Source organism: Oryctolagus cuniculus, chromosome 6 (assembly GCF_051225735.1).
Source record: "Oryctolagus cuniculus isolate XC-2025 breed Fujian yellow rabbit chromosome 6, ASM5122573v1, whole genome shotgun sequence".
Taxonomy (NCBI): Eukaryota; Metazoa; Chordata; class Mammalia; order Lagomorpha; family Leporidae; genus Oryctolagus; species Oryctolagus cuniculus.
This window is the reverse complement of record NC_142872.1, coordinates 22,095,298-22,217,193: the sequence shown is the minus strand read 5'-3', so window position 1 is coordinate 22,217,193 and position 121,896 is coordinate 22,095,298. Positions and strand designations below refer to the sequence as shown.

General features: G+C 51.9%; 3 protein-coding genes across 5 annotated transcripts; all 3 read right to left on the bottom strand.

Moving 5' to 3' along the window:
• Window positions 1-697: 697 nt before the first annotated feature.
• LOC100358417 (organic cation/carnitine transporter 2) lies at window positions 698-26,478 on the bottom strand. Of its 2 annotated transcripts, none has more exons than XM_051843393.3 (10): window positions 25,915-26,478; window positions 20,205-20,308; window positions 10,824-10,978; window positions 9,751-9,922; window positions 8,504-8,630; window positions 6,854-6,954; window positions 5,165-5,379; window positions 3,569-3,751; window positions 2,327-2,462; window positions 698-1,993 (listed from the first exon to the last, which is right to left on the bottom strand). In XM_051843393.3, the coding sequence occupies exons 1-10, from the start codon at window positions 26,305-26,307 to the stop codon at window positions 1,906-1,908; spliced, it is 1,674 nt and encodes a 557-aa protein (XP_051699353.1). In that variant the 5' UTR covers window positions 26,308-26,478; the 3' UTR covers window positions 698-1,905. The 2 variants fall into 2 exon arrangements, with proteins under 2 accessions (XP_051699353.1, XP_051699354.1); XM_051843394.3 differs by having other exon boundaries at window positions 698-1,484; window positions 25,915-26,476.
• Window positions 26,479-49,919: 23,441 nt separating this feature from the next.
• Window positions 49,920-92,344, bottom strand: SLC22A4 (solute carrier family 22 (organic cation/zwitterion transporter), member 4). The gene is given in 10 exon segments (NM_001171346.1): window positions 49,920-49,995; window positions 53,395-53,530; window positions 55,772-55,954; window positions 56,809-57,023; window positions 59,937-60,037; window positions 64,060-64,186; window positions 70,863-71,034; window positions 77,440-77,594; window positions 78,677-78,780; window positions 91,952-92,344. Coding segments are annotated over 10 exon segments (1,662 nt in total).
• A 14,540-nt stretch (window positions 92,345-106,884) lies between these two features.
• Window positions 106,885-121,135, bottom strand: PDLIM4 (PDZ and LIM domain 4). 2 transcript variants are annotated; one of them, NM_001171345.1, is made up of 7 exons: window positions 120,963-121,055; window positions 116,142-116,293; window positions 112,225-112,306; window positions 107,947-108,128; window positions 107,565-107,728; window positions 107,183-107,297; window positions 106,885-107,089 (listed from the first exon to the last, which is right to left on the bottom strand). In NM_001171345.1, exons 1-7 carry the CDS (start codon window positions 121,053-121,055, stop codon window positions 106,885-106,887), a joined length of 993 nt encoding a protein of 330 aa, NP_001164816.1. The 2 variants fall into 2 exon arrangements, with proteins under 2 accessions (NP_001164816.1, XP_051699255.1); XM_051843295.3 differs by lacking the exon at window positions 107,183-107,297 and having other exon boundaries at window positions 106,924-107,089; window positions 120,963-121,135.
• Window positions 121,136-121,896: the final 761 nt, after the last annotated feature.

Below are 121,896 nucleotides of genomic sequence, written 5' to 3'. Positions count from 1 at the left end.
CAGTTCCATCAGCCCTTCCGCCGACCCCAGCCACTATTGCAGAGAACGATCCCCAGGCTCCCAGGGCTTCGCTGAGGGGCAGCCTGACAGTGCCTGCCCGGGGGCCTGCAGTGGATTGATTACCTCTTGCCCTCTTGCTTTCTACCCAGGAGCTCAGAACCTGTTTGATGACCTCCTGCCCTCTTGCCTTCTACCTAGGCAACAGAATCTGTTTGAACTCATCCATGGGCAACCTGGAAGTGTGTTGAGTGGACAACTGAGGGACTGCCTCTGACACATGGGTGTCAACAAGTAAATACTTCCCCCTTGCATCCTTGGTTTAGATGGTTCCAAGATGCAATGCACAGGTCACTGGCTGGTTGGACACCCCTGCCCTGGGTGCTGGCCTCCCTGATCATGCATCCTTGTACTGGCTCTGCCTCCATCCCTGCCCTTCTCCTCCTATCCTTGACTCCTACTTAACAGAAGTGATGGTCTTAGGCTCTTTCAGGGAGCCCAGGCTAAGACACTTGGAGGAGGAGGCTGGCATAGTCCATAGTCAGTGGGTTGAAGGTTTCTAGCACACAGGGATTCCTCTCAACTCTAGAGACCAGTCCCAAACTACTTCTAGGATCAGCCCAAACTGACAGACAGAAAGGTCAGCTGATGGTGTGGCGGGGCTCCCCAAATTCTGGAAATGAAGATGGCAGGCAGCTGCTATTATTTAAAAAATCATTTTATTTATTTATTAAAACTTCCACATTTCCCAAGGCACTTCAGTAGCTTTCACAAAGATAGGTTATTTGAACCAGGCGACGCCTGTGCTTTATAAGTACCGTGGTGACAGAATCAGTGGACGATCACACTGAGCATAAAGTGGCTTCCAATTATGCTGCATAAAACCAAGCAAGCAACTCCACAGGACTGTGAACACGATTTTGGTTTCTTTTCTGTATTTTCCCCATGATTACGGCGTCACAAAAGGAACACACGAGATGACATCATGTTGGGCACTCAGAGAAGTGCTCGTGGCCAAGGCAGGCAGGTAAGGCCTTGCACAGTGTCAGCGGCAGGCCAGTGTCAGCCTGATTCTGGGTTAAAAGAGGCACAAACCAGGAGGCTAAGGAACCAGCCTTCCCCAAGTCTATGCTGAAGGGCAAATAACTTAAGGAGAAGGAGACACAACAAACAAACAAACAAGCAACAAAACCCACAGGACTGTTGAGGGAGGAGACGGGGCTGCTTGCCTTTTCCACTGACGTACTGCCTTCACAGTGCTTGTTGCAAGAGGTCTGATTTACACAGATCCGACAATGCGTTCCGGACGGGCCTGGGCAAGCCCAGAGCTTCGAAGGGATGTAAACAAGTCTGCCCAGCAGTCGCATTCCTACCACTGCGGTCCAGGAGCTCCTGAATCCTCGCACCGGGCTGGGTCCCGCCTCTGCTCAGTCAGTGCCTTGCACCTTCGCTACCTGTGTGTTTCCTGGGGCCTGTGCTCTTCTGCCCTGGGGAAGCACCAAGCCCCGTTAATGTCCTTTGTAACTGAGACAAGGTGCGAAATCAAACTCCCTGTGAAATTCTTTCTTTTCCTCTAAAGTTCATCATCAGCGGGAAGTGGGGAGACCACAGATCTCCACTTCCCTTGGGGGGACTCTTCACGCAGGCGTAAATGAGAATTGTTCACATTCTTGCAGATTCCACTGGTTCCAGTACATCGTGACCTTCTTGGGGAAGAGCCCAGTGCATTGTGGATAGCTGGGACGTCTGCAGGTGGCCACGGTGGCCATCTAGGCCCGTACGCACCCTGGGCCTGGGTGTCTGTCCACGAGCCAGTCAGACATAGGCCAAGAGAATCAATGGCAAAGACCTGTGTCCCTGAAGGACCCAGAATCTGCACAGCCACTTCTGACAGGACGCAGCAGGCTGCTAAAAACCTGTGCTTTTAAGGACTGAGGGGCTTTCTTCGCCGTCTTTCAATATCCTCGTGTGGCTTGGGGTTTGCCTGTATTTTATACTATAAAGACAAGCAAAACAAACATCAGAAACAAGTCCTGGACAGATGGCTACCAGTCTCAAAGCAAACGTGCCAGGAACCAGAGAGCAGATCCCAGAAGGCTCTGCGAGCTGCTGCACCACCCAGGGCCACTGTCGCCATGGGTATATCATGGCAATGTCCACGCAGGATCAGACCAGAGAGGACAGGCTGCATGCACGCTGCCTTTATAACCTCTGATGGCTCTGCTAGTCCAGAGATGGCAGGGATTCTAGTGGGAGGGCCTCCGAAGGCCTGGCCAGGCCCTGTCTCGGACCCCCTGGATCAGCACTGGGAAGAAGGAAGCTTCCTTACCCTTTGACTCTTAGCATCTGGTCAATGGTGTCTGGCAGGGGAGCACCGAAGCTCTCTGGGAGGAACAGGGTGAGGATGGCAGTCAGGATCGTCAGACTTCCCATGAGAATGTAGGGCAGGAAGCGGTCATAGGCACCTGTGGCAAAGCAGAGGCCCACGCCCAGGGCTGCACTGAGGCTTGGTCTCCCTCTCGTCCCTTTATATCCCAGGACGCTCTAAAGGGGATCACCTGCCTCGATGTCAGCTGCAGGATTACAATCTGGTCCGGGGCGGGGGGGGGGGGGGAGGAGGGAGGAGCTGAGCACGATTATTCCCATTTATTGGGTTTCCAAAGAACTTGAGGTGCTTGTCCAGGCACAGGCACACCAACTCTTCCAGCTCTGCAGGCGTGTCACAAGCCCCAACTGGTGGGCCTTCAGGCTAGGCAAGAGGGTACTGCCGCTTGCTAGGCCATGCAGTCTGCTCACTGGGCACTGTCAGGGTAGGTGTCACCCCTCCCCAGAGAGGCACTGGCTGGCCATGTGCAGGGAACAGCGGCTGCCATGAGGATTTGATTTCGAGGAGGGAAAACTGGTGCCCTGCTATATGAAACAGCACAGGGGATCTGGACACAGCATAAAGCCACTCTGTGAAGTGCTACAAGTTGCAACAATTCTGAATTCATCAGGCCTTGTGAGTGGATGTCTTTCTCTTCATGCTCCTTTTAAATGCTAATCCCAAACAGGTGGGCATTTAGCCTGGCGATTAAGATGCTGGTTAGGTTGCCTGCGTTCCACATTGGGGTGTCCGGGTTTAGTACCTGGCTCTGTCTCCTGACTCCACCTTCCTGCTAATATGGACGCTGGCAGGCAGCGGTGACGGCTCAGATGACTGGGTTCCTGCCACTCATGTGGGAGACCTGGACTGTGTTCCCAGCTTTGGCTCCTGCACAGCCCTGGTTGTGGGCATGTGGGGAGTGAACCAGAAGCTGCGAACTCTCTCTGTTTTGCACTCTCAAATAAACATATTTTTTAATTTTTTAAAAAATGCCACTTCCAAGATGTAACTTCTTCAAGCAAGTGCAGTGGTTCCTGAAGTAGTCATCTTTGACAGAAGGCTTGCAGAGGCGAAAACACCAAACCGTCCGACCTGTCAGCCACTTCCAGCCAGTCCGTAGTTTGAATGGGAGTTCCTCCCCACAACTAGAGCCGGCTGGTGCTTCTGTGCCATTGTCGCAGTGTGCCCGGGGACCCTGGGACTTACCGAGGTACACGAAGTAGGGCGACAGGATGCTGCCGAGGCGGGACGCCATGGAGCTGACTCCCACGCCCATGTTTCTGACCACTGTGGGGTACAGTTCAGCTGTGTACACGTAGACCATGGCAAAGGCAGCAGTGACTCCAAACTTGCCCATCATCACCAGGATGGTAGCCAAATAATACAAGTCTGCAGGGGCAAAGGGGAGAAGGTAGGAGTGGGCACCGAGCCCAGGGACGCTGCTGTGAGAGTCCCGTTTCTTTTCTGCCTCAGACAGACCTTCCTTTCAGATTTTGTCTTCCAACTTCCTATTATGGAATAGGGGCTACAGTCAAGATTTCCCTCCGAGCTGGGGCCCTGCAGCTGGGCAAGCGCATGCATCTCCTTGTCCCACAGACCACCAGGGACAGCACCCTCACCAAACCTGCTTTCCCACCCGTAAGCGGCTGCCACCGCACAACCTCCTACAGAATTACCGAGCGACTGTTAGGTGAGCGGGGACTTCGGGTCTAACTCACACACACACTTTCATTTTGCTCAGACCTCAGAAAGTGCACAGGCCGTGGGAACCCTGGGGTAGTCCAGCAAGGGGAGGCCGAGTGACCTGGGGTGGTGATGAGCCCATGTGAGACCGTCCACACCTACTCTGAGCTCCTTCAGGTTTGTCACACTGGGGCTGTCCCCATGCAGAATGCTCCGGCCTCTGGGAGCAAAGTGACCACCAGTGACTGTGGCAACCCCAGGGGTGTGCAGAAGACTCCATGCACAGAGGCCAGATGAGGGCCCATCAACTGTCCTAGAAGCTGTCGGAAAGGGCTACCTCCCACCCACCTGCAGACAAGAAGGCAATTTCAGAAATCAAGTTCTGCCCACAGCCTAGGGCACCCTTCCCGTGACCTGGTCCCTGCTCCTTCTCTTCCCAGCTCCCTCTCTCCTCTCTGGGTCCTCTCTGCTCAGGATGCTCACTCTGCTGCTGCTGCTTCTTGAAATGTCCTCCCCGACACGGGCCTGGCTTCCACAGCACCTGACGTGTGTTTCTGCCCAACCTCCGCTGCTCAGGGCTCTGCCCATCACCGCTCCACGTGAGCCAGCTCCCCGCTGCCTCTTATTTCCATCCATGGAAAGCTACGTAATCTGAGCAACAAGCACTGCCACTGTTTGTGGTTCGTCTTCTTGGGTAGGGTGGGAGCCCGCTGAGCCCGGGGCTGGCCTGACCTCTTTACACCGTCAGCACCAGGCCTGTGCAGGCACTCCACAGCTACGTGTTGAATACAGAAAGACAGAGCTAGCAAAAAAGCAATGGGGATGCTCTCCTTCTTCACCCTCATTCTGGAGAGGAAAACAAATGTGAACACATATAATGTGGGCTTCAAGTGGAACTGACCAACAGCCCCAGCATGTCCTCTGGCCCACGCCCCCAGAGCCCAAGCCAGAGAGAGCGTTCTGGCCTCAGGAGCCATTTTCTCGAGTGTCAGGTCAAGAATGCATCCATGCAGGGGAGCTGAGACAGCCTTGGTCTGGTTCTTTCAGTAAGGAAGGCAGCCTGGCAGAGAGTGAGTAACTCAAAGCAAATCTGAGCCCGCAGGTGCCCGTGGTCCCTACCTGGGGGCACCAGCTGCACGAAGAGAAGCACACCACCGCCCAGGAAGAGGGCAGTGGCCATGGAATAGCGCCGGGGCAGATACCGCAGCAACAGCCAGGCCAACATGTACGCTGGGACCTCCACCACCGCCGAAAGGAAGCAGTTCACGTAGATGTCCCCATGCAAGTTAGGAGTATCCAGGGAAAGCCCGAAATAGCCCACGGAGATGGTCATCCTGGAACGGAGGGCAGAGGGCAGCTGGAGACGCGCTATGCACATCTCTCCCAGCAGCAGCACAACTGTGAACACGCAGTCATCTCAGTAAATCCCCGAGTCTTGGTTAAGTGGAGGACAGGAAGGTGGCAGATTTAATCCTGCATCTTATTCCCCGGATAGGAGAGGAACTGCCTCCAGCCCAGGTGCCCCAGCATCGTGGCTTCCATGCCAGTGCTGTCAAAGCACATCACACGCAAAGTACAAACCCCCAACGTGCCTGCCCGCTTGCAAAGTCCTAAGTGGAAGCATTGACTTCTCTCTTCTCTGCACCTCCCCAAGTCCAGCAGCTGCAGAAGGAGCCAGGGAGTGGGTCAAGAGGCAGATGTCAGGGGCAGGACTGAGGGGCTAATGAGGCAGGACACGAGCCCAAACACCTGAAGCCAGACCCCGCAGCCAGGAAGGGATGGTCCGAGGTGGCTGCCACCAACCCCACTGCACTCACGGAGAAGAGTGGGAGCTTCTCATGGTGCGGCAGGCCCTGTCCCCAGGAGGCATCTCTCTCTGTTGTGACACTCACAACTGTTGTGACTTGAAGGGTCACACATCTTCTGACCCCTCCCCAGGTGGAAAGCACAGCCGGTACAAGGAAGGGCAAGAGGATGTGGACATATCCCCGGGACACCCAGAGCAGGGAGGAGAGCCTGGGGGAACCAGAGGGGTGACTCACTGCAGGCTGGCAGGCTGCAGGCAGACTCAGGGAGTGGTGCCCTGCCCCGAGGTTCCCTGCCCCATTTCCTGGGAATGGGTGACTTGGAGCACCACCCAGGGAACAACAAGGCCAGATGACCCATAGCTGGTATTCTGCTAGCCAGGATTCTGCAATGGAGGCCGCCCTTCTCGCCCATCCTACCACCACACAGCTGGCGGGCTCAGGTTGTCACTGACAATCCCAGGGGTCTGGCCACCGAGCGAAAGCTACCAGGCACTCGGAAGTGTTCCCTCTCCTGAGTGACTCACAGACCCCCTGCTGACACTGTGCAACACCGCATCAGGAAGAGGCTGGCAGGGACGTCCAGCCAGGGCCCTCACCAGGGTGTCTCTGAACACGCCACGAGGAGCAGCTTCCACGGTACAGGTCTACCAGGTATCAGCAGCCTCAGGACAGGGCCTCACCTGTCTTCTCAGGTGGGTGGGTAGGAGAGACAGGGGGCAGCAAAAATTAAGCCAGGACCCACAGTGAACAAGGATCCAGCTGAGGCCCCAGAGAGACCTCGGAAGGTCCCGTATGTCCCCAGACTCCACAGCCATCGTCCTTCTGCCTTCCCAAGCTCGCAGCACGGTGACCCCTGAGGCAGGCTCACGTGTCCCTTTGGCTCTCTGATGACACAGGCTCTCAACTTGCTTTGAGGCTCATGTGCAAAGAGAGGCGTGACGGCCACGCCCAGAAAGTCTATGCCAGGTGGGGGGCCCTCGGTCAGCTGTCACTCACGCACCACAGGATCACGGACATGATGGTGACTATTCGGATATTCCGGGTTCGGAGCAGATCCAGGATGCGGTAAGACTGCTGCTTCTTGGAGTTTAGGTCTTGTAACTGCAGGAAGGACACAATTAAAGGTGAGGGAGGAAGGGCAGGCTGGAGACAGCACATGGCCATGTGCGCGAAACCCTGTGCTCTGGGCTCCCCAGGGCTCAGTGCTGGGCAGTGTTGGACCTTTCTCCTGGGAAAAGACCCATGGATGCACTGACTGGGCTACCGAAGGCTCTCCTGGCCTCGCTGATAAAGCATCAGAATGAATGAGGACAGGGAGTGGCCGCTCCCTCCGTGTACTGGCAGGGCCGAGGCCCAAGCTTACAGCTCCCTGGCCGCACATCCCCGACCTCAGCTCACTGGCCGCATTCCAGGAAGGCCTCCAAACATTCCTCCCCAAGGCTGGCTCCTTGCCCTCTGGGTCAGAGAGAGAAACTGGCTGTGTAGTCTATTGATCTGACATTTTAAAAGAATTAGTGTTCTGAGTCCTCAGACCATGTAGTTACTGGTCTACTTCCAAGGGGGAGAAAAAAAATCAAACAGAAAAACAGGAAAATTGACCTGAGCTTCACCCAGAGTAACTTCCTATGAAATTCAGCACAGCCACGGCCATTAATAAAGCACACGTCTAAACACACACTGATGTCGCTTTCTTAAGCAAACCCGGCTCCAGGGCTTGTTTTCCTGAGTTAGCAGTTCAACCAAGGGTCAGCTTCTGACTTCAGGATTCCTTGAAATAGCCTCATTTCCTCAAAGATGCCGGGGGGCCATGCGTTCACCCAGAGCGACCCTCTCTCAGAAGCCCTCTCGGCCACACTCCTGCCCTGACCTTTGTGCCCCGGAGCCTTAACAGTAGGTGCTAAGTGGAAGCTGCTGTTGGGCCACCACTTAGCCCGGATGCCAGCAGGGAGGAGACCATCAGCCACTCTGCCTCCAAGAAATGGCTCCCCCTTGCCCAGTTTGCATCTCGAGGCCTGAGTGCCAGTAGCGTGCCTGCTGCACACGTATCAGCCGGGCTGCTGTCGCTGGCCAGCACTTCCAGCTTGCAGCCTCTGCTTGGAGCGAGAGACTGAGGAGAGCTGCCTGCTGCAGAGACGGGAGGCAGAGGGGAACAGGACAGGGAAGCCAGGCCAGGACCCAGGTGGAGCCAAGCCCCTTCTCTCGGTGTGTGAGAACAGGGCGTGCGGGGCAGAGGGGGAGGGAAGAGGTGGCCGACGACTGGGCCCCAGCTCCCAGAGGATGGGCACCGACTGACGGTCGGAGGAAAGCAGGAGGCTGTGTGTCTCTAACTCCGAATCTGTGTGCGGCTGCAGGCCACAGACTGAGTTTCTTCTTCGGTTAACAAACTGCCTGAGGCACAAGCAACTGTGATTTCCCCAAATGCTGACTTTGAGAGGCCGGTCATTCATAAAGGGCGTCTGTTATCGAAACGAATGGTTAAGATACACAGCTGCCCAGAAAGCAGCAAGCAGAAGCAGGAGAGCCTACAGTCTGTGGGGAAGGTGGACAGAGCCAGGCAGGGGCCCGGCAGGGAGGGGGAGCGCCTGTGAGCAGGGGCCCTCAGGGCTGGGTACCCACCGTGGCCCCCCACGGGCTCCCGCGTGGTGCTCACCTCGCTTGGGTCAAAGATGGTGGCAGGTGCAGCAATGCCGTTGATCTTGGCGGCCTTGCGGATGATGACCTCCGCCTCTTCAAAGCGTCCCTGGGAGATGAGCCATCGGGGCGACTCTGGGATGAACCTGCAGGTGCAAGGAGCGCCCTCAGGGAGGCCTCCCTGTGGACGGCTGACCGACAGGCCAGGCCTGTGCGCAGTGAGCTTTCAGAAGCTCGCTGGAAGCTATGGTGGGCATGGGCCTGGAGCAAAGGGACGGCCCATGCTCGGTGACCCCCTGAGGTGGGAGCTACTGAGGACACTTCGGCGCACACCCAGATAAGATCCCTGTGGGGGCTGGCCAGCCCGCTTCCGAGGAGTGGTGGCGCCCCCTGCTGGGGCCTAAGGAGACAGGCCAGATGGCTCCTGAAGCCGGTCACTGCTGATGTCCCAGCGGGCCCAGACCCTGCTACAACCCCTGCACCAGCCCTGGCACCCTCAGGAGCTTTTGCATTGACCTTTTCACCTCTACGCTCTCCTTACCCCACCCCTGACTGACGCGCCAGACTTGCCACAGCCTCCACCGACACTAGCGTGTCTATGAGGGTGCCCCTGTGCTGGCGGCTTCTGTGGGTATCTGCTATTCACCGAGCCCAGGCTGCACGATGTACTCTTTTCTCCCCCACGGTGCCCTGAAATGCTGTCTGCTCCATGTGGGCCACCGATCCTCTGCCCCACCGCCAGCAACAGGCGCCTCCCCCTTGGTTCCCCTACTGTGTCCCCCTCCACGTACATAACGGCCTCTTCCCACTGCCCGACCCCTCCAGCTCAGGGACACAGGTGGGGCTGGGTGGTCTCTGTGCAGCCTCCCTGAGGAGCCTCATTTTCGTTGCTCTACCTCTTCTCCCCGTGTGTGCAGCATGAGGCCTCGGCAGCCACAGCCAGAGCCAGGGCCTGGGCTGTCTGGGGCTGGGCCTGACAACTTCCTGGCGGCCATGCTGGACCCAGCTTCTCCCAGTGACTCCCTCCACTCCCCGCACTTCCATCAGCACAGCACAGGCCGAACACAGTCTGCCGGTGGCCTGGGATGCTGCTCTGTTTTGCCTCCCCTGAGTGTGCAGGAAACGCGGGGAAACAACCCATGGATGATCTGCACTTCCTGTCTCTGGGAGCCCAGGCAGGGATCTGTGGGCTGCTGCTGCCCTCTAGTGAAGGCCAGAGGGCAGCCGTGTGGCCAGAGGACAGGCTGGGCACCGGGCCAGGCTCACCACCACAGGGCCGCACACAACACCCCGGGCACCGTCAGCGCCAGCAGCAGCATCCGCCAGTCTCTGATGAAGTAGGCGAACAGCGGCAGCACCATGTAGCCCACGGCGTAGAATATGCACACGCCCAGTGTGGAGAACACAATCCGGATCGACTTGCTGAGAATTTCGGTTCCTGTTCAACACAGGGGAGGGATCTGGTGAGTGTTCCGACTTGGGTTACTTCCTCATGATTCAGTTATGGTACTATTTTCAACACACAGACAAGAAGGCGGCCAGAATTGTCGCTGAGTTCCTGAGCTGAGGGAGGGGTTGGGATTCTGAACGCAGCCCAGCCTGTCCATCTCCCGGGGGACACACCTTCTAAGGCCACGTCAGGGCCCCTTTAACCCTCACACAAAAGGTGAGAGCATTCCTCAGGCCACACCTGCTGACCATTATCCTTCAAGGAAAACCATCTTCTATTACAACGTCAAAAGGACACAATAATCCTTTCTGCACACAACCCAAGGAGCCCAACGACCTTATTAGCCGGGGCTGATATCCTGCAAACGAGCCTGGCAGGCGGTCAGACAGGACGGGCTGGCGAGTCTGCGCACCTGAGTGACAGACCTGGAGGGCGATGAAAGCCATCTATACCCACTTACTCTCATCTGCAGATGGCACTGGCCTCGTACTCTGCGGGGGCGGCGGATCTCACTGGCCTGCCTGCCGGTCAGTCTTCCCATCTCACGCCACACCTCCCTTCTTCCCCAGGAACCTCAGTGGGGGCAGGGGCAGGCTCTTTCAGATGGACAGTCTCTGGAGAGCCTTATAAAATGTCCACCAAGTACTACTAAGACCAAGGTGCCACATCCCAGAGGCCAAAAGAGAACTGGAAATGAGAGGTCAGGGTTTTGTGGTGCTGGCTGCTTGTCGGCTCAGTTTGCCGGCCTGTGAACTGGGTACACGGGGCCCTGGCCAGCACTGCTAGAAACTACATCCCTTTGAGGGGTATCACAGCTGTCTCCAAAAGGGCAGGGGTGGGATGAGGGTGAACACAGGGCCTAGTACTCGGGTCCGACTTGATGCCATACCCAGGACAAACGCTGCCACGTAGTTGGAGATCTGGCCCATGCCTACGAGGACAAACAGCACGGCAAACATCTCGAAGTTCTTTGAGAAGACCTGCACAAAGCTGAAGCCCGTCTGCATGCCCATGGTGACAAAGAGCACGTTCTTCCGACCAAACCTGGGAGGAAAGAGAGGGGCAGAGCACCAGCAGGGCACAGGCGGCAGGACAGCCCCGCCGGGAGGGGCTTTCCCCACATCCACCCAGGGAGCGGTGGTGGACAGGGTTCCCAGGGATGCTCCCTGTCCCCAACTGTCACTCCTTGTTACTCCTCCTTCCCAGTCCCCAGCATGAACGTGCAGCCTGGGCACCAGGGTGGCCAAAAAGGCAGTGCCACAGGGCGGGGATGAAAGCACATCAATCATGCTGAAACCAAAACACCTGTGATGGCATTTTACCGGAGGATCGCTCAACTCTCGGGGATGATCACTTCATTACAGAGGAAGACTGGTGACAGAGGGAAGGAGGCCTTTGTCCTGACTTTGTTTTACCAACTACGAACTGTAACCAACAACAGATGAGGGCCGAGGCCACTTACGATGGCATTTCCACTAGCAAACAAAACAGTGGTGAAACCAGAGTGCCTCCATTTTACAGCCCTGATGCGCTAACAGGTACAGGCGCTGCGTACCCACGACTGCTAACATCACAAGAAGACAATCCCAGGCCGCGCGCCCCGTGCAGTCTTGCCCAAGAGCCGGAATCGGAATCTGAGTCTCTGGATCCAGCTGCCAATCTGCAAGAGGACTGAGGAATCCACTGGACTGCACCACGAGGGCACGGTCAGCAAACGCGACAAAGCAGAAATTCTGCAGACGGCACGGCACGGCACGGCTCGTCCACAGATAATCCGTGAGGCAGAGAAAGGGATGGGAGAAGACACTGGAAGTCAGGAGATACCCAAACTTTAAAGTGTGAAAGACTATTATTTACATCTAAAGATGCACATGTGGATGACAAAACTAGAAAATACCAACAAAGAAGAGGGAGGCCAATGGTTCCTCAGGGGGCAGGGGCGTGGTAGCTGGAAAAGGCACTTGGATGGGGCTGCTCGGACAGCAAGGTTCTCCGGCTCAGCTGGGGGTGTGGTCATCTTCCCAGAACAATTCAGTAAGCCAGAGATTTGTTCTGTGTGGTTGTCTATATCTGTGCTCATTTTTAATAAAAAAAAAAATGGGTTTGGGAGAGAGCTTGTTTCCTCTGTGTGTGTGTGTGTGTGTGTGTATATGTGTGTTTAAGAGAAATGGGAGGAACCAGAATAGCAGGAAGTAGAATGAGCTTGAGTCTGGCCAGGGCTTGTGGACAGCCAGCTTCATCCAGTGAAAGTTTACCAGGGGCCAGCGCTGTGGCGTAGCACATAAAGCCTCAGCCTGCAGTGCCAGCATCCCATATGGGCTCCAGTTCGAGACCCAGCTGCTTCACTTCTGATCCAGCTCTCTGCTATGGCTTGGGAAAGCAGTGGAAGATGGCACCCATGTGGAAGACCTGGAAGAAGCCCCTTGCTCCCGGCTTCGGATTGGCGCAGCTCTGGCCATTGCGGCCACTTGGGGAGTGAACCAGCAGATGGAAGACCTCTCTCTCTCTGCCTTTCCTTCTCTCTCTGTGTAACTCTTTCAAATAAATATTTTTCTAAAAAAAGCAAAAAAGGAAAGTTTACCGGGCGTCTTCTACGCTATGCACTAGGGATACCGCGAAACCCAACAGGACGCTGTCTGCCCTCAAGCAGCCTGCAGTTCAGTGGGCGGGGCAGGCACCAACCACATTTCCCGTGAACAGCCACACGGCAGATACACGACTGCACATCGAGACAAGCGCACTGAAGGAATGGCACCCAGCTGCACAAGAGACACAACTAAGACACGTGGACTGAGCATGGGGGAGGAGAACCGGGCACCCAGGGGAGGTCTCCCTGATGAAGGTGCGCTAAGATGCCACTCCAAAGAAGCTGCGGCAACGGCGGTGGCTGTGTGGGTCCTGGCTGTAAGGCAAGCTTTCAACGGCAGTCATCGTATGGCCGGGCTGGGGACCACCATTAATCCTAGGATAACACCTTTGCTTCACCCAGTTCTGAGAGGTGCTATGAAGGGAAGCCGTGGGTGCCAGGATAATGTAAACCAGCCACCCTGAGGTAGCCTCCACGGCCAAGGCAGGCCACAGGAGGTGGAGGGGGAAACACCTCCTTGGTTTTTTTTTTAAAAAGATTTATTTATTTGAAGGCAGAGTGCAGACAGAGGGAGAGACAAAGAGATCTTCCATCTGCTGGTTCACTCCCCAAATGGCTGCAATGGCCAGAGCTGGGATAGATGGAAGCCAGGAGCCTGGAGCTTCTTCCAGGTCTCTCCTGTGGATGCGGGGCCCTAAGCACTTGGGCCACTTTCCACTGATTTCCCAGGCATATTAGTAGAGAGTTGGATCGGAAGTGGAGCAGCCAGAATTGAACCAGCACCCATATGGGATGCCAGCATTGCAGGTGGCAGCTTTACCTGCTATGCCACAGCACCAGCCACGGAGGGGAGCACTTTCACTGCAGTGGAGCACACGGCACTGTGGCTGCAGCGGGGGCCAGTGTGGCTGCAGGGGGGCCAGTGTGGCTGCACGAGGGCCAGTGTGGCTGCAGCGGGGGCCAGTGTGGCTGCAGCGGGGGCCAGTGTGGCTGCAGTGGGGGGCCAGTGTGGCTGGCTGCAGGTGTGTAACAGTGTGGCTGCAGCAGGGGCCAGTGTGGCTGCAGGTGTGCAGCCCTGTGGCTGCAGGTGTGCAACAGTGTGGCTGCAGCGGGGGCCAGTGTGGCTGGCTGCGGGTGTGCAGCAGAGGGTGGCAAAGGCAGCAGGAGCAAAGTACACAGGCATTGCAGCTCTGGGAGAGCTCATGTTTCTCCTCAGTGCAATGGCAGTTTGTTTAATTTTGGTCGTCACAAGTCAGAAAGGGGGTGCTACTGGCATGTATCTAGTGGGCCCAGGGTAATCTCCACAACTATGCACTACGTGACTTCTGCTTACGCTGCTAAGAGGGCCAAGGCAGAGAACTCCCGGCCTGGAAGGAGACTTCAATTCCCCCTGCACTGCTCTATGACAAGAGTGCTCTGTATGCCAACCAAGGAGCAGTCCCAACTACAAGGACAACTGATACAACCTTTACCCTCCTTCCCTTCCCCCAGGACGCCACTCCCCAGGATGGAACAGAGAGGAAGATGTGGAGAGCACCACTGTCTGGTAGCCCCTGACTGGGGCCAGCAACACTCACTTGTAAGATCTGTCCACAAAACAGCGCGCACACACACACACACACACACACAGAGGACGTGTCAGCAGTCTGCTTCTTCCCAGAGTTGTGCCTCTCTCGACGCACACACACAGATCAGAAGCGCCAGACAGAAGACTGGGATAATACAGAAGACGGTGAGTTCTTGGTGCTGTGTAGGAAAGTTCCTACTGGTAGCCTCCACGACAAGCTGAAGGCATGAGTCTGCCGCTCCTGGGTCATTTACTGGGCTTAGGTTTTCCAACAGCTTACTTAAGAGATGGTGAGGACAAAAGCTGGCCACCCTGCAGAGCCCCGGGCCTTCCACAGGAGGGCACACAAGCCTGAAGGGTGGCACTGGGAGCTGCAGGCAGGGCTGTACTCAGCTATGTCACTTACTCGACTTGAATGATCCTACTGTGAAACAAAGCTGTGTTGCCAACACTTTAAAAAATGTTTATTTTCATCTATTAAAAGGCAGAGTGACAGAGAACGAGGGAGAGAGCGAGCAAGAGAAAGCGCTTCTGTCCGCTGGTTCTCTTGCCGAATGCCTGCAGCAGCTGGGGTTGGCCAGGCTGGAGGCAGGGGCTGAGAGCTCAATCCGTGTCTCCCCTGCAGGGGGCAGAGGCAAAGCACTAGAGCTGTATTCTGCTGCTTCCTAGAACATATTAGCAGGAAGCTGACGGGGAAGAGAGGCTGGGCCTCCAACCGGCACTCCAACAAGGCAGCCGGCGTCCCAAGCTGAGGATCAACCTGCCGCTCCACAATGCCTGCCCCTGCTGCCAGAATTTTTAAAAAGGTTTGAAAAACACCATATTAGGTAGGCCTCGACATATGCATAAACTCTGGCTCCACTGTTTCCTTGGCAGCAGGCCGTGTGGACCTTAAGCCCTCCCCTCGGGTAAACAGGGCGCTGCGGGGTAAGCAGGCCCACACTGACTTCCATTCTGAACACCCCGTTTTTCACATCAGCGCAATCCCTTGGGGCCCCAGCTGCCGATCTGCCCCGTGAGAAAAGACCACCTCCTGACCTCTCCCCATTGGCCACCCCATCCATGTTGGGGGCTTTGATGTGGCTTCCATCAAATATGCGCCACCATCCCCCACCCTCAGTTCTCACAGAGCACCACATCCCTACCTCCAACTGTGCACTCAGTTTCTTTTCTTTTCTTTCTTTCTTTTCTTTCTTTCTTTTTTTTTTTTTTACAGGCAGAGTGGACAGTGAGAGAGAGAGACAGAGAGAAAGGTCTTCCTTTGCCGTTGGTTCACCCTCCAATGGCCGCTGTGGCTGGCGCACTGTGCTGATCCGAAGCCAGGAGCCAGGTGCTTCTCCTGGTCTCCCATGCGGGTGCAGGGCCTAAGTACTTAAGCCATCCTCCACTGCACTCCCGGGCCACAGCAGAGAGCTGGCCTGGAAGAGGGGCAACCAGGACCGAATCTGGTGCCCCGACCGGGACTAGAACCTGGGGTGCTGGCGCCGCAGGCGGGGGATTAGCCTATTGGGCCGCGGCGCCAGCTACTCACTTTCTACACTCAAGGTTCTCATGGTCACCCCCAATCCTGTGCATTCAAAGTAAACCCAACATCTACAGACACAGTTCTCTCCCAGTGTGCTCCAGCACGGAGGACAGGATCGACCCTCACCTGCTGATGTGGCCAGAGATCTTTGTCCCCTCATTGCCACACTCAACCCACCAGCAGGTCCTGCTGACTTCGCCTCCCACTGCTTCTCTCCATCTGCACACCCTCATGCTGAGCCAGGCCAGCACCATCTTTTGCAAGAACCATTGTGATAACCTCTTCATCAGCCTCTCCACAATCCCTTCTCCACCAGGCTGTCCGACCTTTCAAAAAAATGCAAATCTGATGACTGTCACACTCACTCCTGCTTTAAAAAATCCTCAATAGCTTCCCACTGCTCTGCGGTGGAAGCCCAAACTCCTCACGCAGCTCTGCCAAGCCCTGTTTGTCCTGCTGCTTGGGCCTCTGCCCGCCTCACTGCCTTCATCTCTACCTCCCGCCCAAAGCACAGTTTCTGTCACTGGGACTCCCTGAGGCCAGGCCTCAGAGCATGCTGCTTTCCCTGCCAGACGCTGCGTCTGCTCTCCAGCCCCTCACCGGGCACAGCCATTCACCTTTCAATCCCAGGCTCAGGCTCCCCCAGTGGGGAAGCACCCGGACCCCATGCTACACACTCCCTTAGCAGCTTCCTTCTGTCTCACTTAGCATAGCCAAAGGTAACACTCAGTCCTCAACCTTCACTGCCCTTCACTGGAAGGGAAAATTCTAGGAGAGCAGGGACCTAGCACAGTGGTCCACATCCAACAGGGAAGCAAGGCCATCTGGGTCCAAATTCTAACTCCGCCACGTGCCAGGTGTGTAACCTTGGACACCTCATTTAACCTCTCTGGGTTGCACTCTCCCCATCTGTAAAATGGGAATAACAACAGCCCCTACTTCATAGGATTATAAGAGGTAAGTTATTTTTGTTTTAAATTATTTATTTTACAGGGAGAGAGAAAGGGAGAGAGAGATATCTTTGAGAGATCTGCTAGCTACTGGTTTACTCTCCAAATATCCACAGAGCTGAGAGTAGGGACACAATGCAGATCTTCCAAGTATGTGGTAGGAGCCCAACTACTACAGCCATCACCTGCTGCCTCCCAGGGTGTACATCAGCAGGAAGCTGGATCAGAAGTAGAGACAGTACGCAAACCAGGCAGCCCAATAGGGGATGCAGGCATTCTAAGCAGGGTCTTGATCACTGTGCTAAATGTCCTCCCCAGAAAAATTCTACTCTTCTAAAATTTTTATTTTTATTATTTCACACACACATACACACACACACACACAGAGAGAAAGAGATCTATCCATTGGTTCGGGGTCGGGGCCATGGCACAGTAGCTTAATCCTCTGCCAGCAGCACCAGCATTCCATATGGGCGCTAGTTCTAGTCCCAGCTGCTCCTCTTCCAATCCAGCTCTCTGCTGTTGTCTGGGAAAGCAGTAGAAGATGGCCCAAGTCCTTGGGCCCCTGCACCTGTATGGGAGACCCGGAGGAAGCTCCTGGCTCCTGGCTTTGGATCAGCGCAGCTCCAGCCGTTGCGGCAATCTGGAGAGTGAACCAGTGGACAGAAGATCTTTCTCTCTGTCTCTCCTTCTGTCTATAACTCTAACTTTCAAATAAATAAATAAAATCTTTAAAAAATAAAAGATAAAATAAAAATAAAAAAATATCCATTGGTTCATTCCCCTAATGACTCAAATAGGCAGGACTGGGTCAGACTGAAGACCTGGGAACTCAATCCAGGTCTCCCACACAGGTGACAGGGATCTGAGCCGTCACTTTCTGGCTGCCAGGGTGTACATAAGCAGGAAGCTGGATTAGAAGCGGAGTCAGGACTCGAACCCAGACACTCTGCTACGAAATGCGGGGGTGTCTAAAGTGGTTTCCTTCCTTCCTTCCTTCCTTCCTTCCTTCCTTCCTTCCTTCCTTCCTTCCTTCCTTCCTTCCTTCCTTCCTTCCTTCCTTTCTCTCTCTCTCTCTCTCTTTCTCTCTCTCTCTTTCTCTCTTTCTCTCTTTCTCTCTCTCTCTCTCTCTTTCTCTCTTTCTCTCTTTCTCTCTTTCTCTCTTTCTCTCTTTCTCTCTTTCTCTCTTTCTTTCTTTCTTTCTTTCTTATTTAGTAAATATAAATTTCCAAAGTACAGTTTATGGATTACAATGGCTCCCCCCCATAATTTCCCTCCCACTCGCACCCCTCTCATCTCCCGCTCCCTTTCCCATTCCATTCACATCAAGATTCATTTTCAATTATCTATATATACAGAAGATCAATTTAGTATATATTAAGTAAAGATTTCATCAGTTTGCACCCACACAGAAACACAAAGTGTAAAATACTGTTTCAGTACTAGTTATAGCATTACTTCACACTGGACAACACATTAAGGACAGATCCCACATGAGAAGTAAGTACACAGTGACTCCTGTTGTTGACTTAACAATTTGACACTCTTGTTTATGGCGTCAGTAATCTCCCTAGGCTCTAGTCATGAGTTGCCAAGGCTATGGAAGCCTTTTGAGTTTGCCGACTTCGATCTTATTCAGACAGGGTCATAGTCAAAGTGGAAGTTCTCTCCTCCCTTCAGAGAAAGGTACCTCCTTCTTTGATGGCCCCGTTCTTTCCACTGGGATCTCACTCGCAGAGATCTTTCATTTAGGTCTTCTTTTTTTTTTTTTTTTTTCCAGAGTGTCTTGGCTTTCCATGCCTAAAATACTCTCATGGGCTCTTCAGCCATATCCGAATGCCTTAAGGGCTGATTCTGAGGCCAGAGTGCTATTTAGGACATCTGCCATTCTATGAGTCTGCTGTGTATCCCGCTTCCCATGATGGATCGTTCTCTCCCTTTTTGATTCTATCAGTTAGTATTAGCAGACACTAGTCTTGTTTATGTGATCCCTTTGACTCTTAGACCTATCAGTGTGATCAACTGTGAACTGAAATTGATTAAAGTGGTATCTTAACTGCTATGCCAACCACTTGTCCCTGTTTTGTTTTTTAAACTTTATAATACCATAACAGTATCTGGTACAAATTAGTTGCCAGTGATTATTAAATGTAAGTGATCAACTGATGCATCTTAATAGATTAAAGACCTGGACAAGTGAGTACTTTTCCTCACAGGGCAAGTATTTCAGGCTCAGAGTTGTCCACCTGTGGTCAGTCTACTGAACTCTTTAGTATTCACTGGTGATTTTAAGAATATTTTCTTAAAGATTTACTTAGGGGCCAGAGCTGTGGTGTAGTAGGTTAGGCCTCCACCTGTGGCACCAGCATCCCATATGGGTGCTGGTTTGAGCCTGGCTGCTCCACTTTCCATCCAGCTCCCTGCTATGGCCTGGGAAAGCAACAGAAGATGTCCCAAGTGCTTGGGCCCCTGTACCCATCTAGGAGACCTAGAAGAATCTCCTGACTCCTGGCTTTGGATCAGCCCAGCTCTGGCCACTGTAGCCATTTGTAGAATGAACCAACAGATGGAAGACCTCTCTCTTTCTCTGTGTCTCTTCTTCTCTCTGTATGCAACCTTTTTTATTTTAAAAAATATTTATTTATTTATTTGAGGGTCTGGCACTGTGGCATAGCAGGTTAAGCTGCCATCTGCAGTGTTGGCATCCCATAAGGGTGCCAGTTCCAGTCCTGGCTGCCCCACTTCCAATCTAGCTCCCTGCTAACATGCCTTGGAAAACAGCAGAAGAGGGCCCAAGTCCTTGGGACCCTGTACCCACATGGGAGACCCGGATGGAGCTCCTGGCTCCTGGCTCTGGCCTGGCCCAGCCCTGGCCATTGCAGCCATTTGGAGATTGAGCCAGTGGATGGGAGATCTCTTTCTCTCTCTCTCTCTCCTCCTCTCTCTATAACTCTGCCTTTCAAATAAATAAATATATCTTTAAACTAGAGCATGGACATTCTGGGCTTAGGGAGCTCGGGTTTCTTTACTTAGCAAGAATTGGGCACAGGGCACTGCAGGCTCTTTTCACTGATAAGGGATCTACACTTGTGGTGGAATGAGAAGGTCATGCCAAGATGGTCGCTGGCAAAAGAAACTGCCTGGCAACAGGTCGTGATTGGATGGTTTTGGAAACCACATGACAACAGAGCCTGACTGACAACAGGCTGTGATTGGATGGCTTCAGAAACTGCCTGGCAAGAGAGCCTGACTGGCAACAGGCTGTGATTGGATGGCTTCAGAAACTGCCTGGCAACAGGCTGTGATTGGTTAGGGCATAGACTGCCCCTTGACCGGATTGGGTGCCTTGGCTATATAAGCAGCTGTAGCAATTGAAATAAAGGAGTCTGCAGGCTGCTTGCCTCAGGCCTGCTTTCACCGACTCCCAGGGTCTGTGTGGTGACTCCGCGCCTCTTGCCCTCACCACGCTCTTCCTCTCAGAAACGAATCCACCTCAACATACGCTGCAGATACAACCTCCTCTGCTTTAGAAAGGCAACGTCCTGGGCAGAGACGACACCAGCAGCTCAAGTCAAGGGCCAGGCCCGAGCTCCTGGCTTGGTGCTCAGGTCCCCTGAAGCTACAAGGGACAGACACCTTACCTGTCTGAGAGCTGCCCCGAGATGAAGGAGCCCACCAGCACACCCACGAAAAACAAGGAGATGGTGAGCGGGGCCTTCCAGTCGTCGTCACACACCAGGTCCCACTGGAAGAGGAGCAAAGGGATGCATCAAACACTTTTCAAAGCAGTCTAAGGCTTCTTGGAAAAAGAGGTCAGCGTATCCTGCATCCCAGCATGCCCTGAGTATGTGAACTACACCGGGCAGAGAATGCCTCACCTGGGCAGGAGGGCAGGGAACGGGCTCCCTCACCATGCTACGTCATGCCTTGGTCCTACTGTCTTGCTTCCATTTTGAGCAGGCAGGGAGTAGAACTCTACCCACATGGCCACCCGAGTAAAGGTAAGGCCTTCGTGTTCACTCCTGAGATGATGTGCAGAGCCCAGGGATGTGGCACAGGCTGAGGCCCTTGCTCAGGGGGCTGCAGGCCACTGGCACGAGTGCACTGGTGCGCTTCCGGAGCAGGGCTCTGGGGCTGTAAGGGTCACTGAGGCCCGAGGGCCTAGGGTGCACACTCTGGACCTGTTCCTGCTGCTATGCTCAGGTTCCTACCCTGGGCCAGTGACACCTGGGCCCTCTTTGTGACATTTACAGTTGGCATCCTGATGCTGCATGCCAATCCCAGGCCCAGCTGCACCTCGGAGCCCTGCACAAGTAGGCGGGAAACTCGGTGTGAACTTCCAACTCCTCCTAACTGGGTGTCCAACCTCAGTCAAGCCAGTCCCTGCTCCCCTACCATATAGTGCCTTAATTCCCATTTGTAAAACAGGGTTTGTGGGGTAAGGAGCAGGTGTGTGGTTCCATCTGTAGCCACCACAAATGGGAACAGAAGCCTGCAGGCAGAGGAAGGGTCCAGGGCCCAGCAGCTGGAGTCTCGGACACAAGGAGCCAAAACAGGAACCTCAGTGGTTCCCAGAAAAATGTTTCCCAGGACAGGGAGCTCCCCAGCAACCTGTGCAGACTGTGCACATGAACAGCCGCCTTCCAGGAATGCAGAGCCCTGCTTGCTGTGCACAGAACCCGCCAGCTCCTGAGTCGTGAACAGAGCCCAGAACGAAGCCCCTCCTCTGGGCCAGTGATGGGGAAAAACGAACCTGCTTCTCTGCCCTGCTGGGCAGCGTGCTCGCAGCCTCTGGGCGCCTCTGAGAGGGGCCAGAGGGCAGCCGGCAGGTTGGACACAGAGAACGCCCACAGTGGGCAGTGTGGCTCACACGGGTGTGCTGCTGGCTTCCTGCTTTAGGGTCAGATGCACTTAGAAGCACTCACAGTGGCGATCCCCAACCCAGGGGCAGGACTGGAAGCATCTCCCCCTCTACCTCTATCTGGAGGACACTGACTCTTGGTGCAAAAATCTGACAGCTCAGGCTGCCACAGCCTTCCCACCTCACAGCCTCAGAGGTACCAGCACCCAGACACAGCAACTGTGTCTGCAAAAGCCAAGACTGGGAGCAGTGGGGAGGCAGAGCTGAGCCGATCGGCAATGGGGATGCTGCGCTGACCTTTAGGGGCCACTCTGGAGCTCAAGAATGAATAAATAAAGGGCCAATCACTGTTTCTCAACTACTCTGTCTTGAGTCAGGGGCCAGCAAGGCTCAGCAACACAGAAATACACACAGGCACTGTGGCCAGCTCTAGGGTTGCAGCTCCTAGGTGAGGTCTCCCAGGAACAGACTCCTGAGCTGACCAGGCTGGGCGCTAACTGAAACCAGGTCAGATGCTGCCCTGCAGGGGACAGGAAGACTGTGGAGTGTGTCTCGGCATGATCCCAGGGCATCTCTTGGGGTCCCTCAGCCCCACCTTCCCCAGGTAGTCTGGCCTGTCCTTCATCTAGGCAGCTGTGTAACTCCAGAGTAACTGTGCCCACCACCCACCACTGTCAGTCTTGGACCATGCTCAGGGTCTGGCACTGGGCCCTCCAAAAGCAAACATGTCCTAATACTTCTTTCCTGCCAGCCAGAGGCCTGTGATCAGGGGTCAGGAAAGGTGAAAGACTGCCAAAACCAACATGGAATGGGTCCCACCCAGCCAATCCATCCACTCACCTGACAACCACTGGGCAGGCTGCAGTGGGCTGCAGGACTTTGCCTGAATCCTCATTTGGGGGACTGGGTGAGCAGTCCAGAGTCCAAGCCAAGTACCACCTCCCTACCCCTGCTTCATGTGTTTCCGAAGGCACTGGTGCCCTGAAAGGTACTAAACTCCCAGCTCCCAGCTCATCCACGCCTCCACTTGAATGTGTGGGTTTAAGACTCAACCACGAGTCTGGCACGGTTACCCCTTGGCTGGATAATCCGGGAAAGCAGGCCCCACTGAAAACAGCTGGGAGTAACTCTGGCAAAGCAGCAAGATTGGCTGTGCTTCTTGGTCAGAAACGTGCCTTTCGGGTGGTGATGGTCTCACAGGACTACAGGCACACGTGCTCAAGCTTTTCCTACTGCACACCTTGGATGTACAGTTTTTAAAAATGTCTTCTACATTGCAACAAAGCTGTTACCTCTTTTGAAAAAGACTCGTGTCTCTGAGAAAGAATCGTGTCTCTTCTACTTACACATGACTGGTGCTACTTTTCAGTAATGGGAAGTCGAGATGACAGAGCTCCCTGGGACTGAACATTCTGACCTATGAACTGGCTGGAAGGGAAAAGACAGGGTCTTTGCCCAGGAGGCAGAAGCTCTTCCCAGATGTACCTGACCTCACCGCACCAGTGGTCAAACAGCCCGGTAAGCACTACGTGTTACCGAACACGCTGTGTGCCGGACAATCTCGTCCTGCCTCTGGCTGCCATTCTGGCCTCAAGGCTGTCAGGGCAAAGTCAAGAGGTTATCAGCTAATGCATCCTCTACATCTGGCAGTGCCCCATTGAGAGGAGAGGCTCAGGGACTGTTTGGCCACACGGTGAGAGAGGGAGTGGGTAAACGAAAGGGCTGTCAACCTTCACCACCACCCTTCAGTATCCTTTAGGCTTGGCCCTTGGGCTTCACTACCCAAAGTGCAGAGGAACCCTGAATCTCTGTCTCTGGATGAGTTATTTTCCTTGCTCTCTGACCCCCTGCCTCATGGCAACTGTCAGAACTCTGAGCCAAGGATGTCCTCAGATAGCCAGAGAGGGATTCAAACTGGGTACAGGCCGATGCGCAGGTCAGGTCTCAGCTTGGGGGGGAGGGGGGGTCCTAACAACTCCCAGGAGTCAGAAGGGCGCAAAAGTTCCAAAGGAACCTCTGTGCCTGCACGCTGGAACGGGCTTTGGGGTGCGTGGGCAATCTGAGAAACCACATAGGTTTGCAGAGGAGGGGGCAGTCCCGGGCCCAGAAGCACCGCCAGGGGGACTGCGTGAGTCCCCACAGCCCAGGGATGACTAAGAGGCGAGGTGGGGGCTGGCCTAGAAGCATGCGCACCATCAGGCAATTCCTGAGCCCGTTCACTTCACAACCTGCCCGCTTCTTCCTGCCAAGTCCAGTGCCTTGCTCCAGATCCACAGTACCACACCCCGGGACACAGGGTGGAGAATCTCAGTTCCTTGAGAATACCCCGGTCGATCCTTTCTGGCTACCCCCCAAGTTTCCCTCCTAAAAACTATCCATTTTTCTCCAACTTTAGAGAAGATTCCTTAAATCATTCATTAAGCCAATCAATCATAAGCTGCCCAGTTCACTGCAAGTGGATGCACCTTGATGTGAACCAGGGAAAAAACAAACTGCAGATCTGAGGCTTTAGTCTCTGTTGAAACCTAGGAACAAGAATTTAATCCCATTGTGCAAACGCCTCTCTGTGGGATCTGGCACACAGGGCAGGCTTAGAGACATTTGGCAGGCACAGGACAAGCTACAGTGGTCAATGGGCCTGGTTGAAAGAAAGTGGACCTTAGGAAAAAAAAAAAAAAAGAAAGAAACCTTTCAGAATGTTGCTGCAGCAGCTCCCAACAGCGACTGTTCACCTGAGAACAGCAGCCCGAACTCACGCATTCCAGATCCCAAAACAAAGGACTGTGTATTAATTTTCCTCTCCACAGAGACGGAAAACCTGGAAGTAGGCGAAAGGGCATAGAGCTTTGACGAAACTGCTGAGACAGCGAAATGAATAGTCTAAACAAAAGAATACAAGGCGGACTAACACGGGCAGCACCGGATCCGCCGGGCCGTGGGAGCGCCTCGGGGCTGCTACCTCTCTCAGCTGAGGGCAGGGTGTGGGCACTGAAGGACAGCAGCCAATGATGAGGTCAGGCTAGGGGACCCTCAAGGGTCCGGGGAAATCCTGGGAAGCCCTGGGCCTCTTCCAGCTTCACGCCTGCCCCCTTCCTCCGGCAGCCCCTAGCAGATGCATAGGGACTTCTGTGTCGTGAAGTCTGGCTTTCCCTCAGTGGCCCCTACCTGTGACTGTGTGGACAAGCCAGTTCTCCCTGGCTTCTAGGAAGGGAACAAACTCACTTGGAAGGCTAGGACCCAAGACCCGTACCCACCGAAAGCTCCCGTTCTCCATGCATTCTCTGGAGGTTTGAGTCCCCAGATCATGGTCAGCTACCTCCACTCTGCCCTTTTGTTCCTGAGAACGCCTGAGGATACTGCAATGATGTCACTCCCTGTGGGGTTCAGGTCACACTCAGTTCACAGGTGCTGGGGACATCAAATTTCTCTACGCAAACACATGTCTGAGCTTCCCAGGACAGCGCTCAGACTCCCTGGAAAGAACACACCTGGAGCCCCAGAGCCCCCGTAAGGCTCCAAGAGGGAACGTTACCGTCTGATGCCACACCGGGTCCCTGCCATCTCCCCTCCCTGTGAACCCTGCCCTGCCGTGCACAAATTCGTGCTATTGCATCTGGGCCATCCCAGAGTCACTGGGAAGGCAACATCTCCTGCAGGAGACCTTTCCTAACCTGGGAATCCCTAAACATGACACACAGGTGACCCAGTATCTACAAAGGAGTGCTCTGTCCACTGCTCTGCTTCCTCAGTTCTGTGGACACTCCAGGCAATGCCTAAGCAAGACACAAAGGACACTCACCTGCACCACTAACGTCATGTCAGGCACTGAGCCCCAAGGACAGCAGGTGCACCAGGGGACAGACACAACCCCTGGAAAGGAAAATCTGAGGGGCTGGGGACCAAGACCTCCGCTACCCTCCACAAACAAAGCTTGTGCACTTGAACGCAGCGTGGCTGCCCAGTTCACCTGGGAACATCCCACAAAACGTTCACAAGGCACCTGTATCTTCAGACACAAGGCTGTCAAAAGTTCGACAAGTGATCCGGGGCAAGAGGTGGACAGTTCCTCACAGGGCTGTCCCAGGGAGGGAACAGGCAGTCTTGGACACATGTTTCCCTTGACTATCAAAGCTCAGCACAGGAGTATTTCTCTAGTGGGAACGCATGCCAGGAAGCCAGAGGAGAGATGGTGCCAGCTCCACGTTCCAAGCTCCGGCTCTGCCACTCACCACTCCCACCCTCAAGCCAGAGGACGTCCCTTCTGGACTCCCTCTCCAAGGTGGCCGTGAGGAAGGCGCGGGAGAGGCAGCCTAACACCTGCTATTGCAGGGGCACGGTCTGGCTGGATGTCACCGGGCAACACGTTCCGGAGCCACCAGGGTATTCTAAGATGAGAGTTAACATTGCACCTGGGCTGGTGGCGGTGGATTTGAGGACCGAAGAGGTAGCTGCCTTTGCGCCCCTGGCCCGGCGGCCGGCGCGGCACCCACCTCGGTCACGATGGTGGACAGGTACACGTCCTGGCTGTACTCCCAGCCATCCAAGCAGCTCTCCTGCTCCAGCTGCTCCAGGTCCACGTCGCGCCCGGGCTCCAGCCCCAGCGCCGAGAAGTTGGCGATGGCGGCGAGCCGGTAGCGCCGGCAGCTGTGGGGCACCTCGCGGCCGTCCTGAAGCCGCAGCGGGACACTGTGGTTGCGCCACGCGCTGCTCAGGTTCGCCGACTCCGGCACCCGGCAGCGGTGCTCCGGGGTCGCCATGAGGAACACGGACGAGAGGCCATTGAAGCCGTTTGGGATGATGCTGGCGCTGAGCAGGAAGAAGATGAGGCGCTGGAAGGGTCCCCACTCGCCCAGGAACGCGGTCACCTCCTCGTAGTCCCGCATGCCGCCCTCAGCCGCCCGCGGCTCGCCGCCCGGGGTCGCGGACACTGCGGCGCGCGGGGGCGGGGCGGGGCGCGGCGAGCGCGTGCGCGTGCGCGTGCGCGTGTGCTCCCGGGCGTCCGGCGGAGCGGGGACCCGACACCGAGACCGTCCTTCGGCCGAGCAGGCTCGCGAGCTCCTGGCGCTCGGGCGCCGCCACCGGCCTTACATAGGGCGCCAGGCTGGGGCGGGCCCTGGGCCTGGGCTGCAAGGCCCGCCCCTCCGGCTGGCGGCGCGGCGCGGCGCGGGCGGGGGCGGAGCTGCGGCGGGGCGCGGCGGCGGGTGGAGGGCTCTGGCCGCCGGGTGCACCTGCGGCGCGTCCCCGGCCTGTGCCCCTGGGCCGACCCCGAGTGCGAGCGCTGACGGCCCCGAAGCCGAGTCAGGACGTCGGCGTCAGACGCCAGGCGCGCTGTGCCTGGGCCAGGTCGGTGGGAGGGTCCGGTGCTACCATTGTCGCCTGTCCAGGTCCGCAGGGACTGTGTGTCTGGCCCAAGGTCGCACTGCTGCTTAGGCTCCTTGTGAGAGTGGCAGGGATTATGTTAAACTGGGATTCTGGGAAGGAGGAGAGCCACGGCTTTTCATTCTGGTCCAGATGCCCTGTAACAAGGCCTTTTGTTGTTCTTTTCTTTCTTGCTTTCTTTATTTGAAAGTCAGAGTTACACAGAAAGAGAGAGAGAGAGAGAGGTCTTCCATCTGCTGGTTCACTCTCCAACTGTTGGCAACGGCCAGAGTTTCAGAAGCCAGGAGCCGGGAGCTTCTTCCAGGTCTCCCACGTGGGTGCAGGGGCTTAAGGACTTGAGCCATCTCCTACTGCTTTCCCAGGCCATAGCAGAGAGCTGGATCGGAAGAGGAGCAGCCTAGATTCGAACCGGCGCCTGATGGGATGCCAGCACTTTACCTGCTGTGCCACAGTGCCAACTCCTTGTTGTTCTTTAATTTGTGCAAGCAAATGTAAAAATTTAACTCCAAAGATTATAAACAATCCCAGCCTTGGATTAACTGTGTCCCTCAGATTAGTTATTTCTGAAAAGTTAACTCAGAAGTTGATAATTAAAAAAAAAAAAATAGCAACTAGATGATTCTAAAGCAGCACCGGCTAAGGAGCTACATGTGTATTTTTAAATGTTTTATTAGCCATATTAAAATTTTCCCTATTTAGTAAATACACCGAGTTGAATGAGAATTTTACCTAATTAATGAATAATTTTTCAGGAGAAATGTGTCCCATGCATGAATATATGAACTGCAAATGGAACTGGGTGTCCTGTGTTTTATCTGGCAGTGCTTCTGGGAAAATGCAGAAAATTATGATGAAATAAACATCGAATGCACCTCTCCAGGTGGAGTGGAGAGGTTGTCAAGGGAGCAGGGTTTATGCATAATTCCAGCTGCTTCCTGGACAGTGGACTTCGGTCACCTCCACCTTTGACCTCATGCATAAATGACATAAATGGCCAGTTACATTATACCCAGAGGCTCAAGATGCCTATCAATTGGATTCTTGTTCTATGGACATTTCTACCCTCTTTATATATCCTTTTATTTATTTCTTTTTTAAATTTTATTTTAAAGAGTAATGGGTGGGGGGGGAGGGAGAGAGAGAGAGAGAGAGAGAGAGAGAGATCTTCCATCCACCGGTTCACTCCTCAAATGGCTACAGGGCCCAGAATTGAGCCCATCTAAAGCTAGGAGCCAGGAGCTTCTTCCAGGTCTCCCACTTGGGTGCAGGGGCTGAAATACTTGTGCCATCTTCCACTGCTTTCCCAGGCATATTAGCAGGGAGCTGGATCAGAAGTGGAGCAGCCAGGACTGGAACTAGCGCCCATATGGGATGCTTGCTCTGCAGGCAGCAGCTTTACCTGCTACGCCGCAGTGCCGGCCTCTCAGATCCTTTTCGTTACACCCGATTCGTCACAGTAGTCCAGGTTCCCTCTTATAAGCTCCCACTTTACCTGCCTTCCTCAGAGCAGATGCATAGCTTCCTGAACCTGTGTCTCCCAAATTACAATTCCTAAAACCCCTAATAAAGTTCTTTTAAAGTTTCTAAGTTTTAATTGAACAACACTGGATATTTAAAAAATAAAACATGAAATTAACTTAATAGTATACTTAGCTAATCTAGTGTGCCCAGAACTTGACCATTTCATCACATAGTCAATTTAGAAATTATTTAAATATTTTATATTCTTACATAAAAGCCATTGTCCTACTCCCTCCCCTACTAAACTTTCAGACTCCAATATGGGTTTCATTTCAATTTGGACTAAGTACTCCCTAGCCCCATGTAGCTAGTGGCCATTGGAACAGTACCATTCTAAGGCTTTTGGGAATTTGGACTGCTAACTTAGACACTGCCAGTTATTCCTTTTCCATGATAATAGTGGCTTAGTGATAGAGAACTAAGTATACGTTTTTTACATGTCATCTGTTGGACAAACATTAATTAATAGTGACCATATTCTAAATTGAAAATAAAAATACAGAAGGAGAAGCTAACCTTGCCAGCAGATTTTATACAGGTGATAAGATATAAAGCATAATTGAGTTTTTAAAAATAATGAAAAATGTTTTCACCATTATTGCTCATTTCTTTACACTTACCGTTACCCTCTATGCATAGACTTCAAAGGAGTCTTTGCACCAAAATGAATTTGTTTGAATTCTTTTTCCCACAAACTTTTTAAAGTACCCTCATATTCTTGCTTTCTGAAGATGGATGGTTATGTGTTCATAAATGCACTTCATCCTAACATCTGATCTTGACTGATAGTCCTTATCTGAAATCCAGTGAAAAAGGATGCAAGACTTCTGGAAAATAAGTGTTTCTTGTATCAAATATTTTAGTATTTCAGGGCTGGTGCTGTGGTGCAGTAGGTTAATCCTCTGCCTTCAGTGCTGGCATCCCATATGGGCGCTGGTTTGAGTCCCAGCTGCTCCTCTTCCAATCCGGCTCTCTGCCACAGCCTGGGAAAGCAGTGGAAGATGGCCCAGATCCTTGGGCCCCTGCATCTGCGTGGGAAACCCGGAGGAGGCTCCTGGCTCCTGGCATTGGATCGGCGCAGCTTCAGCCTTTGCGGGCATCTGGGGAAGTGAACCAGCGCATGGAAGACCTTTCTCTCTACCTCTCAAATAAAAAAAAAATTTTTTAGTATTTCAAATAAATGAAAAGCCCAGCGAGCCCAATTAAGCCATGACTTAATTCCTAGACCCCCAAGACATTAAGGGTAAGGAACTTGATTGAGGTTGGGGTTGAGACAGGCGGGTTCAGCTTGTGTGCTGATCTCTGGTTGGTCCATAGTGCTCATGCCCCCTCTCTGGTCAGCAATATGCCTGCCCGTGTGCTTGCCTGGGAACCATGGCAGGGGAGGGGGCTCTGGTCTACCTAGGGTCTCCAGGTAGGGAGTGCTGCTTTGGTAAAACATCTGAGACAGGGCCTGGGGGGAGATGTTATCTCTGGGGAGGATAGATGAGCTGAGCTCCTGCAGGACTGGTTTGGACCGTGCACCACTCCCTTAATTCGGAGAGTTAACCTTTGGTGGGAGGGTGACTTGCCGTCATCAAAGTCATTAAGCAAGGTAAAGTTAGGGAAGCGTCCATTGGGCACCAGAAAGCACCCCTGACAGGCTTTCACAGTTGAGTAGACTACCACGGAAGCTGCAGGTGCGGAAAAGAAAAGAAACCGTCTTTCACAGACGACTTGTCCAGAGCACAAAGCAAAGAGCAACTTCAGGCCTTCCGGGTCTAGGTGTTACTACTGTTTACGTTGCATCTTTGAAAAGAAAGAACTCAGGATCCAACTCAGTTACCTGATCCCTTTTATCTCTAGAGATTCTGGAGAAGGATGTTCCAATTTTATGTAGAAGAAAAGCTGAAACAGATCTGTGTGGCAGAGAGCAAATTCAGTCAGAGCCCTGGACCAGGAAGATTTAAATGCCAGCACATGTCATCCCTGGCATTCAAGGTGGCCCTGAGTGCTCCCTGCCTCCTGGTATTCATTCCCCCATCTTATCCAATTCAGTGTCAGCTGTCTTGAATGACCGTGGACAGCTTGACTGCAACCACAGGGAAATGTCCAGGTGAGCCGCTCCCGGGTTTCTGATCCTGAGAAACTGTGAGATGGTAAACGTGTCTTGTTTAAAGGTGTATTTATTTGAAAGGCAGAGTGACAGAGAGAAAGAGATCTTCCAACTCCCGGTTCACTTCCCAGATGGCCACAATGGCTCGGGCTTGGCCAGGCCAAAACCTGGAGTCTAGATTTCCATTCGATTCTCCATGTGGATGGAAGGGGACCAAGCACCTGGGCCATTTTCCACTGCCTGCCCAAGTATATTAGCAGAGAGCTGGATCAGAAGTGGAGCAGCTGGGACTTGAACTAGCACTTACATGGGATGCCAGTGGCACAGGTGGCAACTTAACCCACTGTATCACAACACTGGCCCCTGTGATCCTACATTTTTAACCTTGATCTGTTTTGACCATGAAGAGAATGGGCCTTGAAACATTTGAAGACTAGAAAAATTATATAATAAAATACTTTAAGCAATCACTTAAGAACTTGATGTCCAAACTTTTTCTTTAGATGAGTATAATTTCCAGTGTGAAAATTCAGTTTGGCTTCAAGAGATACAGGACACTTTTTAAAATTTATGGACGTAATTATGCATGGCCATAAACTTCACCATCTTATTGCTGCCTAAAATGAGGTATGAAAAATGCCACTTGTGTTTTGAAGACTGTTTATCACATTCTAGAGTACATAAAGAAGACATCAGCAAAAGCCAATGTTTTCTGAAAGATACACACACACACACACACACACACATACACGACACAGCAGGAATATTGGGTCGCTAGTGTTATTTAATTCTCCATTCACTTGGCAAACACGAGTAGGCTGTTACAAGCCAACTGTTGTGGGTTCTGGGAACTGAGGAAAGAAGCAAGATATCTATCTTCATGGGGTTCCCATTTTGGTTGGGGGATAGAGCTGACAATAAACTGGCAAAACCAAGTACAAATTTCAAATGGAGAAGAGTGGCAAGAAGAGATAAAAGAGGGCCATGTCAGTGTGCCAGTCAGGAGCTTATTGCTTTAGCCTGAACAGTGAGAGCGTGCACATCGGTGCTGCGGTGTGGGCATGAGGCCAGTGTACCAAACAGAAGAGCTGTAGGTGCAGCAGGTGCCACAGGTGCAGTGAAGATGGAGTGCCTGGGACCTCATGATCGAAACCAGAGGCCTGGGGACACCAGGCAGGGACGCTGGCAGGGGCCAGGCCATCCAGTGCCTCCTAGACTGTAGCAAGGCATTTGCATTTTATTCGAGGTGAGAAACTCTCAGAAGATTTATACTCAGAGAAGAATAGGTTTGCTTTCTATCATAAAAGGAGCCTTCTAGTTCATGTTGACAATTGACTGCAGGACGAAACAGACAAGGATGAAAACAGGTCAACCCATTAGGAACTTACTGCAGTGTCACAGGTAAGTACTTACAGTGGCCTGGCCAGAGTGGCATCAGTGGGAAAAGTGAGTGGATGGACCCAGAACATGTTTTGAAGCCAAAGGTGACAGGATGTACTGTTGGACACAGGCACAGGGGAAGGAGGCTAAAGATGACTCCTCAATTTTTAGCCTAAGCAACATGGTGGCTTTGGGGCAAACTTTTATTTTAGGATTTTTATTTGATTTATTTGTTTGAAAGGCAGGATAAAAGTAAAAGAGGGAAGAGAGAGACAGAGAAAGAGAGATTTTCCATCCACTGCTTCACTCCCCAAATGGCGACAACAGTTAGAACAGCCAGGGCTGGGCCAGCTAAAGCCAGGAGCCTGGAACTCCACCTGGTTCTCCCATGTGAGTGGCAGGGACCCAGGTACATGGGCCACCATCTACTGCCTTAGCAAGGAGCTGGAAGGACACAGAGTAGCAGGGACTTGATCGAACACTACTGTTCAGGAGGCTGGCATTTTAAGTGGCCAGTTTCTGAAAAGGGGAAATTTGTTGGGCAGGTAGGGGGTGATTTTTTTTATTTGACAGGTAGAGTTATAGACAGTGAGAGAGAGAGAGAGAGAGACAGAGAGAAAGGTCTTCCTTCTGTTGGTTCACTCCCCAAATGACCACTACAGCTGGCGCTGCGCTGATCCGAAGCCAGGAGCCAGGTGCTTCTTCCTAGTCTCCCATACAGGTGCAGGGCCCAAGGACTTGGGCCATCCTCCACTGCCCTCCTGGGCAACAGCAGAAAGCTGGACTGGAAGAGGAGCAACTGGGACTAGAACCCGGCACCCATACAGGATGCCAGTGCCGCAGGCAGAGGAATAACCAAGTGAGCCACGGCACTGGCCCAAAAAACTTGTTTTAAATTTAAATTATTTTTGCTCTTAAAAAATCATAGCACAATGTGGCATATTCACCATTTGAACCATTTTTTGTGTGCAACTCAGTGGCACTAAGTGGTCACACTGTTGTACAGCCACCACCACTATCCCGCTCCAGAACTGTTTACTGCAAAACCAAAACTATGCACTCGTTAAACAGTGACTTCCTATTCTAATTTTTCTCTTTCTGAATTTGACCACTTTAGATACTTAATATAAAGGAAATCATACAGTATTTGTCTGTGACTGGTTTATTGCCACTTAGCTTAACATCCTCCAGGTTCCTCTGGTAATAATATGTGTCTGAATTTTCTTCCTTTTTAAGACTGAATTACAGAGGCTGGCACTGTGGCATAGCAGGTAAAGCTGCTGCCTGAAGTGCCAGCATCCCATATGGGTGCCAGTTCGAGTCCAGGCTGCTCCACTTCGGATCCAGCTCTCTTCTATGGCCTGGGAAAGCAAAGATGGTCCAAGTCCTTGGGATCCTGCACCCACCTGGGAGACCTGGAAGAAGCTCCTGGCTCCTGGATTTGGATGGGCCCAGCACCAGCCCAGGCATCTGGAGAGTGCACCAACAGGTGGAAGACTCTCTCTCTCTCTCTCTCTCTCTGCCTCTCTGTAACTCTGACTTTCAAATAAATAAATAAATCTTAAAAAAGACTGAATTACAAAAAAAGACTGAATAATATTCTATTTTATGTAAAGATTACATTTTGTTTTCCCATTCTTCCATTGACAGATACAGAAACTGCTTCCACTTTTAGTTATTTTCAGTAACACTGCTGAGAACACGTGTGTACAAGTGTACACTTGATAGCACTCTGATCTCAGAATCAGCCCCTTAGGCATTCTGGTATGGCTGGAAAGCCCAGGGGAGCATTTCAGGCATGGAAAGCAGGACACTGTGGCAAAAAATGTTCTACATGAAGGATTTCTGGGTGAGACCCCAGTGGAAAGAAGCTGCCATCAAAGAAGGATGCACTTTTCTCTGAAGGGAGGAGAGAACTTCCACTTTGCTTATTGCCTTGCCGAGTTGTGGATCCAAAAGGCTTCCATACCTGAGGCAGCTCATGTCAAGAGCCTCAGGTAATCACTGACGTCATACACAGAAGTATTAATTGTTAAATAAACAACAAGAGTCACTGTGCACTAACTTCTCATGCAGGACTTCTGTCCCCAAAGAGTTGTATTATGAGACTTGATAGTAAAACTCATTATCAAAGAATCATTTTTTTTTAGTGTATTTAGCAGAGGATATTCTTATATCTCATAAGTTATAGTTCTAAGAGCTCGCAAAAGATGTATCATTCTTGGGTTCTTTAAAGATAATTAAGTTTCTAAAAGGGAAGAAGGGGAAGGAAAGAAGGAAATAAAAAAAGTGAAATATGAGATGCAATAACTTTGAACAGCCCTCGTCTGGACTGTTGAGGAGCAGGTTTTTTTCTTCTCTTTCTTTTCTTCTTCTTTCTCCCTCTCATACAAAGTGCTAAACTCTGCCTAGAATAGAGTTAATCTTCTGTATATAAAGTTAAATGAAAATAGATCTTGGTAAAAAAAAAAAAAGACAGGAAACAGTAGAGGGAATAGGAAGAGGGGTGGGAGAGAGGGTGGGCGGGCAAGTATGGTGGGAAAAATTACTATGTTCCTAATGTTGTATTTATTTAAAATGTATGTAAATAAAAAAGTGTATTCTTGAGTGCCTGCTTTTAATTCCTTTGAGTATACTTGCATAACTCATCTGCTAAGTCATAATTCTTTTTAACTTTTTGAGCAACAGCCATTACTGCTTTCACTGAAGGCTTTCATTTTACATTCCCAGCAAAAACAGACAAGGAAGAGTTTGATATGTCCATATCCTAAACCATAGTTGCTTTATTTATTTATTTATTTTGCTAGTAGCCATCCTAATAGGTATTGCTATGGTTTAAGTAAGATTTGTTCCCTCTAACTCATCATGTAGGAGTTTATTTCCTCAAAGTCTTTTGTTCATATTAAAAGGGTGGAAACCTAATCCAGCCATGGTGTTTAGAGCATTTGGATAGTGATAGGTTTAGATTAGGTCATTAGGGCAGACCTCCTCCCCCCATGATTGAATCCTGGTAGCTTTATTTTTATTTTTTTATTTTCGACAGGCAGAGTAGACAGTGAGAGAGAGAGAGAGAGAGGTCTTCCTTTGCCGTTGGTTCACCTTCCAATGGCCGCCGCGACCGGCGCGCTATGGCCGGCGCACCGCGCTGATCCGATGGCAGGAGCCAGGTACTTATCCTGGTCTCCCATGGGGTGCAGGGCCCAAGCACTTGGGCCATCCTCCACTGCACTCCCAGGCCACAGCAGAGAGCTGGCCTGGAAGAGGGGCAACCGGGACAGAATCCGGCGCCCCGACTGGGACTAGAACCCGGTGTGCCAGCGCCGCAAGGCGGAGGATTAGCCTAGTGAGCCGCGGCGCTGGCCAATCCTGGTAGCTTTATAAGGAGCGGGCAATAGTCATGTATGCTCACCTATCTTTTGCTGTTTGATGCTCTACATCATCGTGGCATTCTGCCAGCAAGAAAGCCATCACCAGATGAGAACTGCAGACCTTATCTCTCCAGAACCGTGAGCCAAAATAAACCTCTTTTCTTTAAAAAAGAATCCTGCCCCAGGTATCTCACGATCGTAACTCAAAGCCGGCTAATACAGACCTGAAGCAATGTATCACTGTGGCTTCCTTTTAGCTAACGATAATCAGTTTATTAAGCTGGTTGACTTATGCATTTGCAACATTGACTTGAACTTCAGCACCTGGCTCAATTCTGATGGAAGTTGCCTGCTCAACAATCCCGGAAAGATTGTCCAAGTAGATGAGTTGCTTGTGGATTCTCATCTGCAAAAGATCCCATGGAGGACCTTCACCACAAAGTGTTCTTCTCGTGCTGGTTTTCAACGTCTTGGTGGGCATTGGAGCTGCTCTTGCACTCTTCCTTTGCCTGCGATTCAAGCAGCACCCACTTTCCCCAGGGCCTCCACACTGCAGCTGGCTAGGGCGATTCTGGTTCCATGGACCTCCACCTCTGCTTCCACAGGTGTGTTTCTGGTACCCGTGAACGCTGTGGCTGCAGTCTGGTTTCTGAACCGGCTTGTAACTCAGAGACAGCCAACAGCAGTGAGTCAGGAGCGGCAGCCCAGGGACTGGAATTTGGCAGCAATTGTGACCACAGTTCATTGTTCTTCTGATTTGTATTTCCCTAAGGACTAGTCATGTTAAGCACCTTTATTCATCATTTGTATAATTTCTTTGGAGAAATGCTAATTCAAGTCATTTGCCCATTTGTAATCAAGTTGGTTGGGTTATTAAATTGTAGGGGTTCTTTATACATTCCAGATAGTTCCCCTTGTCAAATATATGAATGGGAAATATTTTTCTTTGATTCTGTGGATTACCTTTTCATTCTTGTTAATAGTATCCTTTTATGCACAGATGTCTTAAAATTTTTAAAGGTTGGTGACTATTATACAACAATTTTTTAAACATAAGGTCCTGGGCAGGGGTCGATCGACTCTGCTATGGTGTTTACAAGCAATAACACAGCCACATGCCACATAATGAGTTATCAGTCTACGTGGACTCAAACATGCAGCAGCCTCGCACAGCTCATGGGCACTGATTGTCCATGAGGCATTTCATTTGTCTGTATGTATCACATTCCCGGAAAAAGAATTCCAGGATTTCCTCTGCAATGTGTTTGCATCTTTCTCCTTCACACTGCACGACACCAGGCTGTCAGTACATTGAAACCAAGCTGACATCGTGAGAGCAGACTATTCTGCCATCGTTCCAGGTCTTTGAGATGCACATCCTACCTGGGGCTGATCAATCCACTCTTGTTCAGCATGCCTGTGAGGTTCAGTAACAGTTTTCCTGATTCTGTGCTCATCAGTGATTTCAGATTTGTCCGTGTAACCATGCTTCATCATTGCTGTTAGAAACTGAGCTATGGGGCTGGCACTGTGGCATGATCCAGTTCTCTGCTGTGGCTTGGGAAGGCAGTAGAAGATGGCCCAAGTCCTTGCGCCCCCGCACCCGCGTGGGAGATGCGGAAGAAGCTACAGACCCCTTTGGATCACCCATCTCTGTCCATTGCAGCCATTAGGAGAGTGAACCACCAGATGGAAGACCTCTCTTTCTTTCTCTCTTTTTCTGCTTCTGTCTCTCTGTAACTCTGCCTTTCAAATAAATAAATAAATCTTAAAAAAAAAAAAAAAACGATTGGAGCAGGACGTAATAAGAGCTGGGATTTGCCTGTCTTTTCAGCATCGTTGACTGGAGAGCATCACCCCGGACACTCATGCCTTTGTCCTGGCAGCATGGAAAGATGGCAGAGGGAAGACAGGAGGGGTGAGCGCATGGCGTTCTTGACCTCTCTCTGCACTGCATCATTTTCTCCTGTGCTTGTGTTTCGTTCCTCACCGCCCCCGAATGTACAACACCCATTGGTAACATTGCCAGGAAAAGGCCGTGTGAACTGACTGACCCGGAGACAAAATTAAACGTGGTGAAGGATTAGGGAGGTGGAGAGACCGTGATGATTTTTGCTGCCAGCCCGGCGTGTCTCGTTGCACCAAAGCTACGATCTCGAAGAACAGAAACAAAGGGATAGAAGCGATTCAGAGATCTATTTGATCGAAGGCAACAAGACAAAGATTCAAGAAGATTCTGAAGAAACCTCTGATGACTGGCGACTACACACAGGTGACTCCCACCCGAGTCTAAGTCCTTTCGTGATGTTCACTGGGTGAGGGAACTGCAGAAGGACGCGTTCCCGAGAACACACGTCCTTTGTTCAGTGAGGTGGCTGTGCTAGCCACAGCCTGTAACCTCCTGTAATCACAATAGTCCTAGGAGACAGATGTTCCTGGTGCCTTCACATGACACAGAAAGAAACCGAAGAGAAGTAAAGTTACCCGGGTGCTTTAGCAAGTCCAAGGCAGGTTCGGATGGGAGCTCGGGTCTGTCTGTGTGATAGTTAGCTCTACGGGCCACCTGGACTGGGCTGGAGGAAGTCCAGGTAGTTGGTACACCGTGATTTCTGGCACAGGGTGCTTCTGGAAGAGATCAGAAAGCGCTGGACCAGTAGACTGTGTAAACAAGATCCAGCCCACCTGTGTGCGCAGGCATCACCCAGTCCCCGAGCACCTGCTTAAAACAGAAGGCAGAAGAAGGCAAATGCCCTCATTTTCTCTCTCCTGCCTAAAGCTGGAATGTCCATTTCCCCTGCCCCTGGGAAATCGGGGCTTTTGGTTTTCCGGTCTTGACCCTGGGACTAACTAGCGCTCCCATGCTCACCAGGCCCTCCGACTCGGAACAAGCTACACCTGCAGCTTTCCTGGTTTGCAGCTCTCAGATGGTGAGTCCCACGGGGCTTCTCAGTTTGTATAATCATGTAAGTCAGTGCCCAGAGTAAGTCTCCTCTCCTATTTGTATCTGTACCTCTATCTGTCTCTCATTGGCTCTGCTTCTCTGAAAAACCCTGACTAATGCAGTCTGCCTCCAGGCCTGCACTGTTAATTACTAACGCTGCATCTCATTGGCCTGAGAGACGAAATCCAACCCAGGTCCCTTTCATGCGCCTCCTAAGGTTTTCCTGTTAGCACGGTCGCACCTGGTTGGTGGTGGACAGTGCCCGAGAGCCCGCGCTGCTGCTGTCACCTGAGTGTGGCTGACTCACTGATTCTCCTGAATGCTCTGGATCTGAACCCTGGGCCAGGTTCTCAATGCCCCACAGACAGAAGAGGAAGGCAGATGGACACAACACCCCGGGGCCAGCAGAAGCTCTCTGCTCTCGCTCCCTTTGCTCTCCTGTCTGGTACAGCTGTCCTGTGCCTCAGGTGCGCCACTGGCTTGCACATCGCCCCAAAGCCAGTCACCTGCACGCACCCTGTCAATCACAAGCCACGTGAGTCGCACAGGGACACTTCTCATTGTAGTCAGGCTCCCAGCCCACCGACAGTCACTGCTGTCTCCTACATCAGAACGAAGAGGAAGCTGATCTGACTCGGCGTAGATTTTGTAAGGCAAGAAAACAGAAGCAGGAGCATGGGTGGGTGGAGGGCACCGTGAGGCATAAGCTGGAAGTCAAAGGAGGTGGTGTGAGCTCGGAGCTGAAGACTCGGGCACAAGACATGAGGCTGTGGAGCGAGGTGGAGCTCTTGTGACAGATGCAGCAGCCCAGGGCGTGTCCTTGGCAGCCGGAGAGCGAAGTACACACAAAGGTCAGGTGCTGTGAGGCCAAGGAAGAGAATGACGCATCCTGCCATGCACACGTGTCACCCCAACCTCTGCCTGGGCTCCCCAGGGTTCACTCGGCAGCAGAAACCTCACGGAGGCGCTCTCTGTGTGAGAAGCTGAAGGTGTCGTGGTTTGGAGCCAGCAGTGAGGAACGAGGCTGAGACGCTGCCTGGACCTCAGGTTCACAGCAAGGGGAAAAAGAGACGCGTCCACGTGAGAGACAGGGAAGCAGAAGGCTCTGGGGAAGGCCAGACGTCTGCCCAGGTGAGGAGACAGAGCGGGCAGCAGCTTATGCTGGGGAAGACGGAGCTGTTTGTCCGCCATGGAATGGGAGCCTGGGGGACACGAGGGAAGTGACGGAGGGAGGGTGTGCTGGGGGACCCCGCGGTGGCAGGGTCAGAGCAGGGAGCCAGCAGAGGAGGGCTGGACAAGAAGGGCCGACGTGGCCATGCGGGATAAAGATCATGCCAAGGCTCTCAGAACCAGGTTTGGACTTCTGTGCCAACACGGACAGGGGCACTGGGTGATAGTTCAGATCCCCATAAATTTTACAATCTGCTTAGCAGTCTGTTAAATATAACCCTGGTGATAAGGTAATTTGTCCCTGCAGCACAAGCTTCACTTGGGCTGAATCAGGATAAGAGGTGACTGCTGCTCAAGCAGGCCCAGCTCCGCTTGGAAGAAAACGACTTTGACCTGGGTATCTGCTGCCACGGAGTCCAGGCCCTGAGGCACGGGCTGTGCTGTGCGGCTGGACTGCACCCCCTGAGATCCTGGGTTTGCCTTCTTCAAGCTCTTCAGTGCTCCCCAAGACCTGCCATTGAGTCCGTGCTGAGTAAATGGTTCTAGTTTTTAATTTATTCATGATTAAAAATTATATAATATATAGGTTATTTGTGAGGCTTTTATAAGGTAGGCAAAGCTATGGAAACACACTAAAATGAGTCGTCTATAATCCCACCACCCAAACATACCTTCTGTTAATACTTTGACATGCTTTCTCCCAGGCTATTTTTTACCTAACTTTCAAACACAGTCATTCATTCATTCATTATATGGTTAATGCTCATATACTCTTTTTCAATACTTGTGGTATATCCTAAGAATTTTATTATGTTACTAAAAATAATTCTTAAACTGGTTTTGAAAGTTGCATAATGGGGGCCAGCGCTGTGGCGTAGTGGGTAAAATTGCTGCCTGCAGTGCCGGCACCCCATACAGGTGCCGGTTCAAGTCCCAAATGTTCCACTTCCAATCCAGCTCTCTGCTGTGGCCTGGGAAAGCAGTAGAAGATGGCCCAAGTCCTTGGGCCCCTACACCCATGTGGGAGACCTGGAAGAAGCTCCTGGCTCCTGGCTTCCAATTGGCCCAGCTCCGGCTGTTGCAGCCATCTGGGGAGTGAACCAGTGGTTGGAAGACTGCCTCTCCTTCTCTCTGTGTGTAATTCTGACTTTCAAGTAAATAAATAAATCTTTTTTAAAAAAAAAGTTGCATAATGTTCTTTCATATGGACACACCATTTTAAATATTTCCATAATTAGTTTTCTTTTTTAGACTTATTTACTTGAAAGAGTGAGACAGAGAGAGACAGACTGAGAGGCAGAGACAGAGAGAGAGCTTCCATCCCTAGTTCACTCCCCAAATGCCTGCAACAGCCAGAGTTGGACCAGGCCAAAGTCAGGAGCCAGGAACTCCATTCTGGTCTCTGACATGGGCAGCTGGGACGCAGGTACCTGAGCCATCATCTGCAGCCTCTCAGGTGCACTGGCAAGAAGAGGATTCAGAAGCAGGGTGGCCAGGACTTGAACCAGGCACTCTGGTACAGGATATGGGTAGCTCAAGTGGCGGCTTATTCCACTATACCACAATGCCTGCCCTCATACTTGCTTTTTAAAATCATCATAATGCTGTAATGAACAACTATATGCATATTTAATATATCTCCGTTTTTGTCCTAGTTGTGGAATTAAAACTTCAAAAAAAAAAAAAAAAAGCCACAAGCAAAGCACTTTAAGGCTTCTTCCAGAAGAACAGATTTACATTCGCATCAGAATAGGAGAGGTCACCTCTTTAAATCCTCATCAGTGTTGAGCACCCCCATTCTGTAATGTTTGCTAATGCGTGGGAAATGACATCAAAGTTTTGATTCAATTGGTGTTCACTTAATTGCTTATGAATCAGAACACTTTCTGTATGTGTATTAGTCAAAGCTTACTCTTTAGAAAGTGAATGATTACCTTTGCTCATTCAACTGTCTTAGTGGCAGTACATCCGTGTGTTTACTTTACAAGTGATTATTGAACACCTGCTATGTGCCCAACGCTGTTCTAACTGAGTGATCCTCAGGAGCTTACGTCCTCACTGGAGGGGAAAGAGAATAAGCAATGTGAGGAAGCCCTTAGGATGTCAGCGGATGATCAATACCACGGAGAAAAATGAAGCAGGAGGGTCAGGTTAGGACAGGGAACCCACTCTCGTGGTGAAGTGGCCAGGTAAGAACTTACTAAGAAGGCAACATCTGAGCCAAGACTTGAAGGAGGTAAGGAAGCAGGTTATGGAGCCATGTGGGAGGAGCGGTCCCAGCAAGAGGGAACCTGGGAGCCTGTCTGGTGTGTCCAAAGAACAGCAGAGCCTGGGCAGCCTGGAGGAAGGAAGCAATGGAGACAGCAACAAGAGATGAGGCCAGGGAACCAGAGAGGAAGGAGGGGGCTGCAGGCAGAGCAGAGCCCTGTAAGATGGGTGACCATCTAGGAGACATCCAAACTGAGGATTTTAGAGCAGAAGGTGGGGTGGGGATATTGATAATTCCCTTAGACCGCCATCTGTGCCCGATTGGTGTACTGATGATTTCCAGCTGACATCATCTGAGGACCAGTCACTGCAGAAACGGCCATGTGGCCTGTCTTGTGCTGCATGCAGTAAGCCACAGGTTCTCTTGGGAGGGGAGTCTTGCCCATGACACTGCAGACTAGTAGCCTTCATCACCAGAGTCTGCAAGTTGGGGCTGTAATGAACCTCAGTAGGGAATTCATTGGAGAGACCCTAACTTTTACACCCCACCCCACATATCTCCTGGTGACAGCCCTAGGATTTACCCTGGTCCAGAGAGCCACTTGTCAATCCTACACGAATGTATTGTTCCTGCCCTAAAAAGGTGTCAAATGTCTTGCTTTGGTCCTTTCTTCAGGCACCACTCTCTTGTGCAGATCCCTGTGTACCTGCACATTTGGCAAGAGGTGTGCTCTTCCTTTGTGCGTCAGCCTGGTGTTGTTTTGTTCCTGGATCCATCCAGAGACCCTCATGAGAGCTAACTGGGAAACGGGAGCCCCTCCTCCTGACAAGTTCAGCACATGGCCATCAGCACTGCCTTGCCCTGGTGGGGACCTGTAGTCCTCCAACTCATCGCATGCAAGGATTCAGGCTTTCTTTATTTTTAAATCTTACTTATTTTTGTTTGAGAGAGAGATAGAGACAGAGAGAGAGGATTCTCCCACTATGTGGTTCACTCGCCAAATGCCTCCAACAGATGGGACTGGGTCAGGCAGAAGCCAGGAGCCAGGGGCGCTCATTTCCAGCCTCCCACATGGGTTAGGGAGCGAACTACTTGAGCCATCACCTACTGCTTCCTAGGGCATTAGCAGAAAGCTGGAATCATAATTGGAGCTAGGACTTGAACCCAGGAACTCTGACGTGAGATGTGGTTATTCGGATTTTTTTTTGACAACTGTGCCAAATGCCCACTCTTTTTTATTTTTTAATTAAGAAACTTTGGGGACAAGCACTATGGTGCAGCTAGGTAACCACCGCCTGCAGTGCCATTGCACCATATGGGCACCAGTTAGTGTTCCGTCTGTTCCACCTCCGATCTAGCTCCCTGCTAATGCACCTGGCAAAGCAGCAGAAGATGGCTTGAGTGGCTGGCCCCTGCACCCACATGGGAGACTCCAAAGAAGCTTCTGGTCCTTGGCTTTGGCCTGGCCCAGCCCAGGTTGTTGCAGCCATTTGGGAAGTGAACCAGCAGATAGGAGATCTTTCTCTCTGTCTCTCCCTCTCTCTATAACGCTGCCTTTCAAATAAATAAATAAATCTTTAAAAAATTTCCCATTTTATTTGAAATGCAGGAAGACAGATGGGAAGACATTTGCCATCTGCTGATTCACTCTCTAAATATCTGCGCGGCTGGCGCCGTGGTGCACTAGGTTAATCCTCCGCCTGATGTGGCGCCGGCATCCCATATGGGCACCGGGTTCTAGTCCCGGTTGCTCCTCTTCCAGTCCAGCTCTCTGCTGTGGCCTGGGAGTGCAGTGGAGGATGGCCCAAGTGCTTGGGCCCCTGTACCCACGTGGGAGACTGGGAAGAAGCACTTGGCTCCTGGCTTCGGATCGGCACAGCTCCGGTCATTGTGGCCATTTGGGGAGTGAACCAACAGAGGGAAGACATTTCTCTCTGTCTCTCTCTCTCTGTCTGTAACTCTACCTGTCAAATAAATAAATAAAATCTTTTTAAAAATAAAATAAAATAAATATCTGCAACTGCCAGCACTCGGTCAGGCCAACGCCAGGAGTCTTGAACTCCATCCAAATCTCCTACATGGATGGCAGAGACCTAGATACGTTGAGGCATCATCTGCTGCTTCCCAGACTGTGACGGCAGGAAGCTGGATCAGAAGTGGAGGAGTTAGGACTCGAACCAGGCACTCCACTAGGGGATGCAGGCATCCCAAACCATGTCTTAACTGCGCCACAAAACACCTGCCTCATTTGGCCTTTCTACAAATTTGGCTAAGATGGTAAGCCATCTTATTTTTTTTCTTTTTTTAAAGTTTTTAACTTACAACATTTTATTTGAGAGGCAGAAAGAGAGAGAGACAGGCAGACAGCAAGAGCTACCACCTACTGGTTCACTCCCCAAATACCCACAATGGCCAGGATTGGACTGAGCTAAAGCCAGGAATGAGTTCAGGACTCAACCCACGTCTCCCACATAGACGGCAGGAACCCAACTGCTTGAGCCAACAACACTGGCTCCCAAGGTGCTCATTGGCAAGAACCTGTCAGTAGAAGCCTGCCAGAAACTGGATGCAGGTCCTGCAACATGGGACATGGACACGTTAACCGCTCAGCTGAACACCTGTGCCTCTTCTGGAGTGTTGAGCAGCAAGGTGGCGTGATCTGACTGAACTCACCCTGCCGGCTATGCTGACAGGGGACCGAAGGGGAGCAGGAACTGAGCGAAGGAGGCGGGGCCCAGTTGGGAAGCTAACAGATGTCATGCAAGATTCTGGGTATGTTGAAAGTATGACCAAAGACTCTCGACAGGTTGGATGTGGGTCGTGAGAGAAAGAGCAGCCAGAACCATGGCGGTGCCACCTCACTTCCTGGGGTGAGGGGGCCTTCTGAGGAGCAGCTGTGGTGGGACACTAGGAGCACATGGTGAATTTGGATGTGCCAAGTGTGAGGTGCTCATTACGCACACTAATGAGGATATCCAGTGGCAGCTGGTATGTGAGCCTGGAGTTAAACTCTCTTGTCGTTGTCAGTGTAGAGACACTTAAAGCCATGAACGTGGGTATTTTTTGTTTGTTTGTTTTATAGAGGGAGAGGATCAAAGACTAAGTTCTGAGAAGTCCAGTGATGGACAGTAGGAGAGGTAAAGAAAGAGCCAGCAAAGCAGATGGCGAAGGAGCAGCCAGCAAAGGAAGAAGAAAACCAAGCAAGTGTGGTGTCCTCAGATGTGTTTCGGGGAGAAAGAGACGAGGCTAAAGGCCTTGAAAGGTCAGGTACAGTGAAGACTACGGACTGCCTTTTTCTTTTTCTTTTTTTAAGATTTATTTATTTATTTGAAAGGCAGAGTTACACAGAGGCAGAGGCAGAGACAGAGAGAGAGAGGTCTTCCATACGCTGGTTCACTCCCCAAATGGTCGCAGTCACCAGAACTGGGCTGATCTGAAGCCAGCAGCCAGCTTCTTCTGGGTCTCCCACGTGGGTGCAGGGGCCCAAGCACTTGGGCCATCTTCTACTGCTTTCCCAGGCTATAAGCAGGGAGCTGGATCAGAAGTGGAGCAGCCAGGACTGAAACCCCTGCCTATATGGGATGCTGCTGCCCCAGGTGATGGCTGCTACGCCACAGTGCCAGCCGCACAGACTGGCTCTTGAATTTAGAAATGTGAGGTCACTGGGGACCTTGGTAGAACTGTTGTGGTGAAAGTGGGAGCTAAAGCTTAACTGTAGCAGGTTCAAGAGAAAACTGAAGGGAAATCTGAGTAGCAAGCCCACAGCAACCTTTTGAGTTTTGTGCAAAGGGACAGGGAGGGATGAGGCAGTCATGGGGTCCATCACGTGCTGTGTGTGGAAGGTCCAGCAGAGACGGGGCAATGGACCTTAGGATTCAGAATTCCTGGACCAGTTGTCCTCGGGTGGAGGAGGGGTTTGGGGAGGGAGGCGGGGGCCTGTTTATGCCGAGTGGGAGGAGAAAACAGCTGCAGCTGTTCAGGCTGGCGGCTCCTGCTGGTGGAGCTGAAGAAATGAACATCTAGACGGCAACACAGAAGGCTGTTTGGAAAGAATGTGCTCCCAAGATCTCTGATAGCGACAGTTCCAATCCTGGGGCTTCTGCTGACTTTCGACTGTCTGGAGAGACCTACTGTTACCCATCACTCCTCAAGATAGCCCCCAGCTACCAGTCACGGATGACCTAACGTCTGGGCAGGCCCTCAGCACCAATCTAAATCCACGCAGAACAACTGTGTAACTCACAGGGCCAACTGAAGATTCTTGCACACATGTTGTTCACCTTACTCCAGTGTCCCTGCTTTTCCCTTGAAAAACCCAGTCCTTCTGTCCCTTCCTAGAGGGAACACCTGTTTGATTCCTGACCCTGTGTCTCCTGATTTATAAATCCATTCTGCCAGCTCTCTGCTGTGGCCAGGGAGTGCAGTGGATGATGGCCCAAGTACTTGGGCCCTGCACCCCATGGGAGACCAGGAGAAGCACCTGGCTCCTGCCATTGATCGGATCAGCGCGGTGCGCCGGCCGCAGCGCTCTGACCGCGGTAGCCATTGGAAGGTGAACCAACGGCAAAAGGAAGACCTTTCTCTCTGTCTTTCTCTCACTGTCCACTCTGCCTGTCAAAAAATAAAAAAATAAATCCATTCTGTATCCAAATCAAAACCACCTTTGCTTTTAAAAAAAAAAAGATTTTATTTGTTTATTTGAGAGGTAGAATTACAGACAGTGAGAGGGAGAGACAGAGAGAAAGGTCTTCCATCCGATGGTTCACTCCCCAAAAGGCCGCAATGGCCAGAGCTTCGCCGATCAGAAGCCAGGAGCCAGGAGCTTCCTCCAGGTCTCCCATGTGGATGCAGGGCCCAAGGACTTGGGCCATCTTCCACTGCTTTCCCAGGCCATAGTAGAGAGCTGGATGGAAAGAGGAGCAGCTGGGACTAGAACTGGGATGCTGGTGCCACAGGCGGAGGATTAACCTTCTGCGCCATAACACCAGCCCCATCTTTGCTTTTATTTCAACCTCATTTATGATTTCTTGTGTTAGAAATTTTCTAGGTGAAACAGTAAGCAAAGGGTCAGCTGATCAAGTACAGAGGTCGGCACTCCACAGGGCAAGCAGTCATGGGGGACGGGGATTGGGCCAGGGCAGCAAGGTCCTCTGGAAGGTCCTGAGAATAAATTTGCTTATTTCTACCAGGGATATTTAGCTGTCAGATGCCAGTGAGCAGTATCAGAGAGGATTGAACTAGCATTATTGTTTGCCCAAAAGAGTAAGATGGATTAACAGGCAAGAAAACTGGCTGTAATGATTAAGCCTGGATTTAAGCTGGATAAGAGGAGAAGTGAGGGTGTGAGCAAGGGACAGAGAAGACAGCTAAATCCGCATGAGGCATGGCAGTAAGCATGTGCGTGATCCTGTGAAATCCTCACCCCAGGCGCCGAAATTGTCCCCAGCTCGCCTGGGAAAGACTATGGCTTCCTCAAGGCCACAGAGCTGGTAAGTGAAGACCCAAGGTCGGGCCCAGGCACACTTGTCTCCTAAGGCTCTGTACTCAGCCCTCTTGCCATTTGCTTTAGTTGGAATATTAATGTGCATTTAAAAATTGATGCATAAATAGAAAGAATGTTAGTATTTTTCCCACTTCTGTTAATGTTAACATTGTTTCATGCACAGAACTTTTTAAAAGTTTATAGCAAAATCTATTTACTTTATGTATAAGTGATGCCATAAATCATAAAAAGCAGTTTTCAGAAATCAACAGTTATTTGAATTTAATCAACTATCATTTTGGCACATATGGATCGACTTGGTCTTTGAACGACCCAAGACATAATCATTTATGTACTTTCTGCCTCTTCATAAGCAGATTTTAAAAAGTCATCTCTTACTATTACAAATTACAGAACACCTATAAAAATACTAATAGAGGTTAAACAGCACATCCTTATTTTTTATATTTGGAAGAAACTTTAAGAGTAATATTGGGTGTCCAAAAATTCAAACATGTATATATCAAACAGTATTTTCACTGCTTAAAATTATAAGGTATTTTAATTAAAAATTTTATTTAAATAAAATTTGTATTTTAATTAAAAATATATACTTATCACAGCACTAAGCTACACAGCACTGGGGGGGATAAAAAGCTAGGTCCCTGGTCTCCCAGGACTCAATGCCACATAGAAGGGTGACTGAGCCAGGGCCCCAGGAACTAGGACAGCACAGAGGTGGACAGTCACTGCCGGTGGCTGGCGAGTCCCAGGATAGCTTTTGGGGAGATTGTTGACCTGCTCGATGGCTGACAGGGAGGGAAAGAAAAACAGGGGGCAGCCGAGCCTGTGGCCCTACATCCCCAGTGATCAATCATAAACTGTTCTAAGACAATTCATGGATTGTAAATAAGAATCAAAAAAAGTAGGATCAGTGTGTTAGCATGCTGGATATAAAATGTGTCTCAGAAATAAAATACAAAGGAGTATTGTATTTACAATACAAAGGAGTATTCCAAGTTAATCAGAATAATGATCCTAATTCCATGTAAGGATCTAGAAGTGATGGCTGTTTATCAAGATGTTCCATGAAAGGATCCTCTGAAAGACAGGTTGATAGAGGAAGTTTGCATCTGGCAGTAGTTATTTTTAGGAGGTGAGGACCCCCAGCGGCACAGCAGAAGTGTGATTCTACCCATGAGCATGCTGCCGCCCGAGATGTGCTAACGGGTTAACCGTGTTGCGCTCAGAAAAACCACTGTCCAGGCAAGCGTGCACGAGTGACTTTCTCTAGCTGCTGAAACTGGGGGATAGCCCTGCTCCTTTCTGGAAAGCACATGAGCCATGCTACTTGATCTCTTGTTGCATTTTTACCTGTAAAATACTATTTCTATCTGCCAGTGTGGAATACCATGTCTCTGATCTTTGTTCCTAGTCCCAATGACAGCGCTCCTAAAAGCCCTGGAATCCCCTGAGTGTTGGGATCATGTCTTGTTGCTCATAATGAACCCCTATAACAACCCCTGGTTTATGCTAGTGAGGTTCCTAAGGGAGGGGCCCCTAGACAGCCTCAGAATGGGGCTGGCAACTAGAAAAGCCAAATGACAGTGGAGTAGGGTGGTGACTGCAGCCGCAGCCTGGGGTGGGGGAGGGGTGCACCCCAGTGTCTCAGGGACAGGAATGCCTGTGTCCAAGCCCCTTTCAGATCTCACCCTTTGCGCCTGTCCATCTGGCTCTTTGAGGCCTGCATAATAAAATGGCCAACACCAGTGTTTCCCTGAGTTCTGTGAATCATCCTAGCCAAGTAACTGAACCCAAGGAAGGGGTCCTTGGCTTGTAGTCAGTTGGTCAGGAGGACAGTGGCCTGGTGTGGTGATCAGCATGTGAAGCAAGGGCAGTCTTGTGGGATTGAGCCCTCAATCCCGAGGGATCTGACACCATTTGGGTGGTGCTAAATTACAGGTGTCTGCTGGAGACTTGCTTGGTGTATGAGGAACATACTCCTAACCGGGCGTGCGCACACACACACACACGCACATGCACACACATGTGCTCACAGGAGTGTTCTGTGTGGAGTGTAAGGCTAGAGAGCAGGAGTGGTTTGTTTACTTATTTATTTCTCTGACAGACATTGATTGACCCACAAGGAATGTATAACATTTTCTGGTTAAGGAAACCACATACAGTCATTGCTCAGTATGCAGTACTGTGAAGGCCATGCCCCCACAGACACCAGAATCCAAGATGCTCAAGTCTCTCACGTCAACTGATGTGGCATTCCCACACAACCTGTTCACACCTTCAATATGCTTTAAATAGCCTCTAGATGGCTTATAAGATCTACTACAATGTAAATACTTGTTATGTTGTTTAGGGTATATGGACGAGCTAAAGGTCTGTTCCGAGTTCCTTGTAGAAGCAACCATCTCAGCCCTAACTACAGTGGACACGTCAGCAACAATGTAGTGTTTTCCATGGAGATATGGCGTGCAACCGGACCCACGGAATCATTCAGTCATAGCAGGATATGAGTGAATGTCAAAAACCACCTGCACACCTTCCCATTCCCATGTACACACGTTTGTACATGCACACACATGCTGTTGTCGTTTAAGCTGTGGTCATCCAATGACGTTTGTTTTGTTTGGATAGTATCTGTATGTTTGGAAATGAATGTTAATCTTGGTATGGATTTTACTAGTCCTTTTCAAAAAATCCTGTAAGCTTCATTTCATTGAGTTCGTTATTAAGGAGGACACTAGAGATGGTTGTTTCTAAGAATGAGCTTATCTGGCAGAGTGGTCCAGAGTCCCCCACGAGACAGCCGTTTCTCCACAGCAAGGCCCATCTTCGTGTTACTTGTCACAGTTCATTTCTTCGGGGAGGGGGTGGGCTCTGGTTTCTTTACGGTCTCTGATTTTCAGTTTGCTCAAACAGGAGAGAAGTTTTATCAGAACGCAGTCACTAGAACTTTCGGATTTTCTCCTCTCTCTCTTGAATCTCTGGATTTTTTCCCAGATCTGAACCTGAAAATAAAATTGTTGCTCTAGAAAATGAAATATTCAAAACTTACCTCCTCAAAATGCCAGACACTGAAAAACATTTCCCCAATCAATCAATCAATCATTATTTGAACAATGACAAGAACCTTATGAATACAGGTCTCGTATATTATGGCTTTGAACATCTGGGGCCATTTTCTCATTTAAGCATAAAATCCACTACTTATTAAAATTTTTTTTTAGGGCCAGCACTGTGGCACAGCGGGTTAATGCCCTGGCCTAACGCGCTGGCATCCTATATGGGCACTGGTTCGAGACCCGGCTGCTCCATTTCCAATCCAGCTCTCTGCTATGGCCTGGGAAAGCAGTGGAAGATGGCCCAAGTCCTTGGGCCCCTGCCCCCATGTGGGAGACCCGGAAGAAGCTCCTGGCTCCTGGCTTCAGATCAGTGCAGATCTGGCCGTTGCGGCCAATTGGGGAGTGAACCATCGGATGGAAGACCTGTCTCTCTCTCTCTCAGTCTCCCTCTCTCTGCCTCGCCTCTCTCTGTGTAACTCAAATAAATAAAAATCTTTAAAATTTTGTTTTGTTTTTAATTTGAGAGACAGAAAGGGTGAGCAAAAGAGAGAGGAGAAGGAGCGAGAAGAGAGCACTTCCATCTGCTGGTTCACTCCCCAAATGGCCTCAATGGCCAGGACTGGGCCAGGCTGAAGGTGAGACCTGGGAACTCAATCCAAATCTCACATGGTGGCAGGAATCCAACTACTTTCATCTCTGCTGCCTTCCAGGGTGCATGTTAGAAGGCAGATGGAATCAGGAACCAAAGCCAAGTACTGAACCCAGGCATTCACATGGGTGTCCCCACCAGCAGCGTAACTAGCAGGCCGAACACCTGTCCCAAGCCTGGAATTGAAACTCCTTCAGGAGGTTTTTGAGGGAAGGCTACTGGGGTAAGCATGAGGTTTTCAGTAACTGAAGTTGAGACTGCAGGAGTTATTACATCATTAGAAAACAATGACTTTTCAGAACTGGGCACCGGCTGCTGTCCAGATTCCGTCAGGGATCAGACTGCATTCACACATGGACTTCTCTGTGGCCTGGAGCTGAAGACATCTTATCTTACCTAACTCACGACAACCACACAGAATATTCCCACGATGGATGGAGATACGAAAGTTCAGTAACAATTAAACGATGAGGACGGGTCTGGGAACCACTGAATCGCCTAACCCATCCGTGTGCCCAGAGGGTGGTGCACCCCAACTCCAGGGGGCAGAATCTCCTTCACTCAGTAGCCTTCTAAACTGTGCCCTACTTACCTCTTTATAAGGCTGTGTGTTTGAAGCCTTGCTAATAAACTACTAATTGTAAGGAAAACATTTTTTTCAAGTTTTGTGGGTCATACTGGCAAATAATCAGGCCTCAGGAGGGGAACTGTGGGAACCCCAGACTTTGCAGCCAAGTGAGACAGGAAGTATGGGTAACCTGGGGACACAATTTTGCACCTGGCATCTGAAGTGAGGGCGAGATCGTGGCCCTGAGTTATTAACCCTGTCAGGTGAGATACAGGTGTTTTTGTCCGCATTTAAATTAATTATAGGATACCCAACAGGTGTCAAAATTGGTTGGCATCAGGAAGAAAAACTAGCACAAACTTACAGGCCCAAACATGATAACTGAATTGCTTTAATATGCATTTCTTAGTGTAAGTTTTCCCCATAAGTATACTGCAGACTTAAGTTTCCTCTTCCAAAAACTGCCTGTTCATGTTCTTTACCAGTTTTCTAATTGTTTGTCTTTTTTCCCACTGAAAGGCTTTCTGTAAATTCTGTATATTAGACTTATGTCTATAGCAAGTATTTTTCCTTGACTTATTAATATTGTTTTTTTTCACCTTGCCAATAATTTAAGAAAATATATTTTAAAGTTATTTTAGAGGCAGAGAAAGAGAGAGCAAGAAAGACAAAGAGCTCTGATCTGATTGTTCACTCCCCAGATATACCCAGTGGCTAGGGCTGAGCCAGCCTGGAGCCACAAACAGGGAACTCAATCTAGGTCTCCCATGTGAGTGCAGAAACCCAACTACTTGAGCCATTCACTGCTGCCTTGCAGGAACCACATCAGCAGGATGCTGGAATCAGGAGCTGGAGCCAGGAATCAAATCCAGATGCTACTGTATGGGATGCAGGAATCCTGATTGGTGTCATAACCACTAGACTCAACTCCGGCCCTGTCAATAGTTTTTAAAATTATATAACGGGTACATCAATCTTTTCCTTATGGCTGTTTGATTTTCACATTATGGTCAAAAACACTTTCTCTAAGGTTATAAAAATATCTATATTTTTGTTACATTTTAGGCCTAAATTTTTAATCTTTCTTTAATGCATCTTGATTTTTTTTTATGGTTCAACTATTTTAATGATTCAAGATGTCTGGCCAAATGTTCTAACATCTTTTACTGAAAAAAATCTAACTTTTGCCCCACTGATTTTGAGCTGCTTTTAATCACACACTGAATTCTTGCATTTTTAATTTTCCTGATTTGTATTCTATTCCATTGATTTCTCTCTCTCTCTTTCTCTCTCAAATTTATTTATTTATTTGAAAGTCAGAGTTACAGAGAGAAAGGGAGAGACAGAGGGATAAATATCTTTCATCCACTGGCTCACTCCCCAAATGGCCACAGTAGTCAGGGCTGAGCCAGGCCAAAGCCAGGAGCCAGGGGTCCAAGCACCAAGGTCATCTTCTGCTGCTCTGCCAGGTGCATTAGCAGGGAGCTGGACTGCAAGTGGAGCTGTTGGGACCTGAACGGGTGCCTATAGGGGATGCCAGCACTGCAGACAGCAGCTCAACCCACTGTGCCACAGCACCAGCCCCATTCCATTGATTTTTTTTTTCTTTTTTTTTTTTTGACAGGCAGAGTGGACAGTGAGAGAGAGAGACAGAGAGAAAGGTCTTCCTTTGCCGTTGGTTCACCCTCCAATGGCCGCCGCTGCAGCCGGCGCACCGCGCTGATCCTGGCAGGAGCCAGGAGCCAGGTGCTTTTCCTGGTCTCCCATGGGGTGCAGGGCCCAAGCACCTGGGCCATCCTCCACTGCACTCCCTGGCCATAGCAGAGAGCTGGCCTGGAAGAGGGGCAACCGGGACAGAATCCGGCGCCCCAACCGGGACTAGAACCCGGTGTGCCGGCGCCGCAAGGTGGAGGATTAGCCTATTGAGCCGCGGCGCCGGCTCCCCATTCCATTGATTTCTATGCCCAGGCCATCACCACACTGTGTTAATTCCCACTGCTTGACAACGTACGCTATTATCTGATAGGGCTGCTCTCTACTCACCGCCCATCCATTCCGCTCTATCTAGGTATCCCAGCAAACGCCTTCTACCGAGGGATCTGGTATCTTTTGGTTAAGTCCCACTTACCCTTTCACTTTCTGCATCTGGTCTAGGGTCTCCGGTAGAGTCATTCCAAAACTTTCAGGGAAAAACAGGGTGACAATTCCAATGAAGACAGTCAGACTGCCCATGACGATGTAGGGCAACATTCTGTTGTAAGCACCTGTGGAGCAGCGAACATGGGAACATTAGGTCAACACAGGAACTCTCTGGATGCTTTTGAAGTCCTAAATTCAATTTGTGAACATGACAAGTAGGGTTTAAGAGCAGCTTTCAATCTGCTTTCAGAAGGGGAAAAAAAAAAACAAGCAAACAGCAGTTTCTTTGATTGCATATGTTGTTGTCTTTGCATTTCTATAATAATTTATCTGCTTGATTTCACATTGTCACAAGGTTTTTCACTTTTCTATCAACTAGTATCCTCTAAACCACTGCTGAATCATGTGTGACAGAAGTCTCTCCTCCCCAAGTTCCCTGCTAAAGGTGGAGGTGACTAGAGGTGAGGCCTGGGAAGACATCAAGGGGAAGAGGTAGGCTGGGATATTTCAGGGCAGGTCTGGTCACTCTGAATGAAGGGTGGCCTCTGCTTTTGCCTACAGCAGATAGCTGCAGGGGAGAGCTAGGTACATAGAGTCATGAGAATCTCAGACACACACACCAAAACATAGTATGTGAACTGATAAATGATGACTGATATGTACTTGGATTTGGTTTTTCTATCTCTCATTTTTAAATAAAACATATTTATTTATTTATTTGAAAGAATAACAGAGAGACAGAGAGAGAAAGACACAGAGAGAGAAATTTTCCATCTGCTGTTTCACTCCCCAAATGGTTGCAACAATCAGAGCCCGGTCAGGGGTCTGGAGCTTCATCTGGGTCTCCCACGTGGGTATAGAAGGCAAAGCACTTGGAGCGTCTGCTGCTTTCCCAGGTGCATCAGCAGGGAGCTGGATAGAAACTGGGGTATCCAGGACTGGAACCAGTGTCCATAAAAGATGCTGGCATCACAGGTGGCAGCTTAACCCACTATGCTACAGTGCCCACCCCAGATTTCTCTTTGCAGCATTCTATGTCTTGTTTCTACATGTAATAGGAACAGCCCTCCTCCCCCTCTTGCTTATGCGGTGTTACTCAGGAGAATCACAGACCCTCATTCTGCCTCCCTCTGCATGGAGATCACATGTTACTTTGTTAACTGCACAGGCTGCTGGGGAGCTGAAAGCTCTTTCTTGGACTCTGCCTATCAGGCACCGATGCCTTCCCTCCTCCTGCCCCACCAGCGAGCTGAGCAGCCAGAGTGTGAAAGGAAAGCTGACTCCACCTTGCGTGATGTACTCTCTCCGTCCAGGTGTGGGGGGTTTCTCTTTGGAAAATGTTTCTCTTTGTCTGCAAGGATGCACAAGAGTCTTCTCTGGGATTTAGGGAGTGTAGGTGAGTTGGAAGCAGTAGGTGACTAGAAAGAATGAGAAGGTGTGTCCACATTTCCCACCAGTACAGTCTTTAATGAGGACTGGGTGTGAAGTACCAGATCCTACATCCCAGTGAATCCTGTTGAAGCCCTTCTGTGGTATTACCCTAGGCTGTTGAAGTTTCTGTGCTCACAAAGTTTCTGATTTGGGATTTTCACATTAGGGATGTTCAACCTTAACAGCAAAAACCCGGGGCCAGCGCTGTGGCATAGGGGGTAAAACCGCAGCCTGCAGTGTCGGCATCCCATATGGGTGCCAGTTCAAGTCCTGGCTGCTCCACTTCTGATCCAGCTCTCTGCTGTGGCCTGAGAAAGCAGTAGAAGATGGCCCAAGTCCTTAGGCCCCTGCACCTGCGTGGGAGACCCGGAGGAAGCTCCTGGCCACTGGCTTCGGATCGGCACAGCTCCGGCCATTGTGGCCATCTGGGGAGTGAACCATTGGATGGAAGACCTCTCTCTCTCTACCTCTGTCTCTCTGTAACTCTGCCTTTCAGATAAATAAATATATCTTTAAAAATAAATAGCAAAAACCCAGAAATGACCTAAATGCTCAGCCTCTGGAGTGTATTTAAATAAATTATTTATGCATGTATATTGGAAGACTTTGTTTATTAAAAAGATGGCAAAAGAACAAAATATATCCATTGAAAAGGATATTCTGTTTCAATGTTAAGCTTTAAAAAGTTGCTACATATAATTTATTTGCATGTTTATCTATATGTGTTTGCACATATATAGGCTATGCAAAAAAATGACTGAAGGGCTACCCAGCAAACCATTAATATTGGCTACTTCTAGGCAATTCAGACAGCTGGAAGAGGAGAGGTAAACTTGTATTTTTCCATGCCATTTGAATTTTTCACAATGCAAATCTATCACTTTTATATTTAAAGTAGATTTAAAGAAAGAACAGAAGGACAAGGTGCATCTCACCCAGGTAAACGAAGTAGGGAGCGACGATGCTGCCCACCCTGGAGGCCATGGATGTGACCCCCACAGCCATGTTCCTGACCAGGGTTGGGTAGAGCTCTGCGGTGAAGACATACAGCATGGAGAAGGCAGAAGTGACCCCAAATTTCCCCAGCATCACCAGACCAATGGACACGAAGTTATAATCTGGAAAAGAGACCCAGTGTAAACAGGGCTGCTTTTAGAAGCGACACTTAACTCAGTTGCTTTAATTGTCCTTTTCTGCTTCATTGGGAATGATTTTATCAATGTGTGGTCTTCCCAAAACAGCACTTTATCTTCAAATGTCCTAATAATTAGACATGGACAAAGATGGAGCGTGAGGAGTGCCTTTGCACTTTGCTTGCTGTTACTCTAGGTCATTAACACAGCTAGTGACCTTTGTCCATTTGTTTTTTATTTATTTCAAGAGTTCCACAGTAAACTGATAACATGTTAATATAGTTAAGTTTAATTTTGGAAGAAAAGGGCTAATCCTTTTCATCTTGTTTCCTGTTATGAAGCAGTGCAGATTTCCATGTATTTCCTGTATCAGTAATGTACTGAGTTAACGCTTCCATAATATGAGAAAGTTACTCATAAGGAGAGAAGGAAGCAGATACCGCTTTGCGTGCTATTTAACTTCTTCATGATTCAGACCACAGAATCAGTGCATTTAGCCTGGAGCCAGCATGTGCTTCCAGCTCCAACACTTGAACGTATATCTCAGAGAAAAGGTTTCAAAACACTGAGAAAAATTCAAGAAAGTGGGAATCATGACTGACTCCAAGAAAGCGGTATGATTGGGTGACTCTTCCCTTTCACTGGTGACTTCTCGAAAGCTGACTCAAGTGGTTGCTTTGAACATGGAAAATTACATAATGAACAATCACCTGTCTAACTGACCTGTGAATGGTCTCTGATGTCAAGGCTGCAAAACAAGGAGCAGTGACTCATACACAAATGGCCCAGCCATGCCTGGGTCTGTTCTGGGAAGCTGTTCACTCTGGTTAATTGCTTACCTGCAGGCACCAGCTGAATTAAGAGGAGCACACCTCCTCCCCAGAACAGCACCCCTGCTATGATATAGCGCCTGGGCAGGGTGCGCAGCAGCAGCCAGGCTGTAATGTAAGCAGGGACTTCAATCAAGGCTGAGAGGAAACAGTTCAAGTAGGGATCTCCATGTAAATTAGGGGAGTTGAGAGACAGAGCAAAGTAACCCACAGACGTTAGCATCCTGAAAGATAAAAAAAAAAAAAAAAAAAAAAAAAAAACAGATAAAATGACCAAAGGATGGCCTTAGTCACACTAAAATTTCAAGGTAGTCTATAAAATACCTAAACCTTGTTGTCTCTGAGCAGTCACTAGACCCATGTGGCTATTTAAGTTTAAGTAAGGGAGGATAGAATTGTGGTGCAATGCATTAAGCCACAGCCACCTGCAATGCTGGCATCCCATCTGGGAGCTGATTCCAGTTTCACGTCCCAGTTGCTCCACTTCAGATCCAGCTGCCTGCTAATGTGCTTGGGAAAGCAGCAGAGGATGCCCCAAGTGCTTGGGTCCCTGCACCCACATGGGAGACCCAAAAGAAGCTCCTGGCTCCTGGCTCTTGGCTTTAGCCCAGCCCAGCCCAGCCCAGCCCCTGATGTTGCAGCCATCTGGGGAATGAACAAGTGGATGGAAGATCTCTCTCTCTCTCTCTCTCTCTCTCTCTCTCTCTCAATCTTTCCTCTGTGTGTGTCCCTCCCTCTCTCTCTCTGTTACTCAGACTTTCAAATAAATAATTAAAAAAAATTTTAAATAGGTGCTGGTGTTTGGCCCAATAGTTAAGATGCCACTTGGAACAACCACATCCCATACTGCAATGTCTGGATTTGAGGGCTGATTCTGTTCCCAGTTCCGGATTCTTGCTGATGCACACTGTGGGAGGGAGCTGCTGACAGCTCAAGTCCTCTAGTCTCTGCCACCCACATGGGAGACCTGGACTGAGTTTGCTGTTCCTGGCTTTGGCTTCATCCAGTCCTGCCTGTAGTTGGCATTTGGGAACTGAAACAGTGATGGGAGATCCGTCTGTCTCTCTGCCCTTCACATAAATAAAAATAAAAAGTTTAGGACAGCACTGTGTTATAGTAGGTTAAGCCTCTGCCTGCAGTGCCAGTTTGAGTACCAGCTGCTCCACTTCCAGTCCAGCTCCCTGCTAATGGGTGGGGAAAAGCAGTGGAAGATGACCCAGGTGCTTGGTCCCTGCTCCTGGCTCCTGGCTGTGGATTGGCCCAGCTCCAGCTTTTACAGCCATCTGGAGAGTAAACCAGCAGAAGGAAGACCTCTCTGTTTCTCCCTCTCTCTATAACTCTGCCCCTCAAATAAATGAATAAATCTCTAAAAAAAGTTTAATTATACAAATGAAAACTAAAATTTTTAAAAGTGAAAAATAGAACTTCAAATTCAGTTCCTCAGTCAAATTAGTCACCCTGCAAGGACTCACCACCACACCTGGCCAGTGGCTGCTGTACTGGACAACATGGATGTAAAACATTTCCACCACTGCACAAAGTTCTACTGGATAGTACCGGTCTACACACACCAGTATTCAATAGTAACCAGTCCCCACTGGTTGATTTCAAACCGCACTATTTCCTGACTAGTTTGTACCTCTTCATTCCTTAGAGCTGTTATTATCAGAAGAAAAAAAAGTCAGTCTCATCAGCGAGTACAAAATCCAGATCTCATTATTTAAAAATAAGAGCAGATACACACAGGTGATACTATGAGGTCAACATCTAGTAATTCTGATCTAGTAAAACTCATTTTGGGAGAAAAGTGAAGGTTTCAGAATGCTTTAGAACATCACTGAAGGCAGAGTGCACACCCTGTGCCCCAACTAACGCGCACAGAGAAACTCCTCTGTGAGAAGAAATAACTGTGCTACGGAATCCCCTGGAGAATCTGCTTATTCTTAGCATGGATGTTTTCAGAAACTTCACTGGATTTATTTTTATACAGACTGTACCACGTGGAGTAGCATAAGGAATAAAACAAAACAAAAACAAAAGCTTATTGCTGGAGGGGTCATGATGATTTTCATGTTTAGCCACAGAGGCAGCTCAGGCAGAACTGCTGCCCGAGATGGGTCTGCGTCTGTGAGGTCTGTGACGTATGAAGATGAGGCAGCCCTCAGTGAGGAAGGCCATAAGCCTGCGACATACTTGCTGAATTCTGAGGCATACTCTCTTTCCTTGACTTCTCATTGCAAAACAGGATGGCCCTAAGAATAGACTTGCTGCAGCCTGCACCTGCCAGTTCTGCTGACCACCATGGGCTACACGGGCTCTTCTTCTTATTCTTCATTTATTCCTTATTACTTTTTTAAAAAGATGTTATTTATTTAATTGAAAGGCAGAGTGACAGAGAGGCAGAAACAGAGGCAGAGGGAGAGAAAGGTCTTCAACCTGCTGGTTCACTCCTCAAATGGCCACAATAGCTAGAGCTGGGCCCATCCAAAGCCAGAAGCCTGGAGCTTCTTTCAGGTTTCCCACATGGGTCCAGGGGCCCAAATCCTTGGACCACCTTAATCTGCTTTCCTAGGTGCATTAGCAGGGAGCTGGATCAGAAGTGGAGCAGCCACGTCTCAAACCACTGCCTATATGGGATGTTGGCACTGCAGGCAGCGGTTTTACCCACTATGCCACAGCACCAGTCCCTCTTCTTCATTTCTTGGCAGACACACTATTATATCTAATCTAAAAAGTCAGTTCATTATCTGTGTGCCACATAAGCCCTTGCTTCTTGCTGTTGGCAGGTGTAAAAAGCTGAGCAAGACGCTAAGCCAGGCAGGGGGGACTCAGGTTCTCTTAACCGGAGTTGGTGGCTGGATCAGCTTCAGGAAGCAGGAGCTGAAGGAGCATCTGTCCCCCAGGGCAGATTAGTCTGCATCCCATAAAGGTAGGAGGGAAGGGAACCCTTCTCCTGAGGGTCCCAGCACTGCAGACCTGAACACCATGGCTTGTATCCAGTGCCATGAACTGAAAGAAGACATTTCTAATTAACTTGGCACTCACTCGTCGTATTTTGTGTGTTTCCCTGAGGGAAGGACAACGGGCTGCATACTTAGGTGCTGCACACCTGCACTTCCAGATCACTCCTTACTTACCAGAGCAGCACAGACATAATGGTCATTGTGGCGATATTTCGCGTCCTGAACAGGTCCAGGATGAAAACTTTCTGCTCCTTCAGGAGGTTTAGCTCTTGTAGCTAAAATAATGCAAATAAGCATGAGATTAAGAGGAAGTATCTTTGGCCATGACGCACAGGAATGACTTACACACGCTACTCTCACGTCACCTTGAATATGCTTAGAAGTCTGGAAACTGAGGGGAATAAGGGCATCTACATAATTCAATGATTACTCTAACACTTTAAAATGCGCCCATGTATGCAAGTGATTCATTTTTAATTTTTTTTATTTGAAAGGCACAAGGAAAGAGATATAGGGAGACAGAGATATCTTCCATATGCTGTTTCTTCCCAAATACTAGCAATAGCCAGGGCTAGAACAGGTGGAAGTCAGGAGCCCAGAACTCCACTTGGGTGGCAGGAACCCACCTGCTTGAGCCATCATCTGCTATTTCCCAGGGTGTATATTAGCAAGAAACCGAATCGGAAGCATAGTAGCCCCAGGCATTCCAATGGGGGAAGTGAGAGTCCCAAACAGTGAACCAGCTGCTGCACCAAATGCCTGTCTCTGGCCTTTGAAATATGTAACATCAGCTTCAGTGTCCCCTACACAAAGCCTGATTGCTCCCGTAGCCTTCCCTGGCTCACGGTCTCACTGTGGATGGCTCTATTACACTGACCTAGGATCCTAGGGTCTACTGGGTAGGTAGGGTCACATAGCCCCAAACTGTTTTGAGATTGTATCTGTTTTGTTTACTTATTCGAAGGGGGGCATGACATACACACATATATACACAGAATCTTTCCATCTACTGGTTCACTCCTCAAATACCTACAGTGGTTGGAACTGGGCTGAAGCTGAAGCTGGGAACTCAGTGCAGCTCTCCCATGTGGGTGGGAAGGACTAAAGTACTGGAGCCATCGCCTGCTGCATCCGCACTGGCAGGAAGCCGGAATTGGGAGAGGAGCTGCACTCAGACTCAGGCTCTTTGGTCTGCCACTCAAGCATCCTAAGTGGCATCATACCATTTCTCCCCCTTTTAAATCCGCTTATATTAACTTCCTTGAGCTATGAATCTGGGTAACCAGGCTGGTAAGAATTGATGCTAAAATAAAAGTTGCAAAGCTCTGAGGTGGGAAATCTCTTGGAGAGGAAGCGCGAGGACTCTGGTCCTGTGGTGTAGCAAAGCAGGTGAAGAAGTGCCTGCTACAGAGTGAGGGCGCTGGGGCTGCCTCTGGAGCAGGTGCTCCCCAAGTATTAGCTCCTATCTTTTCATGGGAATCGCACACTCACCAGTTCACAGCCAGACTGTCTTTTCTCTATTGTGCTACCTGGAGAAATACCTAGCTCCAGCCCCTGCGGCATAACCACATCACTACAACAAAGAAGTCCTCATGGAGGGTCCTGAGACTGCTGCACACAGACAGAACCTGTGGTTCAGACCCTGCTCCCACTTGGCACTTCCCCAGGGCTCTTGTTAAAGAGCAGACTGCCAGGTCCCACCCTGGGCCTGCTTATCCTGACCCTCCTGGGGCTCAGAGCCTGGTGAATCCATATTTTTAAAGCTCCTTGGATAACTGTTGATGAGCAGGGTTTCCAAACAACAAGACAAGAATATTCCTATAAAATATCTTTGGGTCAGGTACCATGAGCAAGCTGAAGGCGCTTCATCTGCAATGAGGGACACTCCAGTCACTTTCTACAGTGGAGATGCTCTATATTTTTTCCTGTCTGCCCTGCCTCTAACACAAAGAACGCAGAGCACTGTTGTTAAGAACACACACATCACACCAGAGACCCTGGTTGCCAATCCCAGCTCAATGGCTGTGTGCTCCTAAGCAAGTTACTACCTTCTCCTGAAAAGCAGGCTGCTAACAGTATCTACTAGTGAGATCAGTACGAGTGTCATCTGAGCCAACTATGCTACCAGGTGGGCTCCTCGCTGCCACTGTGGACAGCTGCATGTGCTGGCACAGGGTTCTGCACCTCCTGAACAGGATCTGGTCCTGGGAGGTGAGCGGGGGAAATGGCAGAGCAGCAGGAAAGCACTCAGTGGGAGGGAGGCTTGTCCATGTCAGGCTCAATGGGCAAGTTCAGCTGGAAGAAGCAAGGCGTGGTCAGAGCATGTGACTGGGCCCTGGACTTAATTCTATCTTACCCATCACTGTGTATCTTTTATCTATGTTAGAATTGCTCTCATTTCATCTCTACAACCAGACTGGAAGTTTCTCAATGATAACAATCAGGTCACATCCCAATAAATACCAACAAACACTCAGCAGAGCCCTGAAGGGCAGACACTTTCAGAACTCCCACTGTTGTTTTTACCTCCAATGAAAATGACTAAGCCTGGGAACGGACTTCAGGGTTTGAAAGGCAAAGGATTAAGGGACACTTTTTCCTGTTATCTCCCTGAGAGCTCGGGTTCAGAGCCACTGTAATTAAGCCTCTAGGGCACCTGCTTCAGGAGAAGGTCCTGCAGGCCAGGGGTGGATGAAGGCCCCAGGCAGAGCACAGCACACCCGCTTCTTCCACAGTCTGCTTTCTGGGGAAGCCGAGTGCACACTTCTGCGCAGGGCACACACACAACCATTGCAGCCACCAGAATCTTCCAGGATCCTGAGCAGCCCCCACTGCTATAGCCCGGAACACCCTGCTCCATCTTTTGCAGTCATCGCAGTGAATCTTACTGTCCTCCCTGGCTTGCACCTGCCTCTTCAGCCTTCAAGCCACCTGCTTTCCTTCTCTAACTGCTGGCCCAACGTCACCTCCCTGATGTCATCATTTATCTCTTCAGTGTATTCTCTTTGCCCCATTCATAACATTCTATGCTCCTTTAGTATAAGGGCTGCACCTTATTTTTGTTGTTTTCTCTAGGAACTGGCACTGGGCACAGCACACCGTGTATCTTCACTAACCATTAGACTGCACGGCTGCTGCCATGCACTACCAGCTCCTCCTCACAGCCACCACCTCTGGGGAGAGTCCCCGAGGCTGGGCTCACAGGCCTTATGGCTCCACACGTGACACACAGCAATACTAAAGATAAGCACAGAGCCTCAGCAGGCTTTGGGAAGGCTGAGGGCACAGGACAGAACCAAGGGTGGACCAGCTCTCAAACGCTTTTTTTCACTTAATGTGCACATTTACTTATCATCAGTACATAACTGAGTCAGTGATCTGAAGCAACGCAAATAAAAAGGTGGAGATAAATTTGCAAAGTGAAGGCAACTAATATTTTTTTTTTTTGACAGGCAGAGTGGACAGTGAGAGAGAGAGAAAGACAGAGAGAAAGGTCTTCCTTTTCCGTTGGTTCACCCCCCAATGGCTGCTGCAGCCAGCACACTGATCCAAAGCCAGGAGCCAGGTGCTTCCTCCTGGTCTCCCATGTGGGTGCAGGGCCCAAGCACTTGGGCCATCCTCCACTGCCTTCCCAGGCCACAGCAGAGACTTGAACTTGAAGAGATGCAACTGGGACGGAATCCAGTGCCCCAACCAGGACTAGAACCCAGTGTGCCGGCGCCCAAGGCAGAGGATCAGCCTATTGAGCCGCGGCGTCGGCCCAAAGGCAACTAATATTTAATAACACTTGCTGTTTGCTAAGCAGTTTATATATACTGCTGCATTTAATTTTTAAAAATGATTTATTTACTTGAAAGACAGACATCTCTTGTTTACTGGTTCACTCCCCAAGTGCCTGCACAACAGGGGTTGGGCCAGGTTGAAGCCAGGAGCCAAGAATTCAATCCACATCTCCCATGGGTGGCTGGGGCCCAAGTTCTTGAGCTATAACCTGTTACCTCCAGGGTATGCATCAGCAGGAAGCTGGAATTGGGAGCAGAGCCAAGACTGAAACCAGGGCACTCTTGGTGTCCTAAGTGGTGTCTTAGCCACTCCACCAAATGCCCAGACCAGGACTTAATTCTTAAACAGCCCTTTCAGATGCATTGTATCTCAAAATGTATTCACAATTATGTTCCTAAGATCTAGTACAATGCCTGGTACATTGTGGACTCTTAACAAATACTGAATTAAACTAAATTCCATAAAGCCAAGAATGCATAGCTGGTACTCACAGGAAACACCTGAGGACACTCACCTCCACAGGATCAAATATCACCACTGGTACTGCTGTCTTGTTCATTTTGGCAGCTTTTCGGATGATTTCTTCAGCCTCTCTAAATCTCCTCTGGGATATCAGCCACCGTGGAGATTCAGGAATAAACCTAGAATTAATTTTTAATAGTTTATACCTTTTCACTGCAGCAGGGAGTGACACTATTAACTATAAGCTGCCCCCATATCATTTTAATTTAATAAAATTTTAGTTTTTTGTTTCTTTTTATGGTTAATTGGGAGAGAATCTCCCAAAGATTTCTATTGGATCATAGGAATAAATAAAATCATCTTCAAGTTTTAAACTTTAGATCTAATCACAAGACTGGTTATCAGTTGTGCTTGAGCCCAGACCATAAAGGGTGACTTATCTATGGGTACATTTGAGCCAGTGCATAGGCAGGGCTATTCTAAAAGAAGCACAGCCAGTAGATTTAAGTCCCCCAAGAGGAGAAACCATCTTCCTGGCATGTCCATGCTTTGGAGGATTCCTGGTACCTGAGCTGGGGATGGTCACAAGTTTACTGGGTAAAGCCCAGAGCACTCGTGTCCCCCTAGAACCTCCTGAAATGAGAGAAAAAGGTGAGGGCACTGGGCCTCCTTTAGACGTCCCTGTGGCTTTTAAAGTTTCCCAGGTCAGCGAGTGACAAACTGGGTTTTGGAAGATGTGATCCTTTTTTTATTATTATTATTTTTAAAGTCTCAACCCTTAATTTTTTAACTTAGATAGTATATACACATTTATAACTCAAGCTCAAATACTGCTACAAATGTAAGGCTTTTCTCCTTGCCTAAGTTTTATTTTTTAGACCCTCTGAGCCATTCTCTTGCTTTCCTTACCTATTTGTCAGTACTTAGTTATCCTAGAAAATAGATTAAAAGTAGCAAATATGTAGGCCTCCTATAATGAATAGGCCGCAATGCTACACTGGGAATTAGCTTAGAGGGAAACCCAACGTGACAAATGGCCAACCTGCAACTCCCTTCCTCAGCCTAGCAGCACATGGGTTGAAAAAACGAGCCTTGGCCAGCGCCGTGGCTTACTAGGCTAATCCTCCGCCTTGCGGCGCCGGCACACGGGGTTCTAGTCCCGGTCGGGGTGCCGGATTCTGTCCCAGTTGCCCCTCTTCCAGGCCAGCTCTCTGCTGTGGCCAGGGAGTACAGTGGAGGATGGCCCAGGTCCTTGGGCCCTGCACCCCATGGGAGACCAGGGTAAGTACCTGGCTCCTGCCATTGGATCAGTGCGGTGCGCTGGCCGCCGCACACCAACCGCGGCGGCCATTGGAGGGTGAACCAACGGCAAAGGAAGACCTTTCTCTATGTCTCTCTCTCTCACTGTCCACTCTGCCTGTCAATAATAATAATAATAATAAAAAAAGAAAAAACGAGCCCCTTCTGCATTTTTTGGAATATTCCCTTGATTGATTTGGAAGATTCCCATAGGAACTGTGACGATGTTAGGTCACTACCTTCCTAACTAGAGCTCCTTTGTCCAGCTTCTGAAATGTCCTATATCTGTGCTGTCCAGTATAGTAGCCACACCCACATGTGGTCATTGCGATAGTGTGGCTACTGGGACTCAGAAATGAACACCTAATTACTTTTTACCTTAAAGAGCTGCACTCAACCGGCGGCTACCGCATGAGACAACACGCAGAGGTCTGACGAGCAGCCACCGCACACGTGAGTGCTTCACACACACCTCTGTTGCTGGGAAGTGTCTCTCCCCAGCCACGCTATACCTACCAGGACCACACTTGTCTTTCTACAGGCTCTGACTCTTAGTGTGCAGCTTCCCCACCCCAGCTGCTCACACCTGTGACCTTTCACTGCCAGGTCTTTGAAAGGAAACTTGAGACATCTGCAGGGGCTCGCTTCAAATTTCCCTCTCATTTCTAGCTCACTGAAAATTCCAGGGACATTGGGAAATCCACTTCTTGAACTGCCTTGGTTTTCTCAGGTGCACAAAATTTCAAGTCTAGGGGCCAGCAGAGTGGCGCAGTGGATTAAGCTGCCACCTGTGACGCCAGCAATCCATATTGGAGCGCCAAGTACCAGCTGCTCTGCTTCTGATCCTGCTCTCTGCTCTCTGCTAATGTGTCTGGGAAAGCAGTGAAAGATGGCTGAAGTACTTGGGCCCCGCACCCACATGAAAGACCCTGATGGAGCTCCAGTCTGCTGGCTTCAGCCTGGCTTAGTCCTGTCATGTGGGAAGTGAACCAGTGGATGTAAGATTTCTTTCTCTCTGTATCTCCCTCTCTCTCTGTTATTCTGCCTTTCAAATAAATAAATCTTAAAAACAACAAACCAGTCTAGTTGATCATTTCAAAAGTTGATGGAGTGCTACATGCGAATGCATACTATGTTCTCTGTGTAGATTTAATTCAGATTATACATGGTGGGGGAGTTGCTGGAGAGTCTGTGTCACATAAATGAGCAGGGTGTACAGTAGATCTGAATGTCACCCTGTCATCCCAGTCCAGTGACTGCCAATCACTGTTTCAGGAAGTCCTGCCCTCAAGGACAAGATGTTCAGAAGTAAGCCATTTAGGGGCTGGCGCCTTGGCTCACTTGGTTAATCCTCAACCTGCGGTGCCGGCATCCCATATGGGCACTGGGTTCTAGTCCCAGTTGCTCCTCTTCCAGTCCAGCTCTCTGCTGAGGCCCAGGAGAGCAGTGGAGGATGGCCCAAGTGCTTGGGCACTGCACCCGCATGGAAGACCAGGAAGAAGCACCCGGCTTTGGATCAATGCAGCACCGTCCATAGCGGCCATTTGGAGGATGAACCAATGAAAGGAAGAGCTATCTGTCTCTCTCTCTCTCTCACTGTCTAACTCTGCCTGTCAAATTAAAAAAAAAAAAAAAGTAAGCCATTTAGTTTCCATAGGAAAATGACAAGTATGTGGCTAAACTTTCAAGTTGAACACCTAGCTTGTTAGTGCTGCCCTCTCTCTGAGGCAGTCCTGGGCTGGAATTGGGTGCCCACCATAAACGGGAGCACTCATGCGTCAGCCTGTAGGCAACAGAAGGAAGAATTCTCCTTGGGGTCAAGTGAGCAGCTCTTTGTGGATGGACCTTCTCCTCTGGGAACTCAGGGCAGGGGGAGAGGATGGGCAGTGGACACCCATCAGAGCTGCTCCATGCTGTGGGACATGGTCCTGAGCTGAGCCAATTGCTACCATCCTCATTGTGGTCATCAGAGCTCTGCAGTTTATTCTCTCTCCCTCCCTCTGTTTCAGATAAACTCGTATAGTGATCAGGCTGATTTTAAAATATTTTGAAAGTATTGCTTTCTTAGGCCAAAGTGACAACTAAAGCCAGAGAACAGAGATGATTAAAAACATTCATTTGAAGGTTGGGCATTAGGTACAGCAGTTAAGCTGCCACTTAGGATACCCACTGCCTATAGCAGAGCACACGGGTGTGAGTCCCAGCTCCACCCTCCATTCCAGCCTCCTGCTAATGTGCACTCTAGGAGGCAGGAAGTGATGGTCCCCGATACTCGTGTGGGAGACCCGGATTGAATTCTGGGCTCCCAGCTTCAGCCTGGCCCTTCATTCATGGCTGTCAAGTACATCTGGAGAGTAAACCAGTAGATGGAGATTTGTCTTTATCTCTCTTTCTCTTTCTACCTTTCATATACATCAGATAAACCACAAAAAAATCAATCGTGTGAAGAGGCAGAGAAAAATATTTGAATATCTTGTCTGTGTCTTAAGAGAATATCTGGGGCCGGCGCCGTGGCTCAATAGGCTAATCTTCCACCTTGCAGCGCCGGCACACCGGGTTCTAGTCCCAGTCGGGGCGCCGGATTCTATCCCGGTTGCCCCTCTTCCAGGCCAGCTCTCTGCTGTGGCCCGGGAGTGCAGTGGAGGATGGCCCAAGTGCTTGGGCCCTGCACCCGCATGGGAGACCAGGAGAAGGACCTGGCTCCTGCCTTCGGATCAGTGCGATGCGCCGGCCGCAGTGCGCCGGCCGCGGCGGCCGTTGGAGGGTAAACCAATGGCAAAAAGGAAGACCTTTCTCTCTGTCTCTCTCTCTCACTGTTCACTCTGCCTGACAAAAATAAAAAATAAAAATAAAAAATAAAAAAAGAGAGAATATCTGGTCACTCCATGTTTTCTGACAAATTCAAAAGCAATCGTGGAGAGGGGGACAAAGGGCGTGATGATGATGATGATCATGATGATGCTCTCAATCCAGAAAACAACTCTGCCCCTGTAAGTCTGGGGTGGTGTTTCTGGACTGACTCTCACACGGCACTCTTGACCTCAGACTGAGCTCCCAGAGAAACCTCCAAATCAAAATAATATTAACTTTTAAATAATGCTCTCTCAAATTCTATGGGAGAAAGGAAGAAAAAGAAAAACATGCCTTTTCCACTCCATGCCAAGAGTTTACACTGGAAAAGTGTAGTAGTCTTGGAGGACATAAAAGGACAGTAGCTTGGGTGGTCTAGCCAGAGCCACCTGGTCAGACCTGTCAATCTGTACAGTGGCCAAAGAGTTACAGCAAGGACCAGGGATCAAGGACATTCCAGACCTAACTTCCAGGTGGGGTGTGGGAGGGCAGCCTCAAGGTCAAGTCTATGATCAAAGAAATGGGTCAAAAAATGATCAAAGAAACTTGTATCATATGTAAGCAGATACAAATCAAGCAGTGCAGTAAGACCAGTCACTGATATAAAACTGGATTTTGATTTAATAAAAGCAGACCAAGAAGAACTAACAGGGGCAGGTACCAGATCCACCAGTGGTAGAAATCCTCTTTCCACTTGCTTAAATGTGAAAAAGCAAAGAACTGGCAAATCACAAAAAAGGAGGTATGGTTGGGACCTTATTCCATTATTCTTAATCTGTTCTCTCACGTGAGATCCGCCCCCACCAGATAATTACGTTGGGTAAGACTGAGACCAGAATCTCCAAACACTGCTGTTCCCATAAATGTTAGGTCAAAATTAAGTTGTAGGGATGGGAGGGGGAAAGAGAGCCCTTCTCTAACAACTCATTAAACAAATTAATTCTCTCACTTTGGGGCCGGTGCTGTGGCGCAGCGGGTTAATTCCCAGACCTGAAGCACCAGCATCCCCTATGGGCACAGGTTCTAGTCCCGGCTGCTCCTCTTCTGATCCAGCTCTCTGCCATGGCCTGGGAAAGCAGTACAAGATGGGCCAAGTCCTTGGGCCCCTGCACCCACGTGGGAGACCCAGAGGAATCTCCTGGCTCCTGGCTCCTGGCTTTGGATCGGCACAGCTCCGGCAGTTGTGGCCAACTGGGGAGTGAACCATTGCACGGAAGACCTCTCTCTCTCTCTCTCTCTCTCTGCCTCTCCTCTCTCTGTGTAACTCTGACTTTCAGTTAAATAAATCTTTAAAAAAAATTCTCTCACTCTTCAAGATAAAGCAGGCGAACAGGCACACCTTGGAGTTATCATTGCTTATAATTACTTTATGGTGTTCCTCGGTGCCCATGGGGAATTCCAGGACCCTCCACAGACACTAAGCTCTGAGGATGCTCAAGTCCTGTCTAGAAAATGGCATTTGACTTCCACATATCCTCCTGCATACTTCAAGTCATCTCTAGATACAGGTAATACCTAGTCCAGTGCAAATGTTAGGTAAGTAGGTGTTTACATATTGTTTAGGGAATAATGAAAAAAGTCTGTACACGTTCAGCGCCACAGATGGAATTTTTTTTTTTTTTTAAGCTGTATTTTGGCCGGCGCCGTGGCTCACAAGGCTAATCCTCCGCCTAGCGGCGCCGGCACACCAGGTTCTAGTCCTGGTTGGGGCGCCGGATTCTGTCCCGGTTACCCCTCTTCCAGGCCAGCTCTCTGCTGTGGCCAGGGAGTGCAGTGGAGGATGGCCCAGGTGCTTGGGCCCTGCACCCCATGGGAGACCAGGAAAAGCACCTGGCTCCTAGCTCCTGCCATCGGATCAGTGAGGTGCGCTGGCCACGGTGGCCATTGGAGGGTGAACCAACGGCAAAGGAAGACCTTTCTCTCTGTCTGTCTCTCTCACTGTCCACTCTGCCTGTCAAAAAAAAAAAATGTATTTTTCCATTCTCAATTAGCTGAATCTGAGGATGCAGAGCCCAGAAATACTGAGAGCTGACCGTACTGTAATTGAACAGAGAAAAAGATGCACTAGAGGAAGAAAAGGGATGACATCTGGGGGTAGAGTAAAAACAGCAAAACGCAACACCACCATCACCACACAACAACCAGCAATGCCTGAGTGTGAGGAGAGGGGCTGCGTTGTGGCGCAGAGGTTTAAGCTGATGCCTGCAACTGCAGCATCCCATGTGGGTGCTGGTTCAAGTCCTGACTGCTCTACTTCTGATCCAGTCCTCTGCTAATGCACCTGGGAAAGCTCAACATGGCCCAAGCACTTGAGCCCCTGCACCCCCATGGATGACCGGGATGGAGTCCCTGGCTCCTAGCTTTGGCCCGGCCCAGCCCTGGCTGTTGTGGCCATTTGGAGAGTGATTCTCCTCTCTCTCTCTCTCTCTCTCTCTCTCTCTCAATCTCTCTCAGTAATGTGTGCTTTCAAATAAATAAATAAATCTTAAAAAAAAAAAGTGGGGAGAGTCCAGGAGGGACTAGAATTCCTGAGAATAGTGCATTGAGGGGCACAGATTGAAACCCCAGCACACAGGCCCACCCACAAAGAGGCCTGAGCAAGCCCCAGTGGAGGTCACGCAAGCCCAGGCCAGCTCAGTGGGAGGTTCTCGGCTGCAGGTGTGCCCGCCTGCAGCAGAGAGCCCAGCTGGGACGAGCCACACTCACCACCACAGCGGGACACACAGCACCCCCGGCACCGTCAGCGCCAGCAGCAGCATCCGCCAATCTCTGATGAAGTAAGCAAACAGTGGCAGCAGCATGTAGCCCACTGCAAAAAATGTGCACACTCCTAACGTAGAGAATAGAATACGAACTGACTTGCCAAGAATTTCTGTTCCTGTTCAAAACAAGGGAGGAGTATTAGCATTGTAATCCACTTTAATATGTGCTGTTTCTATCACCATCCGGCAGCTGGAGTCCAGACTTCAACCACTGAGGAAAGGGAAAAGGCGTTTGCCTAGGGCCAGGAGCAGCGGCGGTGGTCGGTCAGTGGAGGAAGAGGGGATGACCCCAGGCGGCTCTGAAGGATGAGTTTTCAGGAGATTGCAAAACAAACCAGAGACTTATTTTTTAAGGCCATCCTGAGTCCCAGAAATATTACGCCCACTCTAGGAGGTAGAACCCTTCTGAGAACGCCACCTTTCCGAGATAAGAGCCCAGCGGGAAAGGCAGAGAGCAGTGCGGGACACCAGTGCCATCAGTGCTTCTCTCAGCTGCGCCTCGGCAGACAGGGGACCACCAGGGAACCGGTGATGACTGTATGTAGCTCACAGTTAGTTTCCTCCACCACCTGAGGACACCCCTGCCTGCCCTTGAGTCCTGACAAGTCAACAGGACCCAGCTGGCTGCGCAGGAGCCTGGGGCAGGGCGCCCGGCACGCAGGGCTGGATTCCTGCACGGCCACAACGTGCCTGGAGGGCAGCCCCAGGCAGACACAAGCTTCAGACCAAGGAAAGAAAGAAGGAGCTGTTCTGCTGCCTCTGCAGCCCATGGCCCCGGAGCGGGCCACATACCCAGGGGGTTCCATAAAGCTTTCCCTGAGCACCTCTGAGGCCCACGACTTTGTGTTGGCAGGTACTGTTCTGACTCTGAAGCAGCTGATGGCTCCTGCTCTGCTCTGCCCAGGGTGAATCCGGGGCTGCCAGCGCCACCCAGATAGGACCTGGCATGCTCGGGGACATGGGCAGGACTCCGGATCTTACCTCATGAAAGATCTTCTTGTGTGCCCTGGCTCCTGAACCTCGGTTAGCTACCACACGGAGGAGGGGAACTGATGGCAGGGCGGGGCGGGGCGGGGCGTGCTTTATTCCTGAGCAGGGGTTTAGAAGGGAAGTGGCAGAGAAACTGATCATGGCACAGATAAAGCGCAGTCTGGTCGGGTTGCAAAGTCAGGGAGCTCCCACCTACCTTCATAACCCCAGTCACAGAAGAGAAAAGGTTACACACTAGGGCGCCAGGTGACTCTCTAAGCCTGAACCAGAACAACAGTTGTAACCTTGCAGAGTCCACGTAGGGGACAGAAGCTCTGACAGCTGGCCTCTCTGCCTTCTGAGTACCAAGCAAGAGGGATGGAATAAACCTAAACAATTCCTTGCTGCCTCTGCTCCCTGCTCTCTGACTTGCGGGCAGTCACTCTTCCTCAGACACCATTGTCATTGTCGTCGTCATCATCATCATCATCATCATCATCTTCCAGCCTAGCATGTTTTGAGTGTTTTGCCAGGAACCAGGCTAAGGGTTTGCATACATAATCTCCTTGTCTCTTTGTGGCAATTATGTAAGAGCTGATATTATTCCTGTTTTACACATCATCAGTTGAGACTGAAAGAGTTAAAGCCAGTGGCCTGAATTCACTCAACCATAGTAAGTAGTGTAATCTGAACCAGATCTGTTTGAATTATGGATTCTGATCCAGGTCCCAAGCAAAGAGCGCCTGGGGCAGAGCCTCAGCCCTGCAAAGCCATCTTCAGCTGGGGCTCTAGGGGAGACCGATGGGTAGGGAGAACTTGTGTTTTCCCTTCCTGGGCTGGTCCTTGGGCCAGCTGAGGCCCCAGGCCCTCTGAGGGACACCAGGAGAACAGCCTGGATTCCTGCAGATCATCCCTCAGGGCCGTGGCCTCTGCCTGAATCGGAGTGCTGCCTCCAAGAGGCACGATTCAGAGAAGGTCAGGCTCCCTTCCAGGTAGATCAGGGCCCTTCTGTGTCAGTCAGCCGATTCCACATGGCAGGAATGGCCAACAGAGGCTGGCAGGAGACACAGCTCAAGAGGCGAGACAGGGGGCCGGCACTGTGGCATAGTGGGTAAAAGCTGTAAGGCTGGCATCCCATATGGGTGCTGGCTCAAGATCCGGCTGCTCCACTTCTGATTCACCTCTCTGCTATAGCATGGGAAAGCAGGAGGAGAGGGCCCAAGTCCTTGGGCTCCTGCTCCTGAATCGGAGACCTGAAAGAAGCTCCTGGCTCCTGGCCTTGGATAGGCCCAGCTCTGGCCATTGTGGTCATTTGGGGAGTGAACCAGTGGATGGGAGATCTCTCTCTTTCTGCCTTTGCCTTTGCCTCTGCCTCTGCCTCTCTGTCACTCTGCCTTCCATAAAAATAAATAAATCTTGAAAAAAAGAGAGAGAGAGAGATACGATGGTGGTGCCGCTGCCAGGATAGAGATGGGCCCAGTATCCCTGAGCTGGGAATGCCTCCATCAGGTGTGTGGACAGAGCCGGGCTCTTTGGCACCAAAATGCTACCAAGTGGCTTTGTTAAGTCCTACTTCCTAGAGTGACTGTTGTAAAGACTGAGATGGTGGGAAGTGCCTGGCAAGAAGGTAGGCACTCAGGGGTACTTATTCCCTTCCCCCCAAACATCTGCAGTATGCTGCACACCAGGGGGATGAGAGAGACTTCAGAGCACTTGACCACAAGGATGACAGAAGACAGCAGTACTTTGGTACTCCCAGAAAACACCCAGAATTCCCATCAGATCAGTAGATGCCCCCTGCTCAGGGCTTCCCCACTCTCATCTATAAGCCTGCGCAGAACGCTGGGGTCAAAATGACCTTTCTGGGATGGACGGCTGGAGCAGTGGTTAAGCTGCTTGGGATGCCTGCATCCCATGTCAGAATGTCTAGGTTCAAGTCCTGGCTGTTTCCTATCCCAGCTTCCTGCTAACTTGTCCTGAGGGCGGAAGCGTGATGCTCAACCACTGGGTCCTTGCCATCCACATGGGAAACCTGGACTGGTTTCTGGCTCCTGTCTTCAGCCTTGTGCACTCCCAGCTGTGGGGGACATTTGAATGAACCAGTGGATGGAAGATCTCTCTTTCTGTTTCTGTCTCTGACTCTGTCTTTTGAATAAAACAAAAAATACAGTTATAAAAAGTATACTCAGCAATGTTACCTGCCTCCTATCTGTGACCCACGTCATTAGTAACGACTGCACTGATGATCTTTGTCCTATGGATTTGTAGCCACCTCATCCCTGGCAGGTTTTGATGCAGCTTATATTGAAGTACAGTGAAATAAGGGTAGCACTAAAGTAAAATGTAAAGGAAAGTTAAAAATGTGTGCCCTGGGGGAAGAACCAAACCATGTGGCTGATGACTTTGAAGACAGCGGCCCCTCCTTCCTCTCCTCATCACTACCTGAGCTCTCTCACAGCAGCAAGGCCATGTGAGCACACAGGGAAAACCCAAGGAGAGAGTTCTCAACACACCTGAACTCCACCGGCACCTTAATTCTGGATTTCTATAACTGAGGAAAAATAAGTTTCCATTGCTTCAGTCACCCAGGCTGTGGCATTGTTTAAAATGGTATTCCAAGCAGACTAAGACAAAATTATATTTCAATACAGGGCCACTGTTGCCAGGCACCAGGTCAACCTATGATGCTGGCATTCCATATGAGCATGGGTTTGAGTCCTGGCTGCTCCACTTCCCATCCAGCTCCCTGTTAATGTGCCTGGGAAAGCAGATGATGGCCCAAGTGCTTGGACACCTTCCAGCTATGTGGTAGACCAGGATGAAGTTAAAGGCTCCTGGCTTTGGCCTAGCTCAGCACTGTTATAGCCATTTGGGGAGTGAACCAGGAGATAGAAGGTAGCACTCTTTCTTTCCCTGTGTCTCCCTCTCTGTAACTCTCTGCCTTTTAAATATAAAATAAATCTTTTAAAAATTTTGAAAAATGCACAGCTGATAGAAGCTGCTGAATTGACGAAGCTGGATTTCACATTTCTTGCGCTTCCTTGTAGCCAAAGGTATAAGGAAGGTGCCATCGGCTACATTCTTATTAAAAGCAGGAATGTCTTGCTGGTCAGAGGAAGCAAAGCCTTAAATGGCACAGCATGTCCAAAGCAGTGTCACATGGGAGTTGATACTAGGAGCCCCAGGAAACACTGCACTGACTGAAGCATCACCCAGGACAGAGGGCCAGTCACTTTCCATGTAGAATGCATTTCAGCCATTAGTTATGGGGATGGAAGAGCAGACTGGACAAGTTGAGAGCATTTCTGGGAAACAGAGCTGCTGGGGCAGCCACACGGGGGTAGGGCCAGTATCTTTGGTCCTGAGTGCTGATTCCCTCCCTAACCAGTGTCACTCTGGCAGCACCATCACTAGTGTGTCCATTCTATGACACTTTTGGGCAGTTCTGCTGTTTCCTTACAGCTTCTAGCCTCCTGCAACTGACTGGTTCATTAATTTTAAAAAGTGGCCCAAGGAGGGGACCCATTCTTGCACCGCTTTGAGAATGGGAGTAATCAGACCTTCCAAAATCACTTAAAGACTCCTGAGACAGGATATTCTCACCAAGGGCCTTGCTGGCCCCTTCCTCCCCAGATCCAAGGGCAGAATTGAAGGGACAAACCGAGCTCAGCACAGCCACCACCTCTCAGTTGGCTGCACGCTAAAGATAACCTGAAATCTGGCTATGCTAGCCCTGAGCCACTAGAGGCCGCTGCTGTGCTTCAGGAAAGCCCGCAGCCACCTTATTCTTGCCCTGTGTCTGGCACAGGGGGAGACGGCCACTCCCAGATGGTTTTCAGTGACACTCTCAGACTTTCAGACCCCAGAACCCAACCCAACAAGTCTCAGGCCAGGACACAGAAGTCAGCAGTTTCTCACAGAGCACAAGGGAGTAAAACAACAGCTAGGGAGGTCCCCAGGGCACCTGCCCAATGATAGCTGGCTTCTCACATCTGGGCTATGGTGACCCTCAGCACTGCACATGGGACCACAAGTTGAATGGGGAGCAGAGAGGAGATGGATGGTAGTATCAGGGACAGAGGAGCAGGCCTTACTTGCAGGAGGCCTGTGTGCACACTCTTTGCTTCCCCCACTCATAACAGGGAGGCCCCAAAGAGAAGGACCTTGCACCTTTGGAGAGGCAGGTCTTAACACTGGCCATTCTGCAGGGCCCGGCACTGCCACAGCCTGGCACAGGAACAGGGCTCTGGGGCCTCACTGTGACTTTCCGCCCTGGCATTCCAGATGTTCCTTCCAGTCCTCCTGTGGTTGGGCCTGCTGGCGTCAGGCACAGTGCTCTCTGGGATGGCTCTAGCACAAGCAGAGCTGCACGCCAGTAGGATCACCGTAAGGAAGATCGGGTCTGGGGACTCAGAACACAAGAACAATGGGCTGTGCCATGCCTGTTCGCTTTGCTCTGTTCCCGTGGCCAGCAGGTTGCAATTTCTGTCCTAAGTCCTTCCACTTTCCAGTTTCCTGCACCCCCAGCCTGGAGCTCCCTGTGCCCTCTCCATAAGGACCTTCTTCCAGAAATCCCTGCTCCCTCTGTCCCCCTGCAGGGATGAGCACGGCCCCTCTTGCTGAGGTCTGCTGAAACGCGTGCCAGCTGTGGGGATTGTGTGGCTTGGGCATGCCCTTCCCACCTCCCCTCTCTGGAGACACTGAGGCTGGACCCAGGGCAAGAATCTTCGCTCCTAATTAAAGAGTGGAATTTGAACAATGCCAGACTGGCAACCTGACAGAGGGTATGCACGTCATTGTCAAGTCATCAGCTAAGTGAATGTGGCATCTCCACGGCCAGTGAGTCATGAGACTCCTAGAAGCACACCGAGCCACCTAACCAGGACCAGACACTAGAGACAAGGGGAACACGTGAGCCTGCATCACAGGGGCATGGTTAGTAACTGCCCTGCAGTGGCAGGGAGCCACTGGGCCGTGTGATCCCACCAGAGAGGCCAGCAGTCGCCATCAAATGCTCCCCTCATCCCCCCTGTGCTCCCCTGCCCCTACAGTGGGCTCAGAGGGCAGTGGGGGACTTCCACTTCTGATCACCTTGCCTGGAGCTCACCTCAGTTTCTCCCAGAAAGAGCTGGTGAAGGTCCTGGGGGCCTTCTCAGGGTCTTGTCACTGACTACTCTCCCTCCTGCAGCCTGCCCCATAGTCCCGGCAGCTGCAGTCGGAGACAAGGCTGCTATCAGAGCAGTGAGGCTTGCCTGCAGCAGAGCTGATAGCTAAGGGAGTGAGCTCTGACTCAGGGGGAGACCAGATCTGCCCAAGCATGGCAGGTCATTACCAGACTCCTCCTGTCTGGCATGTGGCTCTCCCAACTGTGTCTTGGGCACATCACCCACCCTGAGTAACTGCATGGGCCCCCAGGCCTGTGACTAGCTGGAGGAGCCTCTGGGTACAGCCTCTCCCCAACACACACTACTGGAGACTGATCAAGCTCCAGAAGCACATGGCGGGGGCCCTCCTCCCCAGCCTTTGAGAAGGTTGGAGGAAGCCAGTCCTACCGAGTATGAAGGCCACCACATAGTTGGAGATCTGGCCCATTCCCACGATGAGAAACAGCACGGTGAACATCTCCCAGCTGATGGAGAAAATCTGCAGGAAGCTGAAGCCAGTCTGCACGGCCATGGTCAAGAAGAGAATGTTCTTCCTGCCAAACCTGGAGACAGAACACAGAACGTGAGAAGTGCAGGGTGTGGCAAGGCTGTGAGTTGGGCGTGGTTCGAGGCCCTGAGTCAGGCAGTGCTGCACACTTGTCTGTTTCCAGGGCTCCGACACATTTTCTCCAGCTCTCTCCTTGGCGAGGTCCCAGGCAGCGTGCCTGTGGGGAGGCATCCTTGAGATTCTAAGCTCCCTGCAAAGGCACGCCATCCTGAAACCCCAGGGCAGCTGCGCAAGCGCCGGGTGGAGGTCCGCTCTTTTGGAGCCGCAGGAGGAAGCTGCCAGCACGTTTCTGGAAAGTGGGTACAGCACAGACTGCCAATGCTTCTTGCAGCAGTGATGTGGGGATTCTGTGAACCCAGAACCAACAGATCCCCAGGACAGTGCCTTTCTTAATGTTGGTTGCAGGGGGTGCAGCTCCCGGTCTGCCCCTTCCTCACCAGGGGAAGCTCTACGGCTCCACAGTGCGCTATGTGGCTAAGCTAGCACTGCAGTAGGCCAGGTGTATCCAAAGCATTGTCAATTACCGTATTTTCAGCCAATGGGCTGAGGAGGATGTAACCCCAGTGACCATGGAGGGCGTCTGCCTCCTGAGATTCTTGCTTGTTGGGGACGTGGTTTAGGTATTGCAGTGAGAGTCACACATAACCAGAACTGGAAACCACACTTCTAGGGGAAGATGTTTCCAGCAATGGCTGTTGGTGACACAGCAGGGGGTTTAAGTCACATGCCGGTAGTGGCGGCTGGCCAGAATGGAGCACAGGTGCGAGTCGAGTGCCCTCCTGCCCCTTTTTCCAAACTCAGATGTTAGCCCATTGGCTTGAGGTCCCAAGAGCTGGCGTGGGACAGGCACTGCTCTGGGAAGCCTTCCCCATCATGGTCACTGGGCTCCCACCTCCTGCTCTGGCCACCAGGGAACAGCAGGGGCCACCGCCTCCCGTGTGGCGCAGCTCTGCAGCCCCCAGCAGCCGCGAGTGAACGGCGAGTGCTCACTGTCAGGCCTGATTCCGGGTGACGGCTGCTGGCGGGCTGTGACTGATCAGGGGCCCTCCCTACACCCCAACCCTCCCACGTCCCTACCTGTCGGACAGCTGGCCGGACACGAAGGAGCCGATAAGCACGCCCACGAAGAACAGGGAGGTGGTGAGCGGAGTCTTCCAGTCATCCTCGCACACCAGGTTCCACTGCCGGGGAAGATGGCACGGTGAGCCTGGCCCTGCCGCACGTGCCAGCCCCAGCCCAGATGCCAGGGGCAGTGGCCGGCTCAGGGAGGAGGCCTGGACTCCCAGTCCGCCATGCACTGCGGCGACTGACCTGCGGCCCATCCCTGCCCTCCCTGGGGTGCAGCTTCCTCTTCTGAAGGGCGGGTGAGGCCCCTGGTCTGCTTAGGCTGCAGGGAAAGAAGCGAGCTGGGGCCCCGCCTGTGACGGGCCATCCCTCAGTGGCACTGGTTTCTGACGAGGCCGCCCGCGTGGAGCGGAGGTGTCTGAGAAGCACGAGGGCAGGTGGTGGGCACGGACTCCTGGGCCAGGGGTGACCATTTCCTCTCCCTTGCTGAAAACTGCGAATGATCCCGCTATGGTGTAACTAGTCAAAGTTCTGGCAAGCCGGAACTCCTGTATCCCGGCAAAGAGATGCTGTCTCTTTAACCGTCGGTTTGACCCGCCCACCTTCCCAGGATGCACTTGTCTCAAGCCAGTGCAGAAAGGATGCTAAGACCCCGCCCCGTTTGTCTATCCAATTGGAGTACCGCCTCCTTCCTTATAAAAAGAGGGCTCTTTCCAAGGGGGTCCTCTCCATTGTAGGAAATTTTCTCTTTCTGTCAATTACGGGCAACCCTTTGGCCCGCTCATGTTGGGTATTTCCCAGTGGGGCAGCCCACTCTCGCACGTGTGTGTTTATGCCCTCACCGCTAAATAAACTCTGTTCTGTGCAATAATATTATATATAATACTATGCAGTGTTATATATATATAATACTATATATAATACTAGCAAATACTAGCCCCCACCTAGTATTTGTCTCTGCGGGAGGCGAGAGCATGGATTTAAGATACGGGCATATTCATAGACCACATCAGGTCCAGGGGCTGTGGGATTTTATTTTCTGAGCAGACTTTTCTGGAAAACCCTGCACTCCTTGGTACACACACACACACATACACACACACACAGGGAATCAGGGCAAACGGGAAGTGAAGGAGATGAAGGTTGCAGAAACCAAGCCAGAGGTGACCCTGAGCCCAGGGGCCAGGCGGGGTTCCAGCCCGGCTCTGAGTGTTCAGACTCTCAGCTCTCAGAAGTCCCCAGAGGCGTGAGCTCTTCCCGGAGAAGCAGACTTGCTGAGTCCTGAGACCTGAGAGGCTCTACACACGTCCTGCCCCAAAGAGGCCACTCTGAGGTTAGGAGAATGTCCTGGGACAACAGCAAGATTCTTGCGGCTGCTCTCAGTGCACACGCAATGCTGTCTGCAGATGGCCGCCCAAACACGGCTGTACAGAAGGAAAACCATGGCTGGGACGCGGCACTCTGCCCCTTGGGCACAGTCCCAGGATGAATCTGAGATGGTGCTGGAGAGAGACTGCTTCACCCACTGCTGTGGCTTATCCCCGCCAGCACTATTGCTGGTATTCAATCCCCATTGTGAGGTAGGATGAGGGTAGAAACTTAATCCAGTGACAATATTTGTGGGTGGGACCATGGGGAGGTGATTCCAGCTGAATGAAGCCACAAGTAGGGCCCTGTGTGGCTTCATAAGAAGAGACAAGGAGGACGGACTCCAGTTAGCAAGCTCTGTCTCCCCGTGGATGGCCTGTGTGGCCTTGGGACACTGCTGAGAGCCCCCTGCCCCCAACCCAACCCCCAAGCAAGAGGGCCCTCAGCAGAGGTAACCACCCTGCCTGGAACGCCTCAACGTTCAGAATCACAAACTGAGTACACCTTTATTCTTTATAAATCACTCAGTCTGCAGTGTTCACTATTAAAGCCACAGAAAATGAACTGAGACACCTGGAGTCCCTGAATGAGCTTCAGGGAAAAGGGGAACGAATCCTCTAAAAATTACACAGCCAGATGCGCGTGCTCTCCCAGCCCACAGATCAGAAGTGGTAGACAGGGGCTTGTATTGGGGTGCAGACGGTTAAGCTGCCACCTGTGATGCCAGCATCCCATATGAATGCTGGTCTGCGTCCTGGCTGCTCTACTTCCAACCCAGGTCCCTGGTAATGTGCCTGGGAAAGCAGCAGCAGATGGCTCAAGTATTTGGGCCCCTGTCACTCATGTGGGAGACTCGAATGGACTTTTTTAGGCTCCTGGCTTTGGCCCAGCCCAGCCCAGCCCAGCCCCTGCTATTGGAGCTATTTGGGAAGTTAATAAGTAGATGGAAGATTCTCTCTCTTTCTCTCTAACTCTGCATTTAAAATAAATAACTCACAGGACATATGCCTGAATTAATGGCCACCTACCCCAAAAAATAACCAGCCTAAGCTTTAGAAAAGTTCAGGATCTGCCCCTGACACAAAGGGAGATGTGTGATTGAAGCCTCAATGCCTCATGATGTGGAATGTGACCCATTTTTGCAGAATCGAAGCTCTGAGACTGAAATCCTAGCAAGTCAGCTGGCATGCTGGATGCCAGCGTGGGCCTCAGAACCTACCCTTGTCCTGCTTTGGACATGAGCTCCAAAGGCAGGACAAAATGAGCTTCTTGAATAGGATACTCTGTTCTTCTTCCAGGAACGTGAGCCCAGGATCAAGGCAGAAGGCTCTACCACAGCCTCAACTCTGGGCAGAGCCAAGAAAATCTCAAGCTTTGTAGGAGAGCTGACATATCCATCAGCACCCTTCACCATTCCATCTGCAGTGGAGCAGAAAAACTCCAGACACCAGGGTCTTCCAGAAGTCCACGGGAAAATGTGTATTAGGAAAAACTGCATGGAGTCCAATTATTTGCACCAAAACAAACATCTTTCAGTTCCATTTTTTCCACCCACTTTTTGACATGTGTTTTGTGTAATGTGCTCTCCTTTGAGGTTTCTGCAATCTTTCTTTCTTCCTTCCTTCCTTCCGTTCTTTCTTTTCTTTTCTTTTCTTTTCTTTTTTGGTTTTGTGTGTGTGTGTGTGTGTATCGGCATTTTGCCTTAGGGGAGGAGAGAGAGGATTCAGACAGAAAGGAGAGAGGAAGGCTGGCAGGTGTGGAGCTGAGCATTACTTGAGCAACAATGGGGGCAGGACCGGCTCCTAATTTGCAGGCCCAGCGCACCCTGAAAACACACGAGCCCTTGTTCAAAAATTATTTGGAATTTCAAGATGTGAGAAGCTGAGCACTGAAGCCAAATGCAAGGCTGTGTGTGCCGAACTGGATGCGTGTCCACGAACCTGGCCCTGGCAGCGGGTCAGGCCTGGTCTTTGAGGAATGGAGCAGACACAGAGTTTTGAATTACTGTGCTTGGAAAGTGAGGGCCAGCTCCTCGTGGTTCTCCCCTCTGATGTCTGTGCAGTCATGGCTGTCGGTCCCACTTTCCTTGACCAAGAGCCCTGCCAGCGTCATGTAGCTCAGCGAAGGGCAGGCCCAGGCAGGGTTCTGCCAGGGGACACTGCTCGCAACCAGCAGGGGAAGGCAGTCATGGTTGGCTCTTGGACCCAGTTCTCCTCTGGGGAGAGTCACTATGCCCAAAGTGCTTTTTGGAGAGCTGTGAGGGGGCTGGCAACACAGCATAGGAGGCCCATGAAGTTTTAGTTAGAGTTCCTGGGGCTGGAGTCCAGTAAACCAGCTGCCAGGCCAAATAGAAGCCCTTTCCTCCAATGGGCTGTTGTTGAGGAGGCCAGACGTTACCTCTCACAGCCCCCTGGGGCTCGAGGAGTGTGTCCTGGGGTCCCACTAGTCAGGGCTCAGAGAACTCCCTGTGGTTCGTAGTGACCGGGCCTACTCCCTGTAGATGCGGTGAGAGTGTTGCTTTCGTTTGATGGGACAGAATTGCCCCAGTGGGTCCCGGCACACGTTTGCACACACTTGCAGCAGGCACATGGCCAGTTCAGTGGCTAATGGTGGATATCCTGGTGAGGAACTCACTGGCATCATGCCAGGGGCTGTGCTTTCAAGCCAAGCACCAACATTTCCAAAATCCAACCTGCCCTCCATCTCTGAGCAGAGAGTGGAATAGCCAAGCCTTCAGCTTTGCTTGAAGAAACCCAACTTCAGGTCACACAACAATAGGAGGTTGGGCGGTCACTCTTGGCATACAAGGATGTGCCTCTCATGATCTCAGCAGTAACAGTCATAGGATTGACAACCCCATTGAGTGCTTACTGGGAATCTTGTATTATCCCTGGGGACCTCAAAGTTGCCACGAGACACAGGCACTCTTTTCATGGTCATTTATTTTTATTTTTATTTTTTTGACAGGCAGAGTTAGAGAATGGCCGCCGCGGCTGGTGCGCTGCAGCAGGCGCACTGCATTGATCCGAAGGCAGGAGCCAGGTGCTCCCTCCTGGTCTCCCATGCGGGTGCAGGGCCCAAGCACTTGGGCCATCCTCCACTGCACTCCCTGGCCACAGCAGAGAGCTGGCCTGGAAGAGGAGCAACCGGGACAGAACCGGTGCCCCGACCGGGACTAAAACCCGGAGTGCCGGCGCCACAGGCGGAGGATTAGCCAAGAGAGCCATGGCGCCAGGCTAAAGTAGGACATTTCTTACAACAAAGTATGAAATCCTTTTATAAAGACTTTAATCTTAGAAATGACTATGAATGAAAAATTAGCAACGGTCCGCTTATTCTTCATTCTAGGGGGGAAGTAAGAAGTAATAATTAGTTAACAATACATGAAGAACTTATATCTACCCCAGCTCCTTATTTATAGATTGATTGTAGCTAGACCACCTGCAAAAGCAAAATAAAAACAAAAACAAAAAACCCTGGCTATTTAACTTGTTTTGTTTGTAACAGATTTATACACTATAAAATTCACTCTTGCAAAGTGTAAAATTCAGTATTTTTTTTATTATATTCACAGAGTTTGGCAACCTCAGCCTTCTCTAATTTCAGAACATTTTTCTCACCCCTGAAAAGAATCTCACTCATTAGCACTCACGCCCATTCTCTTTTTCCCTCAGCCCGCGGGGTCCGCAAGCCGACTTTGTGTCTCTATGGTTTTCCTGTTCTGGACACTTCATATAAATGGGGCATTCAGTAGGTAAGCTTTTGGGCCCGGCTTCTTTCATCAGCACAGCATTTTCAAGGTTAATCCACGCTTATTCATTTCTGCGGTTGAAGTGTCTGAATATGTCACATTTTGTTTATCCATTCATCATCTGGTAAACATCTGGTTGATTCCACTTTTTGCTTACTGCGTTTTGTCCTCAGAAGTTAATCTTCTTGGAATTCCCTTGTATGTAACAAGTCATATTTCTGCTGCTTTGGCTCTTCCTAGCAGTTTTGCTGTGATGTAATGGGTGCGGATCTCTTTGTGATTATTCTACTTGGAGTTCATTTCTAAGAAGTGTAACTTAACATTTGTCATCAAATTTGGGAAGTTTTCCACCATTATTTCTTTGTGTATTTTTCTCTTGCCTTCTCTCTTATGTTCCCGTTATACATATATTGATGTCCTTAAGAGTATACCACATTTCTCTGAGGCCTTAACTTTTCTCCATTCCTTTCTTTCTCTGGTCTTTGGGTTGCATAATTTCCAATACTCTATCTCCATATTTGGTGATTCTTTCTTCTGTCTGTTCATGTATCCCATTAAGGCCCTCTAGTAAATTTTTTAATTTTAATTGTTGCAGATTTTTACTTCAGAATTTCTTTTTTTTTTTTTTTTAGATTTATTTATTTATTTGAAAGAGTTACACATAGAGAGAAACACATAGAGAGAGAGAGAGAAAGAGAGAGAGGTTTTCCATCTGCTGGTTCACTCTCAAAATGGCCACAACAGCAGGGGCTGGACCCGGCTGAAGCCAGGAGCCAGGAGCTTCTTCCAGGTCTCCCACATGGGTGCAGGGGCCCAAATACTTAGGCCATCTTCCACTGCCTTCTCAGGCCATAGCAGAGAGCTGCATTGGAAGTGGAGCAGCTGGGACTTGAACTGGCGCCCATATGGGAAGCCAGCACTGCAGGCAGAGGCTTAACCTTCTGCGCCAGCAGTGCCGGCCTCTGCAACATTTCCATTCAGATTTTTTGTATGTTTCTAATTTCTATCACTTTGTTGGTATTCTGTATTTGATGAGATGTTTTCATATTTTCTGTTACCTTTAACTGTGACAACTTTTAGTTGTTTGAACTTATTTAAATAGTTGTTTTTTAAGTCTCTGTAAGTCAGGCAGTTTCTGTTGCCTGATTTTCCCACTGTGTGTGGCTCATAATTTCCTATTTCTTTGCATATCTTGTATTTTTTTTGTTAAAACTGGGCATTTTAGATAATACGGAAACTCTGTATACTGACACCCCCTCCCCCTGTTTTTCTATTAAGCTGTCTGTCTCTGCTGGCATTACATGCAGCTGTTAGGCCCCGGTATTGCTGAGTGAGTGCTTTGCTGTTCCGGACAATGCCCCGGGCCATGAGTTGTCCCACATTCTGCTCCAACCTGAATGTGAAGCCCTTTGCAGTTGTTTCTGAGGTCCTTGAGGTTCTGAGGCCGAAAGGTCTGAACTTCGCTGTCCCTCTCTGCTTTCCTTCTCTGGTGAGACAGCGGCTCCACGGGTTAGCTTTTGCTGTCATAGAGCTACAGTCTTTTCCGCAGGGCTTACCACCGAAACATCCATTGTTTTCAAGAGCAATCTTAGGCCTGGCTTTGCACAAACTCTGAAGAACAGTTAGTTCCTGTAGGAAAAGCTTTCAGACACCCCTCCTCACTGGGCCGGTTTCTCTGCGGGTGGCACCCCAACTTTATGAGTAACACGCTGGATGGGAGTCTCTCTGTCTTGTGTCCCCTCATGTGGAACCCGGGCGTGACCAATGAGCTGGGGCCAGTGCAATCACGGCCCGGCTGCTGTGACCCTGTGGCACCCAGAAGCAGCCCCCAGCCCAGGAGCAGTGCCGGGAAGAGGACGGGGTTGCCCCGATCTCCTAGTTGCGCTCTCTGGGATTTCAGCCTGTAACTTAGAGCTCAGGGAAGCAGGGATGGGGGCTGGTTGCCCCTCTTGGTGAGACACTGACTGTATCCCTTGGCTGAGAGTTCAGGAGAGAGAGAACTCTGCTTGGTCACACACACCTAGAGTGGCGCTTGCATCTTTCTGTGTTCAGGGGAGGGGGAAGGGGAGGGAGGGAAGGGTTGTGATTCAGGTGCCACAAACTCCCGGTGTTCTTGTTCCTGTGTGGTTGCCTCTCCTGAAGAAATGCATCTTCATTTGCTTTATGCCTGCAGGAAACTCTCCAGAGGCTCTCGATGTGCGCGTGTGTCTAATAACCACTTAGGCTGTTTCCCTGGGAGCAGGTTTGTGCAGTGGCTCTTACTGACATTTTGGAGGTATAAGTGTCTTCCCACGTACTTACTGATTTGTATTTTCCTCTTCTGAGAAATGTCTCGTCTTCAAAATGGGAACGTGATCTTACCCGTGTTTCTCTAGGCCTGTCTTTTCATGGTCGAGTTGTATACATCCTTTTTATATTCAGGATATAAATCCTTTATCAGATATGTCAATATTTATTCCCATTATATGGGTTATCTTTCTAGCCATTTAACTCTTCTACTCATATTTCCATTTATAAAAAAGTGAATCAGAATCTTTGTCTCTCTCCCTCTGTCTCTACAGCTCTGCCTTTCAAGGAAATACAGAAATATTAAAAGAAAAACACATCAAATGGTGGGTGTCCACATTCCACTTCAGATTACCTCGGTTTGACTACGGGCACCACCTCCTGACTCCGCTTTCTGCTCATGCACGCTCCAGGAGGCAGTGGTGATGGCTCATGGATTCCTACCACCCACATGGGGGACTAGGATCAAGTTCCTGGCTCGTGGCTTTGGCCAAGCCCCAGATGTTGAGCGTCTTTGGGAAATGAACCAGAGGACTGGAGCTCTCTTCTCAGCCTCTTAAACAATTAAATAAATATCAATGACAACAATAAAACAAAACAAAATAAAAGCACACCAGGGCTTTACATGACAGCTACCTTAGCCTTAAATATAAATGAACCAGGACAGGGGGTGTGGGGTTACAGTACTTCCAGAGACCCCAGGTACCTGCAGCTTCTCTTGCCCAGTCTGCCATGCCTTGTTTGTGTCAGCTCACTACCGGGGATTCTGATGGCCCTGCTGATCACCAGGAGGGATGGGCAAAGTCTGTCTATCCAGAGACTTGGCAGGAGGTGCAGATAAAGCAACCTCTGAACAAAGAAAGGCACATTCTGAGATCCTGAGCCGTTGTCAGAGAAACACAGCTGAGAGGCAACAGGCACACATTCTGGGGCAAGGCAGCTGATAAACAAAGAGGGAAGCACATTCATGCCAGTACGAGGGGCAGCCCCTGAGTCTCCTCCAACTGTTCTCTGGCAAAACCTGCTTTCTGAAGAATTGTCTGCAAATAAACGTCTTTCTAGTGCTGGCTGGAGATAGAGTCCCCCACCCCCACCTTTCCCCTTTGGAGCCTGCCAAAGGGCACGTCTGAGTGTGGACTTGGCCAAGCAATTCAGTTAATATTAACATCATCTTGACAGCCAATCTGCAGTCTCCATGCCAGTCGGCAGTGTCCCAGAGCAGCCCACAGACCCGATGGAAAGGAAACACTGCCCACCTGCTTGTCACTCAACTTTCCCCCTTTGCTAGAGACCCCTAGACCCTGGAGAAGGTCCATCCTTGTGAATACCTGTAGGAAGTCCCACACTGGGGCCAGCCATATGCCAGGCTTAGTGCATCTCCTCATTCCCTTTCTTGCTGTCCCCAATGCCTTCTAGAAGCTCCCTATTAGCAGGAGATGAGACCTCTTTGTTCTTCCATGTATATGACCCACCTTGGGGCTTTGGGTGGGGAATCAGTGTGGCCTGCTGCTGTCCAAGCCCTGGCCCAGATCCTGGATAGACGGCACAGGCTAGTATCTCCAGGGTTAAAGCCTGGGTCCTACCATGCTTTGTGGTGGAATGAGAAGGCTGTGCCAAGATGGCGCTGGCAAGTGAGTGTCAGTTACTCAGGAAATGGCTTCAGAACCCACCTGGCAAAGGAGCCTGCCTGGCAACAGGCTCTGATTGGTTATGGCATAAACTGCCCTTTGACCAGATTAGCTGCCTTGGCTATATAAGCTGCTGCACCAACTGAAATAAACGAGTCTGCCAGCTGCTCACCTCTGGCCCGCTTTCACCTGACTCTCCGTGTCTGTATCCTGACTCTGCGCCTCTTGCCCCCACCGCGCTCCTTCTCCTGGAATGAATCCACATCAACAATGCTTAAGGCTGTAGCCACAGGAAGCTCCACCGTGGGGCTCCTGGAGGATGCAGCTACTTGCAGAAGAGGACAGAACTATCCACAGTATGGAAGCCTACGCAACACAGACCACTGGCGGCCACCAAGAAGTCTAGTCCTTAGCACACACAGCTCTTTCACAGCATCTGCACTTAGGAGAAGCAGGGATCAGCGCAGAAGTGCCTACCTCAGTTTCCCATAACCAGGACTCAAGGTGGTCGAGGCTTCCTAATGGTGTACAGTGGGCAGAGCGGACATTCTTGAGACAAAGGCCAGTAGCCCGTTTGTTGGTGTCCAACTCTGTGCCTGCCATCATGTGATGTAGCCTGGGGTATGGACTCACTGAGTTCTCCCAACAACTCAGAGGAGATGGGCACATTTACTACCCTTATTTTTTTAAATTGTGAGAAAACACATGCAACATAAAATTAATACTTGATCTGTTTCAAATGCACAGGTCAGAATTGATATTGTGCAATCTCCAATATGCCTAATATCTTACAAAACTAAAACCCAGCATCCACTAAACAACAGCCTCCCATTCTTGCACTCCTTCAGCCTCTGACAGTCAGCATTGAGTGTCTGCGCCCTTGAGCATGACCACTCTTCCCAACTCACATAAGGGAAATCAAATAGTATTTGTCTTTTTGTAATTGGGTTATTTTGCTGAGCATAACAGCTTCAAGTTTCAACCACATCGCAGCAAGTATCAAACTTTCCTTCCTTTTTAAAACTGAATAGTAATAGGGGCCGGCACTGTGGTGCAGCAGGTTAACGCACTGGCCTGAAGCGCCGGCATCCCATATGGGCACCAGTTCTAGTCCTGGCTGCTCCTCTTCCAACCCAGCTCTCTGCTATGGCCTGGGATAACAGTAGAGGATGGCCCAAGTCCCTGGCTCCTGGCTTCGGATCGGCACAGCTCCTGCTGTTGTGGCCAATTAAGGAGTGAACCATCAGATGGAAGACCTCTCTCTCACTCTCTGCCTCTCCTCTCTCTGTGTAACTCTGACTTTCAAATAAATAAATAAACCTTTTAAAAAACTGAATAGTAATAGTCTATTGTGTGTAGATACCACATTTTGTTTATTCATCCACAGATGGACATCAGGGCTGTTTTTACTTCTTGGTTAGTATGACTAATGATACCATGAACATGAGGACACAAATATTTCTTTGAGACTCTGTTTCAATTCTTTTGTAAATATGAAGACAAGGCAAAAGTGTCATGGAAATGCGGAATTAAAAGATAACTGTTTCGGTGCAAAAATCTTTTGAAATCCATGCCATTTTTCATAATATGAATTCTAAAGAAACTTTTGGAAGTGAAGTTGTTTTTTGTTTTTTTTTTTTTTTTTTTTGAGGGACTGCCAAATTGCTTTCTACAGCGGCTGCACCATTTTACATCCCCACCAGCAATGGTTCCAGCTCCTTCATCTCCTCACCCAGGCTAGTTATTCCTCACTCTCCCTCCCTCCCTTCCTTCCTATCTTTCTGTTGCTGTTGGCAGTAGCCATCCTCATGGCCATGTGGGAGGCAGTATCTCATTGCGGTTTTGATTTGCATTTCCCTAATGATTATGATGTTGGGCATCATTTCATGTGTTTGTATCCACACTTCACAGATAAGGAAACAGGCTTTGAGCAGTGCTAACTGCTTGAAGTCAGCCAGACAGCGGGCAGTGCCGTCAAAACTGGCCCTCCAGCAAGTGTGATTTCAGAACTCCTTGTGCACCGCCCTCTGGGTGCCATCCTGTTCACCCATCTGACTCACCTTGAGGTTTGCTTTCCTCGCTCCTCCTCCCAACCACCGGCGCTCACTTGCCCTTTATTTTACCCCTACCCCTAAATAAAGGAAGCAAGGAAGGGAAAGGCTGCTGAAGAAACCGAATCCTGGTGCCTGGGCGTGTGAAAGGATCACAATAGGTGTAGCTAAGGACACGGAGGCCAGAAGCTACGCGTTCTCATACCCACAAGTCAACCAAACCAGCAGAGAAGTGGAAAGCAGAGAGGTCTGCCCAGCTCTCAGAGAAGGCTGCAGCCGGTGGGTCCTGCCTCCCCTACAGGTGCAGCAACTCTTGCAGGAAGTGACATGGGATGAGCTGGGCCCCTGACTTAGCTGCCACCCAACTAGGAGTGGGCAAGCACCCAGAGCCTCCACTTAGGAGATCAAAGCCAGAGTAGAACAGCCACCAAAGTAGGCATGGTGCTATTGCTGGGGCCATCTAAGGCAGCCCACGGGCTAGAGACCCCACAGCTGCCATTGCTGACTGCCACCATTCTGTTGCAGCAGGAACTCCCAAACTTCCTCACTGGTCTTGTTGGTTTTCACAGCAGCTACAATAAACTCCCTTGAAAGACACAAATCTGACCGCACTATTTCCTCACTGACCTCAGAACAAAGTCAACATCTCACGGTACCTATGTGGCCCACAGTAAACTGGCCTGTAGGGAATTCACCTGGCATCCCCCAAGCTCCAACCACCTCGACCTAGGAGAAGTCCATTTCTAGAGCTCTCCAGCTATTGAAAGAAATGTGTGGGCCGGCACTGTGGTGGAGCGGGTAAAGCCACCACCTGCAGTGCCCACATCCCATATGGGTGCCGGTTTGAGTCTTGGCTGTTCCACTTGTGATCCAGCTCTCTGCTATGGCCTGGAAATGCAGTAGAAAATGGCCCAAGTCCTTGGGCCCCTGCACCCATGTGGGAGATCCAGAAGAACCTCCTGGCTCCTGGCTTCGGACTGGCGCAGCTCCAGCTGATGCGGCCAATGGGCGAGTGAACCAGCAGATGGAAGACTCTTCTCTCTCGCTGCCTTTCTGTAACTATACCTTTCAATAAATAAGTTAGATAACTCTTTAAAAAAATAAGTATCCATGTTCTGTGACTGGATGGATCCTACCATATTTCCAGACTCAGCTCATATTTTTCATCCCTTCTTAGAGTATTTCCTCACCTTGTTATTCCACAGAGAGGGTGGTTTGTACATTCTGGGTCACACAGCACACAAAGGAGGATTTGAATTTGGACTCCAGAAGTCCATTGCTAACCAGGGTTGATGTAGCCTTATAGTCATTGTACTCCTGGACAGGTGAGCTCTGAGTGCAGGCCCCATATCCCAGATGTCTATACCTCAGGGCCTTGCAGCAGGCCAGACACAAAGTGTCCACTGGGGAGAAGGGATAAAGGATTAGCCAACACCACTCATGGGTTTTTCTCGAGAGAAACACAGGGCTGAGGAGGGGCCAGAAGCAAAGGAATCCCATCCATCTGATCCAGAACAGGAACTGGACCCTGTGTGTGCCCTGCCCAGCATCTGCTGGCCTTCACCGGGAGTGGGGAGGAGACCTGTATGTACGTCCTGATTCCCGAAACTTAGAAAGCTGCCACCCAACTGACTCAGGACACGGAGGGGCTGGTGGCACAAACAGGAGCCCCTGTCCCCAGGTGGGCCAGTACTCAGAGAGTCTCTCTGTGGGAGCCTTGGGGCCAGGGCTGTGCCTCCTCCAGTTCTTTGCATGCAGCCAGCATCAGGAGGCACCCTGCTTCTGCAGAAAGCCGGGTCAGTGTCCCAGGGCACCAAGGGCTCAGCAGAGTCCCTCACAAGCCTCCTCCCAGCCCTGGCAGGAAGGTGACTCACGCTGCCAATCTGGGGCAGCCTGGGACTGGGCCTCCCAGAACAGCATGTAGACTCTTAGGAAATAACACCGTTTGTTATGAAACTCAGAGGAAAAGAACAGTTGGTGACACCGTTCCCCTCTCCATCACGCCCATACTAGACATAAACCACCTGGGAATGCGTCCTGCTGCTCTCTCTCGGACTGCACCTGTCCCTAGAAGCACACCCCAGGCAGGTGTGATGGCGAGGGCGCGCTGACCTCAGGCACTGCAGCGGATTCTCTGGGGACCTGATGATCCCGGGACCCCGGGCCTCTGCACCCTTGGCCCGGCGGCCGGCGCGGCACCCACCTCGGTCACGATGGTGGACAGGTACACGTCCTGGCTGTACTCCCAGCCATCCAAGCAGCTCTCCTGCTCCAGCTGCTCCAGGTCCACGTCGCGCCCGGGCTCCAGCCCCAGCGCCGAGAAGTTGGCGATGGCGGCGAGCCGGTAGCGCCGGCAGCTGTGAGGCACCTCGCGGCCGTCCTGAAGCCGCAGCGGGACACTGTGGTTGCGCCACGCGCTGCTCAGGTTCGCCGACTCCGGCACCCGGCAGCGGTGCTCGGGGGTCCCCGCCAGGAACACCACTGACATCCCATTGAAGCCGTTTGGGATGATGCTGGCGCTGAGCAGGAAGAAGATGAGGCGCTGGAAGGGCCCCCACTCGCCCAGAAACGCGGTCACCTCGTCGTAGTCCCGCATTCTTCCAGCGGCTGCTCTGCTACAGCTTGGAACAAGGGTGACAGAGCGTCCTCGGGCCGGGGTTGTCCCCCAAAGGCACACCGCTCCGGGAGAAGACGGGACGACCTCAGGAAAGCGAGGCGCACGGCTGGGCACCGTCCGAAGCAAACGCTCCGCGGGGCTCGGCGCAGCGCTGGATGCGCACAGGACCACACCTCCCTGTTCGCGGCGCGCGGCGGAGGGAGGCGGCGGGAGGCGGCGGGGCCCGCCTGGGCGGGGCTCCAGGCCGGGCTCAGCCTTGCCGCCTGCTAGAGGAGGAGGAAGCTCTGCTCCCCGCACTCCGTCGTCCCGGGAGAGTGCCGGAGTGCGCACTTTACAGTCCCCGGCCCCACGTGGGAGGGCGGGCGAAAGGGAGGAGCCGGAGCAGGAGTGCTAGGTCTCCGAGAGGCCTCCCAGGCCTAGCCTCCGGCAGGGGTCCCTGCGCTGTCCAGGTCCCTAGTTTAAGTCCGCGGGGCGCGGACGGCGGCAGCAGAGTCCCAGGCTCCCGGGAAACTCCTCGCTTTGGGCTCCCCGTCAAGGCGCGGGCACTAGGTGCTGCTAACCGGGCGCTTGCTCTGCGCCCGATCACGGGAGGGAGGCCTGGGGACAGCCCGGAGCCTCTCCTTGGAAAGAGGACACGGGCCCAGAGCCTGGAAGGGATAAGTAAGGTCACACTGTGTCCGGGATGGGTCCCAGGCAGAAGGCAGGCAGGGACCGGTGCTACTGGCTCGCTCCCGGGATCGGCCCGAGGCCCTCGTGGGGCTCAGAGATTTCAGCACCGAGCCCGGGCCCTGCCAGAGCGCAGTGGTGGAGGCGCTGCCGCCACCGCGCCCGGCTTCCGTTTTTGGTGCCTTGGTTCTCCCCATGGCCCCAGGGCTCTTGGTTGGGGCAGGTTGCCAAAGCCGTCTTGGACTGGCAGCTTTCGGTTGGCAGAAGGGTCTGTCCCCGGTCCAGGAACAGAGGGAGGAGGAGAACATCCCACTTGGCGCCTGGAGCTGGCAGACCGCAGCCCCTAGCCCCAGTCCCACCCTTTTCCCCACCGCTCAGGCCCAGGTCCAAGACGGATCTGTGGGTGTGTGCGCCTGCCAGGGGCCCGAGGCAGGTGAGACTGGCGCTGACGAGCACATGACTTTGGAGATCTCCACTGGGGAAGCTGTTTCTCCAGAACCCCATATCCCATAAAAAAGCAGAGGGACCTATCTGTACCTAACAGTCTGACCCTGCCTCTTAAACTAGCTTCCTGCTGCCTGGGACGCCGATGTGCCAGAACAGCTCGGATTCATGCCTATTAATCCAGTAAACTACTAACAGATTCTCTTTACTTTCATAAGTACCTTCTTTGAATGGCATCTCATGGTCATTGTCTCAGTTAGCTAGTGATTCATCCCTCCACTCCCTACCCCATATAATAAAGCAAAGCTTGAGCCAAGAACTTGTGTGAGGCAGTTTATTTTGAGTAGTGGTGAGGGAAGGGGTGAACTCAACACATGACTATGAAAGTGAGCTGGTCGTTGACCGATACCCGTGCTAAGCCAAGGGGCCCTACTGAAGCTACAGGACAAATAAGCACCATCGATCCTGTCTTTATTTAAAATCTCAATATTGTGCTCATTAAGAATTTTTGCATGAATTATGATTCTTAAAAATGTTGCACTAAAACATGATCCAGATGCCTAGACTTCTTGGCACCCTCTCACATTTGCACTGGAAGCAAGTGCCTTGCTCTTGTCACTTACCTAAGCTTTGTCTCAGTCTCCACTGCTTTGAGTGGGCCCTTCTAAAGAGCCATACAGAATGAGAAAGTGTTTGTTTCCTGGTCCTGTCTCTCTTGGTTAACTCCTCTGAACTTCCGGGTTGCACATATGTTCAAGCTGAACAGGTACCACTTGACTGAGAGGTTTGCCATTGCTCATCACTGCACAGAAACCCACACCCTGAACATGGCTCACCCTCCATACGTTGTAAATGAACAAGGTGCACTGCTTGCAGCTCAGCCCACTGGGAGGATTTTTTGTTTTGTTTGTTTGTTTAGGATGAACATAGCAAGCTCACCATCGGTGAGTCAGAGCTGAGTACCCTTTCCCTCCGTCAGTTGGTTAGAGACCCACTCCATGTGGCCATAGGTTTGAACTGACAGAGAAGTGTTGGTATAGCCAAGGGAGGTGAACCTTGGCCGTTATTGGCTGAGCCAACTGTAATTGACTTACGTGTACACCATTGATCTGATTAGTCCTGATCCTGAGTGTTCCATTTCTATTATGTGAGACACATTGCTGATGACCTGATAGAAATTGACAATACCCAGATTGTACTGGGCACCTCTGGTTGCATAAAACTTTGATGTCCCATTGACAGGCCCTCAGGTTTTATTAAGGCCCAATAGCTGCTTTTCAAAAGTTGAATATCTCTCTGCTGCAGATGATGGTCTTGCCTTGGAGATGTGCACTACATCTCTATTACCAGGGCTAGTCAGACCCTCTCGCCAGCATCTCTGTTCACCATAGACCAATGGTGCAAATGGCAAGGGAGTTTGCACTACATTTGGGCCCACTGTAGAGCTCTTTCTTGCTCTGGGCTTCACTTGAAATGGGGAGCCTTCCAAGACAGCCAAGAGATGGCCCAGAGTAAGAATCATCAAGCACTGTGTGGTATGGGACACCACTTGCCTTTACATTATAGGGCATAACTAGTATGTTCCTGATAATGTCATCAATTTGTTTTGAAATAATATGGGATGGGAAAAAAAAGTGTGTAGGGATACAGAAAAGATTAGCCATGATAGTGGTTCTAGGAATTCATTCTACTAGTTTGCCTACTTTTATGTTCATTTAACTTATTCTAGAACTAAAAGGTAAGAAAATACTTCATCAACATGGACAGGCCTGAATCTTTATACTTTTTATCTCCCATCCTCTGGCTTGCAAGTGTCTTCCCAGGCCATGGAGAGTATTTGCTTATTCTCATTCACTAGTCAGATCAGCATTATGTCATACATGCTCTGTGCTAGCATGATGTCCTATGGAATATGAAGATAGCCAGAGTCATTAGATACTTGATTGTGACACAGAGCAGGAGAACTGACATAGTCCAGGAGCAAGAGACTGAGTATCGAGTGCTGTTATTGTCACTAAAAGCAAACAGCTTTTGATCCTTAGTCTATTTTCCACTACTTTAGCAGAATATGACAAACTGTACAATGTATAAAGAAGAGACATTCACTTCTCACAGTGCTGGAGGCCAAGAATCTGACCTCAAGGTGCTGCCATGTGACAAGGGCTTGCTCTCGGTGTTGTGATGAGGCAGAGGGCACCGTCCCATGAAGGCATGCGTGCAGAGTCTGCTTCTACAACACGGCCACTTCCACAGTGAATTCATCCAGCATGGGGCATGCAGGAGAGCAGAGCCCTGGGACCTAACTCCTTTTAAAGGGCTTATTACCTCCCGACACTGTCACAGTGGCAGTGAAGACTCAAAATGGGTTTTGAAGAGGTCATTTAAACCAAATCAATCCACCTTAGGGAGGATATTGAAAAGAAAGCCGGGGCCAGCGCTGTGGCACAGCAGGTTAACGCCCCGGCCTGAAGCACCAGCATCCCAGATGGGCCCCGGTTCATGACCTGGCTGCTCCACTTCCCATCCAGCTCTCTGCTATTTATGGCCTGGGATACCAGTGGAAGATGGCCTGAGTCCTTGGGCCCCTGCACCCACATGGAAGACCTGGAAGAAGCTCCTGGCTCCTGGCTTTGGATTGGCTCAGCTCCGGCCATTGCGGCCGACTGGGGAGTGAACCATTGGATGGAAGACCTCTCTCTCTCTCTGCCTCTCCTCTCTCTGTGTAATTCTGACTTTCAAATAAATAAATAAATACATTTAAAAAAAAAGTCTTTGATGTTAGGATAATCTCTGCACTTACTGCTCAGCAAGATGGAAGTATCAGGGCCTTCTCCGTTTGGCCTTTCCTACCAAAACAGCTCTAAATAGCACAGATAGTAAATGTCGGGGTCCTGCCACCTGCTGAGTGCGTCTATGCCAGTTATTCACCTAGAGACAAGGTAAACTCTCCAGTGTGGATCTTCAGACTCACTGGACCAGTTTGCACAGGAACTCCATTTATCCCCGGGCTTTTATGAGCCACTGGTTTGACTGGGGGCCCATAGTAGTGTTTTCCATCAGCTGGAGTTGACACCAGCTCACACACTGTGCCCAACAGCCCTCCAGAGGTCTGGTTCTTCTCCTTTTCCCAGCCAGACTTACTCTGGTAAAAAGCCACAGATCATTAATGGGGAAAGACTGGGGAAATAATTAACATGTATACTCTTGGTAGCACTGGAAGGTTCTTCTAGAAAGAGAGTTTGCCTTCCCTGAAGTCCCTGAGAACTGGCCCAGATCCGAGAAGTTTAAGGAAATACTATTTTCCATTGCAGCAGCTGTCATTTGCCTTCCATAGTCTAGATTCTGATTTTGGCAGCGCAGTTGTTGTATTGTCAGAGTAACACCTGGTCACCTACCAATCTATTTAACTCCTGGAAACACCAGGAGTGTTCTACTAGCCATTGGGAGTGTTCTATTAGCCACTGCCATGGGCCAACTATAGAACTTAGCACTCTGACTGCCACTTTGGTTTTGTGGTGATGACGTCCACTTTAAGGATTAAGTATTCCCACCTGGTGTCTGCTATTCTAGAAGCCTCCCATCCCTGGGGACACTAGGGGTCCTTTCCCTTCGCACTTTGTGTTGCCCTAGTGAAGGAGGGGTGCTCTGGACTTCCTGAAGACTGTAAAAGTACGGGGGTAGATCTTCCAGGCATGCATGCTGACTGGTAACTACAGTCCAATCCTCTCATCCCCTTGAGCTTCTCACTCCTTCAGTACTCTTCCAAGAAAGTCATGGCCTCTCCACCTCATTCCTTAAGCAGTAACTGTATCCAAATTTCCAAGAGCTATCTGAGAAGCAGATGAAGAGAGCTGTATGTATCTTTGCTTGGATACTAATCACTGAGTAATAAAAGAGTGTGCCAAGGGTCATAAATTCTCACACAGGTTACCCATGCTCCTGCCAGAACACAGGACCTGTAATGTGTGCTTGCTCGTCTTCTGCAGGTCAGGAACTGTGTTTCCCCACTTAGGCTGTGCTGAGACCTAACCCTAGCTACTGGTGGAAAAAAAAACATCATTTTTGAGGTCTCTTCCCTCAGGAGGAATCTGGCAGGGACTCCAGGACGGAGAGGCTTTTCTCCTACAGCAAGGGGGGAAACAGCGGTTTCTGCTGACCTTCAAGGTTCAGGGGCATCCAGAAATTCAAAATTCTCGCCTTAATCTACCCACATGTCTTTACTCTGTGTTCCAAGTTTCCAGACACTTCCTATCAGGGGCATGGCTTTGTGCTGTGTATTCAGCCTTTTCTGGGACTCTCCTTCCTTTTTTTTTTTTTTTTTTTTTTGACAGGCGAGTGGACAGTGAGAGAAAGAGAGAGAGAGAGAGAGAGAGAGAAAGGTCTTCCTTTTGCCGTTGGTTCACCGTCCAATGGCCGCCACGGCTGGTGTGCCGCAGCCTGCGCACCACGCTGATCCGAAGCCAGGAGCCAGGTGCTTCTCCTGGTCTCCCATGGGGTGCAGGGCCCAAGTACTCGGGACATCCTCCACTGCACTCCCTGGCCACAGCAGAGAGCTGGCCTGGAAGAGGGGCAACTGGGACAGAATCCGGCGCCCCGACCGGGACTAGAACCCGGTATGCCAGTGCCGCAAGGCGGAGGATTAGCCCAGTGAGCCGCGGCGCCAGCCTCCTACCCTTCTAATTCAATCCTGGGCATGCTCTTCAGTATAGTCTACCCTGTGACTACAGGAGCTAAGTCTCTTTCAAAGCTGCTATGGAGGCCCCCTGGTTTCACAGCTGCCTTGATTTAAGTGGCTGACTTAAGGTGTTGTGTTTTTCCCCCAAGGCTTCTACAGCCCTCAGTAAAAGCTAGTAGTCAACTCCACTATCTTTATAATAACCATTTTCTCATGTATTGTGTTATAATTAGGCTTTCTCAATCTTCTCACTACTGCAACTTTGGGACAGAAGTTTGGACTTTTTTTTAATCATGGAGGACTGTCCTGTGCATTTTAATATGTTTAGCAGTCTCTGGCCTCTATTCACTGGGCTCTGGTATACACTCTCCCAGCTGTGATAATAAAAAATTGTCTCCAAACATTGTCAAATGTTCCCGCGGGTAAGATGTCTACCGGTTGAAAATGATGCTATTGCATGCTGGGGATATGATCATGCCATTTATCTAACATAGTGCAGTCTATTTCTGTCCATAAGGTGAGGGCTCCAGTTCTAGAATTCCTTCTGGATCTGGTTTCTAGGGACATACCAGAGAGCTAGCAAGCGAGCACAGTGCCCTGGGGGCTGGCAGGGGACTGCTCCAGGCTGTCTCCCATTGGTTCTAGGAGCCACTTGGTACCTGTTGAGCAGCTGGAATGGCCCATTTAGCAGAGATCATGACCCAATTCCAGGAGCAAATCAAGCAGGCGAGCTGATGGGTTCCTGCATACAAGAATTGGTGATTAGGTACTGTTCTCCCAACCTCATCCACATTCATTCCCCAAAGCTTCAGGGGTCACCTTTACATAGCCCAGTTTCCACTGTTCCATGCCGCAGGGAGAAATGTCACAGGGTAGAAGGACCTGTTCAGAACAGCAGTGGACTGTGCAGAGGATGGCAGGGAACCCTGGAGGTAGATGCCAGGCAAGGAGCTCATCAGGTGGGCAAAGAGACTGTCGACGCCCCTGGCGTAGGCTTCTGCATGTCCTGTTGTAAGTGACCAAAGCCCTGCTTCAACTCAGCTTCCACAGTGCAGGGCCAGCCTAGTAACCTGCTGGAGGGGATGGGTGCTTGGCTGAGGAGGGGGTGCTACTGTAGCAGGTAGCCCTTTCTTTGGCTCTTGGGGAAGATGGCAGGGCAGGGCATAATAAAGTTCACAACCTGGAGAAGCAGAAGGAAAGATTCCATTCTGTTTTAACTTCCTTGGAGGGTCAAGGAAGACTGGAGGAGTCTGGAGGAGAGGGTGATGAAGCTGAACTCCCAGAGCAGCACAACTCATGTGGTGGGAGCATGAGGTAGAGCTGTCAGCTGAGGTCAGCAGGGGCTGTACCACGTGGGGCCTTGTGAGCCGGGATTCGGAGTTTAAACTTTGTCCTATGAGCAGGGATGCACCTTGGAACTTTAATAGACAGGGGAGACATAGAATTGCATTTAAGAAAAATCTCCCTTTGCTATCCACAAGGCAAAGACTAAGGGGTCAGACAGGAGACAAAGGCTAGGCCAAGGCTGTCACACTACAGAGGCAGGGGGTGATGGGGGCCTGCACAGCAGTTAGAGTGCCTGAGGCACTGGTCTTCCTGCCCTCACCTTTGCCCCTTGCTGTCTCATCTCCATAGAGCAGCCAAAGTGATCCTCATTAAAACCCAAGTCCAGGTCATGCTGTTCTTCGGGCTTCCCATGTCAGATAAAAAGCCAAAGGCCTTACCGTGCCTTCCAAGGGTCGACAAGGCCAGGCTATGACTCCCACACCTCTTGGACCTCATCAACTACGGAGGTAAGAAGGTAGACATTAGCCTATGTGGTTGTGTATGAATTTGGTGTGGTTGAAAGATAGAATAAGAAGCAAGCACTGAAGCAGACCAGCATTTGCACGTCACAAGTCCTACTAAGGCATTAACTGTGTTAGGTGGGTAGCAACCCTCTCCCAGGGGCAGCTTAGAGGAATCTTTCTCACCCAGTGCCAGGGAGCTATCAGGTCAATAGCACCATGCTGATAAAATCCCTGGCTGCCACCAGAAAGCCCTCTGCCTAGCAATATCCCAGAAGAAGAGGATGGGGGAGAAGAAATGATCGGGCCTTACCCGTAACAGCTCCACTCTTCGCTGAGTTGTCTGCCTGGCCCACCAGATATTCTCTCATTCAACATTGCTACTTTGCTTACTGTCGATCTCTGTCTCATGTCTGATATTCTTTTCTTGTGCAAAGACAAGGACCTCTCTTCTACCTGTCTCTGGTAACACAACTGCTAGCTTCTGAACTCAACTGGCTACTCTTAGAACGTGGCAGGCGTAGACCTCCCCCAGGTCCTTGCATTTGCTCTTCTCTCTACCTAGAATGCAGTGCCCCAGACACCCCCATGATGCTCCTTTGCCACTGCAGGTCTCTGGTCCAACGTTGCTTTATCTGTGATGTCCTCCTGTTACCAGAGATGGCTGGATCAGGGGTCTTTGTCTTTGTGTAAGAAAAGCATTTCAGATGTAAGACAGAGAAGCAGTAAGCAAGATAGCAAAGCTGAATGAGAATACATATGAAGCTCAGATGGGCATCTCAACAAAGAACCAAGAGCCCAATCTGCATTCAGACTGGAGTTTTTATGGATATGGATATTGTAGGGAAGATTCCCATAAGCTACCCTCAGACAAGGCTGGTAATATGGGATAGGTAAGCAGCTAGATAGGTCTGACCAGCAGGAAGCACCTGCAAGCCACCCTCCCCCTCAACACCTCCCATGTAATTCTATCCTCTTGCTTGTCAATCCATCAAAAAGACCTAAAGACCTAAAGGAGGACACCGTGAAAATGTGGATATTGAGTTCCACGCGGAACTTGTGGAGGTGCTGTGTAATTCCCAGGTGGCTTCCTGTCTGGAGGCACCATCCTTTACTGCGTAAAAGAGATTCAGAACTGGGAGGGGCTCTCCCCTCCCCACAGACCACAGCTGGAGGTGCTGCCAGGAGACCTTTCCATCTCCCCACCTCCCTGCTCCTTTTGGGCGATCTTCAGGCCCACTGCCCACTCATGCTGGGTGTTTCTCTGTGTGGGGAAGCCCAGGATCACATGTTTGCGTGTGCTCCCTTATTTACCTTTTAAATACATTTGATCACTTTGTGTACCTTATTTGTGACAGCACTTAGAATGTGTCTTTGCGCATACACCCCTTGTCCACATCATATTGATGAGCCAGCCAGGAGTTTGAGAAAGCTGTAGTGCCAGTGGGTGAGTGAATTTGAACTTGTCTCACCTACACATGGCTGTTAGCTGCTTATAAAATCCCTCACATCTCACTGTCTCTATTTGGCAGGTCTGCTAAAATGTAAATCTGGGTGTCCTTGTTCTTAACGCTAATAACTGCAGGGCAAGGGCAACAAGCAGCCAGGTGGATATTCCATATAATTTATAAAGGCTCATCAGGCAGGTCAGCTCCTAGCACTGAACTCAGATAGATGCTCTCTAGCTGACCAAATTCATTCTAGGTTCTGACTTGACGCTTCTTCCTAATTCAAATTGGTCTCATGGCTTGGTAACTCCATCTTTTTGCCTGGCAGTAGGTAGGAAGTGGTAACATTCTTTTGCCTAGTTACTACAAGCCACTGCAGCAGACAGGACTTCCACTTTTGCTGGAACACAGATGGGCAAACTCCACTCCATCATGGCAGCCTCCACTCCTGATCGCGCACTGCCTGCTGCGTTGGCAGTGCTGTAAATTTTCTTTTTTTTCTTTTTTTTTATTTTTTGACAGGCAGAGTGGACAGTGAGAGAGAGAGACAGAGAGAAAGGTCTTCCTTTGCCGTTGGTTCACCCTCCAATGGCCGCCACGGCCGGCGCGCTGCGGCCAGCGCACCGCGCTGATCCGATGGCAGGAGCCAGGAGCCAGGTGCTTCTCCTGGTCTCCCATGGGGTGCAGGGCCCAAGCACCTGGGCCATCCTCCACTGCACTCCCTGGCCACAGCAGAGAGCTGGCCTGGAAGAGGGGCAACCGGGACAGAATCCGGCGCCCCGACCGGGACTAGAACCCGGTGTGCCGGCGCCGCTTGGCGGAGGATTAGCCTAGTGAGCCGCGGCGCCGGCCAGTGCTGTAAATTTTCAGCCCAATGCTGGCACCACCCTGAAGGCTGAGGATCAATGCCTCGTAGGGTCAAGGGCCCCAGGTGCTGTGGTGCAAACTCCTGAAAAATACTCAGGGGGCACTGGTGCTTCAAACACATTGTGAAGACTGCTCTCACCCTGGAGTGTAGATCCCAGGCAGGATGTTCAATGCCCCCTAGGGTCTGAAACTGTCTGGGGCTCCAGGGAAGGGCCTTGGGTAATGCATCTCATGTGCATGTCAACTGCCTCTTCTGGTTTGCTGGGACTGAAGCAAGGGCAGTGTCCGCTAGAGGCCAGATACCTGGGCATGCTGGTGAAAGGGCCCAGAAATAGAAAGGCAATTGTTCCAGTTGCTTCTGGTCTGGGAGAATGCCCCAGATTTAGATCAGCCGGCAGGGAGCCCCCCCAAAATGGGCTGGAACAGGGAAACTAATCTTGGGGTACAAAAAGGAGATATTTGGACACCAGATCTCATCTAATACAAGAAATTCAAATCACATATTTTAGCATAACTGGACTTGCAGAGAGCCATGTCTAACTTTTGTCTTCCCAGGTCAGCTCTACATGACTGCATTTATTCCTTTTTTTTTTTTTTTTAAGATTTATTTATCTATTTGAAAGTCAGAGTTACACAGAGAGAGGAGAGGCAGAGAGAGAGAGAGAGAGAGAGAGAGAGAGAAAGAGAGGCCCTCCATCTGCTGGTTCACTCCAATTGGCCGCAATGTTCAGAACTGTGCCGATCTGAAGCCAGGAGTCAGGAGCCTCTTCCAGGTCACCCATGTGGGTGCAGGGGTCCAAGGACTTGAGCCATCTTCTGCTTTCCTGGCTTCGGATCAATGCAGTGTGCCGGCCACAGCGCGCAGCCGCGGTGGCCATTGGAGGGTGAACCAACGGCAAAGGAAGACCTTTCTCTGTCTCTCTCTCTCTCTCTCTCTCTCTCACTAGAGACAAACAGAGAGAGAGAGAGAATATCTTTTATCTACTGGCTCACTTTAGCCACTCTCTCACACATGGGCCAATCTGCCTTCCTGCCTACCATATCCAGACTCCTTATGTGATCCTTTATTCCTTACTGTAATACCCTCTTTATTTCCTTGATAGCACTATTTACAGTCTGTACCTGGTTGATATGTTTGTTCAAAATGTTTCCCTAGTGTCTAGCACACTGCCTGATACACAGTAGGCTTAAGTAGCAAGGTAGAACATTTAGTGGAATGAATGAATGGAGACTGAGGATGCAGGGGCAGGCAGTGGCCCTTAAAACTTCTTTCCCAGGAACCACCAAAGGATGGTCCAAATGCTTGGACACCTGCTATCCATGCGGGAGACCTGGAAGAAGCTCCTGGCTTTGGCCTGGCCCAGCTGCCAGCTGTTGGGGGAGTGAGCCAGCCTGTAAAAGATCTCGCTCTGTCTCTCCTTTTCTCTGTAACTCTAACTTTAAATAAATAATAAATCTTAAAAAACAAACAAAAACTTGCTTTGCACCAGGGGCTCTGGCATAACCTGGAGTAGGAGGTGAAGACGAGGGTGTTGGGAGGCAGGAAGGACCAGTGCCTGTGTTCGTGCACCTTCCAGTGCCTGGCCTGAGGTCAGGGGAAAAGAGAGAGAGGTCTGGGCTAGGCTCTGATCCAGGAGATAACAGGTTGTGCCAGAGGCACTGGGCGGCGATGGAAGGGTGGGGTAGAGGACACAGGATGAGAACTGCTGACACTGCCTGGGGTAGGGGTGGGGGCTGAGGCTTTGCTGGGGGAGGGAACAGGGATTTAAAGAGTGAGTAGGAGTTTGCTGGATGAAAAACAAAAAAAAAATCCCTTTGTGTTTAAGAGATCCAGGAGATGTGACAGCTCAGAGGTAACAAAGCAGTCAGCAGCTTGAGGTCTGAGGGGCTTGAAATGCTCACCCACAATCCAGACTCTCAGGGCCCTGAGGGCCAGAGGGCTTTAGGCAAGGAAATGCCCTAGAAAGGCTTCTGAGGCGGAGCTCTGGATTGGGGGAAGAGTAGGCTGTAGAGGCTGAGGTCCAGTCCCTGTGAAGGCCTCCAGGAAAGGACCTGAGGGTGTGTGGAGCAGTCTGGGGACAACAGTGAGAGTTGGTTATGGGCCAGGTGGTCTGGGACGCAGAGTTGGGGAGCTTGGCTCTGGCTTCCCCTCCTGGACAGGATCTGCTGACCCCTCTCCCAAGAATTGGAACCCTGGTCACGAGGCTTTGTTCCGCACGCAGGACACAGATCCTGCCCACCACACTTGAGCCCATCCAGGGCCCTGGGCAGAAATGGGGTGCAGGACTAGAGACTGGGCTGTGAGTCTGGGAAAGTATAAATTAGGTTGGCAGCTCTGGGTACCACTCCCTTTCACTGCTCTTCTAACACCGCCAGCAGGACACCCAGGCAGGACCAAGGGGCCAGGACAGCACCATCTGGGGAGTAGTGCCTGCAGGCAGAGGATGAGACTGAGCCCCCCCACCCCCACCCCCGGTTTAAGGTGGGCACTGGGGCTGGTAGATGGTGTGAAAGGTGACAGTGGGGGCCTGAGTGTTTTGCAAGTGAGTGTGGAGCAGGGCTGGGGCTGGTGCTCGTGGCTCTCAGTGCTTTTCCACTTGCTTCTGTGCTCTGGCTGCCAGTCATCCCCTCTGGCGCAGGACAGCTCTGGGTGGGGTGAGAAGGGGGGGAAGGGCAGACTCTCCCACTGCCCCGCCCTGTTAGAGGGTGGCCTTGGAGAGGGTGTGTGCACAGGGTGTCCTCTCTCCCCATCACATGGGTGGGGCTTTGCTGCTCACTGACCCCTCACGAAGCCACAGGGGACAAAGGTGGGGCAGGGTCTGGGTCACCTGCTGGGGCAGGGTCCAGGACTCCAGCTCTACTCTCCTTGCCTCCCTACCCTGGGTGCACCTGCTCACTGCCCTGAGCTATGCTCTCCCAGGCACTGGGGAAGAAGCCTTTGGAAGGAATCCCGAGAGCAAATCCAATTCCAGACAGAAGATCTATGAGAAGAAAGCACAAGTAAAGACTTATGAGATGCTCACGATGCCGAGAGCAAGGCAGATTAAGTACGATCACAGTTCTCTCCTGGAGGAAAGTGCTCCAAGCCCATTCTCCCCAGCCTCGGGATTCAGGGCAATTAGTCATGGTTCAGAGAGGGCCGTTTTCCAGGACCTGAAGCACAGAATCTAGACTTCTGACCATCGGAAATGTACAGGAATAGCCTTGACATGCTTGTAAGGGAAGTTAGACAATTACCCCCTAACACAGGGGTAATTAAAAAGTCACAGGGGTAGGAAAATAGATGGCAGGAATAGAATCCAGCGACAAGGACTTACAAAAGTATGAGAAGTCCCTACCAATCATTAAGAAGACATTAAACACACCTTGAGAAAAGAGGTGAAGGGTTTAGTGGAATTCACAAAAGAACCACTCTTAGAGAGTGAGGTCCACTCCGCTTCCTCGGGGACTGGCTCCCACCAAGTACCCATCAATCTGTGTTGAAGTCACTGGATGTTCATCTCTGGCGATCAGAAAGGCAAAATAAAACACTACTATAGACCATGCTTCGCTTATCAGATCGGCCACAGTGTAAACGGACTGATAATATCCTGTGTTGGCGAGACTGGGAGGATACAGGTTCGTTGAGTGCTGCCAGGGAAAGCATCAACCGATCGTCTCCTATCCCTGGTCAGGCGCACAAACGCACCTGTCTCGAGGGTCCCTAAACGCAGGGAGGCGGCTTCGGGTTCAGATGCCTCCGACTGAGTCCAGAACCTGTCCTCGGAGGAGAACAGCCACCGCTCACCACCTCCGGGACAGCACAACTGCTGTCTCTAATAAGTGCGGGTCTGTCCTGCCGTGCGCTGCAGGGACGGCCCAGGGCAGGGTCACCGCGCAGGCACTGCGGGAGCCCCCGGGAGGCGTGGAATTTCCCCTCGGACGGAGGAGACAGCAGCCGGAGGGGGTGTCTTTTTCTATCTTAAAACAAACACCCTTCTGTCTCACGCTGGAAAGTGAAGCGCGCCCCCTGCTGTGGAAGAGCGGGAAGGGAGAAACAAACGGGTCAGGAAGAAAAAGAATGGAGTGGGCGGGAGGTGGGAGCCTGCAGCGGCCCTGGCCACCTCCTCCTGGCCACCGTGTCCCGCGGCGACCTCTCTGGAGGCCGCGCGGAGGGGAGAGGGTGGCAGCCACACGGGGCGTTCGAGGTCTGCGCTCCCCCTTGGGCTCGCACGGTTCTCATCTGCGGCGCTCTCGCCTAGCTCATGTCTTAGCTCGCTGCTGACACCGGCCCTGACCCCACCCACATCGGACCCGAGGACGTCGCGCGGCAGCGCCCCACACCTCACGTCCGTGGTGTACAGCTGCCCCTTGAGACTCAGGCTTGCCATCTCCCCAGGCGGTGGCGCCTGAGGCCGGCATGGTGCCTGCCTGGCTCACCACCGCACCCAGCGCCTCGGGCTCGCTCTCGCCTTGGCACCTTGCACAGGTCTCAGAGCACGCGGGGGCCGAGGTCTGCTCTGGAGCGGGGCACGCCCGCGCACTGACACGCTGGAGGAGGGGCGGAGGGGCTTTATTAGGCTAGGGGAGCGTCTATTTACACGGGTCACGCGCGGAAGCTAGAGAGAGCAGGCACGGGGCGGAGGGGCGGGCTCAGACGAGCTCCACCTTGGCGTTGGGATACACGGCCACCACGTCGTAGCCCTCGGGCGGCTTGACGCGCGCCTTGGCGTGGTTCTCGCAGTAGAGCCGCTCGTCCAGGAAGAAGTACCCGCGCTGCTTGAGGTTCAGGCCGCAGTCGCAGCACATGAAGCACTCCGGGTGGTAGAGCTTGTCCCGCGCCTTGACGATGGTGCCTCTGCGGGCGGGAAAGGGCGGCGTCGGGGGACGGATTCGGGGCGCCCCTACCTGGGTCCGGGGTAGCCAGAGGCGGGGCGGGGAGAGTACTCACACGATCCCGTGGCCGCAGCGCGTGCACTCTGGCAGGCCTTGCAGGCCGCTCAGCGGGGCGCCCAGCTTGGCCGTGGGCTTGAGGTTCCGTGGCCCGCCAGACCCTGGCCGCTCCCCTGAAAACCGGAGCGCGGGTGGGGCTATCAGACTCCATTTCTTCTGGGTGTGTTTGGGGCTGTCGGTAGCCATACTGGGGAGAGGGCTTGGCTTGTGCGCAAGGGTCGAGGGGCAGTGATGGGAGTGGCGCGTCGCGGGCGTGGGGAGGGCCCCCCGCGCCTAGGAGGGGCGCACGGCGGGGAAGCGGGACTGGGGGGGGGTGTCGCAAAGTTGGGAGAGGCGTCGTGCTCAGCAAGGGGGGAAAAGGCGGCGGGGGTGGGGCTTACCGCCCTCGCCGGCCTCCAGCATGCCCTGCAAGTAGCGGAAGGAGCCTGACTGCTTGGGCTCCGCGGCTGTGGGCTCCGGTGGCTCCCGCAGCATCCTGTACACCTCTGAGCCCAGGTCGACTCTGCAGTCCCGGCTCCGCGCGACGCCTCTGGCTGGGTCAGCGCTGGGCGGGAGGAGACAGGGAAGGGGACAGGTTGCAGCTCCAGCCCTCCCTCAGCCGGCGCGGCTGGGGGGTGGGGGTGGGGTGGCGGTCTGGTGAAGCTTTATGAGTCAATGCAACCAGCTGAGTTCCGGGGAGCAGGTGCAAGGGTCTGGATGGGATTGATGGGATTAAGATGGGCTCCAGGCATGTGTACAAAGACCATGACGTGTCTGTACTACCTGGAGGGTGGAGATACGTGCAGGGCGCTCATCTGGGCTGGCAGGACGCCCTCGCTGTTGCTGCCATTGTGAGGGACCGCAAGGCGAGGGGGCTGTCCATACGGAGATTCCAGGCCTGGTCTGCCCTCTTCTGGCCCAATCCCAGTGATGGAGGGCCGCCTACTGGTCGCTGGACTGCAGTCCTGTGAGAGACAGGTAAGGCACTTGCCAGCCCCTCTGTTCCTGGCCGTTCCTTGTCCGCCCACCCCGACCCTGCTCTGCCATGTCCTGGTGGAAGCTGGCTGGCTACCTCAGCTGTGGCATCTTGGGACTCTGGTGCCCAGCCAGGGAAGGGGTCCATGGGGAATGGCTGAGCCTCAGGCCCTAAAGAAATAAGAAAGCTCCGTGGAAGGTCAGACATGAAGACCTGAGTGCTTGCGACCCTACCTGCCCTCCCCAGCCCTGTGGTGGTCCTGAGCAGCAGTGCCTGGGAGGGGTGGTGTTGGCACAGGCCCGGGGGGGCTGCAGCTGGTATGTAGCTTCCTGGCAGAGGTGGTCCTGGTCTCATGTGCCTGGTACAGAGGTGAGCCTGGTACTACGTGGCACATTGCTGGGAACACAAAAAGGTAACCGCTGTCCTGAAGCCAGGAAGGATCCTCAGTTGTGTGTCTAAGGCTATTTAGGGGGCAGGCTGAGGCTCAAGAGTAACCATCAGGAGGTCAGCTCCTTCTGGGCCTGCACCTGCAGCCTGTTTCCTGCCTCCCAGGCCACAGTGTGTAGCCTTCTGTAGGGATGGCAGAAGAGGAGCTGAGGCTGGGCCAGGGCTCAAGGCTTGCTGTCCTGCTACCCCATGACAGCAAGCTGAAACATCTCAGTGAGGGGGGCCCTGACCATGCCCCCTTAGGCCATGAGGAGAGATGCAGTATCTCTGGGTGTGGGTCTGAGTGGGGTCTGCGATATTGGTCTCTGCAGAGCCGAGTGCTGCGCTGCAGGCACACAGGTAGCAAGGCAAACAAGGCATGCACGTTCTCACAAGTACATGAAGGACACATACAGGCACAGGGCAACACACACGCGGCAACTATCCACCTGCACACACCCAGTCACACAGCATGGTTACATACACCTGCAGCCAGCACGGGGCACCGTGGGGCAGCCGGGGGCAGCCTCTGTGGCTGAGACGGGGATGGCAACCAGTAGCGCTTGATTTTAGGTTGGGCCTGAGCCCAGGCCATGGGGGTAGATCTTAGCTGGGGAAGTGACATGTAAATCTTCTCTCTGTTCCACTGTGTGGACAGGGAGACTGGGTGGAAGGAGACATCCAACCTTGTAGGAAAGGGTCTGGCTTACAGATAGGCAGCTGCTGGCACTGGGGCTCAACGGAGCCTGTGGGGCTTGGTCCTGACTGTCCCCTGCTTTCTGCAGGGTGGGAGCTTGGGGAAAGGGTGGGTCAGGTGAGGACCCCTCAATTCCTCTGTCCCAACAGACACAGAGGAGCATCTTGCTGCCCAGTGAGGCCCCATCAAAACAGCAGCACCAGAACCAGCGGCAGCAAGACCCCCATCTTCATCCAGCCTAACAAAAGCCCCTGAGAAACCTGAGCATTTACACATGTGTCTCTATCGGGCGGGCAGGCAGGCAGGCAGGCCAGGCTGGCCTCTAATGGGGACCAGATGGGCTGTGGTCGGTGGGGGCAGGGAAGGGGGAGTTGGAGTGTGAGCGACCAGGGCCTGGGAGCAGGGAGGCCTTCATTTGCCTGCACTCAGCAGGGTGTGAGAGTCCACGGAGGGTCATCAGTCACTGCCCCTCCCATGGCCACCCACGCAGCAGCCCTAGCTCTGACCTCAGTGGTTAGGATACACGTGGTGACCTCCGTTTTTGTATGAGTCCCAGCTCTCTCTCTCACTAACTGAGTAAGTCTCTTTGCCTCTCTCAACCTCAGGTTTCTCATCCATGAATGGGGGAGTGTGATGGTTTCTAAATACTAGGTTCCCTGTAGGGATCAAATAAGTCAGCTGCACACAAAGCACTCAGCGTCATGCCTGGCACACAGCAAATGCCATTGGAAGAACGGCTGTCATAGGACTTCCTGGACTGTCTCTCTCTGGGTGGTGGTGCACCTCCCACCACATGCGCCCCTCTCCCCAAGTACCAGCTTGCTGCTGCCTTGGAAGCTGCAGCCTCCGTGGGTTTTTCAGCAGAAGGGGGTAACCATCTATTGGCTCATCAGCCGCCACAAGACCAAGGTCAGAGTCTGGGACTCTCAGCTTGAATGTAGGTGGCTGAGTCCCAGCTCTGCTGGTATGGACAGGACTGGCTGAGTGTGCCTGCTCCACCTGGCTGGCTTCTACCAGGCAGCTGGTTTTCAGCTTCAGTGTACCTCTCCAGGAAACTTTTTGTCACTACCCTTCCACTCTGGTTAGGCTGAGTGCCTCCTGTGTTCCTGCTTGCAGCCTAAGAGAAGGGTCTCCAGTGGCCATACAGGGAAGGTGGGCTTAAGGCTGCAGTTGGCCCTGTCCCACCCCACTTGGGGATATGGGCCACAGGCACCTTGTGCTAGTCTCAGGGCTAGCTGTGGGTTTCCCCTCCTCTGATGGCTACAGCTAGCCCCCCCCCCCAACCGGGTGCCTGCAGGCAGAGGGTGGGAGCAGTGTGGAGACAATGGGCCCTGTGTGTTGGTGAGGACAGAGCCCTGCAGGGGTGGGGTAGGGGTGTTTTTGTCGCCACCCATGGAGCCCATGACCTTTTAAGTACAAAAGGCGGGTAGCAGCTGAGGGGCTGCCTTGCTGCTTATGGAAAGCCCCTCTGCCTCCAGCAGTTCTTGGAAAGCGTCAGTGAGGGTAAACATTGGGGCAGGGGATGTTGCTCCTTAGACCCCAGCCCCCAAGACCCCACTGGCCCAGAGCCTTTCCTGGAAGCCTAAGCACAGCTGTGCTTCAAATTCCAAACCTCAGGCCCCAGCCCTGATCTCTCTGGGGAAACTGGGCCTCACATATGCACCAGGGGCCCACACTGTGCTGCTCCCTTCTGCCTGCCCCTTGGCAAGCCTGGCTGACTTGTCCTTGCCAGCATCTGCTCCCTCTGGGTCCTGAGGGCCTGGGGTGCACGGGGCCACCAGAGCAAGCTTCTGAAACACAGATGTGGCCATGAACCCCTGCAAGAATAGCTGAGGTCCCAGAGGAAGCCAAAGCTTCTCTGTGGTCCTGCCCCACCTCATCCCTCACTCTACCCTCCCACCCCCAGGACCTTTCTGATCTCTGAATCGGTGTGCACAGTGTCACCTCTGGGCCTTTGTGTGTGCTTCCTGAACACACTTCCTCTTCCATGACCCTGTGCCTGCCTTATTCTTCCTAGGCCTTTGGGTCTTGGCTCACATACCTCCTCCTCCAGGAAGCCTTCTCTGACCCCCTGGGCTGAGACCTCTGCCTACTCTGGGCTCCACCTACCCCAGAACTTCTATGTGTCTCTCCCTTGCCAGGGTGGGTACCCCCTGGGCATATGATTAGCAGCTGGCCTTGGGGATGCGGAACAAGGAGAGCAGGACAGGGACCAGGATTGGGGGCGGGGGTGGCAAGGCAGATCCTTGTCCCTGGCTCAGTGACGCCTTTTCTTCTTCAACTGGTCCCTTTTCTTCCATGCTGAGACTGGACAAGGCAAGCCCAGGAAACCATGGACCCACATGCTAGTCCCATGGTGCTGGCTCTATCACAGACCAGCCCCATCTCCACCTTGCCCAAATCTGTGGCCCAGAGGTGTCGAACTGCCTCTGGATACTTCAGTCTCACCCATGTGGCCATGGCAAAATGAGACCTAGAGCAGCCCGGCCCCCTCCTTTTCCTTGAGGACAGGAACAGAACTGGGACTCCTGTGACAGATCTGCAGGGTACAGTCAGGCCAGGAGAGAAGGTATAGCACCCAAGTCGCTCCACAGCTCGAGGCTTCCACCACCCCCAGCCCTAACCCCTGCCAACCTGGTAATTTCCTGCTAGGAAGCATCACTGGGCACCAGAGTGAACACTAGCCACGTGTTCAAGGTCTGGCCCAGCCCCTGCCCATGACAGGGACCTCCGTCTAGAGCCCAGGACTTCCCAGAGGAGAGACAGAACCCCCACTGGGTGCTCATCACCTGAGAAATGTGGGCACAGGTCAGAAAGGCCTCTGCTTCAGGCTCTGTCCTGTGCATCAGAGAGGCACAGTGAAGACACCCCAGGCAGGTGACTCCATGGACCAAGCGTGGTCCCTTTGCCCCGGTCGCACTCTGAGCCAGGCCAGGCCGGGCCAGGCGGTGTCTGTACATACCTGAGCCTCAGCATCAATGTGGATCCTGTGTGCCTGGGCCTTGCCGTCGTCAGGGGCACTGGGCCAGCTCCTGCCCTCAGGCCTGCAGCAGGAATTGGGATGGTCAGATACATCTGCCTACAATGCTGGCCACACCCGGGAACCAGACCCAGAACCAAAAGGGGTGGGTTCTGAGCCCAGAGCCATGCCCAGGACCAGGCCTGGACCTGCAGGAGGACACCACCTCAGCATTTTCTCCATGTACCATGATGGTGTCCATGGCAGCATGGAGCCACAAGGTCAGATCTTCAACCCCCTGGGCAGGGCTGTGTGTTCCCTCCCCTGCCAGCCGCCCCAGTGCTCTCTGGTCTCGTTCCTGGAAAGGGTGCAGTAGAAGCCCTGCAGCTTCTCCACTCTTCCACACTCTCTGTGCCCTACAGAAGCTCCGATCAGAAAGGCCCAGCCCACACAAGGCAAGTTAGGCCTTACATAAGATCAGCTAGGAGGCCGCCGACTCATCCTTCAGCCATCCCCAGCCTCTGGCCTGGGCCTGGGGGTCGGGCGTCCATCCTCCTGTGGGAGGTAGACGGGAGGCTCTGTGGGGCGTGCCGTTCCCCCTGTAGCCACTGCTGCCGACACAGTCATCACCGATGTCTGCCCAGCCCAGATGGGAAACAGGCCATTAGGAAATTCCTGCTTCGCCATAGAAACCAAAAGCCAAACACCACTCAGGAGGGGGAAAAACATCATAAACCTGCCATGAGCAAGGCAGGCGGGCCTAGAGGCTATGGGCCTCGGGCCCAGCCCTGCTGCTCAGTAGCGCTGGGAGAAGGCAGGCCAGGAGGGTGCACGCCCTGGACTGGGAGTGGGACGTGAAGTGAAACCAAAGGGGAATAACATCCCCCAGCTGGCCCCAAGAGGGCCCCTGAGGCTTCTTGAGGTTTCACCGCTGGCCTAGAAGCTCAAACCTGTCTCTTTCCCCCTGTCAGCCAAGTGATTTAATAATCTGCCTACACCTGCAGTCCACACTCACCTCTGCACACCCCTTAGCCCCTGGCAGGCTGCTTTCCTACCCCACAGTCTTCCAGGGGCCTTTGGTATGGAGATCTGCTGCCCCTGGGCAACCCCGCCCCGCAGCGGCTGTCTCCAGGCTCCTGAGGGACTGCCTAACTCACAGCTCTGCAGCTTCCACCTGCCCCACGGGAAGGAATCAGATATCTCGTGTGGCTGGCTGGCTATAGAACTTCCCTGAAATGCTCCCCAGAAGACCAGGACAAGTCTAAGGGTCAGAGGGCACAAAGTGTTCTGTGCCATGAGAATGGCCCAAGGAATCAGATCAGAATGAAGGACTGGGGGCCGGCGCTGTGGCACAGTGGGTTAACGCCCTGGCCTGCAGTGCCGGCATCCCATATGGGCGTCGGTTCTAGTCCTGGCTGCTCCTCTTCCAATCCAGCTCTCTGCTATGGCCTGGGAAAGCAGTACAAGATGGACCAAGTCCTTGGGCCCTGCACCCGCATGGGAGACCTGGAGGAAGCTCTTGCCTCCTGGCTTCGGATCAGTGCAGCTCCGGCTGTTGTGGCCAACTGGGGAGTGAACCATCAGATGGAAGATCTCTTTCTGCGTAACTCTGACTTTCAAATAAAAATAAATCTTTAAAAAACAAAAAAGAATGAAGGGCTTAGGTGTCAGCTTTCACCCCAAAACCCCATTTCCTACTGGGCAGGTGGCTCCACCTACCCATTTAAAATAAAATGATAGCTGAAGAGTGGGCTGGGCAAAGGCACTGTGGCCCACAATAGGAACTCCCCAAAGAACCCCAAGGTTAGAGTTGGTGCCAGGAAGGACCTGGACCTATAGGACATACCCAGGAAGTATGGGTTAACTTGTATTGTCAGATGCCTAGCTATGGACTCCAGACAAAATAAGCCTAGCAGGGGAGCTGGGCCTTGACTATACTTCTCTGTGCACTCAGGGCAGGTCGCAAAAGCTGCTCCTGGTAAAGGTCCCTGCAGTAGGAGCACAGAGCAGCCCACTGCCGCTGGCAAACCAGGCTAATCCTGCACAAGGCATATGTTGCAAGGGGAGAATGTGTCTTTAGGGCCCAAACCCAGGTCCTAGCACGGCAGGCAGTAAGGGTACTGGGTCTGAGGGCTGGCAGGGGGGAAGGTGGCTCCCACGTCTTGATCCCCCAGAGTGTGCATATGTGGGGGTTGGAGATGGGGGGCTGGAGGGCCCGACTGAGCAGGCCTGGTACCGCATTATCGCACAGTGCCCGGGTTACAAGGCAGCGTCTGTTCGGAAGTTAGGGGTCAGAGACTAGATCACTGGCTGAGGAACAGCACAGGTCTTTAAGTGCGGAACCGGGATAGAGTCCAGCTCTGTGACAACAGAGAATGCACTCTCATCTGCTCCACGGCTAGGTGGCCCTGGGGCTGGAACTCCTGGCTCCTTCTATGCCTGGCTTGGAACAAATGACCAGAGAAGGAAGGAAGGGGGACCTCCACCCCACACCCTTCCCTGACATCATTCTCTCTGGGAATCTCCTGACTCAGGCCGCTGCGAGCCTCCCCCATTGCACACCACCCGGGCTGTCTCTGTTCAGCAGCACAGAGGCAAAGCCGGAGGTGAGTCAGGGCCCAGGAACCCAGCCAAGCGAGGAGGCCTCAGAGGCCGTTCGTGGGCACAGCAGTGCTGACAGTTCCCTTCTTCGGCCCATATCTCAGTTTGGGAGAAGGTGATGAACACGATCCACTTTTTATGGGAAAGGAAATCCAAGTTCACAGAGGTCATTTGGGTACCTAAGATCCCAGAGTCTGGATGAGGACCAGCTCTGGCTAGGAAGTCCTCACCACGTGCCAAGGGGAGCACCAGGACTTGCTGCTGGGCCCTCTCAGTACCAAGGACGCAGCCAGGGGTGCCGACCTCAGCCGGACTTGGGCCAGACACAAATGGGGCCACCTCATAAGCCTTCCCACCATGTCTAATGGCTCCGAGCCAACACATCACCTCCTGCCCTGCCAGCTCTAATGCATGGTTAGCTATGTTGTGGTTTGGGGAGGCTTTGCCCACTTACTTCCACAAGAATCGTGGAAAGTCCCTGTTAACGTGAACATGGCAGAGCTGAGCAGGTGGGTCTGACTTCTCTGGGTCCAGAGAGATCCTGCTCAGCCTGGACTAGGCCAACTGCCTGCTGGAGCTGACAAAAGTCTCTGGACCTGAGGACGGCTGCGGGACCCTTCAGGGGGACCTTCTATCCTGGCACCATCTACGAAGCACAGGTGGGCCTTGGTAACTGCTACCTTCCCCTCATGATGGGCAGGACGCAGTGCACAGTCCATGGTAGCAAGCTCATCTCAGATCCAGGCTTCACCAGAGCGGAGCATGGGCCATGCCGGGTTCTGCTGAGACCAGGCAGCAGGGTGCTGGCGGGAGTGGTCACAGCCAAAGGAAGGGACTAGTTCAGCAGCGAGAAGCCTGGGGTCAGATTTTGCCACCCCCCCCATCTTTCTGAGCTTCAGTTGTCTCACCTTAAAGTGGGAATTATAACAGGTTTTACCCATTTAAGTTGGCTTGAGGGTTATATGAGGGATTGGGCAAGAAGTTGCTTTGAAATGGTCATCCAGGTGGTCCCTTGGGGAAGAGAAAGGACTGAAATAAACACCAGAGAGGACACCCAAGGCCTTCCTTCAGCTGCCTGCAGTTCCTGCCGTCAGAGCCCAACACATTTCCAGCCTTGAATGCAAAGGGGGCTTCTTTTTTCTTAAGCTACTCCCAGCTGTAAAGAGTGCCCAGCAGGCCCCCTCCCCGCAATCACTACTCTTTTGAACAGGACCTGCCTAGTGGGGTGCCTGGGAGCTGCAGCACACCCAGGCCACTGGCTGACTGTAACTGCCTCCTCCTGCTCCCCCAGCCTCTGGCCCAGCCTGCCCTGTGCATACCTGCTCACGGAGAGGGTGAGGTGATCATGGCAGCCCTTGATGCGGTTCTGTGCCTCCAGGTGTGTCATCAACTCTGTGCTCTCACCGTTGATGGCCTGGATCAGGTCTCCTGGGCACAGGGCGGCCAGCGCAGCCTTGCTGCCAGCATGGACCTGTGGGCGGGCAAGCCAGACGGCTGGACACAGTCATTATGTGGCCCGCTGCAGGCTCTGCTCTACACCTCCTGCACCCTGAGATTCTGGCCAGTGTGGCCCTGCCACCAGTGTGACCTGTGGGTGTACAAGCCAACAAGCTGGCTGAGGTCGCCCTGTGGCTTTGCTGCAGCTTTTGCTCCATACACCCTCCCGACTCCAGCTCTTGGAGGCCTAATGAAGGCTGAGGATGTATGAGAGGGCTGGGACGAGTAGGATGTCATTCATGCAGGTTTCATATATGCCAAGGACATGCAAGGAACACACACATAGGACATATGTACTCACAGATACATAGAAAGCTTGGATGTGTCACTAATGCCCTACACGCCAATGCCCCACCTAGCCAGACTGCATTGCAGCTCCTTAACCTAACATGCAAGCCCTTAGTGACCTTGGTGCTCGACTGTTTGATCTCGACGCACTCTCACTCTGCACTCACCTCCTCCCACCCACACCCTGTCCAGCCCATCTGAATTTCTCCAACTACCTGCCACCTCCACGCTTCTGCAAACACCTTCCCTCCACCTGCACCTCTCTCCTTTGACTCCAGGTCCTAGGTTTTAGCTTACTTCCCCTCACCCTTCAGGTCTCCACATAAAGGCTACTTCCCCTGGGAGCCTCTCCTCTGGGCTCTCTCAGTACCTGCATGCCCCCTTTCCCACCTCTGTCCCCTATGTGGCTCATTCCAGTTACAGTGTGCAGATCTGAACATCACCTCCCCAGGCAAGTCCAAGGCCTTCTAGTTCCAGTTGCCAGCCTGCATTGTGGGATCATGATTCCTCTTCCACCTGTCCTGCAAGGTAGGCACTAAGGCCACCCCCGTGTCACCAATGACCCCATAGGACCAAGCACTGTCTACAACTGGAGACTCTTACAATACTAGGCATGTGACGAAGCCCACACGGAGGGGGTGGAGACAGAGTCACAGAGAGGCTGAGTAAGGAATCCAGCGGGATTCTGGAAAAAGGGCACCAGTCACCCTGTTCCAGCCCCAGCCCACCCTTGGAAACAGGCTTGAAGCACCCTCATTCTTCTATAGCATCTCCAACCAATGCCAAGCCATGGCTCAAAGGCCACGGGTGACCCCGTTCCTATTCGTGGGAGTGGGTTCCTGGAAACCCAGCTAGGCTCAGTCCAGCCAGTTCCCAGTAGTATGCAGTCAAAGCTGAGGCACTGCTGGGTGCTAAACTGCCTTGCTAAACTGACCCACCCTGAGATAGGATTCCTCAAGGAATGTTCCTCTCCAAAGTGTGACACCCTCAGCCCGCCAGCCTCTCATGAATGTGCATATATAGGGCCTGGGCACCTGCTCAGCCTGTCCCCCTGGGGACACGCCCACTTGGCACCATACCCCTCCCTTCAGGGACCTGCTCTGGTCCCCTCCCCCACACCTTCCAAGGGGTTCAGTGCTTTAACCCCGATGAGCTCACAGCCAACTGTCAATCACTGGGCAAGGCAGAGGCAGTTTTGTTCCTACTTTACAGATGAAAAAAGCGGGTGCCCTGCCCGAGTCCCCACACTGGAGGAGTCTTCTTCCTCAGGGGGCGGCTAGCTGCAGGATGACTCAGCCAGCACAAGGGGTCCATTCAGGCCCCTGTGGGCGGAGGAAGTTCTTGAAAGCAGGGGCGGCTGGGATGCCGCCAGCCCCGTTTAGCTAGGAGAGTTCTGGTCAGAGAGGGCACGAGGCCAGGAAACCCTGACTCTCCCAGCCACCCTGACAGGCATTGTCTTCATCCTCAAGGCAAGCCTGTTTCCTAGACGAAGGACCCAAGTCCAGAGAAGCACACAAGGACCTGGGATTGATAAACAGCTGACTCGGGATTTTATTCCAGGTCCACCGATTCCCAACCCAAACCTATGCTCTTTTTTTTTTTTTTTAAGAGAATACTTTATTGGTTCTGTAATCAAACCGACATAGATAAGACCTTACATATTTAATACAGTGCGTTAAACCTATGCTCTTAACCACTACGCTTGTCTGCAGAGGGAGAGGAGACAGTATCCTGTGTGGAGCGAATGTTCCAGGTAGACAGACCAGCACACACAAGGACTCATCTGGGAGACGGTAGAGGGACGTTTGTGTGGCTATATCATTGTTGGTGAGGGAACAGTCGGCAGGTGAGGTGAGAGACCAGGTGGAGGCCACATCCTGCAGGGCCTTTTCTGATGGGTGACTGGGGACTACGGAAGGTTCTAAGCAGGGAAATGACAGGTCGGAACTGAATCCAGGCCAGGCCCTCGAGCTGCTGAGTGCAGGATAAACTGATAAAAGGAAGGGAGACAGGGCAGTGAGGGCAGGTAGCAGGCCCCCGCAATGGCTGCATCACAGCGTCCATTCCAGCCAGCTCAGACACCGTGGTGGGCAGGGGGTCACAATCAGAGTCAGATGCCACATGGTCCCCATACCATCACAGCAAACCCTGGCCAGGCATGGATCCCTGCCCTTGCTCTGCTTCTCTGGGTACACCGCTTAATGTACCTCTCCATGCCTCAGTATCCCCATGCTCAATGTGAGGCCAGAGGACTGCTCTGTTCTCAAAGTCGTTGTGGGACTACCAGAGACAATCAGGGCACCAACAGCCCCCACAGGAAGTCAGGCATGTGGCTCAGTGCAGCTGCTTCCAGGGACTGGTTGCTGGGGGGCTGGTATCAACACCCACGAGGGTAGGGCCTGGCATGCCGTGGGTGCTCAGCCAAAGGCAGCCATCACTATGGTTTGTCTGCGGGGAAGGAGTCCTGGACAATGTGCTCGGGGATCCCCAGAGCTTCAGGGCTGGGCTTGAAGCCTGCAGCCCCGCCAGGCAGCCAGCCTCCTCTGTATGAGTAAGGTCCCGGGAGGGGGAGCCTGGGAGCACAGCACAAGGACTGGATCCTAGCCCCCTTGTGAGAACACTCCCACGTATCACCCCATCCCTGTAGGTAGCTGCCAGGCAAGCTGTGGCCTGTGCATCCCCAGTCCTGTAAATCCCCCCAGATCTCAACCAAATCTAGGCTCAGCCATCCCGGCTCCTTAGGCTTGAGCTGCAGCCGCGTGACTTTGGGGAACAGGGGGGGCTCTTCTTGGCAAACTCTCTCCCACACTGCCTGTCTGCCAGGGCCCTGTATCCCGATCAGCTCCAAACAAGGCCGCCCACCGCCGCCGCTGTGACGTGTGGCGGCCTTTCCTCCGCGGGCAGGCGGCCGCGTGGGCAACAGATGTCTCAGCTCTCTGCCGCCTGTGGCCGTCAGCCGCTGCAGCCCAGCCTGTCAGCGGCCTCACGCCCAGGGTGCCTGGCCTGCTGGCCCGCCTAGCGCCCCACCAGCCCGCGCCGCGGGACACACACAGGCAGACCCAGACGCTTGTGTGCGCACACACAGCCAGCACGGATCCCGCAGGGACAGGGCACTTCAAAGGCCCCCGGATGTGTGGTAGGCCCACCTCCCCCAGCCCCAGGGACCTGGCTGTGAGGGCAGATGTGAGAAGCTCCTGGGACAGCTGGGCCTGCCTGTCACCCCAGTCCCCAGAAACGGATTCCAGGATTCCACGCTCTGCTCAGTGCCACCCCCTCCCAAGAACTGCACAGAGGTCTCCCAGAGCCCAGGGGCCCCGCCCAACCCTGAGCAGGGGGTGGCAGCTGGGTGGGGCCAGGTGGTTTCAGTTCCCCTGACACAGGTCCCCAAGGACCAGGGCTTTTGTGGGGCAAGGGGGTGGCCCAGGGCCCCTCCAGATTGGGACCCTGTACGGCGGGGGCCTGGGTTCTCTCCTCTTTTGTCCCCTGGGTGGAGTATTCCCAAAGGCAGGACCCAAGTCCTCTCTTCTGTTCATCCAAAAAAGGGGACTCCAAGACGGGGCCAGGACCTGTTTCCCACAGAGTGGGCACAGGTCCCCTGCTCTGCCCTCTCTCCTCAAAGTCCTCAGGTCCCCTGGGGTCATGCTCCCTGTTCTTCCTCCTCTGTCCCAAGCTGGGGCAGAGCTGCACCCTGGGGGGCCTTGAGGAACTGCGCTTGAAGCTATCCCTGCTCCTGTAGACCCCTGGGTGGTCTACAGGGAGGTGGGCCATCTCACAGTCTCGGATTGAGGTGTCCCTTTTGAGAGCTTCCTCCTGGTCACTTCCCCCTTAGGAGGACTGAGGGCAGGGGAGAGACTGAAGCCCAGAGTAGGGAGTGGCTGGATCCTTCTCCTCTGGGACTCGCAGAGGACTCAGACCCCCAGAGCCACCAGGGCTCCCCGCAGGGCCCCTCCATGGGGGCGGGGCGCCCTCGCTCATTTTGCCCCAATTCTTGGGTAGAGTTGGGTCTGGGCCTCTGCAAGTTTCTCCAGACCCCCGGCCCGTATCTGCAGGTCCTCCCCTAGCCCACGGGCACTCCCCAGCGATTGCGGCCACCGGGGGGCCGGCGTGCGAACCAGGGCGATCCTCCAGGGACGGGTTGGGACCGGACCGGACCGGATGGTACGCCCCGCGCGGGGCGGGGAGGGGACGGCGCGGCGCTGGCCTGCCCGCAGGCCGCCACGGCACACGCGGGTCACCCGGGCCAGCCCTCTGCTTTCAAGCCTCGGACACGTCGGGGATCTGCGTCCATGGGTGGACTGAGAGGACCTAGTCTCAGACCCCGCACCGCCCCTCCGCCCCGCGGCTGCCGGACTCACCCGCGAGATGGTGAGGGGCGCGCTGAAGTCCCGGCCGCCCACCAGGCGGAAGCCCCAGGGCGAAGGGCCGCGCAGGGTCACGGAGTGGGGCATCGCGGGCTGGAGCCGCCGCAAGAGCCGGAGCCGGACACTGAGGAGCCGCCGCCGCCGCCGCCGCCCGGACGCCGCGCCCCGCCCCCGCCGCCCGCCCCCGGCCCCCGCCGCCCGGCCCCCGCCCCCGCGCCCTGCGCGCCGGGATTGGCCCCGCGGCCGTGCGACCCTCCCACTCCGGGGGGCTCCGTGGGCCCGCCCCCCCGAGCCCAGTCTGGGTAACTCGGACCCTAACTCGGTTCCCAGAGACCCCCCGGGTGGGGGTGGCCCCGACGTTCAGGGTCCTGCCGGGGCCTCTGAGCTGCAGGCCGCGGACCCGAGCCTGGGTGCGGGAGCTCCCGGCACAGGCCCTTTGATGTCGCTTCTGCGGGGCGGCGCCCAGTCGGAGGAGGGCTGGGGCGCGGGGGTCGGCCCGGATGGGGGATGGGACTGCGCCTGGCTCCAAAACCTCCTCCAGGTCTCTGCAGCTGAACCTGCAGTCCCATCCCTCGGCGAGAGGAGCCCTCGGAACGGAGCACGGATCGCAGGGACTCTGGGCCTGAGCAGGCCAGGGGCGAGACAAGTATAGGGGCAGACCCGAAAAGAAGCCCAAACTAGTTTGAGGAGGCCAGGAAAGCTACCTGGAAGAAGTGGCCCCAGAGCCGAACAGAAGCAAGGTGTTTGTCTTTCTAGGTGTCCCAGCTTCCCTGGGACACTCAGGCCTTCTTTGCTGCCACTACCTCCGGGGCCATCTCTCTGCACAGCCCCCTCCCCGCCTCCTGTGCCAGTTGCTTTTGCCTAGTTTTCCTGGGAGAGAAACAGCTAGCATGGCTGGGGCAGTGGCTGTAGAGTGGAAGAGGTGGAA

What these genes read in the sequence shown, in the direction of transcription:
- LOC100358417 (XM_051843393.3), bottom strand. Translation starts at nt 26,307, where the DNA reads ATGCGGGACTACGAGGAGGTGACCGCGTTCCTGGGCGAGTGGGGACCC. An exon ending in TTGTGTGCGGCCCTGTGGTG is followed by an intron (nt 8,631 to 9,750) that starts GTGAGCCTGGCC and finishes TTGCACCTGCAG; the next exon opens with GTTCATCCCAGAGTCGCCCC. An exon ending in CGTGCAGCTGGTGCCCCCAG is followed by an intron (nt 3,752 to 5,164) that starts GTAGGGACCACG and finishes TTGCCCCTGCAG; the next exon opens with ACTTGTATTATTTGGCTACC.
- PDLIM4 (NM_001171345.1), bottom strand. Translation starts at nt 121,055, where the DNA reads ATGCCCCACTCCGTGACCCTGCGCGGCCCTTCGCCCTGGGGCTTCCGC. An exon ending in CTCACCCTCTCCGTGAGCAG is followed by an intron (nt 112,307 to 116,141) that starts GTATGCACAGGG and finishes TTCCTGCTGCAG; the next exon opens with GCCTGAGGGCAGGAGCTGGC. An exon ending in CACGTATCTCCACCCTCCAG is followed by an intron (nt 107,729 to 107,946) that starts GTAGTACAGACA and finishes CCTCCCGCCCAG; the next exon opens with CGCTGACCCAGCCAGAGGCG.